Source organism: Rhyacophila brunnea, unplaced genomic scaffold (assembly GCF_057557595.1).
Source record: "Rhyacophila brunnea isolate RB1 unplaced genomic scaffold, BYU_Rbru_1.0 scaffold_18, whole genome shotgun sequence".
Taxonomy (NCBI): domain Eukaryota; kingdom Metazoa; phylum Arthropoda; class Insecta; order Trichoptera; family Rhyacophilidae; genus Rhyacophila; species Rhyacophila brunnea.
The window spans coordinates 30,162,669-30,300,714 of NW_028232837.1; the positions used below are offsets into that span (position 1 = coordinate 30,162,669).

At 34.0% G+C, this 138,046-nt stretch overlaps 3 protein-coding genes across 4 annotated transcripts in view; 2 read left to right on the top strand and 1 right to left on the bottom strand.

Moving 5' to 3' along the window:
• Window positions 1-1,054, top strand: part of how (protein held out wings) — a 291,175-nt gene extending 290,121 nt beyond the window's left edge. For both annotated transcript variants that reach the window (XM_085945046.1, XM_085945051.1), the window contains one exon: window positions 1-1,054. This exon is cut by the window's left edge and continues 1,751 nt beyond it. The gene's annotated coding sequence lies outside the window, so the exon portion shown is untranslated.
• Window positions 1,055-9,623: 8,569 nt separating this feature from the next.
• unc80 (unc80, NALCN channel complex subunit) lies at window positions 9,624-113,666 on the bottom strand. The gene is made up of 65 exons (XM_085945058.1): window positions 113,464-113,666; window positions 111,814-111,962; window positions 108,931-108,957; window positions 106,798-106,818; window positions 106,565-106,710; window positions 99,720-99,882; window positions 96,029-96,239; window positions 94,986-95,095; window positions 94,258-94,353; window positions 92,057-92,250; window positions 91,193-91,369; window positions 89,690-90,065; window positions 89,073-89,224; window positions 85,732-85,761; window positions 84,431-84,569; window positions 83,224-83,415; window positions 82,955-83,146; window positions 81,702-81,838; window positions 79,905-80,143; window positions 79,619-79,773; window positions 78,407-78,555; window positions 77,184-77,310; window positions 76,227-76,413; window positions 74,579-74,857; window positions 73,590-73,780; window positions 72,752-72,893; window positions 68,203-68,267; window positions 66,617-66,752; window positions 65,687-65,867; window positions 61,045-61,201; window positions 59,601-59,886; window positions 59,467-59,487; window positions 56,933-57,186; window positions 54,824-54,943; window positions 53,924-54,087; window positions 48,432-48,570; window positions 47,455-47,684; window positions 46,012-46,237; window positions 45,580-45,766; window positions 45,136-45,302; window positions 44,590-44,838; window positions 43,466-43,598; window positions 42,485-42,625; window positions 41,658-41,851; window positions 41,157-41,302; window positions 40,848-41,042; window positions 39,513-39,708; window positions 38,393-38,611; window positions 37,287-37,432; window positions 36,046-36,220; window positions 35,048-35,197; window positions 34,501-34,704; window positions 32,599-32,715; window positions 31,850-31,984; window positions 30,711-30,834; window positions 28,299-28,514; window positions 26,592-26,776; window positions 25,602-25,800; window positions 24,447-24,584; window positions 24,204-24,341; window positions 21,309-21,482; window positions 19,736-19,956; window positions 17,983-18,218; window positions 14,151-14,260; window positions 9,624-14,039 (listed from the first exon to the last, which is right to left on the bottom strand). The coding sequence occupies exons 2-65, from the start codon at window positions 111,949-111,951 to the stop codon at window positions 13,918-13,920; spliced, it is 10,566 nt and encodes a 3,521-aa protein (XP_085801184.1). The 5' UTR covers window positions 111,952-111,962; window positions 113,464-113,666; the 3' UTR covers window positions 9,624-13,917.
• On the top strand, window positions 50,324-53,707 carry LOC147073416 (glutathione S-transferase-like). Its single transcript, XM_085945055.1, has 4 exons — window positions 50,324-50,540; window positions 52,100-52,267; window positions 52,557-52,696; window positions 53,426-53,707. Exons 1-4 carry the CDS (start codon window positions 50,393-50,395, stop codon window positions 53,594-53,596), a joined length of 627 nt encoding a protein of 208 aa, XP_085801181.1. The 5' UTR covers window positions 50,324-50,392; the 3' UTR covers window positions 53,597-53,707.
• Window positions 113,667-138,046: the final 24,380 nt, after the last annotated feature.

Consider the following 138,046-nt stretch of genomic DNA (forward strand, 5'->3'; position numbering starts at 1 on the left):
TTATTTTAACACTGCCTTTTGAGCTAATTATTAATTTACTTTTAGTGTCACGTCTCACATCACAGTGCTGTAGTGAAAAGAACAAAATACTGAGTAGCTTTACAATAGTCAATAACATTATTTGTATGGTGCGGGCTAATTTATGTTTTTACAGAAAATCTTCCTTCAGTGTTTCGCATTGAAAGTAAATGTTCTGTCTTTAATATAACTCAACCAAAGCTCTCAACGCATGTGCTTGATTTTCATGTTATTCAAATTCTAACGTTGCAAAATACAATAATAATATCATTTCACTGGACAAAAGGTAAACGGGTATATACATATTATAAAGAAAGCTAAGTTAAAAAATTCACTTCAGAAGGCAAAAAAAAATTTAAATTATATTTTAAACCTGCCAAGATCATTTCGGATAGTGATCGCAATGTACTTGATCTTTTTTTTTTATTATTTACTTGTGATAAATAAATGTGCAGTTTTATGTTTGTCATATTATTATTATTAATATTATATACTCTGTACCCTAAAATAGAAAAATAACTATTTATTCAAAAGATATCTTACCAAAGATATATCCTTTTTCCCTTTTGTATACAAAAAAAGATCTGACCCTCAAAATATTCTTTGTATAAAGAAATCTCAAAATAAAACTGCAGATTTGAACACAACGTGTCTTAAAAATACTCTTAATTTATTAAGATAAAGATAAATTAAGATCTGAAAAGAATAATTATAGTCTTAAGCAATTTACAAGAAGAATATATTATATTATAGTATATCAATAAAGTATATTGTAGAGTAATGAAAAAATACAAATAATATTAAAAATGAATTTTATAGATCTTTATATATTATTAAAAGCATTATAAAATAAATAGTTTGTATTTTATAAGGTCAAGAAAATATTTAAAAATGACTCGAGTGTCAGTCGATTGCAATAAAAAAAAGATGGTCAACAAAAAGAAGAAGAAGAGATGTAAATGCCAATCTTTTGATAAGTGTGTTTGTATGATTTTATTGTTTTTATTTCTTGGCAATAAACTATATTATTATTGTACATTTTTTTTTAATTTTTACATTCGGAATATATGCACGCTAGCCTGATCCTAATTCCCCAATCATCTATCACAGTTTCATATATTATAATATACGAATAACGGTAATTAATACTAAACAATATGACATAACGCTTTACGGTCAATTAGAACCTAATGTAATTAGCTTAACTCCATTCTATAATAGCATTTGGAATATCACGCATTCACTAACGCTCATAATAATAATGTATACCTATTTAACTAATGTTTTTATTTGACATGGGTACCTTCTGACATTTGCATTTTGACAAAAAATCCTAGTGTACAAAAATTTATTTTTAAGTGGTACCGAATGATTCTTCAAAAAATACTCGGTTACCGCTGAATAAGAGAAGACGAAGACCTCTTAATCTCCCAACTGCATATGAACAGCAAAACCTGCAACTTGTGGATATTTCTGACATATAAGTATTTTCACACACATTTCAGTATTGTAATTCTGATTAGGCTGTTTGAAGTACTGGAGAAACAATATTTTTGATATATAATATGGCAGTCGAACGAGCGTGTAAACTTGACAACAGTAAGTTATGGTAAGTAAATGATTAATTAAGATTAAAAAGTATTTTTGCAATGATGAGAATAATTGAGTTTAGAATTTCAAATGATGTTAACTCACATTTTTATAGTTCGAGAAAGTTGTCTTTCTTTGTCTCGATAGGTAAACTGAACAATTTAAAATTATTGCAACGCGAGTCAAGTAAAAATGGAATTATCTTATTGACCCTTGCAATTTCAATAAAATGTGTACACATATTATGCAGGGATATTGTACATAGACCTACTACCTATCGTTAAATAAATTAATGATATATGAAGGTATAAAGATACTACATTAGTGTGAAGTTTGACATTTTTGACAGAAACCAGTTGCAGTGGTGCAGAGCGAGAGAAAACGATGTAATAGACTTAATGTAAGTGGTCTCAAGCAATAACAACCATAAAAATAATCACATTCGCCATGCCTAATTGTTTAATTTTATAATTGAAAGGTGAACCGTTTAAAACATTTTGGCATATAAATCTATCATCTAAAATTATACGAATACAGGAGGACCTCGACTTTCGCACATAATTGGTTCCTGAAAAGGTGTGCGAATGTTGAATGTTCGAAAGTAGAGGGAAGTAAAAAAAAATTAAATAGTGTGTATTTTGAAATATTATAAGATGTTTAAGAGACATGTTTAAGTGGGGTTTGCGGATGTTACCCTTAAAAAGTTCTTCTTTATTTTAAATAAAATATTTTAAATGGTAAATCATTAAATTTACAATATTGCTTAACTGCTGGCACGAAATGTAAAGTGAACCAATCTTTTAATATTAACGCAGTAAACCCAGGCTTTCTTATTTGATTACTGGAAGCAATTCTTTATCCTTCCCTTTCAATGCTCTGGGATTTTCTGGTTGATAAATTAACATTGGCATCAATTTTAAATCACCAGCCTAGTTTCCACCAAGAAGCAATGTCAATCGGTTTTTAGAAGGTTTATGCCCAGGGGCAACTGATTCTTCCTTAGATAAGAATGTACGACAAGGCATTTTTTCCAAAATAAACCTGTGTCATCTACATTAAATATTTGGCTAGAGGAATATTCTCCATCTTCAATAATTTTGGATAATGAGGAAATAAACTCTTTTGCAGCATCTTTATCCGCATTAGCCGATTCTCCAGTGAATTTAATATAAACCAACCGTTACTTGCTTGAAAAATCGTGTTAGAATCTTCTTTTAATCTAGCCTTCCAATCTTTGTGCAAACTAAGAGCCTTCGCTTGAATAATTGAAATATTCAGAGGGACATTTTTTTGATGTTGGTCGTCGATCCATGATGACAAATATTTTTCCATTTCATCCATAACTATGCCGTGTCTTTTGGAAACAACCTTTAAACATATATTTCCACAATTTTTAACATATTCCTTAATTTTATTTTTACTTTTCAAAATTGAACATATCGTAGTAGACCTGTTTGTATCATACGAACGTCCGATTAAAGCAAAAGATTCACCGCAATCAGAACGTCATGTGAAGTTTATAAATCCTTGATTTCTCTTTGTTCGTATCAACACTGCAGTTTTTCCGTTTCTCACTCATGCTTATAAATTTTTAGGGTGAAAAATTTCAAATGAATAAAATTAGCAAAACGCACAATATGACACGCCCGCACGCGCTCCTGCGCAAGAATAAACCTATCCTAGCTAGCTCACAAGCAAAGTGACGGGTGCGAGCAGGATGCAAGTGACGCAAGAAATGCACTTGCTTGTGAGCGAGCGAGAAGGGGATATCTTAACCCCACGGCCAGCGCGACGTTTTAAAAAAACGATTTTTTTTGAAATGTGCGAAAGTCGAACGTTCGTAAGTCGAGGTCCGCCTGTACCTTTAAACTGAAAAAATACCATGTTCAAAACCTTCAAATTGGGAATTGACATTATTTGAAACTAACTATTGGAATGTCACACATGAATGTACTGACGAAACTTAGGTCATTGGTTAGAGTGTACTTAATACGTTCCGCGGAGTTATCGATGTTTGAAAATGATTTCAGTATCAATTTTCTATAATTTTCAAACCAAATGGGATTTTGTTAATATAACTTTTATATTTTAGACATTCTACAAACTGGCACTGCTATTTCAATTCATGCCAAAAATGGAGTTAACAACCAGGGGCGGCTCTTCCTTTGGGTACCTAGGGGACAGACCCCGGTCCCCTCATCATTCTATAGTCAATATTCAATTGAATATTCATGATATACGTTCCTACCATAATACATTGATTTTGTATAAATTAATTAAGTATATATTTTATTTGTACTGTTTGCCCATCCTTGATTCTTGTTTCTTGGCCCATCTCTAATGCTCTATGTGAGTTTTGGCACCACCTACATAGTACAATACAACGATACTGCCGGGGTCGAAATTCGGTGGTCCCTTTAAAATCAAAGCAATGTTATTCTCAAAATTCATAAGGAAGCTGAACAATGCGTACATCTGTAGGCCGTTCTGCACGTGCTATGCACGTGCTATGCACATTTTATCCGCATGTGCCGATGCTGGACCGGGGACACTGTAGTAAATACCTGGTCTTGCATAAGTGTGAGTTTATAATATATTATCAAGTTATCTTGTCGGTCGGCTGTAAATTCATATCCCATGACCCATCGGTTTAGTTTATTAGTTAGTTTGCCAGTAAGTGATCAAATATGTCATCTATCTCCTTAAGTTTTAAAATATATTTGTTAATACATACTATAATAATTTATAATATTATCTTGAATGCTTAGATTATATTGAATGATAATAAAAAAGAGTAGGTAGGTATGTGCTATTTCAGTTAATTAAATCAATATTAATTTGTATTACCTACCTACCTAAATATTAATAATTGTAATGTACTAGTTGTGGATAGATGAATTTCACGTTAGTAAAATAATTTTGATTAATAATATTAGGTATTATGATGAATGAGGTGGTTCATTTATTGAAATATAAGTTCAGTACATTGACATTTGAAGACAAACTAGAAGTGAAACAATTAGGACCTCATCAACCAGTCACCAACAGATTTAGTTATTGTGTATGAACTAATCAAAACAAAAAAAGCATTAACCTCCGAACAGTTTACCAAAAAACATGGTTGACGGCAAGTGTATCCTTCAAAAAACTATGTTGTTTTTCTTGTAGCAATAAGATTCTTTCGAACGCAGGAGGCATATGACGATGAAGTAATAGCTAAAAAAGATATGTTTTTTACGCTTTGATTAATATTGATTAGGTAGGTACTTATTAGATATTTCACGCCATCTGACCCCACTTACTAAAAGATGCTAGAGCCGCCACTGTTAACAACCTTTGAAACTATACAGTTGATTCAACAGCAGTCGAAATGGACATTTTTACGAAGTGGAGTGCTGGATAGATAATTTTCCGAGAATATTAACATGTATATTTTATAAAAGTGTGTTAGATTTTTTAGTATATATCTTACCTAGCTCAAACAGTTAACTTTATGTTCTCACAAGATAGAACGATAATCCGGAACTGCGCTCCAGTCATATCGAAGGCTGCGATTCAATTATTAATAATTGTTATAAATGTTCATGATACCTTTTGATTTAAATTGGTGACCAAATAATTACAAAATATTGAGGTGCTATACATGTTCATTGTGCCATTTATGGTATCCTTTGTAGTACAGAAGTAGTATTTTTCTTGCCTAATTGCTGCGAAGTATATGATGCATTTGACAATCATCTGTTTCCGAATAAACAAATATATCACCAATTCTTACTTTTTGCTAATGCATTGAAGATGGCATTTCTGTTTTGACGATTCCAGATAGCCATTCCAATTTAAATTTATCGCATGATTTCTTCTTAATGATCACATTTGAAATATCACATCCACTCCCTTTTGACATTTTTAGGGAATAAGTTTTCTATAGCTAATTAATAAGTATAATAATTGTACTATATATAACTGTGCAAGCAATCGTATTGTTCACTTGAATTGTTGATATCTTTTACAATATTTTTGTGTGAGGACTGCGGGGATGAAAACATGTGTGCGGTCACATTTTAGATAGGTGTGCACACACGCACACTTTAGAGGGAACATTGCACATCACCCCCAGTTTCTGTCTTGCCATAAGTTAAAGATAACTGTTTTAAATTCCCATTAGTTACCACAAAATGTATTTAGTTTTGGTCACCCGTCTGTAGGCATTATATTTGATTCACCAACTTAAGTGAGTCTTTACTACCTGATAATCTACTCTGCCGTATATACCATCTTGAACTTCAATTAACTCAAAACTTATAAAATTCACTTTTAAAAATGTGTCTACTGTTACCCAATATGTAATTCAATATAGTCATACTACTCTTTATCGAGACTTCTGGATGATAGATGTATTACGAATTGCTCTACAGATGGCACCATCTCGGCTGTCGGGGCTCGTCATGTCTTACTCGGAAGTCTCGTGTAACACGATGGTTATAATAGGAAGGTATTTTTAATCAAGTGTACTCCAGACACCATAATATGACCTCAGTTATCATTCACATCATTATAGTCCAACAACAGAAATTGGCGATAACAGGAAGTCGCTGTAGTCACATATAGAAGAATTCTCAGTCTCAGTGACGTACCTATCATGGCGGCAACGTGCACTATTTTTAATATAAGCTTCAAATTACGTAAATTGATAGATCCGTATACCACGGGAGCGGAAATGAAATAATAAATTTGAGGTGTTCCTCATTTGAAAATGGTAGTGTGATTAGCTGCACCAGAGGGGATTGTTAGTTCACAGTTTTAACATGTGGACAAGAAGTTCTTATTCGATTTAAGTGATACAATAATATCATTCCACACGAGTAACGTCACGATTTTCGTAATTTTTTGACCATCCACCTTCACAAAATCATATTGTGTACCCGGGGTCCATTTCCAGTGACATCCCGTGGGGGTAGGCAGATTGAGCGTCGCTTGGGGGCGGCAGTTACCCAAAGGGCGGCAAATCGAGGAGAATCACTAGGTATATATAGAAATAGCTACCTAAACTTAGTAATAACGGAAACATCTTTCCATTAAAAAATTCAGCTCACTGGTTGGAAACAAAATGTACTAATTAGGTAGGTACTATACAAGTTTTAACATAATTTTTTAGTCAGGTTCGCGATGTCTAGTTTACTTCCGTTGTCCTTGGACGTCACATTCTTGGTGAATAGCAACGACACATGCATACCTAATTTAAAATTTATCCAAATATCTTTGCCAGTCACTCTCGAGTTTTGGAAGTTGTCAAGTGCATTTTAAAATGTACCTACCTATCTGAAACCGTAGACTCACAATATTGTCAATTGAAAAGCAGAGGTGGTATATAAATTAGATTTAGTAGTATATATATTGTTAGTAATGTATCCGGGCAACACATTTCTTAAATATTGCAGTCATGAAAGGATGATATAAAGTACTGTATATAAAATGTGGCGGCATTATGGCACTGCCTAGGGGCGGCATTTTGTCTAGGGACGTCACTGTCTATTTCGAATCATTTTTCTATGTGTATGGGTGAATGTTAACCAAATATCAAAAATATGAAACAATTACAGTGCATAATATCTTGCAATATGTATTCTTTAACTGGATTATGGATTAAAAAGATTATTATTTAAGTAAAACAAACATAAAAACTAGGCACACAATTTATTTAGTATGTTAGTATGGCAACAACATTTGGTATATAATTTTAAAAACATCAATATTTTCTATTCCTTATATCTACTTTGTTGTCCTATATAAATTAATGGTAATAATTTAGAAACATTGTTTTTTATTATACCTATAGATCGTCACAGTTCTGGCAGAAGACACTAATTGGAAAAAATTACATATTGAGTTAGTTATACCAAAATGTTCCTTATTTCAAACTTTACCGTCTAGAAACCTTTTTAATAAATAAACAGTCTTTATTTTAAAGTCATCCTTTTTACGATTACTTAATAAACTCACATGATAGACCATTTCAAACATTTTAACAACTTCAAAATCAAATTACTCAAAACTAGTATTCTCCAGTTAGTGTGTTCTGCCAGAACAGAGACGAGATTTGGTTAGACACTACATATGAAAATTAACTGTGTAGGTACGCTATCTAATTAATTGTTAAATATATTATTTTGGAACATCAATACTATATTGGCACTAAGAGTAAATTCATAAGTAGTATCTAAGCACCCAATATGATCATTTAAAATGAACGACTAAGTATAATATTATGAACTATATTAAATTCTACAAATTAGGTTTTTCTTAATCAATAACTAAGTTAATTTGTTACAACCAAAATAATTATTAATCAAAGATTAACTGATTTTTAGATTTTAATATAATTAACTGTTACACTGTAAACTTCTACCAATTGATACACCCCTGTTACAGGCGGGCTTCTCCCGGTGTAAAATAATCATTTAGTAGCTCAAGTCGAAACGTAACCCTGACCTCTAGAAACGGCTTCATAAAACATCTAATCTGATTCCTTGCTCAACCACGTAAGTATTATTTAATTTAATTTAAAAAGTATAAATGATGATGGATGAAAGCGATAATTTTAAGACTAAATATAAGTATTTAAATATAATAAATTTTGCCGCGCATTGTGCGTGAAATCCTCGCGCGCCGGCGCCAGGGTCAGGCTCGTGATTTGCCGAATCAAAGATCACGCGATAAAATTTGGCCAATCACGAGAGTCCTTTTTGCTGGATGGCGTCGGTACGAGGAATTTAAAAAGAAAAAGAAAAAAAAATTAGTGAGCGTCCGGTTTTAGAACGATACGGACTGACGACTGTAACTGTAAAAAACTACAAAATAACCTTGTCAAACTCAAGATTAAAATATATACCTAATACCAAGTTACACACAAGAAAGTCTTAGTGTTTTATTTAACCACAAACATAAATATATCGTTCCTTTTTTTTTTGTGAATCCGGGGTTCGATGGACACCTGAGCTAGCCGCTGGAACCCCGGGGATCTCAATGGCGCCCTGGCAACATGAGGCTCGGAAAACGCATGGTTTTCCCGACATCACACCCTGCTCAGCTCTAAAAATCTAATTAAAGTGTTCTACATCTAGACCATAGAACAACTGGTAACTATCGAGTTCCAGGCGCCTGAAGTACCTAGGACCATGTACCAGGGAAACCAAGGACATGGCCATGAGCGCCCTAGAACTCCTGGAAATGTGAGGCCAGGCGGGTGGCACAACAATGCCACCTGCACGAAATGGTACGGAGTATCCGACCGGAAGTAAAATGGAAGAAGAAGAGAGACATGGAGGAGGCGCCGCGAGCTGGTGGTCATCTTGGAGCAAGAAGAAGACACTGGATCCTGTGGATGCCCCCCTACCATGGATCTTCGAAGGAGCGGGTGCAAAAGACGTGAATTTAGTGGAAATAGTGAATATTTAAGTGTGAACTCTCGTCAAGCACAAACTAAGTTTTATTATTAGTATATAAAAGATGCATCAAACGCAAAGCAAAGTTGATTTAGAATAATTTTAGATACGTAATGAAATGCCGTCCGCAAAAGTAACAAAAAAAAAAATACACGCCTTCGATTCGTACAACGGCCAGTGGCGTGGAGTAAATGTAAATCCGCGCGGTAAAAGAGTACGTCGACGCTCGGAAATATTAAATTCAAAACCAATTATAACGCCACGTCGGTAAGACGAAATACAACGAATCAACTTTGCTCGGCGAGCTGATTAGTTATAAGAAATATTGTTTAAAAATATATATAAACATATATAATAATGTGTGAAAGGATGTACGTTTGTGAAATTATTCGTAACTATTTCTTTCGGAGTCGACACTGGCGAGATTACCAAAGAATCCTCAAATCTAAAATAAATGATAACGCCTCGCATATCATTATAAAAAAAATATAAATACAGTATTATAATACCCTTCAGGACTTTTATAATTTTTGTTTAATACTAAAAAAAAAATAGATTATATTATGTATTGTAATAATCGTGTGAACAAAAAGCGAAGCTGCCAACGTTCATTATTAAATAATGTGAAAAATAAATGTTAATAATAAAACGTGAGAGGCCCCGCAAATCGGCGCGGCGCGCCTTTGGCGAGAAGGAATCGGATGACATGTCGACTAAACGCGATAACGCCGGGATCGGGCGCGAAAAACATAAAAAACCGTCTGGACTAGAAACTTTGAGACGCGCGGCAGAAAATCGAGTCGCATACGCGCGTAAAACGAAATAACAAATTTTTTAAATAAAACGGGTTTTGCTAGTAAATAAATATAATGAGAGGGTGGAATATTTCAATTTTTAATATCAATGTGATTTATACAGTCAATACAATGTTGCAAAATAACTATGGGTATTAGGGTAAAATATTAAAAGTGATAGTAAGTACCATAAGTACAATGGGAAGATTTTATATAAAATTAGTAGCTATTTAATGTATGGGGTAGGAGTAATTAATAAAGTAAATTCGAATAAATTTAAAGTACAGGAAGTCTAATGAACGAATAAATTACTAAAGAAAGAAAAAGAATAAATACAGATGAAGACAATTTGGAAGCACAAAGGGAGCCACCTCTCGAAGTAAGCGCATCCAAAGGCAGCGTAGCCGAAAATTCATGATACCAAAGCTTGATGGTGTGGAGAGTGCGCACTCTCCTTTCTCGCGCAGGTTCATGGAGAGACTAGGGACGTGACGCCTGAAAGATATCGTGAAACAACAAGAGGTACTTCCGAAGTGTAACCATCTAAAAAAAAAAAAAAAAAAAAAAGGAAAGGGAAAAGGATACTTATTGTGAAAATCCATCCTAGTACCTGTGGGAAAGCCGTGCCGCCGTCAACGAGCCTGGCCGTTGTACCGCTATACGATGCCTTGCCCGCAGTAATAGGAACAGATGGAGACACAGTACCTGTCCATCTATGAGGTGATACTCCAGAGACCAGCAGATCAGTGGAAAACTTTCCACAGGAAGATATCCGCTGCTCGGAACGAGCCTGGCTCAATAGTAACGCCACTACCACGCCCTGGTTGCAAAGGCAGACGACGCCAAACGAGGTACGCTCCTATTGCACCAGAAGAAGAAAAACGTAACACGAAATAATAATTCCGAACGAGGGCCAAACGTCTACAAATGTAGCCTCTCGGAATACAAAAAAACTGGACAGCCCAAGAGTCAAAGACTGCAGCTCCACGACCCCTTCGCTGACTAGTATAAAAGAACGAGAAGAATAACAAAACCATTACGAAAACAAAATAAACGCACGACATTACAGGAGAAAAATAAAATAATAATAAATTATGACAAATGATAATAAGAAAGGAAAATAAATCAAACTCTGACTTATTCAGGAGCATTGCTTTGAGCAGGAAAATAGTAATCAAAATAAATATCGAAACAATACGTAAAGTTAGTTGTTTTTTTTTTGTTAGAATAGTTAGATTGTAGTTGAATTTTTTTATAAACTGTTATCATGCCATGTACTTAACGGATGAACAAGGAATTGGATGGGTGGCCGATGAGATCAGGGCGTACCTTTCGACTTTAATCCAGATGGGGCGAATTGATACACCCCTGTTACAGGCGGGCTTCTCCCGGTGTAAAATAATCATTTAGTAGCTCAAGTCGAAACGTAACCCTGACCTCTAGAAACGGCTTCATAAAACATCTAATCTGATTCCTTGCTCAACCACGTAAGTATTATTTAATTTAATTTAAAAAGTATAAATGATGATGGATGAAAGCGATAATTTTAAGACTAAATATAAGTATTTAAATATAATAAATTTTGCCGCGCATTGTGCGTGAAATCCTCGCGCGCCGGCGCCAGGGTCAGGCTCGTGATTCGCCGAATCAAAGATCACGCGATAAAATTTGGCCAATCACGAGAGTCCTTTTTGCTGGATGGCGTCGGTACGAGGAATTTAAAAAGAAAAAGAAAAAAAAATTAGTGAGCGTCCGGTTTTAGAACGATACGGACTGACGACTGTAACTGTAAAAAACTACAAAATAACCTTGTCAAACTCAAGATTAAAATATATACCTAATACCAAGTTACACACAAGAAAGTCTTAGTGTTTTATTTAACCACAAACATAAATATATCGTTCCTTTTTTTTTTGTGAATCCGGGGTTCGATGGACACCTGAGCTAGCCGCTGGAACCCCGGGGATCTCACAATGCCATCTCAATTATTACTAGTGAGCCGAATAAATATTTAATAAATAATAATCAGAAAGAGGAGACGGTCAGGATTAACAATATTATAAAAATTGCTTATTTTATAATAAACTAATTGAATTTGTGCAAACATTTATGATTATCTGTGACGGGTATCACACATAGTTATTCATACGTAGATAATTTCTTTATTTTTACGACAGTAGTTATTCAATTAAACTGAGTGAAGATACATTTTAGTTTTGGACGATATAATTAATTATAATATAACTATAATAATTATCGATGGATTCATCCGACTAACAATAAATTAATAAAATTGACTAGAAAATTTCATTTGTAAAAAAATGTATTACAAAGTATAGTGAACTTTCAAACCTAACAACACTGACATCTGTGACATTGGTATTAAAAAAAGTCGATTTAATTTTTCTGCCTGATATTAATTAAGCTTTTCATCAATAGATGTCGGTATTTATTTGGTTGAAAAACCTGCTATATTTTTTCCTATCAAAATCTGGAATAAAAATAATAAATTGCAACTAGGTACATAATAACTAAATTTATTATTTTGAATTAGATCAATAAAATTTACGTAATTATGTCATTTGGAATACCTACCTAAAGAATGAAATATTCAAAATGTTATATTAAAGAACTAAACAAAAGAAGATTGAATGATGAACGGAAGATTAATTAATTAGAGTGCTATTTTCAATCAGATTAATTGAGTCGTTTAGTCGCCAAACCCACTCTGGCCGATTTTTTTATAAGATTAGTTTTGAATGTATGTTGGTTGTTTCGTCAACAAATCAAAATGAATATTGAGTTGAGTCGCCAAATCCGCTCTAAAAATAAATAACTAGTTACTAAACCCTCTCTACATAGCCGACCAATCAGATGTCGCGATTCAAACCATGATTTTTAGCATACGTCAAATCGCTATACAAACGTCACCATTACAAACCTATGACGTCACCCACGTACGGTGATAAATTCTCAATTTTAGCCTTACTATTTGACTGATTTCATTAGTTAATAATGGATATTTATTTAGTTAGTGTAATGAAATCTCAAGCAGGAAATTCAAAGAAGCGTTTGATGAATCCAGATCCGTGGAAATATATTAACAGATAGTTAACATTTAATTGAATTTCAATAGTTATTAATTCTACAGTTTATATAATACGATCTCTTGATTTAAAATAAATAATGATCCTCGTACATAAAAAAACAAAAATTATTTTAGACATACACGTGTATGAAAGTTAAATAGATGCGATGTGAATCTTTTATACTGATATTTACTGAATTGTCATTAATCTCCGACTGCGTGTCCAATTCTGCTCTGTTAGCAAATGTATGTCACCATATCTGTTCTATCGGAAAGTAAGTGACTAAGCCCGCTCTTGGGATAATTCAAATGCTTTTATTTAAAATAATGCGGCACATAAATTGGATGTAAGCTTTTATTTTACCCTTTCTTATGTACCAAAAGAAAATTTCACAATAATTATTAATAATTTTTATAATATTTAATATAACAACATTAAAAATCATCATAAATCCACATAAGCCGGCTCGCATATCAGAACTCGTTTTGCCTAAAAACGTGTCGAATACCTCGATGCGACGTCATCGTTATTTAACGAAACAACAAATCACATGTTGCCAAATGGAGCTTCGCATATTGATCGAATGCAACTGTTTCGTCTGAAAAAAACATCTGGCTATTGCAATCGACATGTTGCATCCTTCTCGGGCTCCAAGTCACAAAGAAACACCTACGAATTGGTCATTCCTATACCGGCTCGCCGATCACCGCATGAAATATCAATACGTTTCAAAGGCTACCCGCGACTGTCGCTAGATGTGCAAGGTTGTGTCATGCAACACTGGCCGCCCGTTCTCGGAAGTTTTGATTTATGGCGGTCAGGCACACGAGGCGAGTTGTGATGTGCGAGCCGGCTAACAGTTTTTCGTGATTTACTCGAAAACTCAAAAAAAAACCTTGAGAACAGGTTTAGCGAATAAGCGACTCAATTGTCATATATTCAAATTAATTCTTCTGTTCTATGGTAATTTGTGCTAAAAGCTCTTTAAATGAGGGTATCTTCGTCTCTGGCGGATGGCGGTGATCGGGGAGACAGCCTAGAAGTCGGTCTGTCACCGAGTAAAGCTGTCCTTTCCCCTGATGACGATCCATTAAAACTAAACGAACCTGTAAAATATAACATCTTTGAACCATGAAACATTCATTTAGATTCAGTATTAAGTAGTTCTTCACATGTAAATGGCACAATTTTTATGGGTTATTTAGAGATATTATCACCATCGGGGCTGCGATGATGTGACAACGTGGCAGCACTGCTAGAAGAGGCATCAGGAAGTTCCGGGGATGCCAGTGGGGGCGGAGCTCTAGCCTGAAGACTGTAGCTTTCCCTGCAATAATATAGCCCATAAAACTCAATACAACCACATCGCAACAACACCTATTGATTCCAAATAACGCAATAAATGCCTATATCCTCTATCAATAATCCTATAATTGACAGAGTTAAGCAAAAAAGAACTCGTACATAACAATATTTGTAACATTAAATGAGACGATCGAGGAATGCTCGATCAAGATGGACAACAATACAAAGAACTCCTTCAATCATGGCACAGTGAAGTTAAAGTACCGTTGCTTGACTCTGCGTGGCTGGTAAGATAGAGGATATGTAGTCGGGAAGTAGCTCTTGAGACCGTTTAACCTACATTGCCACCTTTTTTTTCGTGCCAAAATACGCATACCTAGTTTTAATAATAACGTCATATAATCCAAACGTTTTGTAACTTCAATCAATATCTATATCTTATAATATCTTGTGTGAAAAGGAAAATATACTTCATATTTAATTTCCCCGAATCCACGGCTTTAAGTAATTAAAAAAATGGTGAAAACACCTCCCAAATAAACACTTCCATATTCACTACTTCTGTAATTTAGTTGACATTCACAAAACAAATGTTACTTAATGTCCCTTGTACACGTTCATGGATTTGCTGCCAGCAATAGCGTGTAAATAAAACTATCGCGACAATAACTGTTTACACACAAAATGTTGATTGTAGCACCAATGTTATCTTTTAAGTGTCAGCGAGACGTGATTGTTGTTATGTCCATGTTTTGTGTGCTGCACAGTGTAGTTTGTATAGTTTGTCGCCAGGATCGTTCCTATTAAACCGCATGTGCGTACATGTCGCGCGTGTAGCAACTATTGCCGTGGTGGGTCCCAGGTACGAATCCTGGGTCTGGCGAATACACATATTGATTTTCAATTTGTGTTTGAGTCAGAGTATGGACCTAATAGGTTGGGCAAGTGGCTTAACATCCATTTCTCATAAAAATAAAAATTTGTTAATACAAACCTCCACCCTGTGGAGGCCGATATGCGATCGGCATGTTATATAAAAAAAAGAACTTTTGATAATGCATGCAATGTTGCAACTTGCACCATTTTATTGGTACGGTTGTGACAATAATCATTGCCAGCAGTAAATCCATGTATGTATAAATGGGCTATAATGCATTGATGACGTACGTAGTGGCAGTTCTCCGCGAAGCAGATGAGGTGGTCACTTACTTCATCAGAATCTTAAAAAAATCAGTCAAAGATTTTAAAAAGTCCTGGCAACATAACTAATGCCATATATTAATACTGAACAACTGCTTATCGCAGAGAAAAAGAATTTTTTTTACAAAGGGGCGTTCAAATCTGTTAATGAATGAGGCATTAATGTGTTCACTTCGGGAACATTACTGTTGTTGTCTCGGCTGTGCTTTGGTTAAAATAAAAAAAACAGGAAGATTATCATTTGTTACTACAAAGTGGCGGCTACGAGGGTAGTCCCAGAAGTACCCGACCTAACAATGAAAACACAAAAAAATAGGGAAAAAATATCTTTATTTCTCTACTTAGTTTCCTTTTAGGTCGATTCACTTTTCCCAGTGATATTCAATAGCTTCGATACCATGTTTATAGTGAGAATCGTCGAGCTCCTCAAAATAGCCATCAACTGTAGACTCCACCTCTTCATTGTTGGCAAATCTTTTACCACCGAGCCATTTTTTCAAGTTTGGAAACAGAAAATAATCTGAGGGGGCTAAGTCTGGCGAATAGGGTGCGTGAGTAAGCAATTCGAACTTTAACTCATTGATTTTGGCCATAGCAATAACGGATGTGTGAACTGGTGCATTGTCCTGATGAAACGAAATTTTTTTTTTTTTTGCCATATGCGGTTGTTTTTTCTTGATTTAATCACTCTAACACTGCAATAAGTTTGCATAACATACCGTTGATTGATTTTCCTTTCTGAAGATAATCAATGAAAATTACCCTATGCGCATCCCAAAAAACTGACGCCATGACCTTGCCTGCAGATGGAATTGTCTTCGCCTTCTTTGGAGCCGATTCTCCCCTTTCAGTCCATTGTTTTGACTGTTCCTTCGTCTCAGGTGTGAAGTGATGGACCCATGTTTCATCTATGGTTATGAATAGATGCAAAAACTCTGCTTTATTGATGTGAAACTTCGCCTAACACTCAATTGAAACATCCTCACGATGCTGTTTTTGTTCCATTGCGAGTAATCGCGGCACCCGCCTTGCGCACAGCTTTCCAAATTTTCGGTCAATATGTGATGTACAGCACTTTTTGAAATGCCTACCATGTCTGCTAGCTCGTGCAATTTCAGTCGACGTTCATCTAATACCATTTTGTGGATTTTTATCACCATTTCTGGTGTGGTCATCACGTTTGGTCAACCACTGCGATGTTCGTGTTAGCAGCTCGTCCGGCCTCGTTTAAAATCGGCCATCCAGTATTTTACTGTTGTAAACAAAGGAGGAGACACCCCCAGAGTAGAATCTAGCGATATTGGTTGGACTGAAGCCTTTCAAATGAAAGTATTGTATCACATAATGATGACCAATTTTTTCCATGTTTACAAATTCACTGAGAGCGTTCACTGTTGATGGCTGACAAACAATTACTGAACAACGTAGCGTCGTCAAACTTCAAACTTAAGATTTATAAGGTTGGTACTTTCTAGCATGGTCATCATTTACAAACAACAACTGCCATCTATAATACATCAGGTCGGGTACTTCTGGAACTACCCGGTATATTAACCGACTTTGATGAGGAATGGTTGTTAACCACCAGCTTAATAACTCTGAATTCTAAGCCATGTGATTGGAATTAGTGACGTAAAAATTTAATGGTATGGTCCTATTCATTATTCCACTACGGTTGTTGAAAACAATGATTAAGATTAGAACTTCGTCACCCCATTTCTGACATGTTCTAAAGCCGCATTTAGACCAAGCGAGTGAATTTGCTGGAGTGGGGGAAGAACAAACATTCACTCACTTGGTATAAATGCGGCTTAAAGAAAAAATTATTGAATTACACAAATATGTGTAGGTATTGTTATATTTTATCAAACATCTTAAGGCTTCGTTATCCAGAATTAGAGTTGGGTATTTCCCGAGAAAATCTCAATCTCGAGATTCGGGATTTACCGAAATGATGAAATTTTGAATTCTCGAGATTCGGGATTTCCAGAAAAGAATTCTCGGGAATTCTCAAGATATCGGGGAATTTAAAAAAACCTGTAAAAATCCTAAAATCAGCGTAAAAACAGACAAATTTCAAAAAATATATTTTTTTTTATTTATGTAAGAAGACAAGACATAAAATAGAAGTAGGAAAACAAAAATAATTCAAAACATTACTTATTAAAATGGAATCTCAAAAAACACAGATTGTCAATTGCTGCGTCTGACAATCGCGTACGTTGTTGATGTTGCAAAAATTGCGCCCATTTTGAGTCGACATTGGCTTAATTGTGTTAAATGCCCCAATCAGTCTTGTGTTTTGTTTTTTCTGTCCACTTTTTCCATATAGAAAATCGTTTTTTCCATTAATATTAGATTATAAAGAAATCCCGAATCCCTGAATTAACATCACATATATTTGGATTCAATCTTCAAACTTTCCAAGTTAATGAATCACAATTACAACAAGTTAGAACTGGGGTGATGACTTAATCAATTTTTGTTACTAGACATCTTATGAAAATGGATGCAATATTATAATTTTGTATTAAAACCAGTTACCTATATCCAGATGTAGATGAAGTCTGTGATACTTGACTTTCGCTATCCCAAGATAGATCGGCAGGCGCTGGATTAATGTAGGGGGTGAGGGAATGTGGGGGGGTTGAAGAGTTGTTAGTAGGGAGTGGGTAGGCAGGGTGGGTGGGACGGAGGGCTGGGGGTGCAGAAAGGGGAGCCGCTGGAATGTCTTCTTGTGGACTCGACGCCCCGTCAGATTCTAACCTTATGTGTGAAACCTGAAACGATAATTTTATTGTAAATTAAAACTTGCTTTTATCGAAATCATATCAGAAGATGGTTATCAGATTTGTGGTATAGTTTCAAGGATTCCGTCATTGTGGTCGACTCACTTTGTAGTTTTCACATGGCGGGTGGCGGAAGCATGAGATGTGGAAAAAGAACCGAGGGAAGTAGCGCGACCATGTGCTTATCCTGTACTCCAATGTTGGTGGACATGACATAATATTATATCGGCATAACTTGCATTCGGAAAATACAGTAATCACTGTGAATTTTAACTGTATGTTACACAGCACATGAAACATGTACCTACAGAGTTTTTATTTTTTTCTTATGTTTTCTTTTTGCTTCCACCCAATGACATTAATATGGACGAATCATCTGGAAAAGAAAATGACACTCACTTTATTGTCGGGTCTGCCGAATGGCATAATCTGTTCTAACGCCATTACAATAAAGGTGATATTGCTATAAATTCCTGATGCTTTTTGTTGGGTCTGCCGAATGGTTCGGTTCGAACGGGTTCGCTCAAATGAACATTGACATTAGAAACACTGCTCTAACGCCATTACAATAAAGGTCATATTCCTATAAATTCCCGATGCATGATATCGCATAATGGAAATTGCGTGACGTCTACCTATATATGCGAATGCGCGAATTTACTTGCTAGCTACTGTATTGAGTGCGTCGTCCATTAATAATGTCATTGCACCACCCCCATATTTATATTCACTCTACTAACCAATTGGTAATTAAATGGTAAGAAAAAATCCTAGAATTAAAATATAACCTAGTTTTCTGTCTGAGGTCATTTATTGTTCGTTGAAGGTAAATTTTTCTTCCTCTTAATCATATTTTTGAACTGGGATTTGAACACGTCTTTTTCTTGCTGAGTGAAACGTTTTATCATTAAGCTACACATTTTAGTAGGTACCAACATTAACCTTCTGGATATAACCTAATAACTATACTTTCTGAAACGTCTTCAAAGCAGGGCTCGAAATGACCGGAGCGCCGTTCCTGTTCGTGAAATCGGTAGCATTATCGCTTCGTCTCGTGGAAAAACTAATTTAACCATGTGAGCTAGACAGGCCATATAGGTAATAGAAAATCTAACACTTATTTTTATGAAATACACATAAAATTTAATAGCTATGTAAATATCTTCAGAAAACTGTTGAGCGCTCCGGTTCGTAAACTTTTCCATTTCGAGCGCTGCTTCAAAGAGGTAGCCATTATTAACAGACTTTGAAATCATCTCAAGTATAGTTATTTAATGATATCTGCATGGTACTTGGGTCGGTAGTTAAGTGATTACATCCTTCGTCCAGCAAGAAAAAGAAGTGTGTCCAAATTGCACTCATTCAAAGATGTTATGTTTCTAAGACTTTTCTAAATTATGTATTTTCAATAAAGAGTCGTCTTGAATAAAAATTAATCAAAACAAATATAAAATTCTTACTTTATGATAACCTGAAAAGATCCCTGATTAATATAATATGTAGCTTACTTCCACTCTGTTTCGCCTACTCCTCCTAAGGCGGAAGGTGTTTCTGGACTGTGCTTTGCATCTCTGCAATCGTGGGGGCTTCTCTCCTTCCTCTCCTCCGCTCCCGTCCCCGTCCAGGTCGCCTTCGGCCACGAGCGTCCCCGAAGTAGAATTCCCGCTGTTGCCGTGAGCAACTAGACTTCCTGCACTCGCGGGTGAAAGCGGAGTACGTGATATTTCACCTATTACCAGATTTAACCGTGAGATAATCTGTCAAATGTCATACTTAAGACAAGAATCTATATTGGATTAAATAATACTTAGCAATCTTAAAAGAGAAACGGTTTTTTTCATTTTTTCATTTAAATTAATAGTGAAATAAGGCAATTAATAACATCAGTGAAATAATACATTTTTAGTTTTTTTCCAATATAAATGGTAGATAGATCTATTGTATTTCATTTATTGTGAGTTATGCCCTTTTCTTTAAAAATACTTGATAATAGGTATCACTTATCAAACTTATCACATGACCCATGACAGTGGTACACCTTAAAATTTTATTTATTAGAGTAATATGAATTAAGTTATTTTTCATTAAATCAGTAAAAAATGCACAAATTATAGAAGTAAGATGAGAGAGAGAGAGAGCGAACCAAAGTATGATGGCAATGTATTAATGACACATTTAAGTGAATTTGCCTAAGTACAACATTTATAATCTACTGTGGTATGAAAAACTTTAACAATACAATTATTCTTCGAAGATTTTTAAATTGTGAATACAAGAACACAGAAAACTAATCAAAAATAACTACAAAGTTCTGAATTTCAGTTTAAACTACTAAATAAGAGTTTAAGTACTTTAATTCTGGATATTATTATAGCAAAGGTTTATTAGATGGAGTGTACTCACCAATATATATTTTGGTCAATATGTCGAGTTTATTAAGCCAAAAGGGTGTAAGTGACGATTTGCAATTTAACAAGAGAGCCAAATGAACTACTTGATAATTTTTCGCTGGCGATAAAAATGAATTTTCTGTCTTCACAATTAGGTATCCCAATTTTGGAATAAAGTCCTTTACAGCTTTTTGGCTTAGTACCCTCGACATTGTAGAAAATCAAGGAAACCTTGCACTTTTCGTCCATAGATTATCGCTATGTTAAAAAACTTTCAAATTATGATTGACAATGTCAACTATTATTTATAATTATAATATTGTTACATGAGCAATTTATACAAATAAAAACAAAGGTTATAAGTACTTAAATCGTTTTATTTAAACGTATTGCAATATTGAATTATTGATTAAGTTCTATTTCAAGTTTTTACATTTTTGTCAAACTTGTGATTTGGTTTAAATTTAAAGTTTATGTATCATTTCATACCTTTTATAAAAAAAATATTTGTTCTTGGTAATATTTAGGAACTTTTCATGATGAAAATGTTGTTATGAAATTAATGTTAATGTTTGAACATGTAAGACTTACCTACTCCGTTAGGGAATTAGTTTTATTTGAATATTGATAGGAAAGTGCCTGGCCTGTGGTGGCAGGGATGGGTTTAAAAGAAGTGGGTGTTATTAGTTACCTGAGCAGTGCCTAAACTCAACGGAGGAGACAAAGCGCAGCTTGGGGTGCGAGGAGGCCCCCGAGATGTGTGGGTGGTGCAAGTGGTGAAGATGATGACTGGGGGAGTGGCCCCCCGACTGATGATGCTGTGGCTGAGACAGGCTGTGCGGCAGACCGCGGACCCGTGACACCCCTCCACACATACATCAACTTTGCTATACATTGCGATCTCTTCAACCGTAAAAGAATCTAACTCACACTGATCAAAAAGGCACAAGTCACCATTGCATTTAGGCCTAATTTTTCATAAGTTATCAATCTATATCCAGCATTGGATGGAAACTTATAATTGTTTATAAAGATTGTTGGCATCCAACAATAACTTTTATTAATGATTTATATTTTTTCTTATATATATATATATATTTTTAAACTTTTTAATTCTGTGGTTTCGCGGTAAAAGTCAGTTTGGTTGCAACTGAGATAATCGGTTTTGAAATAAATTACAGTTTTCAAAATAATGCTTAGAAGTTAATTGGTGTATCTTTTTTTATTTCTTTTACATTATTTATGTATAATTAAGTTTTTGATATTGTCTTATATTCAATGTTTAGAATAAGTAATTTTACTTATTAAAAATGATTTTCTCAATTTAAGCTATTTCTGCATATTAAAATATCTTTAAATGTGACAAAATCTATGATACTCCAAAAAAGGAGTTGAATTTTTATATTAGCACTAAAATCTTTATTTCGTAAAAACGCAACATAAGAACTTTTACCCTGCAACCACAGATTTTATAACAACTTAACGCAAGAAAAAAAATGTTAGGCCAATTATCAATATTGTAGTTAGGTACTTATGCCCCTTTTCAGGTCACTTTATTTCATACAAGTCTAGCATACTTTTCAAACTATCATTTTTGTTATTACCCATACTATGATATTGGTACTTAAACTATATTTTGATTAAAAAAATCTATACATTGCCCTGGCTATTCAAAAATGATATACTTCTAATACAGCGTTTCTAAACCTTTTTGATCTGTGAATTTAGGGTAATAATTTTGGTTCACGAACCAAAATAAAATAAAATTAATAATACTAAATACAGTTTTGGTAAACAACATTTTAGATCTTCTTCTGGCTGCAGTCTATTTCGAAATTTGGATTTCATTACACGCAAAGCAGAAAATCCTGATTCGCACATGTATGTTGTTGCAAAGGGCAGTAGTGCTTTCAGTGCTTCGTTTACAAGTGTTTCCAGTAGAAGTTCAGTACAGTACAGTTCAATACAACATTCTTGCCAACATGTATACTATAAATGCAGGCAAGAATATTGTTTTGTTGAGAATATTTCGCGACCCACTAATTATACCAATCGCGACCCATAGGTTAAGAAACGCTGCTCTAATAAGTGTAAATAAAAAGTTATGTTAATTAAATAAATATAATTTAGACCATAATATATCATATTTGAAAGGCAGCTGCATTATAATTTAAAAATAATTAAAGAATTCAAGGAGAATAAAAATATAACAAAGTAATTATTCAAATAGAAGGAAAAAGAAAGTAACCCCCAAATTTAGTAAAACTAAAAACCCTATTTTTGTAGAGAATAATTTTACAAAAACTATTATTTGAATCTTTACAATAAAACCTGTAAAGTTTGCTAATAGTTGTGGGCTTCATTCTTTTTCCGATTCTCAGTCAATAATGTTGAATAGTAGTGAAAATATGACTCGGTTACGACTTAAACTAAAATCTCCCAACCACTAAGCGGTTGCATGTTACCAAAGAGCCTACATTAATAAAAAGTGAAATATATTTCAATATTGGTAGATATTTAATTTACTTAGTGTAATGTGATTTCTAATAATATATTATGTAGAGTCGTACAGCCAAAAATCTACAGATAGTAATAAAATTTTGTCTAAATGAGTATGTAAAAATTATTTACACCTACCGTTGACATTAATATACACTGGAGACATTTTTCTAACAGCGGGAAATATATTTATAAATATGTAACTAATCGGTACTGAGTTGGAGTACATATGAAACATTCTAAACTAATGAAATTATCATACATGAAGGTGTGAACGGGAGGAGAGCCAATTTGTGATGTTAAAAATAAAATAATTATTGAAGCATGATTAAAGGTACTAACTAAAAAACAATTTATATATCTTCACACTAGAAAATTATATCGGGTAAAAACCTGGTAAGTACCAATAATTTTGAATCAAAAGGGTCTATGTTCATATTACATTTTTGGTAGGGGTACATGTATACAGTGACTTCCGCTTTTACACTTACGTGGTTCTATAAAAAGCAACATCCTTTTGGAACAAAAATTACGGATGGGGACCCATTAATGTTTTTAAATACACGAAGAAAATATTTTTCAATGATACCAAAGAGAAAAGGGTACTAACGATTAGTGACTTTTTTCCTAACACAGAGTTACAGAAATTTTAAGATTAAGAATTATGAATTACAGATATTTTTTTGAAATTACAGAGTTAGAAAAAGAGCAATAAGGAATTCCACTTTTTAGTTTCCATTAAAAAGTTATATCATTTATTATGAAGTTAAAATTGTTGTAAAACTATTTTAATTTGTTTTTTCTGATAATTCGTGGAATTTCTCATTTTTGATAGTAACTAATATTGAAATCATAACCAATGTAATTTTACCATGGGCTTGTTCCCATAGTTAGATTTCATTAAATTTACTTGAATCTTTTGTAGCTTCTGACAAATACAGAAATTAGAAAGAATTTATCAAAATATGTCCTTAAAAGAAAGTTTTACATTGGTTTGAATCAAACACACAAACATTCAGAAGTACATTGATAGAAATCATTTTCACGGGTTGGTATTTAAAAATTGAGGGCAATTTAAAGGAATTACCTGGGTAGAAGTGTTGTGAACTAAATAATGTGCCGGAATCGTGATTGGAAGCCAGGGAACTTCCGTTCAAACCATCTGTCGGGCCGTCACTGATTGACACGTTCACTTGGTTTGTTGTTGAACCGCTTGACACTGACTCTGAAACGTGTTACGATTACATTAAGCGTTTAGTTTCAAAGCTTAAGCCACATTCTATATGTGCGAGATTCCTATTGAGGACGCAGAGCTGACCAGAAAACTTACCTCTTTGCGGAGGCAGGGTCTGTGCCCTGGTGGTGCGGTGGCCGTGTTTGATGGATGCGACGGAGGGCCGCGAGGGTTCCTGCATTCTGCGACCGGGCCCCATCACTCCGATAGGATTGTTGTCGCGATCTTCTGACTCTGCAAGACAGAGTCATATTTTTGTATTTTCAAATATGAGCCCTACCTAAGTCCGAGACCCATTAGATCAGTACTTCACATACTGGAGGGCGCGGCCTCCTAGGGGGCCCAGGACCTTCTGTCAGGGAGCCGCGAAATATTTCAGTTCAGTAATATCTCCCAAACTTAAATGAAGACCAAAAGTGCAATTTTATTGGATAAGAACACCATTTGCTAAATCCTTAAAATATGATCATATTACATGGACAGCTCAAGAAGAATTGATTGATATTATTATATCAGATAATTCCCTTGAAGTCTTGCAGGTTTTTGGATAAGGCGACAGCAAGAATATCTGTCAATCGCAAAATCAGCATTGTTAATCATAAATTCTTTTGAGACAATATACCTATGCGAAATAGTATTTTCATCATTACTGGTACTGAGACTTTGGAGCTAACCCTGCGAATTAACATTTCAAACATTGTACCGGCTATTGATTTATTATGTAAAAATATGCAATCACATTTGTTTTTCTAGGCTGTAACTGTAAAAAATTTGAAGTTAATTTTTGTTTTACAGGCAAGTAAATAAAAAATGTTCTATTATTTTTAATAAAAGTCCCTATAGTAATAATTAATGGTAAATAAAATACTATTGTTCACTAAAGACAAAAAAATTGGGGAGGGAGCTATGGATTTTTTTTCTGATTTCGGGGGCCGTGGTATAAAAAGTTTGAGAAGCACTGCATTAGATGACTTTTATTATTTTTCCAGATATTAACTAATTTTAAATTACTACTTGAAAATGATTGATGAGGGTTCTAGCTACGATTTGATTGAGCACAGTTATTGTCCTCCCAATTGGCATTACCAATAGCAGGTTAGTCCTGCACCTTGAAAAAACAAACAACTGATAGTCTCTGTTTCTAAGATAGTTAGAAATCTGCGGAACCCTAGTTGAACATTGTCAATCAATACCAAAAAATTTATATCAATTTTAATGATAGTAATAATTATATAATTTCTATGGATATACCTGCTCTCCCTTCGTCAAGCTCATCGCGAAGTTGCCTCACTTCCCGTGCGAGTTCGGCAAGGAGCGCTCCTCGCCCCCCTCCGCCGCCACCGCTGATGCCAACAACGCCCCCACTCGTCGTTAGTCCGCCCCCACGCACCTTCTCCCGGATCACAAACTGCATGTGGCGCTCGTTGTCACCAATTGGAGGTTGGGATAGCTACAAAAATACATTTATTCCGCTAAACTTTTGTAAATTGGAGTTGTTTCAGGCTATAAACCTATTATCAGGTAAGCAAACCCGTTTCCATTTCTGTACTGTATACACCTGTAGTGAAAGTTGCCTTTTGGAAGGAGGTCAGTGATGGGCAATTGAAAAGAATACACTTGGACAATCACTCTTTATTATTTGAATTTCAAAGATTGTTGACGATATAAAATTGAATTGATTCGATTATTTTATGAAAAACAAAAATAAAATAAACTTTGGTTTGAAAAGTGAATGACTTACGTTATACTTGCTTATAATTTATAGACCATAGATTGGGCTAAGTTTTGTATTTATATTTAAAATTTCTAATTATTCAATTTCACATATTGGAATGATTGTATAGATGGATGCTCTACAATGAAAAATGACAAAGTTTAGTTATATAAAGTCAGGTGTCTAAAGACTTTTAGAAGTCAAATGCCTGTAGTCCAGATACAACCTTTTACTTGAACCGAATCGTGTGTGGGCATTCCAGATGTGCTTATATGATGCATAAGTGGGGTTTGAAAGAATCTCCACTTTCGAGTGTGGTAAGACCTGTAATTTGAATGTCATCACTAGAGATGTTTCAACCATACATTAAGCTGAACTAGAGTCTGTTGCGTGAATTGATGCCTTGCAAGTTCCACTGTGACTTTTTGTGTGATTTTGTTTTATGATGTCTTTTTTATTTGAATTGAATTCATGTCATTCGAGACCAAATAGTTTTTTTTAATATTATTATGAGTGAATGCTCTTACTTTGTGAATAACAAACGGCAATAGAAGAATGTAGAGCGGTGATCGGTGAGTGACGACAAACTCGAGGAAGTTCCAAAGAACGGGAGCCGCCTCATTCCTCTTGCCGAGTTCCCTCATCGCCCGCGCCACCCGACCCCATTCTGTGATCAGCTCACTCTCAAAGCATACCAGCATTATCTTCAAGGCTACAAAATAATATTTAGATAATGAAGAGCCTCCTGTTCTAAGCAGGAATCTGGTGGGTGGAGGATAATGTGTCGATCTGGTGTAAGTAATTTGACTGGTAATGCACTACAAGAGGGCTCTATCCCGGGCTGCTTTTCTGGCTGTTGTTATGTCTACTCTAAATCGTCAAATATATTATGATGCATGTCACGTGCTGTCACAGTAAGCTGCCGCTACGGAAAAAAAAGTGTAATGTCGTTTTTCTTGGTGTTTAAAATGTTATCAGGCTCCCACCCCGTAGCACATTTTGAACCTTTAAACGAACATTGTCAACAAATCTGCCGAAATCACCGGAACAACAATGAGGTCACCCCACGCGTATCGCACTGCATCGACACCCGCATGATTCAATGAATGTTTTTTTATCATTATCTACATGTCTGCACATTTTCGACTCGTGTCAAAATCGCGTGTTCTTTGTTTAGTGGTTTTCTCTATGGATTTTCTATTATTTGTAGGTTGCAGGTTGGGTTCTGTTCAAAATCTATGGATGCAATATCGCAAGTAATTTTAATGTACGCAGTAGATGTAGAAGTTGTTAAAATTAATAAATTGAAATTAGCATCAGTAATGCTAATAATACAATAGAGTTGGTACTCTCCATAATTGAATTTATTGAGATATACATAGACTAAATTTGTCACCGTGGCAGTAGGCGACGTGCATCATACAGACCTACAAACTTATCTGTATAATGGCCAAAATGTCTGAGAAAAGATTTTGTCCAGTTACGAGTCTTGATTGGGTAGTTTTCGACAGTGGCTCCCCCATCCCATTCTTCAGATAAGTTTGTATGTCGTTTGTAATGTATTTGAAGCATAAATTCAGTGGCAGTCTCAAGTGTGTCACACCTGACTGAAACTAGAATTCATTTGTTTTAGTTTCTGTCAAATTCGAATTTGTTCTATGAATTTTCTTTTGTTTATTATTGAAAATTCTTACATGGAAATCGACACTCTTTTGTTGGACTTTGAACAATTAATAACAACTGCTATAATATTCTAACTTCTTAACTATAAAGTATATTGTGATTATGTTAATTTACAGTGAATTATAATAAAAGATTAATATTAAATAGTAGTATCTTTTACACAATAATTCGTGTTTGAAAGGGGACATAATATTAGTGGACAATTTGCATCTTTATAGGAGAGAAATTTAATATGAAATATGAATTTTTTCATAATAAGTACATATATATTTTTCACTAACTGTCCTGCAAAAAAATAATTGTGACTTCGTCATGGAATACTGACAACTATAACTCAAGGTGCGGATAATCTTTTATATTGCATGTTTGTGACATGCTTTTCCCTCCACGACCCGCCACATCTTCACACCCGTTGTGCTTCAAGATTATGCTGAAAGTGTCTCAAGAGCATTTAGAAGTTTGTGACAAACAAATAGGTATACTTGTGAATTTTGAATTTCATATTATGCTCTATCTGGAGTGGGCCGTATTAATGTTGTCATTGAACTAACCCAAGAAAGCAACCCTGTAAAGGGAGACGGGAATCCTGACGGCCCTCTTGGCGTCTCTGCCGGCTGCTGTGAAGGTGAGAGATGGCGCCCGAAGATCCGCCGGTCCCCCACCAGCTCGGGCGGCCAGTGCAGTAGCCACACCTCCTCCCGGGGCCATGGATTGGAGTACTGCTGTTAGGGCAAAGGATATATCCGACTGACGCATGCAGGGTATGTCTGGAATCAAAGATAAGTAACGAGAAGCTGAATATTTACACATCAATAAATGTTTACTTTAGTAGATTTGTGATAAGAATGTCTGCTCCAAAGCTTGTCGGTAGTGATTTCGATTTCTACAGACACATAATATGTGTGTATGGATCCAAAACAAGGACTCAATGGGTTGAACGGCCCTCGTAGGCCAATGCGTAAGGCACTGACTTCTCGTCTGTGATATTTTCTCGTCTGTGATATTTTCAAAGCCTGGGTATTTCTATGACTGTTTCACTACTACTACTACACTACTGCTATTAGGCAGTAGCGAAGGGTGGAGGTAGGCTGTTAACATCCGCCATAAATAGTCCACATTGAACTTTGTCAGTCATACGTATTTGTTTATATTGAACTAAAACTACAATTTACACATGGTATTGATTAGTTTAAATCAAATAAACCCTGCTTAAACCAAACCATAATAGTTTTGGTATATATTGGGTATACGACAAAATTATTCACACTTTAAGTTAATTTAAGTTCGTTAAGTCCTGCCTACTCCAAACTATTATATAAAAAATATTATTCTATCTATAAAATATCCAAAGTTATAATGTATGATTTAATTGCATAATTTTATATATTTTGTTGAACAAATAAATCGTTGGACAAATCTAGTCATCCAGTGGTATCCAAGAAGTACAAAACGTCCACAAGGTAGACCTAGAGGCCGCTGGATCGATGAAATGATAAAGTTCTGCGGAAGTACGTGGCAACGCAATGCACAGGACCGAGAGAAGTGGAAGCAACTTGAAGAGGCCTTCATCCAGCAGTGGATAGATTCAGGCTGATGATGATGATATATTTTATAGATAGGTATACTAGTTTATTTTTACTATAATCAGTTATGGCTTGGTTCTCGCAGGGTTTAATTGAATTTTAATAACTAACCAACACCATCTGTATATTGTAGTCTTATTTAAATGAAAACAAATATGTATGACTGACAAAGTTTAGTGGGCACTATTTATGGCCGATCTTAACAGCCTACCTCCACCCTTCGCTACTGCTATTGGACCTTGTGTTAACTAGAAAAATCTACCAAGACAATCTCCACTCTGTTGAGGTGGAGGAGGAGGCCCATATATTTCTGATTCTGCCCGAGTTTGATCATGATGAAAAGGATTAATTTGAAAGTACGTGTTTATTTCAAAACGCCATTATTGTCCTATTCTGTTAACCAGTCTCCAGTTATAATACTGCTAGATCTTGATTGTAAAAATACATAAATATTGTGATTATGTACATAAAAAATTAACTCTACCTACATAGCAATAAAGGTGACGTTCACTGAGTTTTGACCTAGACTGCAAAGCGTCTCTATTTTAGTATTAGTTGAGCTTGACATGTTTCACTCTAGAGTGAAAATGGCATTTTAGATAGATTTTATTTGTCAGGAATGTGTGCTCCGGATGCCGCCCGATAGTGAGTCTCCACATCCTTGTGCCACAGCTGCATAGATTCCGTCACTATGGTCTATTATCCTGCAGCGATGTTACAACATTTATCTATGCGCTGCAGGCATGGCCCTCACAAGGAGGGGGCTGACAGGGCTCTAGCTTGGGGGTCCGGGCTCAGGAGAGACTCGGCGTGGCGTGGCAAATACACATCATAAAATATTTGCTCTAATATTAAAAAAAAGTCGCCTGCAGAACTATCTTACTTCAATAATGTTAATATGTTAACCCATAGCTTACGGGCCGCACAAAATTGTGTTTTTGTTAATTACTTTTCAAATGCAAATTAACACGTTAATTACAAAATTAATTAAAAGGGCCCGTAAGCATTGTGTTAAGATATGTGGTTGTGCAATGCAATTTTTAATTGTGTGTTGCTACTCGACAACTCCATAATTCCAATGGATGTATTAAAAAATCGCTATAAATACACATTAATTTTACCTCGTTCACCATTTGGACAAAGGTACTGTAGAGTGTCACACTGTCTTTACCCTTAACGGTAGGTAAGGGGGCCTGCCAAAGACCCTAGTCTGGGGGACCGCTTCAGGATGTGGGAGCCAGGGCTGCAGATCTCACATGACAAGAGGCAATGGACATGGCGATGGATCAAGGAAAATGAAATGATCTTGTGCTTCTTACGTGCTCTGAAACAGGAGCATGATGGGATGAAGTAAGTTAGATATTTTAAAAACATGTTTACCTTTTCGTCCACTCCCAACTCGGAGGCATAGCGGCATAAATAAGTTCATCAAAATGTTTTCCGCTTTGTCTTGTGTCGGAAAGATTGAACTTCCACCGCAGATTTGCTCCAATGAATAACTCTCCTAAAATCATATTAAAGAAAAAATAATTAGGGGCATAATATCTACTAGAAAAAGAAAAGAAAACATCTATACCAGATAGGATTTGAATGCATAACCATCACAATCTTGGCGGTGATCTTTACTGAATAATCTACCAGTGGCAGAGAGTGGATGTAGGTTGTGGAGATCCGACATATATAATGCACACCAAACTTTGTCAGTCATACATATTTAATTTTATTAACCAAGAATACAAATTATGGATTGTATTGTTTTGTTTTTAAGATTCAATTAAACTTTGCCTAATCCAAACCATAATAAATAAAAAATATTCTTCTATTTATAAAATAAGTACCTAAAATGTTGTGAGATTTAATGGCAAAATTATGGTTTGGTTTTTGAATTTTAAAAACTGACGAACACCATCTGAAATTTGTATTCATAGTTCAAAACTGACAAAGTTAAGTGTGCAGTATTTTTGTCAGATCTCCACAACCTACCTCCACCCTTCATCACTGTAACTTACGATACAATTATTATCCATGCAAAATTTTCCAAACAACTAGGAATATGACGTGTTATTTGAAATTCCTTTTTTTATTTTTATTAATAACCATGCCTTTGCTTTTTCGTACAAGGTGGTTGAGAGTGTTAATTACATTGATGTGCAGTTAATTATGTTCCTCCATTAAATTTTTGTCTTTAATTTTCTTTATGGCCAGAATTAATATTTTGTGTACATAGTGTTCTTGTGTTGTTTTGTTGTTTAGTATTTTGTGAGGTATTCGGAGGCCAATTTCATGATTATGTTGTCTACACAGAGTTTAAAGAGTCCATCGCTCCTTTTCTAGTATTGGGCAATCATTGATGACATGACACATATTTTGAAATGTGTAGCTGTCATATGGACAGCAGTCATCGTCCCTCAAACTCCATTAAAATAGGGCTTTTGTAATAATTTTCATCAAGGTATCAGAATTTATGGTTCAACATAGATAATACACCTGCATAGTACTTATGTCTATAAGTAACTTACCCCTGTGTTTAAAATTTGAAGAGCTATAAGTCGTACAACGGTACTGCAGAAATGTGGAGGGGGAGGTTGCGCCATCAGAGCTGCTGTTGCTGAAGAACATCCTTCCATGCACAGACCATCTGATACTATTAACGCCTGAAATGGAATTACATTTAAAAATTATATCAGTTCAAATAGTAAGTATTGTTCTCACCGTCTTTCTAATGTTCACAACTAAGTTACAAGTATTATGTTTCTTGTATTGTTATCTTCTCACGTTTTACAAAGTTATATCATTGGTATCACATGTATAAACTCATTGTTTTACCTGATTCTCCACTCCCCGCCCTTACTCATGGGTCCGTATATCCGCTGCAGAATCTTCCTTTCCAAGGTATCGATCGGTCTAGCTGCATTTACCATTAATGTTCATGATTTGCTTCTATACGTTATCAATATGCGTATGACAGTTTTTTAATGATGAATCTTTGTTTTCCTATGGACACTTCTGGGCTATACGATCATTAACAGCGAGAAATATAATCTGTTTGCAACGGATATTCTATGTTTTACTTCTTGGTCTATTATTTTTGTGTATGATAAAATGGCAGTCACGCTCATTAAATGATGTCTCACAGGTGTAACATGTTTGTACGAAAGAAATGTAAAGAAGAAAATAATGAATGTTTAAAAATATTTTGTCTGTGGCGCTATTTCATCGATGACTGTTAACAATTAAGATAGCATTATAATAAGAAAAGGCTATTTACCTGACAAGTATTGAGCAATGTTTTGACGTGTTGCCAGTGCATTATGTAAGGACACTTGTTCATTGTTTCATAGATTCCTTTTAATAGACCAGATGCTGCATCCCAATCTGTATTTCTCTATAAAAAAACACATCATTATTAATTATAATGTCAAGTACAATTGAGTCGCTTAGAATCATAACTCACATATTCCAAAAATCGAGTTTTGAGATAATTGCAAAAAACCACTAGAGCACTATTTTTAGTAATTAGAAGAAAAGTATTGAACACACTTGAATATTAATGAGTGAGTGAGTCGATTGACAATATTTTTTGTATATATATAATACTCCTAAGGTTACGGGAAGCATTTAAAATTTTTATAATGTGAGTTTTGACACCAACTTTGTGAATATGTGAGTTATGACCCCAAGGTGTAGGAATAATGTGTGTTTTGATTCTAAGCTACATAAATATTAATACATGTACATTGTAGATGTATCATACTTTTTATACAAATTTGGTAGGAATGATTGGATTTTTGAATAAAACTAATTATTGTAGGACATTCTGTCATATTTTATTTTGTTCTTACATAATTATTAGCAGTAATTATAAATTTTATTCTAAATAATATTATATCTTCATCCTATTGTGACTCCAGACACTGAATTTTATTGATATCACATTTTTTTATGAACAAATTCTTGCATTCTTCTGATTGACAACGATTTGAAAAGATTAGCTCCTTTCTGATGTGTACATAAGGGATATTATAGGCACTCCACTTGCCTTGTATCTGAAACCAAAATAAAACAAACCAACTTAATAAACCGTTGGAAGTATTTGCCCTTTATTGTGGACCAAAAGGAATAGGTAGATACCTACTAATATATAATTAGCTCTTGGAAAAAATAAGTCTCACTCATTGTAAAGTTTATTTTGATAGGTAACTCAATGAAATCTTTTATAGGTATTCAAAAAGCATTGAGCTGAATTTATTTGACAGTGTCATTGTACAAAGTAATAAAATAACTAATAATACATACCAACTTATTTTAACATCTTTCAAATGTGTATAGGTACTAGTTGAAAACAATTTTTACACTCATGTGACTCTTGTCATGTCAAACAATAGAGCCTATAGATCCAGAGCAAATTGGCTGGCAACAGCCAATGACAAATTCTTTAAAAGGCTTAATTAAGTTACTGAGACTGCTAAGAATAATTATTAAACTTTATATTTTATACAGAAGGTTTAGAATGTATGACAAAACAAGTTATTATCAATGGAAATTCAATATCACATTTTGGTACTGACCTGTCAATCTTGGCATTATTTTTCTTCCAGTTTCAGGATACTTTCCTGTCTTCCTTACGACTCCACCTGTTACTGGGGATACACATATCCATATCGAATAATTCTTTATTATTTTTAGTCAACTTTTCACAAATAACGCCGAAATTATCAAACACAATGACTACACAAGTGAACAGCAACTTATTTTTGAGATGCGAAATCCGCCATGACACTTTGAGGAATAGATCTCTCTGATTGGTTAGAAAGGCCTTGGAGTCAACTTTGTCAACGATTTTCACATAGTTTAAAGTGACTTCTGATACCCAACTATTTTCTGTATATTAATGCATTTAGAATCACTTGGCATATTTAACTCAAAAACGACAAAAATGCAAAATGTGACTTATGATTCTAAGCGACTCAATTTTTTTTTAATTAAGTCTACAATCTTATGTGGATTTAGACTACTTCCAGAAGAGGTTTTGTTTAATATCTTTTCCCTTGTGAGAGCTTAGCGAATGGTAATCCTGCCCTAGTAAAAAGATTCTGTTACTAGCCATAAAACTAGCAACCTTCACACTGTGGTTTGCTAGTAGATATGGTGATAAAAAAATCATAGTTACCCTGATGCTCGGCTTCTTGGATATTTTGAGGAACAGTTTATCCAGTCGTCGCAGTATGGTGGTAAGAGCGGGTCGCATGGCATCGTTGGACCACTCTGTGGATGGCAGAATGAACGACATGTACCTTTGTAGACCTCGGCATGCCATCGACTCCGGATCGTAAGGAGACACCTTCAGCAAGGAATGAGCAATATCGGCTAGACGCTGCAAAAAAAACATTGACATAACAATGTACTGTAGTCCAAGTCCAAGAAATATGGATTTCTTAATCTTGTCAAGGTTCGCTCTATATATGTATTCGGCTCGTGACTTTGGATCACACATACAATATTTTAAAACTAACATTTCATGTAAATTTGGGTCAGCCATGGGATTCAAACACATTAGGTACCTATGATTTTGAAGGTGGGTGCTCTATCATAAGCATGATGTATTTTTTTAAATTCAAAAAATATCACTTTATCTCGAAAAAATAAATGTGTATAACTTGAGATCCTTTTTATTTATATTAATTCGAACTTTGGTAAATAATCAGATATACACTCACGACATGAGATTTGGTATCAAGGAGTTCTACTGGTTTGCCATCTCCTGAACGCTTTGCAAGCTCCGCTAGCCTTACAGTACACCGCCCAATGAATTCACCCACAAGAGAGAGACAAACATCACGTGGTCTTCGATATTCCGCTCGAACAACCTGCAAGTATAATGAAATACATCAAATTTAAAACCAAATTTATTGGAAAATTCGAATTACCTACCCACAGTAATTCATATTATTTACCTATATTATTTTAAAGGCAATCTATTAAGATCAAATTTTACTGGCAGTCCTGGATAGTTCCCTAGAATCTAGAGTAAATCTTATTTTTCGCACATAACTTAATCGACGATCTGTAACAGTTGGATCGATGATAACTGTGTGTTTTCGGTGGTTACATGTAAAGTGTACGTAAAACATTTCACCGTGGCGCAGAGAAAGAGAAAGAGATGACCATATACTATACGGTCTCCAATTTTATTAGATTCAAAATGAACATTAACTCAGTTTTCATAGCTGATTTTGGCAAAATTCATGAATTCAAGAATGAAAACCTAACCTAACCTAACAAATAATCCAGTATATCGGCTATTTTCAAAATTTGTTTGCTGCTGGCATCTTGTAAAGTGTAAACCGCCAAGAACTGTGTTCTATTTAGATATGAATTTTATGTCAGTAGATACTATGCGACCCAAAGAGGTTAGACGGTCTTTTATATACGGCCATATATTTCCGATAAACATTTCACAGTGAAATATGATGCGGCGAACTGCAACGTACAAGTTTCCGGACACGGTTTTTATTAGCCGTCAATCCAACTATCATCAATGCAATTGTTAAACATACAAGTTGTAGCACTGTTCAATTTCAATTCAAATTTATTCATCGTGACTATTTACCAAAAATTGTTACAACTAATCGGGTTTCTTACAGCCCGACTCGAAGAATTTACTAAAAGTTTCAAATAATGCTTGCTGTCGTAAATAGTGATATTTTGTATGCACCTCTGAGTCTTCATTGGTGGTATCTATTGGTGGATGAGCTCTGGAATGGTCGCTCACATACTTGGAGTGCGACTCGTCGTCAAAATCAAATCCTGGAGAGTAGGGACCTCGGCTGAAGTTCCTCTGGGAAGAACCCTTGTGCTCCGGAGATGAACGGTATGGACCATTATACGATCTTAAATGATAAAATGGAGACAGTGTTTAATTTAATATTTTGTACATACGTTGACAAGCTTGAATTTATATTCAATAATGTAAATAATAAGGTGGAGAATATGGTCACCACACTGTGTCACCAAAAATCCATGTCGCTTGCAAGTCTCCTCACTTTATCCCCAGGTCATGCCAGATAGCTCCAATGCCGGTCCTAGCAAGTACGAGGCCTGATTGGAATGTGTGCGCGAGGCCACTAGATATGGGCCACGATTATTATGTATCACTCCAAAAACAGTTCGCGCCCCCTGACGGGTAACTGTGCATACTTTCCTTGAAAATCCTACTTTTTTTTATTTTCATCAGTTTACAGGACATTTTGATAATACCTACCCATATCAAAATTACTTCCCTAATCAAGGTGATATTTTTTTACAGCAAATTAGTCATAGTTATTCAAAATTTTAATTCATAGATTTTTCAGTAACGGAATAATTTTAGGAACTTTTTTCAATTTTAATAAATTAGTTTCAAAATAGCTACCTAGGTATAGTATTAGAAATATGTCATACCTACTCGATTTTTCCCGAGAACTCTATGAATCTACTGCACTAGGGTCTTGTATTTTAAAAGTTTATTCAAGTATCTAATGACTATAAAAACCAACTTTAATGTATAATTTTATATTTTTTCATTTATTTATCTTGTGATGCCCAAAGTCACTTTGTGCGTGAAGCCTGATGGGACTCAATCGGTCAAATCGCCCCAAGACCGGGCCTGCGTAGCTCCACCGCACTGTGGATGGTAATTAGTAGATTTCCAGGACATACGGTATCCGACTGGCAGGCAAGCTTAGACTGTTGAAAAGTGTTTGAGCCACAGTGTCACATTATTTAATGCAGAGCACATGACCACAGTGTTATAATTGAAGAATACCTGCCAGTCAACATATTCAGAGATTTGACCAGTTTAAAGAAAAGAGGATGCCCGGTCTGTTTGCTTATCACCAGTTGACTTCCTCAGTAAGTATAGAATTTAAATTACTATATTAGAATACCTATCTTACAATATGGAATAAGTTTGTTTACTTTGAAAGTCCTTCGCAGTTGTTGACTAACGTTTTGATGGCCACCGCTAGTTGTTGGATGATTTCTTTTTCTGTTTTCCCCTCTCGGTTGTAGGACGGCGATTGTATTTGTTTGACGTAGCATGGCAGGATTGCTTCTAATATTATCTGAAATACAACAAAATAAAAGCAATCGATAGTGTTACCAATGCTATAAACTAATATTTTATTATTATCATGGTAGTGATTTTTATTTTTAGATAAACCCCTTAGTTTAAATAAAATATCCATGACTCTCTCCCTAATAGAAGGGCATGGTCGACTATAAAATATTCAGGCTGTGGCACTGAATTGCAATTTATAATGGTATGTATGTAGTGCTAATAATTGATTATCTTCGAATGCAATGTGGTAACCTGTTATAATAAATGAAGATTTTCAATTCCATGTTACATTCTGATCATTACCATTTAACATACATAACTTGAAAACAACTCTTATACCTATCGACACTCGACAGGATTTAAACCTGTATATCCACTGGTATCGTGCCAATATGCTTTACCTGAGTTATGTGTGTTCAACATATAGAATGTTACATTCTCAAATCTTGTGAATTATTCGTTGAATAAAAGATATGGTTAAAAAAAATAATATTACTTACCATTTATTTTAATATACAAAAGTTACTATAATTGCATTCAAAGTATGACCAATAACCAGCACTACCATAGAAATATACATTTTCTCGTCATGGACTCTACACTGGGCCTCGATAGAAGATAATAGAAGAAGGAAGATTTCAATAGACACTAGCCAGCTACACATAATAATATAGTGATCACTTAGATAAGATAAGATACTTTATTGGATAATAAAATCGACCATTATTGACATCCGGGTTCATGAAAACGGCAATCGATTGGTTGAAAAATTATACATTTTATTTAATCATTGTAGTAAAATTAATACGTCAAATCATTTGGGTAATGACGTCCTGCAAAGTTGTTCGAATCACCTAGCTTTCTTGCTTAAAAGTTCACATAGAAGATCATGCCATCTAATTTTGAGGTGGATAATTGCTGTAAAAGCAGAAATGCAAATAAAATGAAGATAGTAAAAACTCACGAGCATCTGATATCCTCTGACACTTTCTGCAGAATAGGATACGACCATAACACAGAGACTGATGCAGTCGAGGACTGTCACCATCTCGTTCTCATCGTGGTAACAGAAGTCGATTGCTTTGAGTGGCTTCTCTTCTTTTACTAACTCGGCAATATTTAGAGGATCGGGTGAAGGAGTCTCCAAGCTTAGTAACAAATTAAATAAGCAACTGGATTGAACCTGGAAAGATACCATACATAATTATTGGAGTAATATTATACAAATGAATTCAATATAGTGTTATCTTGAATCAGTTTAATCCTAAATAACTGTCCTTGCAAGTGTACATATTTTTTTTCCCTTAAATATTACTAATGTCTTTATCATCATCGTTTCCGCTAATCTCTTTACACTGCCGGATGAAGGCATCTTTTTGATGTTTCCGCTCCGGTTCGTAGAGTTTTATTGCCATGCGCTTCCACTAAACTTGATTATCACATTCATCGAGTGAGCTCTTGGTCGCGCTTTACCACTTGATGTCCACCGACGATCTGTCTTTCGTGCGACTTGGCCTATCCATCTCCTTTTCAACGTATACATTATGTCCGACAGTGGCGAAGGGTGGAGGTAGGCTGTTAAGATCTGACATTAAATGTGCACACTAAACTTTATCAGTCATATTTATTTTTCATTTAGGCAGGATTTAATTGATTTGTAAAAACTAACCTACACCATCTGTAAATTATTGTAGTCTTGGTTCAATAAAAAATGTATGACTGACAAAGTTTAGTGTGCAATATTTATGTCAGATCTTAACAGCCTACCTCCACCGTTCGCCACTGATATCCGATGGTTTTCTGTTCTCCCTTAGATCCATTTATTTATTTTTTGATCTATGTGCATTATGCCCAACATGCATCTTCCATATCTCATTTTAGGTACTCTGAATTTTTGAACCTTTTTTAAATTTGAGATTAGGATTTGAGGTTTATACTCAAACAACATCATCTTGCCTACGTGTTAAAACTGTGAACTAACAAGCTCCTCCCATTTAGTCGACAACAGTGCCTTCCGGCTTTTGCATAAATCTTCTTGTTCATAATGCCTTGAAAATGATTTACCAATGAAGTGAAATAAATACCTTATGAGCATCACCATAAGTTCCTTCTTCATCAGTATCAAGTATGGCTGACACGGATCCAAACATTTGCAGAATAAAAGGTTTTCTATTCATGAGATAAAACTGCTTCACTGCATACTCAATGGTCGTGGTCACCAGTTTATTGGTCTGGTGGTTGGAGTAGATTTGAAGAAGTGTTGGCATAATTAGCAGGTACCTAATTATAAGAAATAGTCAATACTATTAGTGTTAATTGCTTCTGTTGGAGTGGACTTATGGAGTGATTTATAAACACATATGTAAGTAATTAATTAGTGTAAAATGGAATTATTTAACACCAGCTATTTATAAAAACATTTACATCTAAAGGCCTACTTACACCAGCAGACTTGCAGACCAAACAAAAATCAACGAACGTCGTGAGCAATCATTAATTTCAAATAGCTATTACACGGAAGGATTCAGCAACCAACTCGATCGTGTTGACTCTTGATTTGATTGGTTCATAATAAACGCTCAGTTGTTAGTGTTTACAAATTATAAGTAAACCAAAAAGTATCTATTGGTCAGTTTGGTGGCAACACTAAACAGTCTTCCCTTACATGTCATTACTTTAAATCAGTGATCCACAAACTGAGGCCACAAAATAGCAAGTACTCCAATACCAAATTTTTCATTGCATGCAACAAAATTCAAATTTTCTACTGATACTAAGTTTTATCGTGTAAATATATATGTATGTAATGCAGAGTGGAGAGTGATTGGAGTAGCTGATAATATGTAACTATTAAATTTAAAATAACAAAATGTATGTCTCGTCTAGTAATACTTTTACCCACTGTGGCCCGTGAAAAATTAGAAAATGGATAAATTAAATTGGCCCTTCTTTCAAATAGGCTGTGAACCACTGCTGTAAATGCTAATGGAAACTATTGGAGATGACGTTGAAACAAGTAACACGGGTTGCTGATTGTATTATCATTATCAGCCTTCATCATGAAAATGTCAAAATTGTATTGTTATGTTAAATGCAGGACAGGACACGCCACGTGCGACTATTCTCGGAAGCTCAAGGATATTTCAGATATTTTTGTAAATTCTCGGTAATCTTCGATACAATTGTCGGGTGGATCATATGCAAAAAATAAATATTGTTTCAATTCGGTCACGACTCCAGTGAACGACTCAAAAGTGACAATCTGTTCCAAATGGAGATATTGGCATCCTATGGGAAGGCCCAGGAACTTGAGAAAAATGGTGAGGAGTGAGTGAGATCTGTCGTAGAGGAGGACAAATCCATCCGGGATGTAGTGCCATGTGGAGATAGAAAGAATATATAAAATGAATTAAACTCACCCATTAATAGAGAATATGTTCTTGAAATTAAAAGCTGCATTTATATAGGTTGCCATGACGTATCGGAGAATACAGGAATCTTCACTATGAAGGATTACAGCTCCGTTCAACACGTTTAAGAATAGATGAATATCTCCAGAGTAGGCGAAGTTTCCAGCCATCGCTTCAAACATACGAGCAATTAGACGGACCCACCTAAAACAAAATATTTCCATTAGTGAAATGTGAAATATGGTCTAACTACAGTTTGTTGAATATGTCCTATAGTGCAACTGATTAACGTGATATTTTTAAAGATGTTAAACTTACATAAATTTGTGTAAGACATCAAGTCCCAAAAGTTGTTCTCCCATTTCTCCGCCTTCATATAGATCCAGGTCACATTCAAGAGCTTTTCTTGGGAACGAAGGAAGCTTCATCAGCTCTTCATGGAGAAATACTACTCTTTGTACAACCTACAAGTAGAAATTAGTATAAAATTTGTAGTATGTATTACATTACAGCTAGGGTTAAAAGACAACTTTACAGGAGAGCAAAATGAAAAAACAATTTTATTAGTGTTACATATTATATTTTTTACTAACGTCTTACTATAAAAATATGCGTGTTACTACACCACGTAATAACTATTACTGACAGGACTTTTATGATGATCATAAGGAAATTCTAAACAGCGTAAACATATTTCTGTCAAAATGTGCCTTATATCCTTTTAGCATAGGCAGCCTCTATACATTATAAAACAACAAAACTGTTGATAAGTTGTAATGATAAAAATGCCTTAAATAAATAGTACATCAAATTATTTACCATGTCGACATTTTTCAAAATGGCCCATGTCAAATGGACCTTCCCGATCTCTATGAACTTGTGCAGCAACTCCTGTCTTTGCAGAGCCGCCCTGGCGATGCACAGACGCATGTGGACCAGCTGAAGTTGAGGGTATTGAGAGCGCTTGAAGAAGTATACATCTCTTACGTAGCTCAGAGGGTTGTGGATTTGATCTACAATTAATTAGCTAATTAGCTGCAAGTCATTTCAAATTACATGTTTATTTATAGCAAGCTTCACATTTGAGCCTTAAGATTTATTTGACACAACTGAGATAAACATTGTACATTAATGTTAGAAGCATAAAATAAGCTTTTTTACAGAATAAATCATCAATTGGTTCTACAATCCGGTGTGGATCTTGGCAACTCCACGAAGAGGGTTCGTATTTTTTTTTTTTTTTGAGAAATAGATGTTAGCCATTTGCTCAACGTATTAAGCCCATACTCTGAGTTCAAACACACATCGAAAAATAACATGTGAATTTTGCCATAAGCGAGATTCGAACCCGAGGCCCTCGACTTACCAAGCGGATACGTTACCACTCGACCATCGTGGGTGCTAGTTGAAAAATCTAGCCTTTATAGGTACAATAAGAAAGTGAAGAAAATAATAATGTTACCTACGCTAATGATTAAAATAGTTTTCTTTAGCGATATAAATAAAATAATATGTTAGAAAGAAATATGGTTGTGAACAAATGTGAAGAAAGTTCCTGAAGTGAAAAACCGAGATTGGATTCAAAACAATACCAAGCTTGAGATTATAGGACATAAGGTATTGTACAATGATTTAGGTATACTCACGAGTTTTGTAATCCACCAAGAAAAATTCTTTGTGCTCTGGTTCATCAATTCCGAAGAAGTCAAGAGACTCTCTAAGGATTTGGCAAAACTGTGTATCCTCCTGGACTGGAAACTGCGATGGAATTCCGCCTTCGTCCCGGTCTGAAATCGTTTATTAATATCTTAGTTTAAAGATCTACTGAAATTCTTATATTCAAAGTATATGTAGTGAAAACTTTAAAAAAATATAGTTACTTCGTTAGCTCTATTGAAATAATAAATAATATATGAGTCAAATTATAAAATTTCTATTGCTTCATTGATGATTTCGTTTTTTGCGAATTTTGAAATTCACATACTGACTGATTTAGAATATTTTGATTTTTGAACTGTTTGATTTTAGGGGTCGTCCATATATGACGTCACACCCTAAAGAGGGGGAAGAGTTTTGATATACTGTGATGATTTGTTATGAAGGGTATAGAGGGGGTTTTAGAAAATGTGATAGAATTTTAGAATATAATATTCGATTATTTTGTTTTTTAACAAAATATGACTAGGAAGGTACCTACTTATAAAAAAAACGTAAAACACTTATGGACTCTAGTAGATTTTAGTAATACATATAAGTAAAATTTACACTCAAATATGATTCTTTTCTTCTTCTTTTGACCATGTCCGATCCTAAGAGGGTAAGAGGGTTATATGGGCCCTCCGTACTGTAGAGGTTTGTATTAACATATTTTTGTTTTTACGAGAAATGGATGTTAGCCACTTGCTCAACCTATTAGAACCATACTCTAACTCAAACACAAATTAAAAAACAATATGACGTGTATTTTCCAGACCCAGGATTCAACCTGGGACCAACAATATTATAAGCCGACGCGGTAAGCGACTCAGCCATCGTGGGATATCAAATATGATAATGTAGTATAAAAGTATTGACTTCTTCAAAGACTAATTTACTTAGTTTCGTATTTAATACTATGTATAACATACCTGCTGGTCCATGAACGATGATCTTCTTTGCTGAAGGTACATTAGCAGTGAGTAAAATTGAAGCGTCACACTGTTCCTTCCTCAAAATTTGTTTCAAATCTTTGAACATTATTCCATGAACGCTGTGAACCACCTGTAAGTAAAATCCAAAGAGACAGTAAAATCGAACTTCAATATTGGGATCATACCTAAATAAGATTTCATATAAATAAAAAGGATTTCAAGTTAAACACATTTATATTTTTATAAAAATCGATGATTTTTAAAATAAATATGAAATATATTAAAACTATGAATTAGTCAAAAATCTCTTAGGTACAACATAGAAAACTTAATAAACTAAAAATGACCATAAAATATTTGTATTAATAAGATGGGGTCCTTTGACAAATTCACATTTTATAACATTTTTTATAATTATTGTAGGTTTATCTTTGACTTGAAATAAAAAATATTTTTCTTTTTAATGTTTTCAGATACATATTTATTAATTAATACAGTTGAAATTGTAAATTATCAAAAAAATGTCTTAAATTGCAAGCTTTGTATTTTCCGCCAGGAGCCTCTGCTAGGTAAAGACATCGCCTTAAAGTAGGTTACTATAAAATATAGGTAAATTACCATTTTCTACCTTAATCGAAGCACATTATTGGCCTCCAAAGAGTAGATGAAGAAACATTGTCTTATAGAGATAGTTATTAGCCATTCTCTCAACCTATTGAGGGTTTAGTATGGACTAAACACACATTGAAAAAACAACATGTGAATTTTGACAAATGCAGGACTCGAATTCACAACCCACAGCTTCAAATGTAAACAGTTTGTAACTACTTCACTTACTCCACCGTGGGTACTTATAAACACAAGTATAATCTTTCATTTCACAATAATTTCATATAATATAAAGTTACACTTGGCAACAAGTGTCAGCTACATGTGGGTCACAGAATCGAATCCTGCATCAAGCAAATTCATGCAATATTTTTTTAATGGGTTTTTGGATCCACAGCATGAACTTTCTACAGAAGACGGGCAATATCCGCATACAATAAATTGTTGAACCAATGATATAAAAAGCATTAACAAATTGTGTCTGTGCATAGAGGAAATATGAATTGACTTACCATCCATAGGACAGAGAGAGCTGTGCCGATGAGCATCTGACCATCATCATGGGGTGAACGCACGTAGAACATAATGTAGCCAATGATGTAGTTGTAGAGGGCGAAGGCGGCCTGCTGTGGGAGTTTGGGCACGAACCGGATCAAGTGACGAAGCAGCTTGAACATTTGTTCCTGCCTCTCCCTCGTCAGTCGCTCGAGTACGTAGCGCAGAAACAGAGCCGAATCTTCCACCAGACAGCACCATATCACCTTGACAAATAATCCAAAACTGTCATCAAAAAATATTGATCACCATTTCTGTCTTATTGTAAGGGAATATCAATTTTATTTAAAAATGTTATTAGTTATCAAAATATTTTTTCTATCTACATCAGGCACTATTATAAATTAAGCCATTGGCTTAAGTCTTTTTTAAAATTCTAATATGCTGTAGTCCTAACACCACATATACATATCTGGAATCAAAACTGAGTCTTAATTAACTCAAAATCTACTTTAAGATAAAATAGAACTGGAGTGGTGAAATGATGAATGCGATATAGGTACCTGATAAGCCACTTCATAGACGGCATTTCCATCCTGGGCCACTGCAGCATCATCAAGAAGTGCCACTATGTGGATGACAGCTGAGCAGAGGCAGGAGGGGAAGAGAGAGTTGGCCGTCTGGGCATGGTGAGAGGTGTTGCGGAGACCTTCTCCGGCTTCTTCGTCAACTATTATGCAACATAAGTTTTATTGATTGAGAAAATAAGATACCCAAAAAAATCATGTCATATCTCTGCATGTCAATACGTAATATCCCCATGTCCAAACCGTCCCTGTAATGAGCACCCGCTATTCAACTTTATGCTACTTGTATGTAATCACAAATTACCAAAATAACATAAAGGTACTAATTAGTCGGTGAAGATTTCAAAACCAGGGACCAAAATTGCCACTCATCAGACAGTAATGGATGATTGAGTGAAGATGTAAAATAATAGAATTTACCCTCAACATGATCATCCTGAGGATGCTCGAGGCTGGGCTCCCAGGCGGCTTGTCGAGTGATAGGGATGGTTGTGATAAGGAACCCTTCCCTCTCAGCCCGCCTCTTATCTTCCCTCTGTTGCATGGCTCGCTTGATGGCCTCTGTCTGCTGCTTTTTTCGCGTCTTGGTTGCTGTCACAAGAGATCTCTGTCAAACAATAACCAATAACATAAGCTTAGTATTAATACAAGTTGGATAGATAATTTGCTTCCTGAATGTCTCACGTTAAATTCTCGATATATGGTGAATATCTTGTGCATATTTATAATATGCATTCTATATACTTAAATAGCGTTCATCACCATTGAAAGACGAATGCATCAGCACAAAGTGTGAAATGACCCTTATGAATGTTTATTAGGTAAGTACTATATATTGTAAATGAAACCTACATGTCTCTCCTGGTTCAAGGTGACTTCCATGTCCTTAGTTTTAACATGGGGACTCCATGGTGGATCGACAATTGGTAGAGATTCGATGCCAATTTTTGGTGATGGGAGGGTAAACTCGATTCCTGGTGGAGGCACCTTGAAGGTCAGGGAAGCTCCTTCTTCCATCCGGGGCCACACTTGGTAGCGCAGTTTCCACAAAACTTGGAAACGCAGGATTGCATTTATTCTGGAAGCATTGAAAAGTTATGATGTATTTTTTTAAAACTACTGTACATATTCAAGCGTGTTTAGGAAAAAGGGCGTAACCCTCACAGAACAAATTTTACAGGAGGGTCAAAAAACGTTTTTTTTTAATGATTTTAGTGTAATATTTTTTAAAAAATAATATTACATCAAATAATAATTGATGATTTGGTGTAATATATTTTCGATCTAATAATAACTAAAGAAGTTATTACAGAAAAATCATTAAAATTGAGGGTAAATGCTTTTTTCCTTAAATTAAAACTTAATTAATCTCAATTAAAACCTGAATTTAGATAATAATTCGGCATTTGCGGCTTACTTCCTTTTTATAGAACGTGTATATACATTGTTAATAATTATATATACATTGTTAATATCTAATAAAAGCACTTTTCGAAAAATCGAGGGTTACGCCCTTTTTCCTAAACACAGTCGAATTATTATGTAGTTATACAGGTCTACCCAAGTGGGGTTACATACAAATTTTACGTATTACATATTTTCACTGTAGCACAGTTCGCCGTGAGCTTTCTTATCTATTGCACCGAGATGAAAAAATTACACGTTGTTCTGTATTTCTAATCTAATTACATACCTATTTTCTACTGTCTTGTTTATTACGTTTATTAGTTTTTATTACGTATTTTGTAAGTGTTTTAGGTACAAGTCGGTTTGCGTTTACAGGAAGCCAGGCGGGAACCGCGCCAATTTTCATAGCCGATTTTGGCAAAATTCATGAATTCAAGAATGAAAACCTAACCTAACCTAACCTAACCTAACGAATAATCCAGTATATCGGCTATTTTCAAAATTTGTTTGCTGCTGGCTTCCTGTAAAGTGTAAACCTACAAGAACCGTGTTTTATTTAGAGATGTATTTTATTACAGTACTATACGACCCAAAGAGGTTGGATGGTCTTTAATATACGACCATATATTTCTGATACAAGATTTCACGGTGAAGTGTGATACGGCGAACTGCATATGTACAAGTTTCCGGACACGCCAAAACTAAGCTTCCAGCCGATAGAATATAATTAAGTCCACTAAAAATAATATAGATATGAAAGGAGTTCAAAATCATTCAATGAATATATAATTTTTTATTGAGCAACATGATGTTTTTAATTTAATGTTAGGTTAGGTTATGTTAGGTTACCTAGATATTTCTATTATAAACCTAGATTTTAAATCCTACCTGACACTGGGATCAGAATGCTGCAAATCTCTGAGCATGATCTCGGCGGCATGATGAGGTGCTTTGACGGCAGCCAGAATGAAGAGTGAAGCTGCACTGGCTGCCACTTCCTGACAACTGTCTAGGAGGAGAGCCCACGCTCCGGGCAGAGCTCCTGCAAAGCTGTCCTCCGACATCACCATGGCTCCTTTCACCAAGATGGCCAGCGGAGAGTGGAATGCATTTCGGACCTGTCCGATAATTATAATGTTACAATAATTTAATTACAAAATCAATTTGTATAAAAGAGAGGAATTGTAGAATAATAAATATTGTGAATCAAATAATGTCTTCTTCTTTGTCTATATCCGGTTATTGGGTGGAGCATACGGATATCATGTGATACCTCCAAGAATATCTTGTCACTTCTTGTCTTGCCAGTATTCTTGCATCGCCTCGTACCTGGAATAGGGTTGGCTTGAAAAATGGCAGACAAGGTTGACACTCTCTTGAGATATCCATAGTACATGGCTAAGCAAGGTCTATCGCCACATCTTCACTTTACATGTGAAGGGGGCTGAATGACCCGCTCACTTATCACGTCATTTATGACACACCAATTTAATTTCAATTTAAATTTAAAAAATATATATGTACATAAATATCTCCTTTTTCTATTACTACGACAGGCCGTGAGCACCAATAATAGTAGTGTAGTAAAACAGTAGGGTATTTAGTAAGAGAAGAGAAGCAGTCAGGCTTTGAGAAAATCACATAAATGTATTGTGACCTCAGCGAAAATCGTTTTCGGTGCCCCCGGATAAAAGGCCAGCGCCTTACACACTGGACTATGAGAGCTGCCTTACCACCTAGTATTCCCGAAGCTCAGTATAATATGGTTATTCTGAATCTTCATAAGGTGCTATACCTTGCAGTTGTGAAGCAATATCTTCAATACGCAACCATTCAACGTTTAATAAATATAAATATGCACTTACCTGAGTTTTGATGTAATTTAGTATTGGGCTTGGTATGAGTAGAGGGGCAGATTTTCTTGAACTGCCACTAGCATTGCCATCTCTGCCTGATGAGAAGATGTCTCCGCGGCTCGTTCCGTCGATGATAGAGCGATCGATCCTGGAATGAAAAACAAAGGTTTACCCAGATTGTAATGGAAGGAAGAATATCTTCAAAGAAAAATATTGAGAAGGGTCTTTGGAACCCCATGGTACGTGGCGTGGAAGGTATAACAACGAACTGTACTTACGTGTTGCTCAGTGATGCCCCTGTCGTCTCACAAGTATAATATGTAGAACTACTTCGTTAGGTAGGCCATGTCTCAAGGATGAAAATTACCCAAATACCCTAGATTCAGTGTTTCCCAACCTTATTTGTGCCATGCCCCACTTCAACGCTTCAAAAATTTCCATGCCCACCTATCAAAATTTCATAGTTAACTAACAAATTCTTTAAAAAAATGAATTGCTTCAAATAATTATTAAAATTTAACTATTTTTAATTTAACTTTCGTAAGTACGTACCTATGTATATTAAGTATATTAGATGTACAACTCGGAAGAAAATTAGTACGATCCTTGTGCGTGATGTGAGCTGCAAAGAGTTTTTATGTGATGTACTAATTTGGTCAATTTTATTCTTAAATCTCCACAGTTTGTGATATCAAAACAATTTCTTTTTTTCAGTAACAAATCATTTACAGCGCTAATGCGCCGCATTCAACTAAATATTATTAATAGAATAGTGGGGTGTATGCCCCACGTTGGTAAACACTGCCAAGATACTTCTTTTCAATAGACCAGAAGAGAACAGGATGGTTGTAGTTGTTTAATTATTTAAGGGGTTACTATTTATTTTATATTTGTTTAAGTTTAAGTTTTTGATATCTGGATACATGATTGATAAACATAGCTATTTTTTATGGTTGTTTTTGTATACACTTGTACACTGTATTACATTTTGAGGATGTATATATTTAGTTATCTATGTGAATATAGTATTTAGTAGTTTCATGTCATAATAGACAAAGAAAGTATGCAAGGAATGACTAGTTAATTGAGAGGTTAATTTTTAACTGCTTAATTTAAAGGTTTGATATTGACTGATTAATATAATATTCGAGTGACGAGTACTTAATTATCGTCTGAGCTCGTTAATTATACTTTCTGTTGATAGATGTTAGTATAGGGTCAGGAAACCTATATTGTGTTGGTTGGACAGTGTACAAAGAGACACAGCATCCCTGGGGCTAAGGTGCGAGTGGAGTTGTTTCCTGGAAGCAACCAAGATCAACATTGGTTTATAGTATGGGACATTAAAGAGGAGGACATGTAGTCGCCTTCCCTGTAGAAAATGTTAATTTAATTTAAGGTATTCCACTTTGAAGCAAGAAGTTTTTCGCCTGCGTTGCATTCTTTTTATGTGCTACACCGTCACGTTGAACAGAATATAAAACTGTTCCTTGATTAAATATAATTCGGAAATGCTAGAGTACTAGATCATAGGACAAAGGTAATTGTGTGAATATTTAAATTTATATCCATGTATATACAAAAAAACGTACTTATTATTTGTTGTCAATCAATTATCTAATTATTTTTACCAAAAAATAATTAGAAATATCAATAATTATTATTATATTCTGATAATTGATTGCCGCAAAAGTGTGCAGTCATAATTCAAAATATTTTATCTCAATTTGTGAACTCATGAACTGGGAAGAGATCTGAAAAAAATATTACCTTACTATCATTATTACCAATTAACATTATTTACCCAATTATCATTTATAACAAAATGATTATATAATGTATTACATAGTGATAATAATAATCAATAATTATTTATTCACACATTTTGTGGAATAAAAATCAGTATTTTTCGACCTCTCTCATAGAGGAGACTTGTGAATTATATCTCTTTAAATTTAAATCATTTCAAAATGCCACCACATTACAAGTTAATTTATTTTGACATCAAGGGATTGGGGGAATGTGTCAAATATATTTTGGCCTACTTTGATATTGAATATGAGAGTGAAAAAATAATATTGTTCACTGGAAAAGGAAATTGGAATGAATTGAAACCAAGTAAGTTTTCACATACATGCGGCAGTTTAGGATCATAAGGGGCTATCTACAATAACGCAGTTTTGAGATAAATGCAAATAAATATTTTGCTACCATGAAAATCATTATATAAAGCACACTGTACTCTTGTAAACGGATATATGTATGACGTAGAGCTTTGACGTGTCACCAATAAATACGATTACGGCATTATCGAAACCGGGCTAACACAAAACATGCATTTTTGTAGTTAGGCCCCTGTGATCCTAAAACATTGATAGAATCTGTACACATTCAAGTGATCTATGCTTATAATGACGTCTCTTGTAAAATTAGTTATGTGTCACTAGGATAAAATAAGGAGTATTATACCTCTCATTAATTCATTTACTCTCAGTTTGAGCTTTATGTGGCTCCATGTTAGCTATTGGATCAAAGTCATTGTCACATGCTATTCACCTGGATGAAGGTCACTCACCATTTTTATTGATCCTGTTCTTAGGATTTTTATATAGATACCTACTTTCAACAATTTCTTTATTTCGTTTATCGATTGATCCAAGGCATGGCCTATAAAATCAAATACATATTCAAATGTAAACAAACAATAGTACATATCAGTAATAAGAACATTTATCTTTGTGTTTGTGTTTGATTCAAAGATGCAATAAATTGAGTGAATGGCTAACAACCATTCATTGTAAAAAATATGATAGATAACCTTTACTCTGTTTGAGGCTCGCTTCCATAATGACTAAGCCAGTGGAGCACTTGTCTTTAAGGTTGTGCGTTGCGTGGGTGGTGGGTTTGATTAAGAAAATACATCTTGTTTTGACGTGTGCTTGAACCAGTCAAAGATCCAATAGACTAGGTGCATGGTTAACAACCATGCCTCATAAAAATATATTAATATAACCTCTACTAAGTCGTAACCAATATTATAATCGTTTTAGGAGCAGTAGTGGTTTTTGTTTTACTATGGAAGCGTAATATGCTTTGCCTTGTAGCAGAAATAGTATTTTTTTTTTTCCCCCAACCATGTTCGATCCTAATAAGATCATATGGGCCTCCACAGAATGGAGGTTTTTATTAACAGATTTTGTTTTTTACGAGAAATGGATGTCAGCCACTTGCTCAATCTATTAGGTCCATATTCTGACCCAGGATTCGAACCTGGGACCCACGACGCTATAGGGTGACGCTTAAGCCGCGCGGCCATCGTGGTAATTTAGGTAACAAATGGTAATTCAGCATATCATTATTGACCCACGATGGCCGAGTGGTTAACGTATCGGATTATAATGTCGTGGGTCCCAGGTTCGAATACTGGGTCTGGCAAATTCACATATTGTTTTTCAATGTGTGTATTTGTGTAGTTGAGCAAATGGATAAAAAAAACAACAATTTGTTAATGCAAAACTCCAGTCTGTGGAGGCTCATATGACCTTCTTAAGATCGGACATGGTCAAAAAAAAAGAAATTGTTAAGTACCCATAGTCCCCAGTTGAGAAAATGATATCGGGATGTTATATGTGTTGCTATTCCTACATAATAATGATGGAGTATTAAAAAAATTCCAGCTATGCCGTTCGGACAGTTGCCAGTGTTGGAAGTGGATGGAAAGCGGTTGTATCAGTCGCAGGCTATTTGCCAATACTTGGCAGGAGAGTACGGACTTACTGCCGGCAATCCATGGGAAGATGCACAGATCATCGCAATCGGATGCTCGCTCCAAGATATTTTAATCAGTAAGTTGTATAAACAAATTGATTACCTACTGACAATTATATTTAAAAAGAACATGGAAAGGTTTTGTTAACCCCATTCTAACTTGTTTCAAGTGCAATTTATTATTTTGAGTTGCCTTCTAGTGAATGTCCACTTTTAATGTATTATATTTATTTTTTATATATTATATATTTTTATATTTATTTATTATAATTATTTCTAAATCTAAGCTGTCAAATCACTACCCATAATAGGACAACCGGTATGTATCGATATGTTAGAATTTAATAATTAGTTTTATATTTTTAGGAGTCGCAAGATTCTTCTATGAGAGAAATCAAGAGAAGAGGGCTGAACTCAAAATAGAAAGGGAGACCAAGATGCTACCCTTCTATTTCGAACGTTTCGAAAAACTACTCAAGGAAAAGGGAGACTTCTTTGCCGGCAAGGTACTTAATATTATAATGTTTGTTTAGTAATTTTGACATTTATAAACTTTCCATTACATTATGGTTTTGGACGTCCTAGTTGCAATCTGTGGAACTACACGTCCCTCCCTCCTGCTCTATAGTCCTGAATCCTTGCTTCCGTCCTTCACTAGGTACATATAGCACCGTGAGATTGCAGTCATATCATATTGATGGTAGAATAGAAATTATTTTTGTGAAACTTATGATTCTATGTTCACTATTACAAATAAGAATAAGATAGATACCTATAAACTACTTGCATAACTACCTAATTATTTATTTCTCTAAACGGGCCCCAAGTCCATAACTACCTTGATTTTTAATTGAGATATTATAAATATTAGGACTTCCAAATGTTGATACTTTTTCTTTCAATTGACATCTCCGAAGTGTAGTAAATAGTGTAACTTCTACGTTGGTTATAAATCCAGTTGAATATATGTCAGAATTTTGTGTATCTAGCAATTTATATATTTTTTGCAGTACCTGAACATTTTATCTGTTGGCATATACAGTGTTTTTACCTGGTGCAGCCGAATTACCCAGGGTTCTGCAATGGTTCTAAACGATTAGCCCGACAATACCAGACATAGCGCAATTATTAAAATTGTTATGAAAGAGATACTATCTCTGTGATCGAAGCTGTAACAATTTAGTCAAAGTGACCAATGTGGAGTATTATTTTTCAACATTTTTGAAAATTTTCAGTTGACGTGGGTTGATTTCTACGTGGTGGCCGGTTTCGAAACCATCAACGGTATGATGGAAGCCGATCACATCACCGGAAAGTACCCGGCCCTCGAAGCCCACATGAAGAGGGTGTGGAACCTGCCCAAGATCAAGGAGTACATTGCTCAGAGACCACCGTATACTCGTTAATCATGTCAAAGATTTTATTTTATTAAATTAAAAATCTTGAATTATGAATAAATGTTATGATGTGAACAGCATAAAGAAATAACTCTTAAATATAAAAATAATCTAAGTAAATTTCTATTGCGGTTTTATTTTATACCACTTAAATTATAATATAATACTTCCATGAAACCTTTTATCTGCAAATAGAGTTTTTATATAGTGAACTGAAGCTGAAAATAAATGAATTGATAAAATCTCTTGATTTGGGATACTTTTACAATGGTCATATGCTCCGTCTGAGAGTGGATGTGGAGAAAAGAACTAATTGAATTAATTAAAATAGCTAACCTGTCTTTTTTCCCAACGCTATCTTTCCTCCTGATCGGCGAGGTCTGCGAGCTGGTTTGGTCGGATACCTTGCGGCCTCGTCTGTCCTTCTTTAGCTGCTGTTTGTCGCAGTCCACATCGAACGTTGTGTTCTCACCGAGTATTCCAAATTTCTCGCCGTATATCTGAGAGACACGACAATAAATTGCATTTACATCTCAATGATAAAAGATATGTTTGAAAATTTTAAATTCAAATTTGGAGCTGTAGGTTCTTTATCTGGTGAAACATGATAATTGATAAAGAACATAGTTCCAAATTTTCGCTTAAAATTTTGTGGTACCTACTTATAACTTTTACTACATTGAAATCATTAAGTTAAGAATTAATTAAAATAATTGCACTTTTAATGCACTATAACCAAATTTAATGAATGTATAAAAAATCTGATTACATGTAAATTGTATGTAAAACATTTCACCGTGGCACAGTTCGCCGTGAGCTTTCTCATCGGAAAGAGATGACTGTATACTATACGGTCTCCAATTTTATTAGATTCAATATGAACATGAGTTCAATTTTCACAGCTGATTTTGGCAAAATTCATGAATTCGAGAATGAAAACCTAACTTAACAAATAATCCAGTATATCGGCTATTTTAAAAATTTGTTTGCTGCTGGCTTACTGTAAAGTGTAAACCGACAAAAAATGAGTTTTATTTAGACATGAATTTTATGTCAGTACTATACGACCCAAAGAGGTTGGACAGTCTTTAATATATGGCCATATATTTCCGATACAACATTTCATGGTGAAGTGTGATACAGCGAACTGCATACGTACAAATCTCCGGATACAAATAAATCTATATGCACATGATTCACTAAATGTTACATACTATTGATGTTATGTATTTGTACCTTCCGAACTGATTTAATGAGTCTGGAGCTGGCTCGCATATTCCTCTTGTAGCAAAATGGATGGCAGAAGTTCTGATGTGAACAGTAGTAATTGAATGAGTTTATTACCTGTACCACGGTCTGAAATTCAAATTCAAGTAATTGATTAAATAACCATTTTTGATTAATTTTTAATTATCTTATTTATTTTAATTATCACCCACAAGATGCCTCTATCCAGGGGTAGTCAACCTGGTCCCTACCGCCCACTAATGGGCGTTCCAGCTTTCATGGTGGACGGTAGGGGTTTCAAAAATATTTTCATTATGTTTTCATAAAATTCCCTGTGACAATTTAAATTTCAGAAAATATACTTTTTGTATCGCTCTATTAAAGAATGCCTGTCTTAATATCCAAATATATGAAAAATGATATTCAGTTTATTGATACCTTTCCCTACCTTATATCATGTGGAATCAGGCTTTATTGCTGTTAATCATATTATGACCAAAGAGAGAAACCGCCTGAATATTTCCGAAAGATGAGACCTTCGTTTGTTCCTCACAAAAATTGAGCCAGATATCCAGTATTTAGTTTCGCAGCATCAGGCTCATGATATAAAGTAAAAAGATAGATTCACACAGTAAGTTGTTTTATAAAGATTTATTCTGCTAAACTTAGCGAAAGTCTGACATAAAGTATTTGGTTAGTAATTATTATTATATGCTTTAACTTGCTGTAACTCTGTTTCATAAATTTTATAAAGTAAAGTTACTTCCCTACTTTATAAATCACCATTACTGTGGAACCGATGGGCAGTTAGAAAATTTTACTACTAACAGATAAAGACAACAGCGGGCGGTAGGTATAAAAAGGTTGACTACCCCTGCTCTATACAGTCTATACCTATAGGGATGTCAACAAAGTATTGATGCTGTATAGATGTTGGTATCAATACTTTCTTCCTAACCTAATATAACCTAAAAAATCACTCCCAGAAAAATAATTGTTCTGTTACCATAGTGTTAATACCAGAATTGATACATTCTTTCAATACAATTCTGATACCAAGTATTGATCATTTTTCTTATGATAATGTGTCATTCTTAGATCTTGGTAAGAGTTTCACAAGCCGGGTGAAGTTTATATGTATTTTGGAAAGTTTTTATTAGCTCGTATTCTTGTTTGTCTGGTGGTTGTTTGTCCAGTACAAATCTTGCAATCGATTTTTAACTATCTTCCCGACTATACATCAGAACACGATGCCAATGCATTCTTTTAATACTTTTAGCCATCATTAAGCAGAATTGAATTCATTTTCAGTTAATTCTGTTTTGTATGGAGATTTATTTCAGAAAAATCCGTAAAAAGTAAAAGACTTTTATTGGTTGCTAAGGGGGTGGTCCTAACAACTAAATTATTAATATATACGTGCGTTACTATGGAAATCAAAATGACATTTCAGCATTCTATATTTGTTTGTTTTTTATTTACTTCATATCAAGTACAAGTTTGAGCATATTGAGCATAATAATTCAACAGAAAATTTAAAAACGTTGTATATAAAAAGTTCTTTTATCTTGTAATTATTTTCAATCAATATGTGTAGGTATGTGATAACATAGGTGTTAGTGATATTGTTATTTTCATCTTCTGCTAAGTACCTAGAGGTTGAGTGAAAAGCTTTTTAACGATTGAAACGATTTTTATTTAAAAAAAAATTGTTACAATATCTCTAATTATAATATCCTGTGTCCACATGTTACATCTGGAAGGAAAAAGCGTTGGGACTGGTCATCAGATCAGGTCCCATGACTATAGGAACAACGTCTACTTTTTGACAGTAGCATAGATAGACAATTGAACTTTTTAGTCGTTTGTAACATAAAAGTAATATGTACCTATATGAAAAACATATACATACTGCTTGTTATGTTTCATATTTTATAAATTTATATATGTTTCTATTCATAATGAATGACAATAGAAACTTTGGTAATCCTTTTTAATTCCTAGATATAAAGAAGTATACAGTAACTGTCAACAAATCGAGACATTATGGCATGCAATATGTATGGGGTACCTACCTGTTGATGAGTCCCAAAAATACAATAGGAACCATTATCTCACCTTAATCCACGGCATCCCTTTGGAAGTATCATCAGTGTCGTTGCTATCCGGACTCTCAGGCGGATGGTCATGGTCATCGCTCAGAACTCCGGGGCTCTCCTCCCCCCCGCTGTTGTCACCTCCCGCCGCCCCCGTGCCGGCACCCGCACCGGCGGCGGTTGCATTAGCATTAGCCGCCTCCGATGTGTCGCTGCGGTCCGAGATTGAGCTCACTTTCCGCCGCGACTGGATCGAGTCTGCGCGTTTCACCACATCTGAATATGGTACACAATTGCACAAGCTAAGCGTGATCCTAAAGCCTTACGTGAGTTTTACAGGTGAAATAATAGCCTTAAAATTAATATACTGTCAAAGTGCACCTGTACCAAGGTAAAAGGCAGTATCGCATGATTTAAATTCAAATTATTGATAAACTTCAATTAATTTATATTATCAATTGGATCGTGTTATACATTTTTATAAATCGATTGAGGTTTTTGTGATACTGAGGTGACTAGCCTTGAAGTTTTGCCGTTTCAAATATATATTTGTCATTGGTGTAGCGGTCCAAAGATGTTGAAAACCTCTTTCTATAGAGATATAGCCTAAATGTATGAAATTGAAACAAAAAAAGCATGACTAATCCACATATAAAATTAACTATAAGCGACATCGCATTGCAGGTTTATTTGAAGAAAACTTCACTCTACCAATATGACATTTATTTGCCAATTGGCAGGGCGTATAAAATGACAGTCTGCCACGATGAGTAGATAAGCAGCTAATAATACTACACCACGAAATAAACAGTCCACGATGGCCGCGCGGCTTAAGTGTCAGCCTATAGCGTCGTGGGTCCCAGGTTCGAATCCTGGGTCTGGCAAATACACATTGTTTTTCAATTAGTGTATGAGTCAGAGTATGTACCTAATAGGTTAAGGAAGTAGCTGACATCCATTTCTCATAAAAACAAAAAAATCTGTTAATACAAACCTCCACTCTGTGGAGGCCCATATTATTACGAAAAAAAATACTACAATTCAGCATAATTATTTAGATGAAAAATCTTGTAAAATTTATGTAAAACTGTTTATAAATGCACTCGAATAAGTAATTAGAGTAAAAACGAAAAATGGCCACCATTGCGCATGTAAGACAATCGGAATTCCAACTGAGCGATGTTCATATTTTTGTGGAGTTTTCCAACTTAACCATACAGCATTCACTTGCACAATAATTTCAAATATCATATCAGAAATAACGTATTCTCCACAGAACACATGAATAAATAGAAATGTAAAAGCCATCGCCGTGGACCAAACTTCTGAAGCAGGGTAGTTTATGGCCTAACCGCCATAAAACCCAAGTAAAAATAATGATACAGACGGAACTATTGAAAATAGCATATTATTTAACACGTGTTTAAGTTTATCCCATATTTTTCCAAACTCGAGATCTATAGCCTGTTATACCACACCCAGTAGGGTAAACCAGTTCCAATTATTTTTGTGTTCCCTGGTATTCTCCTTATATTTATAGTCTAAATTCTTTGACCGGTCCTTAGTTCTTGGATCTTTAATTTTGGTTTTAAAAATTTTCATTACATACCTATTTAATTTAAAGGATTTATTGTGTAGTCATCATTTAAAAATATTTTTTTTGAAATGGTTAATTCTTCTATATATACAATCTAATTATGATATTTGCTTCGCCTTTTACCTTGCACAAGTTAGTATATTCCTTTCATACGTTTTTAACTACTTATAGCTACATAGTGTGTGAATTATCAATAATGAACAACTAAGATGTAGAATTGCAAGCATTCCAAAATATACATAGGTATAGTGCAACTTCTATATTGTTGAGCGGATGTATGTAGTATGAAAAGCGGGAGGCAGGTTTAGAGTTGTAGGTACCCAAGTGAAATGGACAGAGGATTTATAGTAAGCAGTGGAAGGGCAGAGGAATAGAGATCTATGTTGAAGAGTAAGTGGAGTTTAAGTCCCATAGAAAGTCGAAGTGACGTGTTATTTCTTATAACAGAAGTTGCACTGTAGTAGATATCTACTTAAACTAAATTACATAAATCTACTATTATTGTAATGTTAATAAAAATAGCTAGAAATACAATTGAACTAGAAGAGATTGTTAAATAATTTATTTCAATTACTTTGCTTTTAAAATTTTAGAATGTTCTTAATTTAAAATTAAAATAAAAGCATTGTTCTTACTACAGTTTTAATGAGAAAGGAAAGGAGGATAATGCTAACTAAGATAATAATTTAATAACAAAATTACTAGATACAATGAATAAAATTGATAAAAAAATATAATATGTAGCTTTCTACCAAACTTGTTTTAAGAATAGCGATTTTCTAAAAGGTGTATAAATATCTTAAATGTCAATTTTTAAATGCTACTGTTTAGTTAATATTACAAAACTTGTGTATTTACATGTGTATAAAATGTTTAATAATAGGTACAGGAAATTTCTAAATTTTGTTTCTACATAGAATCAAGTTTAAATACGAGTGAGTTTTGTAATATAACAATACTTTTCCAACGTGCAATGATGGCTGTAAACAAGGACGATAGAGATTTTAAATATTAACTTCATTCTTATGATGTTCCTTTACATATTTATGATTCAGGCATTCTTTCATGATAAGAAATTATAATGTCCACTTACATTCCTCCACTTCTTTCCCCTCCTTGGTGTTGCGACGCAGCTTGAGTGACTTTCTCTTGAAGGATCCGGTGGGATGGGCGTGCTGGACATGCGCCGGGAGAAGAGGCTGGGGGCCGAGCCCCGACAGAGCTGTGAGACCCGAAGGGGGCGCGTGCGACTGTGGCGTGGAGGGGCCAGCAGATCCTTGCTGGGTACCTCGGCGCAGAAGAAATGGTCTGCCGCCGGTTGGGGGAATGCGAGGTCGAGCTTTCTTTTCGTCAACGGCTGTAGGGGTTCCATCCTCTAGCTGAAAATTTACATTGTATTAAGAAAGTTGCATTTAATTAAAATTTAATTATCCGGGTATTTGGTTATCTAGAGTCTTTTGTTTCTCGTCTCGTGTTTCTCAACCTTTTTACACATGTGGACCACTGAAAATAGGAGAAATTGTTTGCGGACCACAAACACAGAAATAAATATATTATTTATATAGTAACGTATAATGACGTCTGATCGCAATTGATTTCGTCACATGAAACCATTAATTTATTTTAAGAACAACAAACACTTGCAGATAATATGGGTTTTGAAAATTTTATTGGAATTTTAACGTAGGCATTTGGATGCCAAAACTTCACAGGCCATCAGGTAATTTCTGCGGACAACTGGTTGAGAAACACTGATCTAGACTGTATAAGAAAAATTCTAATATTAGGTAACTACAATCAATAATTGATGGTGTTATGCATTTATGGATTTCAGATTAATACAGAATGGGGCTTCTAAAATATAGAAATGCTAGAAGAGCACTTGCTCTCTATCAAAGCATATTATATCATATGATGATAATTATATCAATGTAGAAAGGAAAAAGGGCGTCATCCACACAAATCAAATTTTATAGGAGGCAAAAAAACGTTTTTGTCAAGGTTTTCGTCAAAGTTAAAATACAAAATAGACATAACCTTGAAGTGCATGATAATAATTGATTTGGTTTTTAAATTTATAATCTGATATTACTTATTGAATTAATTAAAAAAACTAACAAAAATAATGGTTAAGTCGTTTTTCCCACGTCACTTCCTTCTTGTTTTTTTTTAAATCGCTAGCTAAATTTAAATAATAAATCGGCATTTCGCCGCTTACATTCTTTGGACACAACGTGTATTTAGTCGTGTACAATGTTATTATGCAATTAAACCTATTTTTAACAAACAGAGGGTTATGCCCTTTTTCATTTCTACAGTCGATATTGATTTTTTAGCTAGATTTGTGATGTTTTTAATGTGACAAAATAACCTTTGATCTGTTTATTTGTCTCCTTCGGTTAAGGAGTCGACATTAACATTTAATATGTTTTTATATTGAAATTTTAATTAGGTTAAGTGTCAGCTGAAACTGTCATGGCTAATCAACCGATACCTCAATTGAGTCGTACAAATTGACAAGAAAATTTTGTACTCACAGTGGCATTGGAACTCCCCTCTGACTCGTTCTCGGGCTCATGCAGCACGAAGGAGATCTTTCGGTCGGCGTCTCCAGCAATGGACTGCAGGCTCTGAGCGGAAGCCTGCGACTGGCCCATGCTGGAGAGCGCCATGCTCCACCGCCGGTTCGCCTCCCTGATCCAGTATACCCAAACTGATCAATTACATCTAGCTGTCAACAGCCGAACCGCCTCTAGCCATTAAGCCACTTAGCCCCCCTTTGGCCCCATTACCCTAACCGCTCCATTTCAACCCAATATCTACTTGTTACAAGCTATATATATACCCCGAAGAGTGGCACAATTCCAAAAATACTATTGTTCAGTATTTCTGAAGAATCGGTAATCATTTTTTTTTATTATGTGTAAATTAAGAAGACCAAGTGTTACTTTATATTATTTAAATCACAATTGTCATTAGATGGCATATTAATGCAGAAGCTCAAAATCTCTGTCAGTTATTCTACATAGCTGGTTGCTTTAGGATACTGAGGGTACTTGATGGAATTTTAATTTGATTTGAGTTTTATATTCCATCCCACACATTTTTTGCGACCTGGGTTTCACCTTTTGGCATCTTCAGGCACTATGCACTAACACTGGTTAGCTAGTTCATAGTGACTGCAAATGTCAAAAATAAAAAGAAAACCCCCATGACAAAATATGACAAATGGAAAAGTACACAATTTATATCAATTAGTATAAATTACCAATAAAGTAATTGAAGTTATATTTTGTTTCGCAAAATTCATATTTTTTGATACTCAGTAATTATTTGAATTTATGCCACTGTTATTTCTATCGGGTTTCTCCGTTTATGCGTATCAAAACTAAGACAATTAATTCGAGCAGTGAATACTTTTTAAAATTCTGTAAGAATATTATGTCATTTCCGTATAATGAGATCATTGAACTTTCATTGATTGAGTTTTTTGGTATATAAAATACCTAATTATTATAATTAGCAACAGGAACAACTGGCAATTGCCAGCTGTTCTGCTAGAACTTGCAGGCGGCATCATGCTAAACCATATTATTGTAGACAGTGGCCAAAATTATGTTTCAAGTCGTCACTGGTGATGAAAAATCAAATTATAATAAAAAAACTTTTATTCATTTAATTCTACAAAATCATATTGTCAAAGTAAAATTATAAATATAATTTTGGTTTGTTTTTTTTATGACTTAAATATCTTCATATTATGTATGCGGAGAGCCAAATTGTCATTTTTTAAATTTAATTTTTATGTGTGCTTCAAAATTTAAGTGGCAAAAAAACAAAATAAAATATTGTATTTCACGTTGACAATAGTGATTATGTAATCAAAGTGTTGTTATTATCCTATCATAATACACAATACAAACCTCATTTTGATTAAATGAATATTCAATTCAAATCAAATTGCAGATTGCAAAGCCAAAAAAAAAACATGTCACATAAATATGTCATACTCACGGTTTTTCCATGCCAAGTATAAAATGCTTAAAATATTGATTATACACGAGAACATTCAAAATGGGGAGTGATGAGCACATATGTAGGTTAACAGCCGTCAGGATATGGGGAACACATAAAGCCTTTCCACACATTTGGGTATTTACATTTAAGGTTATGATTTTATGAGAGGATGCTTCGGAAAACATTTCATTCGCTTTAAGTTTTCAAATCCTCCACGTGTGGGAAATTTTACAAACAAGGAGATTAAAATTAAGGAATTACAGAATAACATTTACGAATTACAATATTAAATTTACAAATTATGTTTCAATCTATTGAAAGGCTATGTAGACATAGATAGATTGTAAATCAATCATTCAGATGAAAAAGACCTTAAATTTAATATAAATGAATCAATATATAGCATTATATAATATTCAGTGAGGTTATAGATCATAAAACCGTTATGGTTTAACAGAGTTTTAATTTAAATAATAAATTAAGTGTAATAATATCTGTAAGTGGATTTAGTATGTTGTTAATTTATTATTATTTGAAGGACGCAGAACTAAAATTGAATAAGTCCTTCCTTCAAAGATATTTATTATATTATAGAGATGATATAATAAAAAATGATTTGGAATATTAAAAACTTATTATAATAACTCTCCATAGGAATAATAATGGCATTATTCTAAATTCAAAGATAATATCTATTTATTTTATTGTAATTCGTAATTATAATTCGATTACGATAAAATAAAATTATAAAATTCAGATCTATCAATGTATATGAACTTTTGCCATTATTACCCTTAAGTATGATGATAATATCTCAAGTTTTAATTAATTTTTATTTTAAATTTTAAATCCTGAGTGTATTGAGGTCACTGATGTTCTTTATGTTCATTTCAAGTGTTTAAAAAAATCTGAGATCCTTTCCATTTGTGTCAAGTGTCAATCGATATCAGAGAAGTAAGTTTAGTATAAAAGAGGTAAGGTAGGAAGTAAATTACTTGAGAAGTGAATGAGATGTATTCAATGAGATGAGTCGGCATTCCATGTAGGTATGGATATCGAAGGAACCAAGCTTGTGGTCGAGATAACAAACATAATATAATATATATATATATATAATATAATATAGTCCAGCTAACACTGAATGCATATATAATGTACAGTCAATATGAACATTTTGTACATTAACATCACAATATTCAAACTCTCCCCGCAAACATTTACAACGCCAATGTACGGCCGCATCCGGCATACAATCAATGATGCATAGAAATAAACAGTAAGTCTGGAATTAAAGTCAGTTTTGTGCAGTGTATTGATTAGTATTAGTACAAACAATTTGTGCAATCGAATAACAATCAAAACAATCTAAAAGCCAATAGATTTCTTTTCTTTACAAAACTATTATTGCAAGTTAATAGGTTCATTTTAAACAAATTTGATTGTTAATTGTTAATTTGTTTTAGTTAATGTTTCGATTGCTCACTCGATAAACAAATAATGCTGTACTGATTCTATGATTCATGTAATATCCATTATGTGATTTGGTATTTTGTAAGATTTGGTATTTTGGTATAAGTAAATTTGTCAAACATCTTGTTGTAGAACAACAGATTGAACGATGTTGTTTTTAATATTGTGTATATATTATGTGTTCATCGGCAAAATTTGCTGATGAATATCCATTTGACAGATCCAGTTGGAAAGGTTGAAAGTCAGTTGACACTGACTTACACTCTTTAGGCTCTCATCAGTCCAAATTATTAAAAAGTCTCTTCCCCATTATTAATTGAAACAAAAAAACTTATTAGTCTCTCTTTTATGAATAAGTAATTAATAATTTAATTCCAGACTTTAAATGAACACAGTATAGTCAGCAGTACTGGCCAATACATTAAATGAGCACGATGCGATGCAGGGCTCACGCATAACAAAACGGCAGTTCCTAAGCACTTATACAAAAACACCTAACTCAATCCGTTAATCAACTGCATTTTAATGCTCAAATGTTGCAAGTGCCTCTACAAGAATAACTGACTGTCATCAATAATCATATTATTTATAGAATTTACATCACATCACACTAACATAACTTTCCAGTAGCAAAAGGATGTATTTACAGAAACAAAAACATAGACATTTAACATAATTTAAAAAATATTAAATATAAAAATAGTAAATAAAAATAATACCGAAGTATATAATTTTGAAAATCTTTAAAAAAAATTATGGACCAAGTGGGATTTAAAAGATCTCCTATCACTTTATCATTTCTTCCCATTTTTTTTCTACGATCATTCTAATAAAACCAATGTTACATTATTAAATCTTGCGTATATACCAAGGCCTGAACAGAAACAAACCATAAGTGCAAGTGAGAAAGCAGTAAGTACGCTTATATCTCTGTGATTTGCGTAAGAGTAAGATAGAATTTCCATGGCTGAACTAAATATTTTTTGTACACGTCGCCGATAAATATGGATTTGAATGAGTACATTCATTTAAAAACTGCGCGCACGTTTTGCAGAATTATTTTTTGTGTTAATTATAAAATTAGTGGTAATTATTTTTAGTTAATTTATTTGAAAATATGGTTAACTATGTTGTGTTTAAATTGGTAGCAGTACTGAGAAGCAACATGGTGGTATAACGTTTCATAGTTAAGTTAATAACAATAAAATTTAGGTTCTACTATGCGTTATACGCAAAAAACACGGATTTATTTTGCCGAAAAATAGACACTCTCTTTATATTATTACTCTAAGGTATGTACAGTTTTGAAAAAAAATGTTTTTGCAGATCCACCCTTTTGACAAAATATTTCAAATTGATGCAATACTTTAATTGACAAAAATACTTTAATGTCAAATGAATTTAAAATTATTTAATTATCATTCCTCAGATGAAAAATTAATCAGACGTTTACTCATTCATCGAATTATTTATAATAATCATCTGAAAATACATTTGATGTTTTTATTCATGTAAAAGCACTGTCTTGTAAAAAAATGTCAGCTAATTATCGGTATTTGTAAAAAAATAATGAATCTTTAAAATCGTCATGCTTTAGGAACTGCAGCGACAGATAGAATATAAGAAAAAGGGGAGAGAGAGAGAGAGACGTGTAACATGTAACATTTATGGCTCAATATATGCACCAACGACCTGTATATTCGCTCCCAGGGCGGCGGACGTTCCTTCACCGACGCCCGGGAGCTCATCTTGGGCAGGTTCTGGTAAGTCTCTCGTAGGAACGCCGTTATCTCCAGTAGCAGCATGCATGCAATTAGCCGCAGCGCTATGGGACATTCGGCGCCGATCGGACCACCGGGTAGACGGACACTTGCTGAAAAAAAAAATTAAGTCGCTTTTAAAAATTGTGTTACAGTAGTGAAGATTCTATATTAAAGGGTTACAGTAAAACCTCGTTAATACGAATTCCATGGGACCGAAGATCGAAAAAAAATTCGAATTACGAATTACGAAATGTAAAATATTAAAATTTTGAAAAAAAAACAATTTTTGATTTTCATTAATTTCGTTTCCGATCATAGATGTGCCTACCGAAATGGGTGATAAAATGTCAGGATTATTTTTATTAACTTCATAAAATAAGTAATTTTTGATGTTTTAAGAAAAGTCTGTCACAATTTTCAATGATTAGCCCATGAAATAGTGTACCTTATTACGATTTATTAAATATTTTTATATGCTAGGACTCTGAAATCATTTTGAGTTACGAAATTTGAATTAAAGGTATGGTTTTATATGAAAATAATGTTCAAGGGACTTTTTTTTCAGGAAAATTTCGAATTAAGGCGAATTTCGAATTATCAGTATTCTTACTAACGAGATTTTACTGTATTAAATTATTTAACATCATGTTCCGAATTATAAGAATTATAAGAATAAATGGGTTGCTTCACTTTCACTAAGTCACCGGTTTCAGCGGCGTAAGATTAAGAGTTGCTTTCGCCACTTAAGCATCTAAGTACGCATTTGACCCTTAATCATAATTTTTTTTTGTTAGAGAAATGAGGCATTATTGTTTATGTAAATTGCACAAAATAATTCGTATCTCACAAATAGACATACCTTCATCTAAGAAATCCTCTTCCTCATCTTGTTGCAAAAGCTCTTTTTGTCTCTCAGGATCTGTTACCATGGCAACTACTTGAGCAACATGCTGCCTGTCTTCCTGCATCATCTCTTCTAATCTTCCACATAACGCCTTAAAATCACATACATTATAAAGAAACTTCTTATTATAAATTACATATAAAAACTTGCTAATTCTGTATGTATGTACGAGGGTGGGTCAATAATTCCTTAGAAAAAAGCATTAAAACAGTTTTTATTATTGTATTTTTTTTTTATTTCTCAACATAATCTCCTTGGAGCTCAATACACTTGGTTAGACGTTTCTCAATTTCTTTTAAACCGTCAGAAAAATAAGTTTTCGGAAGGTCCTCAAAATAAGCATTTGTCCGATCGATGACTTCTTCATTTGAAAAAAAACGTTGTCCACTTAGCCATTTTTTTAAGTTTGGGAAAAGGAAAAAGTCACTGGAGGCTAAATCTGGCGAATACGGTGGGTGGTCGACCAATTCGAACTTCAATTCTTCAATTTTAGCCATTGATCGTAAACATGTGTGAACACGGGCATTGTCCTGATGAAAGAGGATTTTTTTCCTGTTTAAATGAGGCCGTTTTTCTTCAATTTTGTTTTTTAGCTGGTCCAATAAAGATGCATAATAATCCCCTGTTATTGTTTTTCCTTTTTCCAAATAGTCAACAAAAATAATTCCACGTGCATCCCAAAATACAGTAGCCATAACCTTACCAGCTGATTTTACGGTTTTCGCCTTCTTTGGACATGGTTCGCCTTTCGCAATCCACTGCTTTGACTGTTCTTTCGTCTCGGGAGTATAGTGGTGTATCCATGTTTCATCTACAGTCACAAAGCGACTAAAAAATTCATCCGGATTGCGTTGCATGAGCGACAACAGGGCTTTAGAGGCCACCACCCTATTGCGTTTATTGTCGACTGTGAGCAAACGCGGCACCCATCTTGCAGAAACTTTTTTCATGCCCAATTTGTCATGTAAAATAGAAATGACGCTACCTTTTGAGATCCCTGTAACCTCAATTATCTCACTCAACTTTAATCTTCGGTCACTTAACACCATATCGTGGATTTTATTGATCATTTCTGGTGTAGTCACCTCTACAGGACGTCCTGAGCGTGGTTCATCCTTTGTTGATGTACGACCACGTTTAAATTCATTTAACCAGTTATAAATAGTTGCAAGTGAAGGAGCAGATATGCCGTGAACTAAATCCAACTCATTTTTTATTTCCTTTGCTGTTAACCCTTTTATATTAAAATGTTTAATAACAGCTCTAAACTCAATTTTCTCCATTTTCCATTTTTCCATTTTCCACAAGCAAATTTTTTTTTTAAATGTACGAGAAACACACAACAACCCGACCAATCTGATTGAAACTTCGCAGCATACTGAATCGGTAGTGCCGCTGCATGAAAACAAACCGCTTACAGTACTAGTCGCGCCACCTGTCGGCTTTTCTAAGGACTTATTGACCCACCCTCGTATCTACAGTTTTGATATTATAATAATTTAACTACGTAATATTATGTAAATAATTTTTTTCCTACTAACCTCTCCCCATTGGTAGAACATTTTTCCAGCAGCTCGTAATCGTCTAATACCAGGGTGCGATGATACTGTAACAGAATGATAACGTATTTTATTTTTTGTCTTCAAAGAATTAAAGAATAATTAAGTTAGTTACAGAAAGACCGTGAGATCCCCGGGGTTCCAGCGGCTAGCTCAGGAGTCCATCGAACCCCGGATTCACAAAAAAAAAAATTCAAAACGGTTGGAGTATAAATAAAACTCGGTCTTTCGTGCTCGTAACGTGGTCTTCTTATATTTTACATTTTCTTTAAACGTTTACATATTTTGTTTTAACAATAAGTTTCGCAGGTCCTATCCTATCGGAAAGGGGACGCTTACTAATTACTTTTTTCTTTTTCAAACTTCGCGTACCCACGCCATTCCAGCAAAAGGGACTCTCGTGATTGGCCAAATTTTATCGCGTGATCTTTGATTCGGCGAATCACGAGCCTGACCCTGGCGCAGGCGCGTCGAAATTTGGACGTTGCCGACAAGCGCGGCAAAATTTATTATATTTAAATACTTATATTTAGTCTTAAAATTATCGCTTTCATCCATCATCATTTATACTTTTTAAATTAAATTAAATTTATCTTAATTACACCTCCGCCCAATATGTCATTTTCACACACCGGACGAAGGCCCTTACTTATAAATAAAAAATACTTACGTGGTTGAGCAAGGAATCAGATTAGATGTTTTATGAAGCCGTTTCTAGAGGTCAGGGTTACGTTTCGACTTGAGCTACTAAATGATTATTTTACACCGGGAGAAGCCCGCCTGTAACAGGGGTGTATCATTCGCCCCATCTGGATTAAAGTCGAAAGGTACGCCCTGATCTCATCGGCCACCCATCCAATTCCTTGTTCATCCGTTAAATACATGGCATGATAACAGTTTATATTCAACTACAATCTAACTATTCTAACAAAAAAAAAAAAAAACAACTAACTTTACGTATTGTTTCTATATTTATTTTAATTACTATTTTCCTGCTCAAAGCAATGCTCCTGAATAAGTCAGAGTTTGATTTATTTTCCTTTCTTATTATCATTTGTCATAATTTATTATTATTTTATTTTTCTCCTGTAATGTCGTGCGTTTATTTTGTTTTCGTAATGTTTTTGTTATTCTTCTCGTTCTTTTATACTGGTCAGCGGAGGGGTCGTAGAGCTGCAGTCTTTGACTCTTGGGCTGTCCAGTTTTTTTGTATTCCGAGAGGCTACATTTGTAGACGTTTGGCCCTCGTTCGGAATTATTATTTCGTGTTACGTTTTTCTTCTTCTGGTGCAATAGGAGCGTACCTCGTTTGGCGTCGTCTGCCTTTGCAACCAGGGCGTGGTAGTGGCGTTACTATTGAGCCAGGCTCGTTTCGAGCAGCGGATATCCTTCTGTGGAAAGTTTTCCACTCATCTGCTGGTCTCTGGAGTATCACCTCACGGACAGATACTGTGTCTCCATCTGTTCCTATTACTGCGGGCAAGGCATCGTATAGCGGTACAACGGCCAGGCTCGTTGACGGCGGCACGGCTTTCTCACAGGTACTAGGATGGATTTTCACAATAAGTATCCCTTTCCCTTTCCTTTTTAGATGGTTACACTTCGGAAGTACCTCTTGTTGTTTCACGATATCTTTCAGGCGTCACGTCCCTAGTCTCTCCATGAACCTGCGCGAGAAAGGAGAGTGCGCACTCTCCACACCATCAAGCTTTGGTATCATGAATTTTCGGCTACGCTGCCTTTGGATGCGCTTACTTCGAGAGGTGGCTCCCTTTGTGCTTCCAAATTGTCTTCATCTGTATTTATTCTTTTTCTTTCTTTAGTAATTTATTCGTTCATTAGACTTCCTGTACTTTAAATTTATTCGAATTTACTTTATTAATTACTCCTACCCCATACATTAAATAGCCACTAATTTTATATAAAATATTCCCATTGTACTTATGGCACTTACTATCACTTTTAATATTTTACCCTAATACCCATAGTTATTTTGCAACATTGTATTGACTGTATAAATCACATTGATATTAAAAATTGAAATATTCCACCCTCTCATTATATTTATTTACTGAATCAGTAAACTTAAAACTTTATTTTTAGTGAAACCCGTTTTATTTAAAAAAAAAAAAAAATTGTTGTTTCGTTTTACGCGCCCGATATCCTATTCCAAAGGCGCGCCGCGCCGATTTGCGGTGCCTCTCACGTTTTATTATTATTTTTTTTTTTTTCATTATTGAAACCCCGTTGAGAAATTTACGGCTTATTGACTCATTTTTTTTTTTCACAAGCATACAATCTCTACTTTCATCCTCTTATACCTAATTTTAACGTATTATTAAAATTTCACTTATCAACTATAATATACACTTCTTCGAGTGATGCCGTATTATTCCCGTTCCGTTTTCGCTGTGTTAAATTTACGATTGGTAATTTGGAAAGAAATAATAGTGACGGTCGTATACTATTTTCTTCGTTTCTCTTTGGATTCAAATTATTAGCACGGCGTAACTTTGAAACAGGTTTCGCGCTACTGTAGAATATCCTTTCTTTCCCGTTTATAAAATTGTTTGCGATTTTCAATGTTAATGTTTTCGAATTCATTCATATTTACTTTATTTGAACGGAAAGAATTGGCGTCACTCTACGAAGCGTTATTTTTAAAACTAGAATGTACATTTTTCGTACTAACGAACTTAAGATTATAGGGCTCAGAAAGTGGGTCCTTAATTAACTTTATATCCGTAATTAGAAGAATTTCCGGATGTTTTATTCGTATAATCTACACATTTCACTTCCAACAGGAACTCGGCGTTCACCCTTGACTCGAGGGTTGGCGACTGGTCCTGCTTCATCTCCTCGTGGTCGAGCCTGCGCCCGCACAGCTTCTTTGATTCCTCTCAGCTTGCGCGCCTTCTCAGCCCTCTTTTGAGGCTCCCTGGCCTCCCGTTTCCTTTTTCTCTTCTCACCGAATATCCCGTGGTCGAATAGGGTACACAACATGTTAGTGCTACCCTAGGAAAATCGGCATTTTGCTCGCCGTTTTTCGTCGTGAGTGGGTCGTGGCCTCTACGAGCCCTCCTTGCTGGATACCGTCGATGATGTGTCTGGTCTCCATAGGTGGGATTTGTGCAGCCATTCGTCGTACTGGAGACGCGCTGGTGCTACGGTCTCCAGCACGACGCTAGGCGCGGTCAGCTCCGTATGTGGACTGTCTTCGAACACCAGAGGGCTCTCCCGGTTTGATGTTGGAGACAGCACTTCTTCTTTGATAAGGGTCACGTCGGAGTCCACTTTTTAGTTAACCATTTCTTGGTTGTTCCGGCTCCTGGATCATAAACTTTTATTTAGCGTTCGCGGGCGTAATTTTATTTCGCGGGTTCGGAAGAATCCATGCGATTCTTCGAGCTTCACGTTGCCAAGGCGCCATTGAGATCCCCGGGGTCCAGCGGCTAGCTCAGGAGTCCATCGAACCCCGGATTCACAAAAAAAGAAATTCAAAACGGTTGGAGTATAAATAAAACACGGTCTTTCGTGCTCGTAACGTGGTCTTCTTATATTTTACATTTTCTTTAAACGTTTACATATTTTGTTTTAACAATAAGTTTCGCAGGTCCTATCCTATCGGAAAGGGGACGCTTACTAATTACTTTTTTCTTTTTCAAACTTCGCGTACCCACGCCATTCCAGCAAAAGGGACTCTCGTGATTGGCCAAATTTTATCGCGTGATCTTTGATTCGGCGAATCACGAGCCTGACCCTGGCGCAGGCGCGTCGAAATTTGGACGTTGCCGACAAGCGCGGCAAAATTTATTATATTTAAATACTTATATTTAGTCTTAAAATTATCGCTTTCATCCATCATCATTTATACTTTTTAAATTAAATTAAATTTATCTTAATTACACCTCCGCCCAATATGTCATTTTCACACACCGGACGAAGGCCCTTACTTATAAATAAAAAATACTTACGTGGTTGAGCAAGGAATCAGATTAGATGTTTTATGAAGCCGTTTCTAGAGGTCAGGGTTACGTTTCGACTTGAGCTACTAAATGATTATTTTACACCGGGAGAAGCCCGCCTGTAACAGGGGTGTATCAACCGGTTTACCGGACCTTTCCATATTCAAGAAGTAGGAGATGAGGCGCTAAAATGCTTATTGTCTGTGGTCAGCATTTGCGTCAGCGTATTGTATCGCCCTATCCTGCGTGGAGTCTTTCCTACCTTACATATGATAGGATACAATATCGTCTCTGTTCTGGCAGAACACACTAACTGGAGAATACTAGTTTTGAGTAATTTGACTTTGAAGTTGTTAAAATGTTTGAAATAATGGTCTATCATGTGAGTTTATTAAGTAATCGTACAAAGGATGACTTTAAAATAAAGACTGTTTATTTATTAAGAAGGTTTCCAGACGGTAAAGTTTGAAATAAGGAACATTTTGGTACTAACTCAATATGTCATTTTTTCGAATTAGTGTTTTCTGCCAGAACAGTGACGATATGTTGTATAGTATTTATATTACCTCTCCCTGGTACTGGAACCGATGGTCTAATGTTGGGCATGTCAACTTTCATCCACTGTGGCCACTGTCCTTTGTTACAGCTGTGAACCAAATGAGCACACTCCAGCAGCATGCAGGCTCTCGATACAACTGGAGTATGAGGCTAAAACAAATCCAAAAGATATTAGTTTGTTTTGCCTGTAAAAATACAAAATATATACATTAAATGATTTTCATTATGTGTAGATAAAGACTTTTCGTGGTTTCTAAATCACATCATGTATTTTCTAAATATCTAATGGTATTTCTAATTCCCAAGCTAATTCTAACCTGTAATAATTTTAGGTCCGTATATACTTATGAATTTACTTTATTTGGCAAATTCATGTTGATTTAAAAAAAATCATTATATTTTTTAGTTCAAATAAAAAACATTACCTGACAATTATATGGATTCTATATTATGAACTAGTTTCATCTTACTGAATTACACCATTCTGTATTGTTGGAGTATCCAACCGTTGTCGATCGGGTAGGTTCACTCAAGTTCACAGTCGAGTGTGATAAATGTACATATCTAAAGACACTGATTGAGTATTCATAGACTGGATGGAAGGAGTACGTCTAGATCCCATTGGTTTGAAGAATTAAAATCGAAATAGTCTATTTTTTCACTATGAATTTATATCTGATTACATTATATTTCTGTATCTCACACGGACGAAGTCACAGGCTATCGCTAGTGCGACATAGAATTAGAGGGAACATTGCTTGAAACCAATTTATATCAACGTTTTTAGATTTGGTACACTATTATCCTGAAATGAATAATTATTATAAATTGAATATAATAGTGTACCAAGTCAAGAAGTGCTGCCATTAGATGTGGATCCGGTATGGAACCTGGCTGACAAGTATCCAGGAGGAAGGAGAAGCGAAGCATTCCGCTGTAGATGGGTTCTATCTCCACCAGTCTTCTTTCTTTTAGTACCACCACTTCTGATTCTCGGGCACTTTCACCAAGTTCAAACGAGCTCCGACGGCTTGTGTCTAAAAAAACATCATATTATTAATGCAATAGTGACCCAAGTTATAAACAGGGATTTTTTAAATTGTACAAATAAATATTTTTTTTGTATTGACTATGTCAAAAAATTAGCTATTGTAATGATGTTAATTTAATAAATGCATATAGGTATTAATTGGACCAGAGTCTTCATTTCCATCCCGTGAGGTGCCGTAAAATATGTTGTATTAATTTTTTTTTTTTGATCATATCCGATCCTAATAATATCATATGGGCCTCCACAGAGTGGAAGTTTGTAATAACAGATTTTTGTTTCTACGAGAAATGGATGTTAGCCACTTGCTCAACCTATTAGGTCCATACTCTGACTCAAACACAAATTGAAAAACAATATGTGTATTTGCCAGACCCAGGATCCGAACCTGGGACCCCCCGCTCGGCCATTGTCGGCATATAGTAATAATAATTATAGTCAATCTAAATTCAATGTGCTGATGCACGGTCACAATGATAGAATCATACGCTTATTATACGCGTAGTTGTTCTCTTTAGGTGATAACGGAATTTCAATACAGCATACTGCTCTTCTCTTATCTTGGAGTCAAGGTATCAAGGAGTCATAATCGTATACGACTTCTTTCTTCCATCTGTCAGAAATGACGGTAGTCAGGTTTGGTTACACGATTTGGGAAACTGTGCCACTATTTTTTGGGAAAATGTTATAATCTATCATGTTTTTGAATATGTGAAGGAAATTACAAAAAAACACCTCATAGCATTTACAATATATAAATAATGCATTAGTGTAAAGATAAACTCACAATTTCCTGGAGATTCTTCGAGACTTCCATCCCGTTTTTTGCCCATCTTCCTCAGGCCAAGCCTTCCCAATCTATCTTCAACCCTTCGTCTCGCACTTCTCAGGGTCTTTCCTGCTCTGGAACCTCCCCCGCCGCCCCTAGATCGCCCCCCCCCTCCCAATCCCCCGAGAGGCATCATGGAGGCCTGCCTCATCAGGTGAGGAGGGGCTTCTCCAGGTGGAGAATCAGAGTCTCCGTATGAAGATGAACTTGAGCCGTACGGTTTACGGAACCATTTGACTGTAAAAAAATATTTTATTTAGATAAGTACATTATTCTTACAAATACAGAAATATCTCAAACAGACTCCCTCCACTCTGTCCAGTCTTCTACTCTCCTTCTCCAGTAGATTACTCCAAGTACTCGTGAGTCTCACTATTTTATGTGACCATTAATGTTTATTCATATGACAAGGAAAGATAGGGCATTATAATGCCACAAATAACTTGAGGCGTCTAATTCCAAAAAGCGATAAGTCGACATCTGGTTAAAATCGAGAAAAAAATACGCTCGTATCCTTTGTATAATTTTACACAATATGTATTGATAACAAATTCCAAAACGCGACATAGTCCTACGAAAAAAAATATTTTAACTCTCGATTTATTACAAAAAGTGCCAAGAGGGCGTCTCCCATGCTGTGGCATCTGGTAGACTCATGACAGTGCCACGGAAATATGCGCCTTATGCGGAATAAATTAAAAAGTGAGGTACAAGTAGCACTACGTCCAATTTTATTTTGCCTATATTTATTACATTTAAGAATTTATCGGCTGAAAAAAATTGCCATTTGGTTCTAATTTCGACATAGAATACAACGGAAAAAATAATTTAACGTTAAAACAAATAATTGAAGCTTGAAACATAAAAACGTTGTTTCCCGAAAATATTGAATTGTGGACTTGAGATTGCTCAGGTTTAGCGATCCCTAACTTATCCAAAATTATAAATTTTTGACCTTTATATTGCAATCCTACCTTAATAATTGTTAAATAGGTTTATGGCATTTTTCATTCTCTTCATAAAAACCACAACTCGTCGTGCCTTTTGAGGCAAACAACAAATTTACTTTATTCTCTCAATTTTTAATTCAGAAATAAATTTTCTTCTATGGAATATCTATTTAGAATAGTTACACATATTTTTATGAAAAAAATGTTATATTTCTTCAATTTATCGTACTACACTTTCAACCGATCAGTCATATTGTCGAAGATACGGGTATGCGTTGCAACTTTACTATGAATCATTCGACAATATTACTGCAGTAAACACGTATCTTGACATGCGAGAAAAAACTTTAGTGTAATCATCGGTCGGAGTTCAGTATTCTATGTACTTACAAACACGTATCTCAAGATACGAGTCTTTTATTGTGATACGATTTTTTTCTAACTACTTAAATCTGTTATGTTATTAAGTATATATTGAGATACTTATTAGTGGAATATGTGCGTATTCTAATTCTGAATTCATTACATCAAATAACTTAAAACTGACAAAAATTGAGATACGTGTTTGTAGAAAATTAATGATGAACTGCTAAATAACGCATGTTATAGCTTTTTATCACAAAGGTTATGAGAATTGAAATATGTATTTCTATTACCTATTCCACCCAGTTTCTTTGTCTTGGAAGAAGTGGACTTATTAGAAGTAGTAGATTCTCCCATTCCACACAGCGTCCTCTCACTCTGCCGCGGTGTCAGAGCGTGTGCATGTTTCTTGCGCAGATTTCCCAAAGGGCTTTGACTTGTTTTGCTGCTATCGTCACATGCATCAGTTTCTAGAAGACTCTGAAAATAAATAAACTAAATTATATTAAAATTGGTTTATCATGTGAGTAGTCCGTGCTGGTTACATGTAAATTGTACGTAGAGCATTTCACTGTAGCACAGTTCGCCGTGAGCTTTCTTATCGCAAAGAGATGACCCTATACTATACGGTCTCCAATTTTATTAGATTCAATATGAACATTAATTCAATTTTCATAGCTGAATTTAGCAAAATTCATGAATTCAAGAATGAAAACCTAACCTAACCTAATAAATAATCCAGTATATCGGCTATTTTAAAAATATGTTTGCTGCTGGCTTCCTCTAAAGTGTAAACCGACAAGAAATGAGTTTTATTTATACATGAATTTTATGTCAGTACTATACGACCTAAAGAGGTTGGACAGTCTTTAATATACGGCCATATATTTCGGATCGTGAAGTGTGATACGGCAAACTGCATACTTACAAGTTTACGGACACGGTCCGCGCTCACATTGAACTGGCTGACGAAATAAACTATAGTTTGATCAATGCCAAATTGATCAACGTACATAGTATAGACTTTCTAATTATTTCTGAAATGACAGCTTGTAACCCATTGAAGAATGGACACTACTAGAAGTTTAATTAAACATATTTTGAGAGTTTCACCACGTATTTGCTCTATTTGCTATCGTTAGACTTTCAAACGTGGTGACAGAGAGAGATAGCACTATTGATCTTGTATAAGTATTGCCGCCTGTCTCTGCCGCCGTCTTTGAATTAGTTTTATTCAACATTATACTCACTGCACATGTGGAGGAAGTGCTTCTTTTCTTGAACATAAATTTTCGATTGGTTCTGTCATCGTTGACAAAACTTGTTTCTATTCCTGTGTCTGATTCTCTTTCCTCGATTTCAGAGTGATGGATATGCCTATAATGAAACAAGATAATCAAATTTCAATAATTTTTTTAATATCATAAAAAAATTAGAAAAAAATGTTCAACTGGTAAAATTCACAAGGCCATTTTCGCACTGGCAATTTTACCACGTGACTTTTTAAATAACCCTCGCGGCTTAAATGACGCCCTATAACGTCGTGGGTCCCAGATTTGAATCCTGGATCTGGCAAGTACACATATTGTTTTTCAATTTGTATATGAGTCAGAGTATGGACCTAATAGGTTGAGCAAGTGGCTGACATTCATTTCTCGTAAAAACAAAATCCGTTAATACAAACCTCTACTCTGTGGAGGCCCATATGATCTTATTAGGATCGGACATGGTCGAATATAATTATAATATTTCGACAATGATCGTTTTGATAGTGACTATTTTACCATTAGTGAATTACACACTGATTATTGATTTTTAATACAAGTTTAATAGTGACAACATTGTTATGAAGAAAGGCTACAATTTATTTGGAGTATGCAGACGATGCAGTTATCCTTGCCTTGACGATTGATCGGTTGGAGATCACTGTGAACAGGCTCTTCATCTGAATACAGCACAGATAAAACCATTTGTGGTGACAAGATTTAAATAAATAGTTGCCGATGATGGCAGTCTTTCCAGTGAACTTGGAATTCGTATGAGCAGCATCTTTTAGCATCTATGAGCAGCAATTTAGACAAATTGAAAAGAGATCAACGATGTATTCTGTAAGGACCAAAATGCTTTTTTTTCACCATGTGCCGAAAGATCTCAACGATTGAGCTTTGAGAATTGATGTCTCCACCGAATATTACAGGTACACTAGTATGATGGTGCTACACACGTGTTTCTCAGAGTCTCAAAATTTCGATCACCATAATCGACCCTCCCTCACCTTGTTGCGGTACTACAAAAGTGATCAATACACTGCACGTCTCACATGGTAGGAGTCACGAGATGTTTCCGGTGGACCGAGGGAAGTGGCGTGAGCTTATGTATAAGAAATAAGTACATGGAATAAACCAGTTGTTTATTATATATTCTTAGTTAAAGGTAATTTTTAATCTAAGGCTAAATAAATTATTATCCTTACCTTATCACTCGAGTGGTTTGCATATTCGTGTCTGATTTATTTGGCCGATCGGCAGAATCAAGAAGTCCACTTAAAGCCACAACTCTGAAGACGCCACCGTGAGCTTCTTTCACATATGTCATTAATTGACGTATGTCCCGGTATAGTACCTGCAAAACAAAAAGACTATTATTCAGAATCAGTTTTTCTATGAATTAATGTTTTCTCGAAACGAATTGGATTTTAATGTAGCTAGGTTTTTTTTTCATTCCTGCTATATTTTCCAAATAATAGTGTAAATGGCAATGGTTTTTAATGCACTATACATGGCCCCCACATCTTGAAACGGGTACCCAGGCTAGGATCTTTGACGGCCCTCTACTTATCGCTAAGCTTAAAGGCACTGTGACGATCATCAGTTAAAATCAAGTGTATGTATTCAGTGTATTTTCTTAGAGATTTTTTGATATTTTTAATACCTACATCCATTTAAATTATGAAGTTGTCGAATTTCAACACACAACAATCAAAAATTGCATCGCATAAAAACATATTTTATTACAACGATTTTCTTAGCTCGTATTCTTATTTGTCTGGTGGTTTTTTGTCCGGTACAAATCTTGCAATCGATTTTTCTTTCCCGATCTTTTCCCGACTAGCTCTAGACATTTGAAACTTTTAGAATATATCAGAACACGATGCCAATGCATTTTTTTAATACTTTTAGGCATCTTTTAGTAGAATTGAATTAATTTTCAGTTAATTCTGTTTTGCATGAAAAGTTATTTCGACACCATTATCAGTTGCTAGGGGTCTGGGGTCCTAGCAACTAAATTATTAATATATACGTGCGTTACTATGGAAATCAATATGACATGTCAAATACAAATTTTTTTGATCGTTTAAGCTAGTCAAGTCAAGTTTATATGGTTCAACAGAATTTAAAAACGTTGTATATAAAAAAGTTCTTTTTATCTTGTAATTATTTAAATGTTAGTATGCTTGAAGTTAAATAAAGCCGCAGGCGATTTCTTTTTATTAGTAGAGCGAATTTGTGATCTGTTTTTATGTCACATGGTTGGTCGATTTGCCACGCCGGGCCCCCAGACCTGTCAGCCCCCCTCTTGTGGGGCCATGGTACTAAATTGATGCTGTCTCACTTTTTGTATCATCTAAAGTCGGCATAAAAAGCCAGGAATTAATTACAACAATATTATATTTTAGATGACTTACAATATCTTCTTGAATCTTGAGATCTTTACTCTCATTAACGAGTCTGGTGACGAGAATCTTAAACATGCATTCCACAACTTGTCCCTCCGCACTGTGCCCCCCCGCCGAGCCTAGGCCTGCCCCAAAGTTTGTCGCATAACCCCCATGAGCCACATCTGGGGATTTGGAATTGGACCTTTTCTGATCTGTAAATGACATATTCAAATGTACATTATTATCTTACTACAATCAATATATTTGACAGTTTTTAAAGTACTCCATTGTTAGGGCTTATAAAATATCTTACTCATCGGTGATAATAGAGTGCTGGGGTCCACGCAGAAAGTCAAATAGGCGTGAAGAAAAGGCATGAGACGGGGTAGAGGCTTGAAGGCGGCGGCCGATCGGAGAAGTCTGGCTGCGGCTCCTGGTGACGCCCTCCTGGCCCTCCCCAACAGGCAGCGGGCCTGCACTCGGAGGCTTTCTGCTGGAGGACCACGGGCCGCAGATCCACACCCCTGGGTACATCCCAACTGCTGGATCACTCTGAAAAAATATGACACCAGAAAATAAATCTACCTTAAATTCAATTTTTTTTTTTTTTTTTACATATTGTGGACATTACAAATTATAAGTTTAAGACGTTCACAACATGACATTTAGAAACAAAGATATATAAATATAACAGTATTACATTAAAAAAAGGGATAGATGAGCAGATAAATTAGATAGGTACAAGGAAGTACACCGGATGAGTTAAGCAGACCCTATTTTAAGAATTTATAAAGGCGACAATGCTGCTAATAGGTTGATAATAAAGAATCGGGAGTAATTGTAAACTCGATAATAAATGTGTCATTATGATGCCTTATTTTTCTAATCATAATATGATACATTCTCCTTATGATGATAAAATACTTTCTTGTCGTAAAATAGTATTATTTTGTACATTTTCATTCTAATCTTTTACAACAGTTTTTTTAGTCAAATCCAGTTGGCTTGAAGAACAAATGGGCCAGGTTTAAATTCTCTTAAGGCATTCGAAGCACGTGGCCAAACCTGATCCAACGTAACGTCGCTTTTTCACTCTCAGTGTAATGAGAGGCTGCATGGTCCACTCTCTCATCTCCTTGTTACTAAAACTAAATTATACCACTGCACACTCAGTATCTGCCGTAAGCATTTGTTCTCGAAGCTCAGTATATGGGGTTTCTGAGCCTTCGTAAAGTGCTATGATTGCCATGGCTCACTACTGTAAAACAGCATAGAATGCAAGCGTCGAATAGGCAACATTTAGTATTAACCAACTACAATCGTGAAATCGAATTTAATGATGCTCCAGACTTCTTCATTTGTATAGTGAGCTCTCTTTATTGAGTGCCATCTCCTGTCTAGCTATAGATACTTTTGATGATTTACCTGTCGCTAATAATTACCGATAATTATAATGCTTCAAATATATTATCATCACATTGTGTCCTGTCACGGCGACAAATTTAGTCTATGGTTTCGTCATTCCGAAGAATATTTTGAATGATCACTATCTCTATAAATTCAATGATAGAGAGTGCCAACTCTAATGTATTAGAATTTTGAATTATTATTCATTCATGCTAATTTCAATTAATTTTAACAGTTTCTACTTGTGCGTATGTTAAAATAACTTATATTGTATTGTATATTGTATATCGATATTGTATCCATTGATAATATTTTAAACAGAATACAACCAAGCGACCATAGATAATAGACATAAACAGCAGACTGTAATTTAATAGAAAATCACTACTACTACAGAGAAAACCACTAAAAACAAAGAACAACGCGAGTCGAAAATGTGTAGGCGATACGCATGAGGTGACCTCATTGTTGTTCTGGCGATTTTGACAGATTTTGCTAACTGACAATGTTCATTTAAAGGTCCAAAATGTGCTATGGGATGGCAGCATCAGTCTGATAACATTTTAAATACCAAGAAAAACGACATTACACATTTTTCTTTCCCGCAGCGGCAGCTTACTGTGACAGCATGTGATAGCACATAAAGTGATGATAATGTATTTGAAGCATTAGGGTGATATCTGGATCAGAACAGGTGACTCACCGCATAATAACGTTGAGAATCAAGTAGTGTGGACAGGTGAGAGATTCTGTACTTTTGCTACTGTCTCTACGAGGCTCACATTTCTCCACTGAGGGGGAATCCTGGCTTTGCCCCAGTATCAAGCTTGTCTCACGAGTCTGTAAAAGGCCATAAAAAAATGTTGTAAGTGAAAATTTAATTAACTCAACGATTAATTCACAAGATTTGAGAATGTTACATTCTATATATCAGTGGCGAAGGGTGGAGGTACGCTGTTAAGATCCGAAATAAATAGTGCATGCTAAACTTCGTCAGTCATACGTATTTGTTTTGATTGAACCAAACCTACAATTTACAGATGGTGCTGGTTAGTTTTTAAAATTAAATTAAGCCCTGCGAAAACCATGCCATAATAATAGATAATACTCAAAAAATACTGGTCTATCTATAAAATATATAAAACATGCCATTAAATCATTTATAATTTTGAATATTTCATAGATCGAATAATATTTTGTATCTAATATTGTTTGGTATAGGCAGGACTTCATGAACTTCAACAACATGTGTAATATGTATTCTTAATTCAACGTATATACATAAGTATGAATGACAAAGTGTACACAACTTTGTCGGATCGCCCAAAGCGTACCAAAACTATTATGGTGTGATTTTCGCAGGGTTTAGTTGATTTTTAAAAACTAACCAGCACCATTTTATGTAAATTGTAGTCTTAGTTCAATAAAAACAAATACATATGACTGACAAAGTTTATTGTGCACTATTTATGTTGGATCTTAACAGCCTACCTCCACCCTTCGCACTGCTATATTGAACATACATTACATGAAAATATCTCAGGCATATACCCACTAGAAAAATAAATACAACACCCCACGGGACTTGAACCTGTAACCGCTGGGTTCACACCAGTGTACTTTTCCAAGCTATATGGGCATCCTACTTAATTACGACGTTAAGATATGGCCAAGCGGCTTTAGCGTCAGCCTATAACATTGTGGGACCCAGTTTCGAATCCTAGGTCTGGCAAATATACAAATTATTTTTCAATTTGTGTTTGAGTCAGAGTATGGACTTAATAGGTTGAGCAAGTGGCTGACATCCATTTCTCATAAAAACAAAAATCTGTTAATACAATCCTAAACTTAGTGGAGGCTCATAATTATTGATCTTATTAAGATTGGACATGGTAAAAAAAAGATAACAAAAATAATAAAGTTGATTAAGTTCATTCGGCTGTTCAATTCAATTACCTTAAATTCTTTGCTTGTGCTGAAATCACCAGAACTGCTTTCCTTGCAGGGAGTGTCACTGTGGCTGCGTGAGTGGCAGCGCCCAGCTTTGAGTACTCCTACATCTAGGAGAACTTCCACCAGGTTTAGCATCACTTCCATCACTCGCACCGTCCAACACAGATTGTCGCGCATTGCAGCAAAATGAACCGCCTAAACAGAGATATGACTGAGTAATGACATGCTACGAATGGCTTAAACTTTCAAAAGAAAAAAAGCATTCAATTTACCTTCAATACAACCAAAAAATCAATGTCTCCATCTTTTGTGATATAGCAAAGCGATCCCGGAGCTTCTTGGATTTCATCTGTAACATATGTGATGTTGGAGTCCGTCTGGGAGCGAGTCAGGCTGGGTTTTCTCTCTGGTGTAATGTGAGGGCCCTGCATGCTCACTGAGTCCAGCTGAGATTCCAGGGAGCCCTGTGAATATGTATTGTATTACTACTGGATTATAATCAGATTCATTATGAATTACTAAGTTTCTAAACTTACTTAAAAATATCTATTGGACACAGATATTGTCAGATATTAGTCGATAATTTTTTATACAATCTAATATCTAATTCAGAAAGACATCAAAAACATACATATCTATTCGAAAAAATCTTGAAAAATATTGATGCTAGGCGGGACTCGAACCCGTGTCCACCGGATTTCGGCCAATGTACTTTATCAATTAAAACCTCCTGCACCATACCTAATTACGATGAAATTAACAAATAACTATGCGTCTGAGGTTTTATCAAGTTATGTAAAAGTCGGCGACTTTTTTTGTAATTTGAATCAGGGGGTGGGTTTTTGGCCCCCCCCCCAGAAATGGAAAAAAATACAAATCTGATAGGTAAATGACATATTAGTTGTTCTTCTTCATCAGGACCTCATGATACGATCGTGATAACGATCCTAATAACTGTTCAGCCATGCGCATTCGATAGCCACTTGGTGGTATGATGGCTTATTGCTAGAGCCAAAGTATGGAGTGTTAGGGTATGATGAATGTATCTTTAAAAGTGCAGTATTCCACAGTTGAAGTGACGAGAATCTATAATTCGGAGGCGGGGTAAATGTGGAAGACAGTGGCACCTGCTAGATTTTGTTACCCCTGCTCTCTTCCCTATGTTAAAAAACAAAATAAAAAAAATATTGATAATTTTTTCAAAATGGACCCCCCAAACCATTTTTATGTGGCGCGCCTGTATTTGATATCTTGATTCAAAATTACAAACATTATTATTTTATATGTGTTTATATGAAGTATAAATTTTATTTTTGATATTGTATGTATAGGATTGTTTTAGAAGATTTTGAATCTAGATAAAACATTCTTATAAACTCAAACTATTCTTTTATCTTATTTATTTGTGTTCTTAAAATTTTGTTATGTTCCCTAAAAATATTAAATTCACTACATTTAGTAATAAACTGATATCCTTACTTGTCTAGTTTTCATATAGTCAGGCGATGGTATGGGCGTGTGCTCCGTGACAGTAATAATTGGATTCTGCGTGGCCGGAGGATGGCTGTACTGAAGCTCAAAAGGCTTACGGCGCTCTGTCCTTATTTCTCCAATATACCTGAATCGGTCACAGTAAACATATATTTAATTAAATTCATATTATTGGCTCTATTTTATTACATGTGACTGAATTAAACATTGATGAGTCTAGTTAACTCACAACTGGGGTGTCAAAAGGGTGTATCTCCAAAACGCAGTTTCAGATAATTTATTTATTTTTACCAAATATTGGTTAAGTTTAAAGTTTAAAATATTATATGGCTCATTTTAAATACCTAATATAATATAAGATAGAAATGAAAATCATTTTTGAATTACAAAAACGAATGCTTGTGACTATGAGCCAAATTCTAATGAAAATACTTCAGGGAACAAAGTTATTCAATCAATTTTTAATCTTAATTTCTTGTTAAAAATTTTTAGAAACTGTGTAGGTTAAACTTTTTATTAAATTAAAAAAATATTATATATTATTTTTTTATAAGTATATTATATCAAGTGGGCAAAGTCAAAATGATGTAAGGGCAAAATTGCAGCTTTACAGGAGAGCAAAATAAAATAATTATGTTACATAATATTGATTTCGTTGATATATTTTTCAAAACAAAAAAAGGTGTAACTTTTTTACAGGATAAATTTTGGTTACAAGACTTTTGGAAAGTAATAAATTTTATTCAAAATTATATTAAATAAGTCCCTTACGCCTTTTTGGCTTGTAACCTTGATATATATTTTCACCAGATCCACAAAGTAACGCACTGTGCTGCAATTTGAAATTGAGTTAAAATAACTAAGAATTGAATGAAGTTATTAGGTTAAGTATCTATTATAATAGATTTGGTTTTTGTGATAATTTTTATTATCTACTTACAATTATTTACATAATATTAACTTAAGACAAATAAAGCCGTGTTTTAAACAAAATAAAATAGTGTTCTACCAAAACAGCCTATCTACCAACTTAACGTTATTAACGTGTCAAGTACACACACGATAACAATTTATATTTTATCAAGCGTAGAAGAAACAATAGAAATAACTGAAATAATACAAGAATAAAATGAAACTAAAAACAAAACGGTGAGAGCTAGTAAGAATCGCCACACTTGAAATGCACCAAGCTGCCACTACTCAGGAACCGCACTAAATGTTACTAAAATCAGGAAAAGAAAAGAGTTTGTGGTAAGCGTTTTTTTTTGTTCTGCACTTGTTCAACTTACCCGCCGGCTGTCAGCTCGTCTATCAAACAGCTGTTTGTGTCATAGAGAGAATGAGACGGAAAATAGAAATCAATTCAGGAGATAACATTCAGGACAGAGATAAAGAATACATACAACAGGGTAAGTTTTTAGTGGAAACTCAATTGTCCAAATTAGTCACTCCGATTATTGGAGAATTGGACATTGGATATTTAAAGTTTTAAAAATGCTAAATATAACATAAAAGCTAAAAATAACTTTGTAATTTTTGGTGTGAATAACTGGATAATTGGGTTTCTACAGTGTTTAAAATCTTATGTACCATAGAATAGTATGGAGTGGACTAAGGGCCGAATGCATAGTTTAACTTTAGGTGCTTAAATGGTATTAAGCAATGCTAACTGTATGCCAACTTGGTGGAAGTGAGAAAAGCAAGATATTATGTATTTTGTATTAGAACATATCGATGCTAAGGTTAACTTAACGTCGTTAACATAAAATTACGAATATTTATTTTCCTTTTTCACTTTTTTTTTTATAATGCCATAAAAAATAATAGTAAGTCATATTTGGATTGATATTCGATTTCTGATTTCTGCTGAAAATCTCAAATTGGTTTGAGATATTTTGACATTTTTTGTGCGCATGCGTGATTTATAGGCGTTTTGTATTTGTTTTAAAAATACTGTTAGGAACATAATATATTATTGTGAATTCTGATTGTTTTTAAACAGCATTAGAGCTGCGGGAACGCAATTCAAACTGATGCAAATATACACATCAGTAAAAGTTGCACCACACACAAACAAACTGTCCACAACAGGTGGAATAAATCTAACTTGTTACAGGTTAAGTCTTTCATTGCTAAAGACGCGCTAGGCACATGGCCATTAGATAGTACTTTAATTACCACATTTAATTATTATGCTAATTGCTTCACACCAGGCGTGTCTTTAGCAGTGACTGAGTTGTGGTAATTAACTAGTTAGCAATGAATGTGTTACTAATACTAAATTATTTACTTTTAATTTCCAAGTAATTTTTCATATGGATCATAAGATGTAAAATACTGCTCTAAATATATTTTTTTCATGTAAAATGCAGTTAACAAAGTATACATAGGTAACTAATTATTGTAGTTGAAGAACATTCCGTCGACGTACAACGAAAACTTATTAACTGACATACTTCGTGAAAATGAAATTTATATAAAACCAATCAGGTTACTATTGTCCGGTGGCTCGACTATGCAGAACCATAAATCATTACAGTGATCGAGTGGATTCCTTTATTTCTCTTGCCTCTTTTAAATTAAGTTGCTCTAAAATTCACAACTCATTGTAACTGGACGACTGTATTTTTTTTCTTATATTGCTTGTCTTCTCTTCATTTTATACTTTATTTATGATTATTAGAATATGTTTTATTTTTCATTTTATTATAATATTATATACCACCTATGTATTTTTCTCTTTTAATCTTTTTTAATAGTTCTCTAATGTATTTTTCACAACCGTATTTAATATTGATTTATGTGTCTGCCTGTTATAGGGATCATCACTATTTTTTTTGTTTTATATTCCAAATTGTACTTATTCTTCGGTGATTGATTGTGTTGGTTGACCTAAATAGAAAATGCATTATGAATTTTATTAAGTGCAATTTTTGATGATCTTAAACAGAAGCCGTTATTAGCCACAAAAGTGGATTTGATTGAAATCATAGAAGTACCTACTATCATTTCATTACAGGAGAAGTGATTTTCATAGGTTGCACGAATATCAGTTTTTTTCTTGAAAAAAACATTCCTGTATTTCTATGAATTAATTGAATCAATTCCTGCTTATATCTATTCACCGAAAACTAATTAAGTACATTTTTTTCAATAGGTAATAAATGTGTTCAGTTAAAATTTATTTTTAAATATATAGCTAAAATGTTAAACCAATTTAAATAGCAATGCTTGATCATCATTATCCAGGGTTGATCTACTGCTGGATGAAGGACTCTTCATAATTCCATCCATTTTTCTCGGTCTATAGTCCATGTACATCTACCGAACCTTACAAGCTCGCTTATCCAGCGAGTTTCAGGGCCTCCTTGTGGTCGTTTAGTACCACCACATTATGATGGCATTCGTTCAACAGTTCTCCACTCGTCGAGCACCGAGACAAAATTTGTTATGCACCTACTGTTTTTTATTATCAATGTCTTAAAACATTGGTATATGCAGTTAATAGATTTTCGTTGTATTTCAAGGATTTATAGAAAAAAATGAGCTAAATATAATATTATATCTTTCAATTTTGTATGTTCAAATAATATGACATGTATAAATTCTCGGAAGTTAATTAATTTATGCTGTTCATTTGGTCTACCTACTTAATTATAATTCTATTCTGAACAATATTTCGGATGCATTAACAATTTACAGTAGGTACAACACTGTCTTTGGATATTGGTTATGTATTTCGTTGTGTTATTTCAGCGTGTCTAAAGATAGAAATATGTAGAACTAAAGTTATGCTAAAGTGACAAGAAATCATGCCGATTTCAAGATTTAGGTAGGTATAGTAAATTAACAAAATATCAAAGGGTTTCTAGACAGAATTCTAGACAGAGATAGTAGAGAGAGGAGAACTTAACAACTAATTAATACCTACCGATTGAATATTAACAATAATAATACTTAAAAATATTGTACAGATAAAAAAATAGTTTGGGTATTTATAAGAAAGTGTTAATATTGACCAATGACGACTATAATTTTAGGTGCGGCGGTTTGAAGAACTAATAGCTCGCAATATACCATCAATTTTACATTGTGACACTAGTGCCAAGGTCACACTTCAAGTTACAGTCGTCGGTCTATCTACAGTTTAAAATCTTTGTCTATTATTTTGATTATTATAATTTTAATAAATTGGTGAGCGGTAGATACTTTGGGGCTGCTCAATGTTTGGGAAAGTCATACGATTAATGATATTTTTGACTCCATATTCCTTCATTGTAACAAATTGTCACGAAATCTTTTTCCCCCCTTGTCTAAATTTTGTCACATTTTGGTATTCCTCCCCCCATTTGTTAAAAAGTAAATTCATTGAATTTGTCATTTTCAAAAAAAAAAATGGGTTTATATTTTGTTGGTTTTGAGAATTACATAATATGTAATAATATTATTATAATGGTCTCCATTAGGAGGGATGACATCATATCGATGACCTCTTTCAGAATTTTTAATGTTCTTTTTAAAATTATTTTGTGATATTTCAAAGTATCAAGTTCACTTTGTTGCATTTGGGACTAATCTAAAGTTTTTTTATTATAAATATATGATTAATTAATTTAGCAAGGAATCAAACCTCAAACTGGGCATGCTCTTTCCTTTGACGAGGTTAGATGGCATTGCCATGACTTTGTTGTGCTTAGCGACTGGAGAGAGTGGAGGAAAGTTGTGGCCAAGAGCAGAACCGGGCCTGTCTGCGTCTCCTGTGTCCAGGCTTCGGTGGTATTCCTAAAATGATAAATTCCCAAAGAGTTCAGTGTACGGTGAGCAGGCCGCATTAAGTCCCTGAGTGTATTGTGAACCCCTCCAAATACTGTTTTCAATAGCAAAATAAAAAATACAAGCCTGATATAACAATTAAAATTCTTTTCTTAATTTCTTAGACACATATTTCTCAAAAACATCAGTAGGTAAGTAAATTGTGAGTTTTTGACAACATCGTTTTCAATTATAGCTACGATAGGATATCTGTTTAGTCATTTTGCCAAGAAAAGCTTCTATCTTCAGTCATATTTAGTTTTTATTAAATACTAGTAAATCAGTAAAGCTCCATTCATTGACTTTTGATTTACAATTCTACTAAATTTTTTGTAAATTATCTGACAGAGATCGAACTTCCTGCCTTCAAAATGTGTGTTTAATGCACAGAGAATCTGTAACCAGCAGGACATTATATGAAGCTCTTCAACTCACCAACTGTTCATAAGGCACCACCTTTGTATCTTCTTGCCCAATTTTCTCAAGCGCTTTCTCCGACTTGGACATGAGCTTGGTCTCCACGAAAGCCTTTAGGTCGGCCATCTTCATCCTCCGTTTGACCTTCTCACTTGCCCTCCTCGTGATATTCGGCGGCTCCTCTTGAACTTTCACCACGCCGCTATAGAATGGAATCTCCGAGTTAGGAGAGTTGTCTTTCAGTTCTGGTACTTCCATGAAGTTCTTGAGAGATTCCCGTTTCTTTGACTCGGGACTCTGGTAGATGGAAACTTCTATCTTTGGAATCGGTAATGAGTTGCTTCTCTTTCGGGGTTGGCTTTGGTTGGATACGTCATCGCTGATATCACGTAACCTAAAAAAATATTGATAAATGACCGGTATTAATAATTGTGAATTCTAAATTCTGAATAATAAATTTAAAACATATCGAGGATACTAAGCGAAAAGGGTATAAGTGATCATCCATAGATGAGGTCACACAATTTTAGCTACACTTCATCCATCATCACAAAATCTCAGCATGATGTTTCCATGGAAAATTTTATTATCAAAAAAATAGTTATTTTTTATTAGTTTTGTGACATCACATCTGTAAGACAGGTAGGTTATGCACTGCTGGGAATGTGACATATTCTAAGGAGTAGAGAAATAAGGAATAATACGAATTTTACAAAGTTTGACTTGATGACATGTCGTGTATACTATCGTCCAGTAGCGAAGGGTGGAGGTAGGCTGTTAAGATCCGCCATAAATAGTGCATATTAAACTATTTACATGACTATACTATTTATGACTACAATTTACAGATGGTATTGATTAGTTTTTCAAAATCAATTAAACCCTGCCAAAACCAAACCATAATAGTTTTGGTATTTTTTGTCGAAACAACAAATTTATGTACCTACACTTTTTCATTGATATTTATTTGTTTTCGTTGGATAAGAATACATATTACACATATTGTTGGTTATTTTTTTAAATTCATTAAGCCCTGTCTAAGCCAAACTATAATAGATAAAAAATATTATTCTATCTATAAAATATCCAAAGTTATGTATGATTTAATTGCATAATTTTAGATATTTTATAGATAGACGAGTATTTTTTGACTATTATCTATTATGACTAGGTATCGCAGGGTTAAATTGAATATTAAAAACTCACCATTAATTGTAGTCTTATTTCAATAAAAACAAATACATATGACTGACAAAGCTTAGTGTGCACTATCTATGCCGGATCTTAACAGTCTACTGCCAGCCTTCGTCACTGCTATCTTCTTAGGTAGACGAATCACAAAAGAAACTGCATCTCTCATATTATGTATATGACAAAGGTCTCAGCACTTGCACTATATGAACGTTACTGCATACCACTGTGAATGGTAGACTGAATCGATTATCTTTGAGGACTCTGTCAATATTGTATAATACACTAAGACTAATGATTCTAATGAGCAATTTATACCCGTGTGCCTACCTATTATAGATATAATGCAGCGCCCAATAAACTCCTTCCTCCTGCCATTGCGACACAAAGAGACACCTGAGGACGGCAACGTCCAAGAACGTGGCCGCCAAAACGTCGCCACCCTTTGAAGTGGCCGCAGCGTGAGGGGATCTTGCACAGCTCTCCACCGAATCTTTGTCTGAGGAACTGTAAAAGTGTAAAATATACAAGATAGTTATTGAGAGTATTGGTTACATGAAATGCTTATCGAATTGCGTTATAATGTTGGCTATCGGTTTTAGTATATTAAATTAAGATAGATATCAATTAATTCCTTAATTACTAACCGATGTCGCGGATCACTCCATTAATAATTAGTTTTTATAACGTACTTAGACTAAAAAAGCACACTGGTTCGAATCCAGCAGATACAATGTTCAAGTCCCGTCGGGTGTCATATTTTTTTCTACAAAAAGATTTTTTTTAGTGAGTGCATGAGATGTTTTCAAATTATTTATGTTCAATATATTATATAGAGTGTTACATTCTCAAATCTTGTATCTTATTCGTTGAATAAAAGAAATAGTTTTTTAAATTAATAGGTCACGTGAAAACTTTGATTATTTATTTTTCATGACTATAAAAATACTTGGTAGGTCAAGTTTCTCAATTCTCTTGGAGAGAATCACTGTTTTAAATTCACAATCGTTTTCTCATCAAAATTGAAAATTAAATTTGAAAAATAATAAAACTTTTTAAAACCATATTTAAATATAGAATAAGTGTTTAAATAAGTATTTATTATTAAAATTCAATAAAATATGTATTGATTATCATGCTACTCGCACTTATGTTAAACGTATACATTTCAAATAATATAAATTCTATACAAACCTCATCTTTTGCACATGAGGCGTAACTTTAGAAGACAATGGTAGTTTTGTGGTATCATGTCCTGGAGGAACACACCCCAATGTGATCCTTCCTCCCGGTTGGTGATGAAGCATGCTGGCGTCTGCCGTGTAAATGGAAGGATCGTGTAGGAGTCCAGACAAGTTATTATGGACAGCAGGTAGGCGGAATATAACCTGAAGTTATAGTAAAAACTATAGTTAAACATGGGTATTTAGTTACCTTTACATACAATAAGTGTTACCCATGTATAATAAATTATTATACTATCAAGGTATGTTTTAATATTAGATCATAATATAATGTGTTAAGTACAGCAGTGGCGAACGGTGTTTGCTGACTTGAATTTGAATTTTTTTCATCTTCAGTAACTATATTATTACTTAACAAAAATATTATATTTTATTTTTTAATAATAATTATATATTTTACGAAAACACAACAGGCACTAAAATAGATATTTTAGAAAATTCCACTGTCTTAGTAGATCAGCGTATTAACTATGAGACCATTATTGGCAATACGTGTGTTTAATTGTTCGTATGTGTTGTATGCATGAAATTAGCTGGAGCCTTTGTTTGGTTGCCTTAGTGTCACGTCATGTCCGTCTGTTTGAGCAAGCCGACAATCAATTTTATTTATAATACATGGCTACATAAAGGGTTACATGTAAATTGTATGTAAAACATTTCACCGTAGCACAGTTCACCTTGAGCTTTCTTATTGGAAAGAGATGATAGTATAGATACTATACGGTCTTCAATTTCATTAGATTCAATATGAACATTAATTCATTTTTTATAGCTGATTTTGGCAAAATTCATGAATTAAAGAATGAAAACTAAACCTAACCTAAAAAATAATCCAGTATATCGGCTATTTTCAAAATTTGTTTGCTGGCTTCCTGTAAACCGACAAGAACCGTGTTTTATTTCGACATGAATTCAGTACTAAGAAATAATGGGAACTGAAATACACAACGGGTAAGGCGATAGCAGGTAACCGACTCGAGTAAGGATGAATCCGGGTAAAACTTACACACGTGTCTAGAATACGTTTAACGTCGAATACTAAAAACTGCTCTCGGTTTATGCATTTACGCTCATTTAATGTTGGTGTATTACACACACTATTGCACGTGCATAATGCGTGCTTCATTTTCGTAGGACACTCACACATTCAAAAGCCTGCTTCACCATGCGGCGTACCTATTGAATATAGCCTATTGGTATTCTATTTATTATCTGTTCTGTGTATACGACCCAAAGAGGTTGGACAGTCTTTAATATATGGCCATATATTTCTGATACAACATTTCACTGTGAAATGTGATGCGGCAAACTGCATACGTACAAGTTTCCGGACACGTACATGCAGATGTCGTTAGCAAATTATATTATTTTTGTAAAATAAAAAATAATATATTTTTATTCGCGCCGACATGCAGATGCAGGACATGATGAAAATCAAACAATTTTAATCATATTTAGATTTTTTAAAAGTTGAAATTACTTAATAATAGATGTAACTACCGTTTTATGAAGTTAGTTATATACAGTCCAAAATATTTTTTAAAAAATATTTGATTTATAAAATCAATTTTTATTTAAATTTGTCAAAATAATTATCAATTCGCTAGGTATGAGGTGTTTGAGATAGTAATAAACATAAAATGGCCCTCCATCTTCTAAATATCTTGAATAATATTATATTAAGCTCCAGTTTTAGTATATATTCCTTTTATTATTTACTTCTATCATGGACTTTTTATCAATGTCATTTTGTATAAAAAAAGGCTAAAAAAACACAAAAAACTATATTTGACATGTTTTTTTCATTCCACGTATACACAAAGTTTACTTAAAATGTAAATACTTGATAGGAAAATTCAAAACCTATAAATATTTAAAAGATTTATTTGAATTGAATGAATAATACATGAGTTATATCAATTTTAGTAATCAGTGTGCCTTTTTAACTGATCCTGAATAATTAATTCTGTCTGCAATGGGTTAAAAAGGGATATGTTTTAAATAATAATCTAGCATGGAGTCTTCGCCACTGAAGTACATAAATACAATACATTAATAAACACTCAATGCTAAAACGTCTCAACTGTTATCAGTTAGAATACAATTTATGTTCTGAAGTGGCTTAAGTGACATTGGTTTTCTTTATCTTACCACATGTTCTTCTTCAGTGCTTGAGCTTTCTTCAGGGATCGTTTCCGGGAAGACGGTGTCCTTAGGAGAAGAGAGCCAGCCCTGAGAAACGTGTACCTATATTTTGATTTAATTATTTTTTAATTATGATGATTTTGTACAGCCACATGAAAAAACACAAATAAAATACATGCATAGAATAAGAATTTTGTAGACATTTTGATGACTCCAATAAAAATAAATAAAATAGTTGAAATAGTAAAAAAAAAACCATGCTTTGAGTGGACCGGATTATGCAACGCATAACCAAGTAACAAAGGAGCCAATGAAATACTATACACCAAAATGTACAGGGACAGAAGACGTAGGTATTATATTATTATGTATTCAGTTAAATGTAGGTAATTATAATTTTATATTCATATCTCTTGATTATTGGTTGCATAATGCCGCCCAATTAAGATAGGATGCAGCTGAAAATGGAAGATAAGCGATGGCGGTTTTAAATCTTATGTAGTACCTACTAAGTTAGTTAACACCTAGCTATTACTATTTTTAAAACATTAATGTATTTAAAAATATAAAATTTGTGATGCTTATTGACTATTGGGTGAGAATTGTTTACTTATTAACAATGATTGTGTTATACAAAACGTCTTGGTAGAGATTATATGGGAAAAATAATTGATTCAATCTCTTTTTTTGCCGTAAAAAAGTTTTGAAAATTATTGTTAATTGATATTATTGACCTCTTCTTCAATGCTGGCCGGTTTGACAGTCTGATGATCAGAGAATGACACGCTGACCGTTTGACTCGGAGGACTGTCAGCATTGGCGTATTCATCACGCGATGCCTTCCCTAAAACACATAGAATTAGTTATCATGCATTTAATCACATGTACATAAGCCATTCTCAGAAACTCTTAAAATATATATTTTTTCGGTAAAAGCCTGTTTACTGGAAGCCAGGCGGGAACAGCGACCATTTTATTTTCATAGACGATTTCGGCAAAATTTATGAATCCAAGAATGATAACCTAACCTAACCTAATAAATAATCCAGTATACTAACGGCTATTTTCAAAATTTGCAGGGCACGAAATGAACCGGAGAGCCGTTCTGGTTCATAAGATCCCCACAATTATCGCTCCGTCTCGTGGAAAAAATAATTTTACCGTATAAGCTAAATTGACCATACAAAAAATCTAACACACTTAATTTTATAAAATTAGATAACTAGGTTAATATTTTCGTAAAATTATCGAGCGCTCCGGTTCGTAAAATTTTCCATTTTCTGCGCTGAAAATTTGTAATAAAACCCCACGATGGCTGAGCGGCTAACGCATCGGCTTATAATGTCGTGAGTCCCAGGTTCGAATCCTGGGTCAGAAAAATACACATATTGTTTTTAATTTGTGTTTAGAGTCAGAGTATGGACCTAATAGGTTAGGCAAGTGGCTTACATCCATTTATCATAAAAAAATCAATGCAAGTTAATGCAAACCTCCACTCTGTGTAGGCCCATAATATTATCTTATTAGGATTGGGACATGTTCAAATAAAAATAAATAAATAACAGAGAATATCATTATGTTCATAATCTTTGAACATCCCATAACATTTTATATTATTATTAACATAAGTAGAAAAACAACATAACTTTGTTTATATCATTGATTTCCCCCCTAATACGTGACAATCAATTATTTAATATTAAAAATCCATCATTACGAATGCTAGTTAGGTATATTAATTTGCCTCTCAAAATAAATAAAAGTGTACACGACTTACGCCCAACGAAAACATCACTCGGCCCCCGTTGCACGTTGGCCCTCCCGAGGGCCCGGGGCCTCGGTTTGCAGGGGGCTATAAAGCAGGCTGTCTCCGGACGCCGGAACTCCCACAGAGCCTGCCATATCTTCAGACCATTTTCCAAACGAAAGTTTTGGAAGTCTGACTCTTTCAGATGCTGGGCTATTGGCGCGAATAGGTAGATGAAGAGCTGGAATATGAGAATGGTTAATTTTAATACCTACAAATAAAATTTTGATCAATTCCGTAACCTATCTATTTATGGTCCCATCACTTATTTATTATGGTTGTATACCTTACTGTATACCTTACTGTATACGAGGGTGGGTCAATAATTCCTTAGAAAAAAGCATTAAAACAGTTTTTATTTTTGTATTTTTTTTTATTTCTCAACATAATCTCCTTGGAGCTCAATACACTTGGTTAGACGTTTCTCAATTTTTTTTAAACCGTCAGAAAAATAAGTTTTCGGAAGGTCCTCAAAATAAGCATTTGTCCGATCGATGACTTCTTCATTTGAAAAAAAAACGTTGTACACTTAGCCATTTTTTTAAGTTTGGGAAAAGGAAAAAGTCACTGGGGGCTAAATCTGGCGAATACGGTGGGTGGTCGACCAATTCGAACTTCAATTCTTCAATTTTAGCCATTGATCGTAAACATGTGTGAACACGGGCATTGTCCTGATGAAAGAGGATTTTTTTCCTGTTTAAATGAGGCCGTTTTTCTTCAATTTTGTTTTTTAGCTGGTCCAATAAAGATGCATAATAATCCCCTGTTATTGTTTTTCCTTTTTCCAAATAGTCAACGAAAATAATTTCACGTGCATCCCAAAATACAGTAGCCATAACCTTACCAGCTGATTTTACGGTTTTTGCCTTCTTTGGACATGGTTCGCCTTTCGCAATCCACTGCTTTGACTGTTCTTTCGTCTCGGGAGTATAGTGGTGTATCCATGTTTCATCTACAGTCACAAAGCGACTAAAAAATTCATCCGGATTGCGTTGCATGAGCGACAACAGGGCTTTAGAGGCCACCACCCTACTGCGTTTATTGTCGACTGTGAGCAAACGCGGCACCCATCTTGCAGAAATATTTTTCATGCCTAATTTGTCATGTAAAATAGAAATGACGCTACCTTTTGAGATCCCTGTAACCTCAATTATCTCACTCAACTTTAATCTTCGGTCACTTAACACCATATCGTGGATTTTATTGATCATTTCTGGTGTAGTCACCTCTACAGGACGTCCTGAGCGTGGTTCATCCTTTGTTGATGTACGACCACGTTTAAATTCATTTAACCAGTTATAAATAGTTGCAAGTGAAGGAGCAGATATGCCGTGAACTAAATCCAACTCATTTTTTATTTCCTTTGCTGTTAACCCTTTTATATTAAAATGTTTAATAACAACTCTAAACTCAATTTTCTCCATTTTCCATTTTTCCATTTTCCACAAGCATTGTTTTTTTTAAATGTACGAGAAACACACAACAACCTGACCAATCTGATTGAAACTTCGCAGCATACTGAATCGGTAGTGCCGCTGCATGAAAACAAACCGCTTGCAGTACTAGTCGCGCCACCTGTCGGCTTTTCTAAGGACTTATTGACCCACCCTCGTACCTTAATAATTTAACAATATTATAATATGTAACTATGTGAAAACCAGGAAGTATATAAATCTCCAAGTAGAATCCTTTCAGGAAAACCTAATTTAAGATTTGACTTTTGGCTTTATGGTTTAAGGTAGTTCAGATTTCTGTTATAAAAAGAATTCGGTAAATGTGCCACAGAGGTGGACATGAGATTTTACAAATTTCTTTTTAGACCAAACCAAACTTAACCTAACCTAACCTAATCTAACCTACCCCAACTTAATATTACCTCATATAATCTTAGTTTGTGATAATGGTGTATCAAAATCTATGAAAATTTCAAATTTACAATTAACGATTATTGGATCGAAAAGCCTATGCGCCAAGAGAAAAAGCTATTTATTATAATTGTCTACACGGAATAAACTGTTTTCGTAAAAAATAAATTATAAAAGCTCGTGTCCACCTCTGCGGCACAATTACCAAGAATTTTATAATTGTCTCTGAAATATATTTCAGGTAGGTACCTACCTGATATTTTACGTCCAAAAGCTATTATACTAAATCCGTTTTTTGAAAAATCTTACACACGACACACTGGCTATAAATATTTGAAATCCTTTTTCAGAGATTAAATTAATATATATTGGTTTTATCTAACTTTGAAGTTGGTATATGAAAAACCAATGTACCAAATTGACATGACGTCAAGATAAGTATAACGGTATACCTATCGAATAATAAATATGTAGAAATTAAATAATATTATTTGAAGTTTTCAAATACCTGCCACTATTTCAAAAACCTTTGATTATGTTCATTTCATTTATATAATTGTATCAATTTATAGGTAGGTATACAATAGTAGTTAGTTTCTACTAATCTATTAAAAATATAATTTAATCAAAACAATTTGATTTGATTAAATCTACTGTTTCATAAATAACTCTCTAAAAATCAATGTCTGATGAATTGTTAACTATATTATGATTTTATTAGGTTAATTGGGTACCTACTGATTTCAAAGTATGATTGAAGTAGGGTAGTTTTGATGTTATCTCACGTTCGTTCATTTTGAAATATGCCCTTAAAATATTATTATTTCTCAAGTAAGTAATTAAAAGTACCATAAATAGTTTAGCTTTTCATGAGTGAGTAAATTTTGCATACCTACAGTAGTGTTATCGAATTCATAAGAAAGAAAATAAAAAGGATTGAAAATATTTTAACCAATATTAAATTTGGTACAAGTCGGTTATGTGGAATACAGCGGCAAACACATTTTGAAAATATCCGATATACTGGATTATTTGTTAGTTTAGGTTAGGTTTGGTTAGGTTAATCTAACAAATAATCCAGTATATCGGCTATGTACAAACTGTGTTTGCCGCTGTATTCCACATAACCGACTTGTACTTTAAATTTTTAAAAAATCATTTCGTATTATATTTCTATATAAGTCCCTACTTTATATTGTGACACGTAAATATAGTTAGGTACTTACCGAATCCACATAATTTTGCGTAGATACAATTATTTAAAAATTAAACGACACATTTTTTTAATTCACTGTCTATTGTCCGAGGACACTATGTATACTGCACTCCAAAAGTCACGTCTCTCCTTTTCTTGAAGAGTGAGATTGTAGAGATAGTCAGTACTTTTACGTGTAAACAGTTATTGTCACGATAGTTTAAAATACACACTATTGCTGCCAGTAAATCCATGCACGTATACAGGCGCTATAACCATAGCAGTCGCCCACGATGGCCGAGCAGCTATTATATATTAAGTCACGCTTAAAATGTCGTGGCTTAGCCAGACTTAGAGCGAAAATTCACATGTCGTTTTTAAGTGTGTTTGTAATCAGAGTATTGACCTAATAGGTTGAGCAAGTGACTAACATTCATTTCTCGTAAAACAAAAATCTGTTAAGAAACCTCTTTGTGAGGCGATCCAGATCCAATTTAAAAAAAAATAACACAAACAAAAACACAAACTGAATTTACATTCAACATCCACGAGTCTAGTAATCGCAGTTAATTATTAAGAGTTACTTTAAGTCAAGACTTACGGATAGTGATGGAATCGAGAAGAGATAGTAGAAAGGGTTGGAGTGGAAAACTCCTTTCTCGAAGTCGGCTTCGGCACATTCTTCAGCCGCATCAAGTACAATCCAGTGAAGAGTGTAAAGCAATTTAGTTTCCACAGCACCAAGACTTTGAAGGTCTTTGACTCTGAAAAAATACGCCGCTTGAAAACCACTATCACCATAATATATAGCGAAATGTTGCTGAGGTGAAACCATAGCGTATGAGAATTGACGTTTTTTTTTTGTTTTGTTCAACACTGCAGTTGAAATCATAATAAAATTTTAAGCAGGTATTGAATGAGGTTCCTTTCGTGTTGTTTTTTTGAACGATATTATTTTGACAAAGAGTCTAGCTGAAGAAACTAATCAGTTAATCACACTTAAAACTATGCTAGACAAATCACTCCAGATAAAGCATTTTCATTATAATATTAAGTCAACCATCGCAGTCACGATAATTTAAAATTACGTGTGAATGCATGGGTAATCATTACCACTTGGCTTTGGTATTGCATTGAGGGTCTGGTGGCAACTAGGGATTGCAATTCCAAATGAATATATCAATACCGGTATTTCGGTATAGCTTATTGAACACCGGTATTCGTCAAAATATATTATAGGAAAAAAAAAGTAGGTACCTACTTATCAATAAATATAACTATTAATATCTATTTAAAACACCATTTTATAGCAACATACCTACATTTAATATGTTGACTTTTATAAATATGTATAGATTATAATATTTTAGAATTGCTAATTTTTACGATGGCCGCGTGGCTTAAGCGTTTGCCTATAAGCCCTATAGTGTCATGGGTCCCAGGTTCGAATCCTGGGCCTGACAAATCCACATATTGTTTTTCAATTTGTGTTTGAGTCAGAGTATGGGCCTGATAGGTTGAGCAAGTGGCTGACATCCATTTCTCGTAAAAACAAAGTCTGTCAATACAAACCTCCACTCTGTGGAGGCCCATATGATCTTATTAGGATCGGACATGGTCGGAAAAAATAAGTCCGGATAAAGAAAAATCTCTCTCAAATTCAACGTTTGTTGGATGTACTATCAACGTTTTATCAATAGTCATAGCATACATGGAAATATTTTCCACGAATGTTTTCTTTTTTGGAAATATGTTAATTCATTGCGACAATTTACTGAGGGATTTTGTTTTAATTTTTTAATCAATTTTAGCTCATCAATCTATTTACGTATTGGCAGCATACAACTTACATATATTACAATATACATTAAAATAATATACAATATAGTAATAAGTGATGAAAAAATAACATTAAATTAAATTCATATTAGATTGTTGAAACCGGCATTTCGGTATTGATAAATAATTGAATACCGGTTTTGAAATACCAGTATTGCAATTCCTAGTGGCAACACGAGGTAGGTATATTAAATACCCACCCGTAATATATTATATTTTTAATTGTAGCAAGAGTCCATATTTTCTTAATCATTAATCTCGATTACCTACCAAACATTATTTGATCATCTAAAATGGCTTATCTTATCAGTATATTATTAAGAAAATTAAATTAATTATGTTTTTGATTCCAAGATATTTTTTATGAAGATTTATAATGTGAGAGATAAAATAATATTTTCATTGTCTCGTAAGTTCGGATTCCATTGTAGCGAAAATTTAGAATCTACCAACATTATTACTGATTTTATTGAATAATTTAAACTCATACCCACTTGAACTACATAGAAAAGCATGAAAAAAATGTCGTGTTTTTGATAATTATATTACTTGGCTGTGATATTTATAAAGTTCAACGACTACAATTAATTTGGAAACTATGATGATAGAGACGATTGTTATTAGGAGTTGCAATTGAGTCCTTCACAAGCATAGTGAACCAAGTCCATTCTGGGCCTAACATTTGAGTATTTCTTATTCTGTAAGGGTATGATTTCCCTTACATAATAACTTCAATGTACTCAAACTAACACTTCAGAAGCGCAATCGTACCCTTAAAGAATTAAAAATACTCAAATATTATGTTTGAACCTAGCTTACTCAAAAATAACCGGAATGGACTTGGTTCACTATGCTTGTGAAACACTCAATTGTGGGTAGATTGTGCAATCCATAGGTTACGGATTCAGTATTGCCTCGATCATTACATCCGGAGAATAAAAAAAAAACATCAAAAATTTTGTTTAAAAATATCTACTGATTGTACCTGCGTAATAATATGAATAATATAATCCCATTCAGTAGTAGTTTCTTATCGTGGTATAGTATGGGATGTATAAAGAGATTTTTAGCAATAATTCGGTTATCCCAATAAAACTGTGAGTAAAATTGCGTATTTAATGTAAATACTTATCATTTTACCACGTTTTCATTAGCTCGTATTCTTGTTTGTCCGGTACTGATTTTTTCTTGTGTGTCCAATACAATTTTTTTCTTGTTTGTCCAAGATTTGTATTGGAAGATTGAAGATTTTTAACTAACTTCCCGACTAGCTAGACATTTGAAACTTTTAGAATATATCAGAACACGACGACAATGCATTCTTTTAATACTTTTGGCCATCTTTAAGCAGAATTGAATTCATTTTCAGTTAATTCTGTTTTGTATGTTTCGGAAAAAAATCGTTAAAAGTAATATTTACTACTCACTAGTACTGGTTGCTAAGGGGGTCCTAGCAACTAAATTATTAATATATACGTGCGATAATCAATATAAAATGTCAAAATGACATTCAGTATTTCTATCAAGTACAAAAAAAAGTATATATTAATACATAGAATTGTCAAGTTTATATGATTCAACAGAAAATTTAAAAACGTGATATATACTCGTAAAAAGTTATTTGTATCTTGTAATTATTTTTAAACTAACTGACATCTTAAAAATTACAGTTCTTCACTTTACAATGATCTTAATAAGAATCTTTTATAAATGACTCGTCTTTTTAAAATTCGTACAAAGTGCTGATCAATGAAAATTACATCGGTTTTAAAAACTTTTCTGCCTTTTGTGTATTGGATAAATTTCTTTCGTACACATTGGGTAGGTAGATGAAATCGGTGAAAAGCTCATGAGATAATCCCAGCTACAAACATAACCATTTTGGCGTTGTTGCTTGTTACGCTACGGCAGGGGTTCACTAACTTTTTCGTCGAACGGACAATTTTAAAATCAAAAATATTTGGCGGGCTATACTTGTGAATATTTTCTGTTTTTAAAAAACATAAGGCAAAAAAATAAAAAAAATATTTCATTGTATAAACTTATATTTTTAACTAAACATACATTATTATTGCCTACTCTTATTAATATACTAAAAACTTGTTTGCAATTCGTGGGTCTGGACGTGAAGTCAGATTGTCATTTTGAGATATAACAAAAACAAAGTTCAAAAACTTCCCCACATTCCCCCAATTATGGTTATGTTTTTTTTATGCGGATCAAATTCAAGTACATGTAATTGGCTTTCAATTATATGTCCTAGAACTAACTATTTACCTTACTACGGAGGAAGTAATATTATTATTTTTCCATAGTAAATCCGACTAATATTACCAATAAAACACATATTTTATACATAAATCTTATTGATTGAACAAAATATATAAATTTAAAATTAGCATTTTTATAACTTTTTTTAAAACTTTAATAATAATAATAAGTAGTGAAAAGGCATACAGACGTGAATATTATAAAGTTTCATCGTTATCATTAAACTTCAGTATGGATTTCTTCAATGGTATCAGGTTAAATATCCCTGATTGTCTGAGATGTCTCAAGCAATGACATATTGTCTCAAGTGACTCATACAAATTGAAACTAAATCCTGCAATCTCGGCTCAAATTTTGTGGTGTGAATACGCAAAACAGATGCGATATGGTTGTCAGTTAATTTTGATCTTAAGTTTGATTTATTAATACTTTTCACAAATATAGGTACTTCCAAATAAAGAAAGCTATATATATCTCAAGTGAAAGTCCTTTGTAGAATTCAATTAAATTCGTATCACGATAAGATGCTTTAGCTTCCACGGTCTCTTGCAAATCTATTAATTCAAACTGCATATTTACAGGAACAGCGTCCGGGTTACATGAAAAGGGATCTTGAAAAATATTGTAATTAATACAGATTTAACATAAATCTCGCGGGACACACTTTGTGAACCCCTGCGCTACGGCATACGCACCGTAAGTTGGGTGTGAATTTATAGGTAAGAAGGTGGTGGTAAATCACTGGGTACACTTGGGAATTAAAAGAAATCAATGTTGCATTGTTGAGGCCAGCTCATCCATTTGTTGAGGGTAATCAATAAACTCCTGATGCAACAGTATGTAAGTATGCAAAAGCTATCAAATTAAGACACGGCTGGGCGAGCCTGACATTTGATAAATGTTAAAAGTGTCGGTCGTTTTTATTCACAACCAAGCGATTGTAAAAGCTCCTTCTTAATGGGACTACCTACAGCTGTTGATATATATATATATATATATATATAATCCTGAGCGATGAAAATATTGAAGTATTTTTAGAACTGAACGAACAGCTGTTTTCATATAAGTACATAATATACAAGTGACCGTCGAAATCTGATCGTATTTGAAGTGAATCGACTAGATGAAAATTAACAAGAATCGTGAAATATTATGATTTTACGATATTTGTTATTTCTATCTATTTATATATGAGGAATCACTCAAGAGGCTTTTCATTATTTGGCAGCTCTATGTTAAATTACAAAATAGTATCTATGATAAAAAAAAACATAAGGAAATTAATACCCATACCCATTACCAATAATTGAAATCGATTAATTTAATGAAACTATTAAAATATTTGATACTTATTAAAAATAATAATGGATAGTTTTTCCGATCATTTTCATATAAAAGTGTAATTACTATAACTTAATCCAAAGACGACAGTAAATAACAGTTGGAAAATCATGAAAAACATCTCATGTGTAATATTAACTATATTTTTTTTTATATACGACGCCTGACGGGACTTGAATCTGTAACCACTGGATTCGGACTGATGTTTTTTCCAATTAAACTACGAAAGTGCTCAAAATTTGATTTAGAATAATATAGCACAGTAGTTCTTAACTTTTTCGAAGTCACGGTGCACTTTTGGTGGTGCACGAAAATCAAACGATCAGAAAACAATGAAAAATATGCGGACATAACTTTTATTACAAATTAAAGAGAGTATATAACAGTTGAAGGAAAGATATATACAATCGTAAGCTTTTCTCGTTTCGTTTGTATATTAGTTATCGTTGAGAAACCGAGCTCACATAAATATATTGCTGAAAACTGTAACAAGATTTTCGGTGCCTTTATGTAGAGAGACGTCTTGGACAGAAATCCAAACTTCCTCCGTAGTTATTTCAGAAAAATATAATATTTAGAGTACGATCTGTTGACAAATGTGACCAATTCTTCTTATTCTTGGTTCGAATATTCACAACTCGATGTATCAATCGTAGCAAATGGATTTCGTATCCAGTCATAATTTTCTATAAAATGTAATATTTCCTTCCAGGCGGCTCTCGTGGTGTAGTGGGTAAGGCGGTGGCCTTTCACCCGGGAGTTCTGGGTTCGATTCCCGGTCATGACAAAAACATTTATGTGTTTTTCTCAAAGCCTGGGTGTTTGTGATTGTTCAAAATTACTAACAACCACCTTGTACGAAAAAGCAAGGATATGGTTATTAATAATTCTAAAAAAAAAAAAAAAAATATTTCCTTCCAATAAGGTTTAATGTTCTGTTATAGCGGAAATAGTTCTCTCGGTAATGTTTTCATTAAAGTCGATTCAGCAAAATCGAAATCACATTAGATCTTTTGTCGGCTTTCATAATTTCGCGAAGGACTTTTTCGGTTTTCACTATTTCGCGGATTTTTCTGTTTTTATCATTTTTTTCGCTGTGCACTTGCAACAAGCTAGCGGTGCACCGGTTAAGAACCACTATAGCAACTGGTTTATTATAATGTACTTCATTAAAAAGTAAAATTATGTTCTAGAATCTAGATAAACATAACCATTCGCTATTACAGAACCTTATGATACGTACTGTATACGATGGCATATTTTATAACGTTTTTCTTAGCTAGTATTCTTATTTGTCCGGTGGTTCTTTGTCCGGTACAAATCTTGCAATCGCTTTTTAACTAACTTCCCAACTAGCTTAACATTTGAAACTTTTATATTATATCAGAACACGATGCCAATGCATTCTTTTAATACTTTTAGCCATCTTTAAGTAGAATTGGATTCATTTTCAGTTAATTCTGTTTTGTATGAAAAGTTATTTCGGAAGAAATCCGTAGTCCAATTCACTATTATTGGCTGCTAAGGGGGTGGTACTAGCAACTAAATTATTAATATATACGTGCGTTACTATGGAAATCAAAATGACATTTCAGTATTCTATATTTGTTTGTGTGTTACAAAATAGCAAAAAAATGATTTGTTGACAATTGCCTTATTTGTAATAAATTATTAATACATAGAATTGTCAAGTTTATATGATTCAACAGAAAATTTAAAATAATATAAAAAGTTCTTTTTATCTTGTAATTATTTCGCTGTACACTTGCAAGAAGCTAGCAGTGCACCAGTGCTCCGCGGTGCACCGGTTAAGAACCACTGATATAGCAACTGATTTATTTTGATGTACTTCATTATAAAATTATGTTCTAGAATCTAGATATACATAACCATTCGCTATTACAGAACCGACATACGATGACATATTTATATACCTCATTTTAATAATCAGCGGTTCAATAATATATCTACAATTAAAATAATACTTTTTTTTACCTGTTGTGTAGAAAAGTAGCAGAGGCGTGCATGACGTGCGGAAGGGCAGCTTGTATTAGCCTCCATCGTGGTATGGACTGAATTGCTTCAGTCAAACTTGGTGATAATCCGAATTGAATGTTCTGAACCAGAACTTTTTCGAACGACTGAAAAAAAATCATTTTCATTAAAATATAAGTAAAATCACACCATTTAAAAATAATATTACTATTGGTAACATAGGCTCAACTTACTTTACATGCCTCTTTAGTCTCCTTTGATTGCATGAAAATAAAAAAAATATTTATTTTCATGCTAAACAAAATAATTAAATATAATTACCCATTTATACGTAAATTGTACTTATATAATTTCAAATCCACATCGACAAAAATTTAGATATTATTTTATTGTAGAAGTTTAGTGTTCATTTAATTTATTGAGTAAGTACTCGTATTTACATATTGTTTTTATACCTATAAGTATATTTTATTTTTTTGAGACTGAAAAATATCCCTAACATAATTTATTATATTTTTGGTTAAATTGACAGTTCAATACACTTAGGATAAAGCACATGAAACAGAAAGCACAAGCAAGCGTTATGTAGAAGTATTTTTATTTTTATGTTCTAAATGACACATATATTTTATTATTTGTGTGTTGTTAATGTAGCATAAATATTTTGTATTTTTAATGTTCTAAGAGTATTTTTAAAATAATGTAAGTATTGATTGAAATTAAAAAGAATGTGTATGTTTAAATAGTTGGTACAAGTCGCATATGGGAAGCCAGCGGCAAACACATTTTGAAAATTACCTCTCGATTATATATAATATCAACGATTTTAGTTAAAAAAAACTTGATTGATCAAACTAAATTGAGAAAATTATTATTTTATCACCTACGATACACTTTCATTGAGTAAATAAGTCTGAGATTTCTCATAATTGTTTGAAATAAGTGAGTATATATCAAAGATATTGAAGATCGTGTCTTCTTGTGTAGAGATATAGCATAAACGTATAAAAGTGAAGCAAAATAGGCCCTATAATTCTTATAAAAACTCTCAATGTTTTCTTCCATCCAAAAATGGCATTTAGTTTAAACTGAATTTTTTATCACTATTTTACAACGTTTTTATTAGCTCGTATTCTTGTTTGTCCGGTGGTTGTTTGTGCAGTACAAATCTTGCAATCGATTTTTAACTAACTTCCCGACTAGCTAGACATTTGAAACGTTTAGAATATATCAGAACACGATACCAATGCATTCTTTTAATACTTTTAGCCATCTTTAAGCAGAATTGAATTCATTTTTAGTTAATTCTGTTTTGTATGGAAAGTTGTTTCAGAAAAATCCGTAAAAAGTAAAAGACTATTATTGGTTGCTAAGGGGGTGGTCCTAGCCACTAAATTATTAATTATATACGTGCGTTACTATGGAAATCAAAATGACATTTCAGTATTCTATATTTGTTTGTTTGTTTCTTTTTTATTTACTTCATATCAAGTATAAGTTTGAGCATGTTGAGCATTATAATTCAACAGAAAATTTAAAAACATTGTATATAAAAAGTTCTTTTTATCTTGTAATATGGAAATCACAGAAGGCTCTATCTGGAATATGATTCAATATCTTTTGTAGATACCTAGTTTAGAGCATGGTAAGTGTTTGGCAGTAGTGAGAAGGTATATAATAATCATGTATGTATCATGGCCTCCACAAGGAGGGCTGACAGGGCTCTAGTCTGGGGGCCCAGTGTGGCGGATCGACCAAATACGTGAGATAACACACATCACAAATTTCTAATAGTGAAAAAACCACAATTTTATTTAAAATATATTACATTTTAAAATATGTCGTTGTACGATGCAATTTTTGAGTAGGTATTGTCCATAATTCAAGTGGATGTAGATATTAAAAATATAAAAAATCGCTTAAAATACACTGAATACCTATCCTCAATTGGACATGGTTATGCAGAAAGTAGCCAGTCCACAAAAAATAAAAAAATGAGGTTTGATATAGATCAGATGCGAAACGGTTTTCTCTACATTCTGCTGAAAATAGCCAAGCCGCAAAAAAATATTCTTGAAATAAAATACTATTTACAATTTGACAGTTTACATTTTTAACAATCATGTTGTTACTAAAGTGCCATTATCTCAGCTCGACATTATTGTGGACTGGCTACATTCTGCATAACTACGTTCAATTTTACCTCGAACACCATTTGGAAAAAGCGTCACGCTGCCTTTAATCTTTGCGATAGGTAGGGGGGCCTGCCAAAGACTCTGGCCTAGGGGCCCGCTTCAGGATGTGGGGGCCATGGTACGTATATAATATGATAGTTTGTAAAATGTAGGTATGTGTGTAATACTTACGTGATGTCCAGGAGCATGTTGACAGAACTGTGCACACCATGACAAGGCAACACAAACACAGCCAGACAGTAAACACGGTTGGACACACAGCGACACACGGACACGGTAAGGGCATGTGAGGGGACAAAACGGACACTTGAGAGCACATACATTTAACCTGGCACATTGCACGAATCAGTCAACGCTGGGAACCTATTATAGTGTAATTCTATAGTATTTTTAAACATCAGTTTTATTTTAGTCATTCCCTGATAATCGACGACTAAATTAAGGTCATGCTACTGTCGCGCTTCCTAGAACACATTCTGCATACAAATGTCGTGAAGCAATGTCAACAATGACTTTTCTGTCACCTCATCTCGCAAAGTTAAACGGAAATATTTTACACGCAAATAGGTAGTAAAAAGTAAGAAAGTAGAAAAGACGAATATTTTAGTTGTTAGATGATAATATTATGTTATTAATTTATTGTCGATTACAGGGAAGTACATTTATAAAATTTTGATTTTTTTTAAATTACTACGTAACTATTTGTTCTTAAAGAGGGTATTTTAGTTCATTTAAATTAAAACAAATAATCTAATAATTGTTATAAATTTACATAATATTTTTTGGGTTATTTTAATTTATCGACAAGATTAGTGGCCGTCCACATATGACGTCACATGATTTTGGCTATTTTAACCCCCCCCCCTTCTCTCTTCATCGTCACATAACCAACTACCTTCCTGTCTATATTACGTCACATTTATTCCCTTAAATTTTTGATTTACTTTGTGACGTTACATTTCCTCTGAACCCCCCCCCCCACTCTCCCCTTCGTCAAAAATCATCACATTATGCCAGACGCCCCCCTAGAGAGTGACGTCATAAGTGGACGGCCCCTTATTTGAAATTATTACGATAATATATCTAGTAGGTATATTTAAAATGTGTTTATTATTATTATTGACTGACAATAATTTTTTAAAATGACAATTTAAAACTTATGTAGATAGGTACTTACTTACTTTCACAAAAACAATAAATGATCCTAATTTAACCCAAACACACTTCTTTCAGAATTATTGAATTTGAATAGTTAATAGAACGACAAATTGACGATACTTACCGATTAAATTCTGTAAAATATTACATTATATATCTACATTAAATTATTATTTTACACAGATCAGTAATACAAATAAATACCATTGAATAAAATAAAATTTCATGTAAAAACACCGTGAACAAATATATTATTTTAATTACAATTAGGTACATTAAAAGCTTTCATATTTATATACAATCATTTGAATAAAAAAAAATAATAGGTACAGACTAGAGAAGATTTCTCATATAATTTTATTGGACCTAACAATCATTAATTATTATGTAGTTAGTTTTTTGGGTACTGTTCGGTTATACGAAATACAGCGGAAAACACTTTTCGAAAATAGCCGATAAACTGGATTATTTGTTAAGTTAACCTAACCAAGCCTCACCTAAACTAACCCAAACTAACAAATAATCCAGTATATCGAGTATTTTCAAAATGTGTTTTCCGCTGTATTCCGTATAACCGAACAGTACCGTTTTTTGTAACATTTTTACATTATTGTAGTAATAATGGTGTACGAAAATTTTGACTAAGAATGTTATTGAGTACACAAATTATTATTGGTGACCTGCTAAAAGCCCCATATCCGGTTTTATATTTGACGCAAGTCAAACCTTTGATGTGAACCGGAAGTGAAAATTACCAGCGTCAAGATGGAGCGAAGGCTTTAGCGCGTAGAGTAGGTTCTAATCTTTTAAGTCACGCTTAATTACAATCTGTGTTATTTTGGAAAATTTTCTACGTTTTTTTTTTCCATTTTATTTTCAGAACTTCAGAACAGCGTTCCAGCAGTATTATAATGACTTACTGATTAATGAAAATCCGTCCAAATTCGTTGTCGATACGTTTTGAGCTCTTATTCGCAAAAAGAATCGTCTAAACTGATTAATGAATCTGGATAAACTTTTCAAAGAAATATTAAATAGGTTCTAAAGCTTTAAACTCCAGAAATTTCGAGATATTTTTATTTAATTTCCAAAACATCCGTCCAAATTCGTTGTCGATACGTTTTTAGCTCTTATTCGCAAAAAGAATCGTCTAAACTGATTAATGAATCTGGATAAACTTTTCAAAGAAATATTAAATAGGTTCTAAAGCTTTAAACTCCAGAAATTTCGAGATATTTTTATTTAATTTCCAAAAAATCCGTCCAAATTCGTTGTCGATACGTTTTTAGCTCTTATTCGCAAAAAGAATCGTCTAAAATCAGACTTAAGAGCTTTTTCAGTAATCACCTTTGAATTTAACGAATTCCGTAAAAATCAAAGTCAAGAGTTTTCTTAGTTCTACCTATATAAAACAAATCACCCGGAAACTCCAGTCGAATCTCATTATTGTTATATATTTATTCCTCGTAAAAAGTCTAGAATTCACGAGATTCTATTTTACAATATCTCGTAAAATAAGAATCTCGAAAATTATAAAGAAACGAGAAATAATATTGATTACAAACTCTAGTAGGTACGTAGCTCAAAATATTTTACTGACTGATGTTTTTTTTTATTTATCAAATAATAAATAATAATGTACAATTCTTTTTTCACAAAAATATTTACATGGTGTTGAAGGTTTACCTGATAGAATACAGAGCTAATAAATGATATTTAGATTGTATACACTTTCCATAGAGGCCACCATATTTTTAATATTTTTTTCAAATAATGGAAAATTTTGATTTCAGATAATTTGTGTCATGAGATTATATACGCCATGTTATTAATACTTTTTAAAAAGGGTTCATGTAGTCAGTGTTGTATTAAGTATATAAAATGTTTTGTACATACCATACATGTTGCTTCGTGAAGTTTGCCTAGCTTGGGACGAATGAAGGGAGATATTTGCCGCCATAGAAAGATCTGTATTGGTATAGGCAAGGCCTGGTCGTTCAGAAAGTCGTCCATTGAACTCTTTCTATGCTTCATGGTGTTTAACTCTGCAATTTTTTAAAACTTAATTTCGTATGTGGATTGAACAAACCACAAAAATTACTAATTAATATAATTTTATTGAAATAAATTATTAATTACTGGACACATTATAATTTTAAACATGTTACCACTCATTTAATTTTATATGATTTTTATTGAATTGTAATAAATGGACTTTGAGATAATGGTATATTAAACTATCATAAGAATATATTATATATTATAGCACAAATAGATCATAACATAATATGGAAATTTCTACAATATTACGAATGAATTATTGTAAACTTTAACATAAAGTTTTAGAAAATATGTAAGTATTATGTAGTACCTATATTATAATCTGAAGTAGACGATAAATGTGTGTATATACTAAAGAAGAATGAGATGATAATTATGTTATAACTAAGATAATCTTATAAAATGAAAAATGTCTTTAATCTCTATTTTAGATTAGGTCCCAGGTTCGAATCATGTACCTGAAAAATACAGATTTGTTTTTCAATTTGTGATTGAAATCAGAGTATGGACCTGGTTGAGCAAGTGGCTAACATTCATTTCTAGTAAACATACATAAATCTTTTAATACAAACCTCTACTCTGTGGAGTCCCATATGATCTTATTAGGATCGGATATGGTCAAAAATAAAATAATAAATAACGTTTTATTGTAGGTATAAAAATATTTTACATTATCTTAATGTTGATTCGCATGATAAAAATGTAGGACGTCATAATGATATCATTGTTTCAAAGTTGAGCAATTCTTCAGGCTTAGACCATTGTCAGCACGCTTGGCGTCATTATATAGGTAAACATGTTACAGTAATTAAAAAAATGTCGCTAGCTGTTTCTGTTGTTATAATATTAGGTACTATCTTATAATATATAATAGTATGACAACCTACATATCTAACGACTAAAAACGTATTCGATATAATTGATAAATATTTTTTTTGACATAAGAAAATGAAGTGAAGATACAGTTTTATCAGATACAGTCATAACTCATAACATATCGTTTTTGCGGTTAAGGTGTTTCGAGACCTTACACAACCATACATATTCTCGAGTTGCTGTAGGCTGTGTAGATTTGGGTTTTGACACATTAACCACAAATGGAGTACTGTGACATTACCGAAATGATAACATAACGAATAAATTTGTAGTAGTTTTTAATTCGTAAAATATGCACCAGGTATTGATATTATCTATCTACATACATAACTGAATGATTAGTGTATAAATATTAATATTATATTATTGTATTTTATTATCCAATCACTCCAAGTCAATCGTAAAATAAAATAAACCTATTAGGTTATATATACTGTCATATAAAATGTTTATTATCTTCAACATTAAAATAAGACAAAAATTAAACGTAAAAACGCCCAGTTAATTCATTATAAAGCCAAACCGAAAAAACCGGCCCATAAAATTTCACCCAGCATCCCTGCATACGAGATGTCATCTCAAAATATAAAATATAACACTCAAACTCACATAAACGCCGTATGTGCTTATCCCATTGTGAACGCGGATAATTAAAAATGGGTTATTTACAACCCCATATATCTTGAATCTGGTATTTTATGGATGGTCTTACGTCATCACTTTGACTTTGAGAAGTGCACTTTTTATCCGTGAGAGCCTGTTTAATGTAGGCGAGGCAGTTCGCGTTGCGTTTGCGAACAGACGTCTGCCTCCCGCGAGAGAAACCTCCGATTGGGAAAGCCTCACAGTAAGGGAGAATTCTGTCACGTTTACTAGTGATGTCTAGAGATTTTATTGTTTACCGGCTCGCTCGGTTACATAACTTTGCATAACCATAGTATATTTTCAGGCGCTTTTATAATTCATACGTACAATAAAATAGCATATAAATGTTTCAACTTAACACAATCACTGCTAACCTTTTAATTACCACATTTAAATAACACTTTAATTATATCTAATGGCCAACTACTCCAAACGCGCAAGTCGCGGTGGTAGCACTAAATGAGTTTTAATTAAACAAAACATGCACTATTAATGGAAGAGAATTTAAAAAAATTGGAGTAGCGCAAAGTGTTATGGATAAGTAAATGTTGGCCATAACGCGGAAAGACCACAAAATAACCCAATGGATTAGGAGACAGACAAGAGTACGCGATGTGACAGAGGTCGGTTAGTAGATGAAATGGCAATGGGCTTCTTGTCGCTCGGTGAGTGGAGAACCGCTGAATAAATGCTATCATACAGTGGTATCTGAAGGGCATTAAACGACTCGAGAAGAATGGCATAAAACCCGATGGATAACTAACTGGACTAACTAATAAAGTTCGGTAAATGTACATAGCAGTGAAGAACTACGGATCGAGAAGAGTGGAATGAACTAGGAGAGGCCTTCGTCCAGCAGTGGATCGACCCCGGTTGTTGATGACGAAACAAAACACGATTTAAAAAAATCTAATTCTGGCCAATGTACTTTACCATATTACGTTGTGCGGGTATGCCAATTGAACAAAACTGCCAAAAAAAACATTTTCATATAAAAGTTAAAATTATGAGAACTATGGAATGAAAATAGCGCTCTTTAGAATCTAGTTTAAAGAATTTTATTCACGGATTCCACGAAACGTCTTCTCGGACTACTGAGTACTCGCGAGTTACCAGTTAGATATCACTGTACTAGGCCAACATGTAGAGGTATACTTATCACCTTATGAGTGTTTACATACCGCCTGTTGTATCTTCTTGCCCTACTGTTTCCTTTCGTGTTTCTTGATCAATGCTATAGCCTATAATTTTATAAGAAGTAGTTAGGTAGGTATGCATTAAAAAAAACATTGAGCTATGTCTGAGCTAGGTACGTACAATGAGAGTTAATATTTGTTTTGACTTTGGTTTTAAGCCACGATTGAATCTTTGTACCTAACGTAATAATAAAAAATAATGTTTCTAGAATCAAAATAATATACATTTTATGAGTAAGCTAGTAAACAAAATACAATTTTTAGATTCTATTGAAAATATTAATTATTTTATTTGTATTGTTAGAAGAAAGAACTAAAATATTCATCATAACAGTTTAACAATAAATTAGATGTTCTGATGGAAAAATGATATTTACCGGATCGCGAGATCCGGATCAACCCCTCATAAGTTCATCACTAATTATACATATAAACATTTTTCAATACTAATGCCAGTTGTGTATAGACACGCAGCCACTTCGTAATTGATGTCGACTAGGACCTTACAGAATGATATACAGCGCATGCGTATATAAAAGCTCGGTGAATAATGAAAGTTTGATGTATGGGTAACTTTTAATTCATTTTTATTTTAAGTTATTTATTGATATTAAATCAGAGCGTTGGAGCGGAGCTCGGAGCAGGAGCACGGACCAATGGAGCAATGGGGTTTTGCCCGGAGCATGAGCAGAGCCGGAGCACCGAAAATTTGTAGTGTAGTGTAGGAGCAGTGGACTCCGGATGTTTTTTTTATTATTAAATTTTCGTCCTAAAATGAATGAAAATATTATATTTTGACACTTTGCATTGCATATTTAACATTGGAATTATTTGAAATACGGCAACACTGCCGAGTGCTAAATAAGCTCACTTTTTCGACAGAAGAGGCAGGTAATGAAAGACGATTTGCTGTCGGATTTTGTTTAATATAGTTATTAATATGGAAATGGACGGATAATATACCTTATTTAAAAACTATATTATATACATACCTATTAAAACTTTTTACCCGGAGCGGAGCAGACCCTGGAGCGGAGCTGGAGCAAGTAAGGTCCCGTAGCGGAGCTGGAGCGTAGCAACTTAAAAAGGGGTCTGCTCTAACCCTATGTATTAAATCATAGATTAAAGAATAAATACGTTCATTTTATAAATATGGGTCTAGGATTAATATTTCACAATTAATATTGAATTGATTTTTATCATTAATAACAAATCAAAGAATTACTGGCAACATTAATTATTAGTTATTCAATTATTTTTATAATGGAGAGACTGTTGGTTTTGGGTGGCCTCCATGGAAGGCGAAGCAGAGGAAGAACGTTTGCGCGCTGGAGCGACCAAGTGAAAGAGCTGACTGGGGGGGGGGGGGCACCATCCATTCCGCCCTGAGAGAAGCGGAAGATCTAGAAGGATAGAAAGTCTTGGTCGCTCAAGGGATGACGAAATTCAAATGTGGTCACGGTCCTCAGCCACGAGTGTACGACCAAGAAGAAGAGAGATTATCTTATAGTTATTCATTGTAGATTATGGATTTACATATTTTATGTAAAGTAAAAATATATCTCTGCCAGTTCTGTTTTCCATCGATTGTTCCGCGCCCAGATAACCCCCCTCACCCTGCAAATTTTCTCTCCAGTACGTACAGTTACCTCTTGAAAGCTACCCCCTCCCACCTTCCCCTCCCGTTGCCATGGAAATCCGAGAGGCTTTACTGCTATGAAATACGTACACATGACTTTGCAAATGATCAGAAACAAACTCGGTAATTCACGTTTGGATCTTTGACACAAATTGCTATTTTTGATACTATACTAACAGTTTCATACCGAGTGTCCGAACACGTGATTACCTGAAATAAACATAAGAGTTATGATTGTGACATATTTGTGGAATGTCTATTTCCGTTTTTCACACTGATTATATTTAGGTTTATTACCAAACATTTATTTTATAACAAGTTGTGTTTGACAGGTGTTTACGATATTAATAGATACTAAGTAATTATACACCAACAACAATACAGGTTATAATCATCTCTATTTAAAATACAGAGGTAAGAGCATTTTCCTATTTAATATTTCATACTAATAGAAATTGGGTCTTGATTGAATGTTAATATTTTAGATATTGAAGAAATACATACCTACCTACATTAATATATATTTTTTAAATACTATCGACTGAGAATACCTACTTGATGATATTTGAGTTTAAATTTAAATTGAAGTGCCTGAATGCGTCAAAAGTAAAACACAGTTAGTAGTAATACTTTAAATGGGAAGGTACAAAACTTAAATCAATTAGTGTAATTAATAATTATCTACTCGAAGTGATTTATTGCAAATTAAAACTAAATTCAAAACGGTTCTAGGTAGACAGGTAATTTCTCGTATAAACATTATTTTTTGCAAACTAAAGTTTTCTTAGTTTTGTGTATTCAAGTTTGCTTTGTTTTCCAGAAATGTCCACAGAAAAACTAAGACCCGGCTCTATAAAACCGTCATACGCACAGTCGTTGCGGTGCGAGTCATGGACGCTAAATATGAAAGCAACTGAAATGGTGGACTGCTTTGAGAGAAAGATCCTGAGGCGGATATACGGACCCATGAATGATGGTGGGGCGTGGAGAATTAGGTACAACACGGAACTATACCGCTTATACCAAGATTCAAAACTCTCCACCTTCATAAAACTCCAGAGGCTAAACTGGGCAGGCCATGTCCAGCGCATGCCTGAGTCACGGATACCGAAGAAGATCCTCAAAGGAAACCCAGGGGGGGAAAGGCTAGTGGGAAATCTACGCACACGATGGGGTGATAACATTACAAAAGACGCCAACCAGCTGCTAAAAATCAGGAACTGGAAAAGACGTGCGGAGGACCGTTCCGGCTGGAGGACGTCTGGAATTGGAAGAGGCCAGGGCTCGACTTGAGCTGTAGCGCCATCGAAGAAGAAATATTCAAGTTTATGCATAGGTAGGATCCGTGAGAGTTACATACAGCAGAGTTGCAATGGGAAAGCTTTCCAGAAGTTACTTTACGAAATTTCTTTGATACCTTCTGCGATAATGGGATCTAGGCTCTTTAAAAGCTCTTAAATGTTGTCAGATTTATCAAAACCTATCGCCAATGATGGGCCGGACACGTAGTGATTGCAATACCGAATGAAAATGTCAATACTGGTTTTTCGGTATTTCTTATTTAATACCGGTATTTCTTTAAAACTAAAAAAAACAGAAGTAGTAGGCTATTTTATACCCAAAACCTTTTAAAAGACATAAAAGACGTTTAAAAATATGTATTGATCATAGTTGTAGAACTAATAATTTTTTACTAATAATTTCAATAATATTGATAATTTTAACTAAAGCCCTCAAAAGTTCATCAAGTGCAAATAATCCCGGCTGCAGGAAAAGCTTCTTAATTTCAACGCTGTGCAGTCATCGATAGGTAATTATAGAATAATTGAACATTTTTACCACGGATATTTTTTATTTCAAAATATTATTATGATAATTCATCGCGATAATTACTTATATAAATAATATATTTGATGAAATTTGTTTTATTATTATTTCACCTCTGTTGGATTCACTCAATATATTTGCATTTTAGCGGCACATAACATATAATTCATTTTCAAAAACGTAAACGAGTGTGCTTTCTTAATACCGAAAGTTTTAGATTTTTAAAACCGGTATTTCGGTATTGATAAAACTGGAATACCGATTTTGAAATCCCGGTATTGCTATCCCTAGTAACATGGATATCGTATGGATGGTTAATCATTGAAAAAATTGAAGAAATGTAGTCAGATGGTGTATTTATCAATTTTATTTTTTTATAGCTAAAAATCATTTTTAAAACATCAGTTAGAAACTGTTTTTTGTTTAATCATACTCAAACATAAAATTTGTTAGTACTTATTCAGTTTTTTCTAGGTCCTTAAAAATACGTCATTATTAGTCAGTATCAGTATAGTCAGTAAATAAAATATAATTATTATTAGTTATATTAAATTAATTTTCTTATTTGAAACATAAAATGTCCTCAAAATAATTATTTTAAGTGTTTTTTTAGTCAAAAAACAGTTAGTTCTTTTCAGCACTTGAACTAAAAGCAATTATTATATTCGGAAGTGAAGAGATCTAAGCCACAAAAAGTACTTTAAAATCAATTTCCTAAAAAATGAATTAACAATATTCATTGATAGCTTATTATTGTATTATGTAGAAAATTTTGTTGGAAAATAATATTATTAAATTTTAGGAAGTTATCGCATGAAAACCTGAGTTTAATTTGACTTAAAATTTAAAACACCTAAGTATATCTCTGTGTTTTGAAAATGTGCACTAGCTCTATTCACTTCCAATGCGACGATCCAACAATATTAAACAAAAATGCGTTGGTGCACAGCCATCTTTAGATTATCAAAGCCTGAGCATAACTTTTTGCACAAGCAACGAGTGGTCCACTTTTCAGCTGTCAAAATCAGATCCCAGATTGCTTTACATATTGATTCGGGGTTTGGTTCGAAATCCCGAAGGCCGAAATCCCGAATGCTGAAATCCCGAATGGCCGAAATCCCGAAAGCCTAAATCCCGAATACCGAAATCCCGAACGCTGAAATCCAGAATGGCCGATGCTACATATTTTATTATATTTTCTACATTACATTTGTAGAAGGTGTAATTAATGCTAGTGTGATCTGAAACTAAGAATACTCCGACAAGTGAACACAATAGACGCATCAGTATCAGCACTCTATAGACAATGTCAGGCAATGACAGGTCATCCATAGACAATGGGAGAGGCAGAAAGGCAGGACCAATCGTGAATCTATCGACTTTCTCTTCAGTCGGCAATGGTTGGTGACATTTTGAAAAAAAAATCGTTCATATTATGTTTTTCACTAAATACCCTACCAAAAATAGTTGAAACTTCGTCATGGAATAACTCTTGCACTTAATAAGCTCTTTTGGGGTGCCGATGATGCTTTTGTAAATAATCTAACCCGATAAATAACTCTTTGAATTATCACCGTCGAATTAGTATATAAATATTATTACCAAATACTAAATTGACATAATTTCATAAACAATAAAAATGTAGACATTCAATATAACAACGCTGTTATATGATATTTTATATACAAAACCCATATAATGTACTTGTTTGAAGTGCAAACAGTTTGCAGGGCAGTAGGTAAAGGTGCGGCCATGTTTTCCTTTCTATCAAATGACAGAAGCTTTTATCGTAATCATTCTGACATTGGATGATAGATAATAATAGAATTATTATTGGATTGGGTCAGAATACTCCGAATGTCTCGTGGACGTGCTTGCTGCCCTGCCCCAACTCGTATCGGAAAAACCAAATAGCAGGCATATCTGAAAATCCTTTCAGCTTGTATTAATCTGTTTTTAAAAATTTTCAGCCTTACTATTTATGCATAACAGTCTGATAGAAATACTTTGAAAATGCTTTAGTTTGTTAGAAAGCGTTAGAAAGAAATAATTTTGTGACTTATTATACCTACTTTTTCAGATTAGTAAAGCGCTGAAAATCAGACAAAATCGTAGGTGTTTTGAAACTGAAATATTTTTATTATTTTTTTTGTCGATAACTATTCCGGTAAACCGGGTAAATCATTGCAAGACTAACTTAGTACACATAATGTTATCATTTATGTGGTGGAATTATGTTTTACAACACTACAATATTAATTTCTACAAAATGTGTAAGTATATTATACTTTTATTACTTCACCATGTTCGATCTTGAGAGGATCATATGTGCCTCCATAGAGTGGAGATTGTATTAACAGATTTTTTGTTTTTACAAGAAATGGATGTTAGCCACTTGCTTAACCTATTAGGTCCATACTGTGACTGCAAACACAAATTGCGTATTTGCCAGACCCAGGATTCAAACCTGGAATCCATGACATTATAAGCCGACGCTTACGCCGCTCGGCTATCGTATTATTAATATACCTTAAGTACCTACCTAGTCCTGATAATAGCTAACCGAAATAGTAAAAGCATTATATAAAATTTAATAAGTATATAGGTAGCTACAATATTGTATATATAGGTACATTTTATAATATTGATGTCTACTAAGTTCGTATCTATCTACATTTAGGTACTTGGTAAAATTAATATACCTAACTTAACTCAAATAATAATAGTTTAATACCTAAACGTTTCTTTTTTTATAAATGGGCTACGTAATTATCTAACTAAGTATCGATTTGTCTTTAAAATTATTGAGGTTTTAAATCAGTTCACCAAAACAATATTCAATCTGAAGCAATTCCACTCTCTCTTCTGCGATTCTTCTCTGTATTTGTCCGGTACCAAAGGGCGGTTTGTTAGTACCTAAACCGTTTCACATATACATACTTATGAACAGTTTATATTTCATTGTACCGTCATTTATATTATAATAGTAATAATAATGTAAAACATTATAAAAAAATATACTATTATTTATAGGCTATACAGAGCGGTGTTAGTATATTACAATTTGTTATAAGTAGTGAAAATGGTGCGACTCTAGAACGGTCTGTAAACAGAAGTGACAAAACAGAATAACGATAAATATAACTGTGACCTTTCAGGGAAAATATAAATTTAATATTGAAATTGGCCTATCTCTATTATGTTGATAGATTTTTAATAGCACAGATTTTCAATACGCTAATTATATACCTAATTTCTGCATTCCTAATCGCTCAAAGAGAAAGCCTCAAATAAACGGAACTTAACTCGGTGTAGCCGGCAAGCTTAGGATATCTCATCTTAATTAATATAATATGTTCAAAATGATTGGGTAACTAGGTACAACGAAATAATGACCTAACCTAACCTAACCTAACCTAACCTAACTTTACCTTACCCATCTTCCAATCCCGATCTCAAATTTGACAAGAATTAGGCATTTTATTATTCAAAAAATGGGCAAGATTAACACATTTGAAGATAATTCTAAAGATACTCATTATAAGCTATGTCTTTGACCATTCAAGTGTGATAAACATCCTACGAATAATGATTGCTTTATAATAATTATTGACTTAAGAATAAGGTAGTGTTTTTTTGAAATACGCCATTTCTTTTGGCATTCCCCAGTTTTAAGCTGTTAAGGCCGTAGCCATAAATTGCCAAACTATAATTGAAGTAGGGAGTAAAATGATGTTAACGCGCGTGTTTGAACATGTACCTAACCGATTTTTTTTAAACGGTATATAAATTATACTGATGGTTTTATAAATGCGTTTAAAAATTAATAAATGAAAAAAATCTTAACACCACTGCACAGTTATGTACTGAAATATGACTATATTCTAAAACATTAGAGCGAGAGGTTTAAAAGAATACTATTTTATGTAATAAAAATACTTTATGCAGTCATCAAAAATGATTAAAATAAATATAAAGGATAATAAGGCTTCAAAATTATATAAATATATTATCTACAACGTTTAAGGTATGTCCAGGATCATGCTTTGAAAATAGAACAAAAGCTTAATTTTGACCTACGCTGAGCATGTCCCCCCTTAACGAAATCAAAGGAATCGCATTCGTATGAACGATGAGCTCTTCGATCAATTTGAACCCAGTACATATAGTTAACTTTGAGGAGATTAAAACTCAGATGGAATGGTTATGTTGATAGATGAGACGGATTTAACTCTCTCCATAAGTTGTAGGAAGCAACCCCGGTAGGCACTGGCTGAGTGTAACTGATCAGAAAGAAAGTTCAGCATAGAGATTTCTGAAGGACAGTTATGTGTTCTGTTATAAACATTAATGGTCTGTAGTATCAGCTAGAGTAAATAAGTAATAATTTAATTTCTTCATCATCATCATTTATAACACTACAACCCTTGGCGGAACTTGGCCTCCATCAAAAACTTCCTTCATCCTGGACGATCAGCGTCGACACTCTCCAGTTTCTAGGACCGAGCATTTTTAAATCTCCCGTGGCGCAGTCCATCCATCTCAATTTCGGACGTCCATGTCTTCTCTTGCCATTAGGGGTTGCGTAAATAGCCCGCCTCGCCGGTATATCCTCCGGCATTCCATGCACTTGGGCGATCCAGGGCAGTCTCTGCATTTTCATATGCCACGTGCAATGTTCCCTCTAAGGTGCACACCTACTAAAATGTGTCCGCACACATGTTTTTATCCCCCACACAGTCCTAACACAAAAATATTGTAAAAGTTTCCTTTGCCAGATTTTAGTTTTGCTCGAATGGACGAAACCATTACATGCACAAACCTGTAAGTACCACATTACACACGTACCTTAAAAATATAAGTTTTAATGAAAAATTGTATGTGTGTGTTTGTGGGGGGGGATTAAATTTACCGCACCGGGTGACACCAACCCTAGTTATGCCACTGCTTAGATGCGTTGATGATCCGCACACACAATAGAAAAATTAGAGGGAACGTTGGTCACGTGATCTTTTTGCCCCCATAAAGTGTGTACAACTCCTCATTATACCTTGACCTCGAAATGCTGCTTTCTTGTACAACCCTAAAGATTCTTCGCAAAGCTCTCCAGTCAAAGATATATCTATATTTCTCTCATCCTGTTTGCTGAGTGTCCAGCATCCAGAATTTGAATATACTAATACTTAAATAGCTAATCTACCATGGTAGGTGGTAATTCACAATGCGTGTTGGATACAGAGTAAGGGTTTAATAGATTGAGCAAATTTAAATTTTAACAACAATTTCTCAAAGAAAATCTGTTAAGATAACTCTTTGGCGGGCGACGAAGATCTACACCGATTGCACAGAAATTATACAAGTACCTAAATAATATTTGAAAATAAATAAAGGGATTTTGCTGAAATCCAATACTGTTTCAGTTCCCATAACATCCACGGACCGACGAAGTCAATCTCTAGTCGAGCATTTATATTTATATTTAGGTAAAGAATATGACAATTGACACCGAGTGAGTGATCTACCAGTAATATAATTCATTATCTCTAAATAAAAGTTTATTTAATAAACTGTTTTTTTAGCCATCGACTAATTCACAAGATTTGATAATATAACATTCTTTTATTGAACGTACATAATTTGAAGACACTCGTAAGAAATATATAATCACTAGAAAAAATCTTTTTGAAAAAAAAAACGGCACCTATCAGGATTCGAATCTGCGCCCCTCACGATTCGCGTCCATATGCATGGCTTTAATCAGGGTGATTTTCATTCTAAGCCGGCCCTCACATCAAAACTCGTCCGCCTGCAACGTGTCGAATACGTCGATGTGACGTCATCGTTATTCATAAAACACCCGTTGCCTAATGGGGCTCCGCAGATTGATCGAATGCAACTGTTTAGTTTGAAAAAAACATCTGCTGTTGCAATCGACAAGTTGCACGCTTCTAGGGATATTGCAAGTCTGGGACGCCATGACGCATACAAACACCTACGAATTGGTCATTCCTATACAGGCTAGCCGATCGCCGCGTCTATACGTTTCAAAGGTTACGTGCGACTGCCGATAGGTAGGTAGATTGCGCGGACATCATATGCGACACCGGATCGACGTTCTTGGAAGGTTTGATTTATGGCTGTGCGGCTGACGGATGACGTCTATTAATCACGGATGTTATTAAGCCATTAAGTTACAAGTCTTTTTCTTTCATATTTCCTTGAAAAATGTAGCAAGAAATAGGTACTGAACTGCTGGCTACGTAAGTGGTTCAATTTCCAATGCGTTGTTGATCTGATGATACGACACGTCCAGGTCAGAGAACATTACTGTCACGAGTAGGGAATCCAATTCTGAGCCAAAATCTTGATCCCGGGATTTCGGGATTACAATTTGACGATCCCGGGATTGGCTTTTTTTCAATATAACATTTTTATATACTTACACAAATAACGTTAATAAAATGGGTCAAAAATAAATCTAGTATAATTTATACTACTCGTATTTAAGACATTTATTGTTAATATTGTGTAAGTTCAATCTATGTGTACTTGCCAGACCCAGGATTCGAACCTGGGACCCACGGTGTTATAGTCCAAGTGGCTGACATCCATTTGTCGTAAAAATCAAAATCTGTCAAAATACAAACCTCTACTCTGTGGAGGCCCATATGATCCTATTAGGATCGAGCATGGTCGAAAGAAAAAAATAAGTTCAATCTTGTTTAATGGAGTAAATAATATTGTTATATATTTAAATAATATTGTGAAAGTAAAACAGTTTTATTTATTTATCAAAAGATAATATAATATGATTATTTCTAATGTATTTAGGTACATGTTATTAAAAGTATTTTTCTGTTATATTTTTATTTTTATTTTATTTTCCATAAAAGTTGACAAAAAATCAATCCCGAAAGTTTCGGGACTATGTATACCAATCCCGGGATTCATAGGTATCGAAAATAGTTCGGGATCCCGGGATTGGAATCCCTAGTCACGAGTCTTCGATAGAAGATGGTACTGATAGTAATTGAAGAAGAACGTAGCTGACGTATTGTAGTTTCCTAGTCCTTACCAATACATAACTTCTAGGTATTTTCCCAACATTTTATCACTCTATCGGTCTAATGTACAAAATTTATATAATTATATCTGGAAGATGTCAACTCACGTTAATATTGCGTAGTGAGTATTCATACATATTGTGTATTTTAAACTATCGCTATAATAACTGTTTACACGTAAAAGTGTTGACTGTCTCGCCAATATCATTCTTCATGAGTAAACGAGACGCGATGTTCTCATTTTATAGTATTATTTGACAGGTCGTGAAAATCGGTTAACCTCAAAATGAGTCTGCGCGGTGTCGTTCGTTTTTTTAACGGCAGGTTCGCCACTATCGTTCTACTGCGCAGGTGCAGATAACGAACAAATCCCAACTGTCGCGTGAAAATGCAGAAGCTTCAGAATTTTTTGATTCATGCGTGCAATCTTGCAACTTGCATGATAATAATTTTTTTACGCATGCATTTTACCACGTTATTATTAGCTCGTATTCTTGTTTGTCCAGTACAGATTTTTTTCTTGTGTGTCCAGTACATTTTTTTTCTTGTTTGTTCATGATTTGTATTGGACGATTGAAGATTTTTAACTAACTTCCTGACTAGCTAGACCTTTGAAACTTTAAAAATATATCAGAACACGACGACAATGCATTCTTTTAATTCTTTTAGCCATTTTTAAGCAGAATTGAATTCATTTTCAGTTAATTCTGTTTTGTATGGAGAGTTATTATTGTCGGTTGCTAAAGGGGTCCTAGCAACTAATTATTAATATATACGTGCGTTACTATGGAAATCAATATGAAATATCAAAATGACATTTCAATATTCTATAATATTTATTCAGTATTTTTATCAAGCACAATAAAAAGTTTTTATTAATACATAGAATTGTCAAGTTTATATGATTCAACAGAAAATTTAAAAACATGGTAGGTATATAAAAAGTTCTTTTTATCTTGTAATTATTCTTGTTATGGCCGCGATAATACGTATTGTCAGCAGTAAATCCATGCATGTGTAAACGGGATATAAAGCATAAAAAGCAAAATCGATAAAAATAATGATCAAAAAATTGGAGACGCTCGCCCCTTGTAGACAATAGAGTTAGTTAGAGCGGACGTCAAGGTGAGATCTATTTATAAGCAATAACAAGAGATGCGATCTTTCTGGACTAATTTCGATTGAAGTTACTCATTCACGGGCCGAAAATAATTTTACACGAAATATGCCGACGGCGAAATTGCAGCACAAATAAATTATTACTTACTTACATAATTTTATTTGGATTTCATTGGCTGGAAATTATGTTGAACTCTATGTCATAAGAAATTGCAGAATATTACATATAACTTTCATTATAAAAAGGTAGCCACCCATTTAGTGACAGTTTAAGGTAGATATATTAAAAATTAAAACTTTCCTTTACTTTACGTATTTTTGAGAGACGAGTAGTTGCTCTGGGAAGTATTACTTTATATGGCATTAAAATTTAATACACATATACATCAACCTTTCAATTCAATCAAAACCAATTTCAATCAATTCCTTCAATAATGTTGTTATTAAAAAAATATGTGGTTATATGGTACAATTTTTAATTGTGTATAGATAATCGACAACTACATAATACAAATGGATGTATTAATATATACAAAAAAAAACACTAAATATACCGCTACACCATTTAGAAAACGCTACTGTAGAGCGTCACACTGCCTTTATTCTTAGCGATAGGTTGGGGGCCCGTCGAAGATCCTAGCCAGGGGGCCCGCTTCAGGATGTGGGGGCCATGATGTATATATAATCCATATTACGTCTGGTGTACCTACTTCCCCGCTTCTAGTTCTGCAGATAGTGGTCACTGCTTTAAAGCCTGTTGGAAGAAGTCAATTATTCTTTTAAACGATTCTGTTGGTCTCCCTTATTAATTAATTACGGTCGAATTTCTTTATTATCAATCCTCTGAATATATAGATGAATATGTATTTAGTTGTATTTTATTATTCTTCTGTTTTACTTAATTTACTCTACAACATATATGAGAATAGGTTATAATGCTGGTGATTACTAATCAATGTCTAAATGAACGTGGTCATTTGGTGAAATCTGAGAGACGCTTAATAGCTCAAAGCAATGCCAAATTACCGATGGATGGATGAGGTGCTTAAGTTTGTAGAACGTACGTGAAAACTAGTGATGCGAGACAAACATGGGTAGCGTAAACAACGCCAATAGATTGGTTACGGTTGAAGGGTATGTTTTCATAACGTTCAGTACCTTTTATCAAATCTACAAACCTAAAAAAGTTCAACTAAGACAGTGATGCACAACATATTAGATTGAAAAAGGGCCAATTAATGCCACAGTGGGTAGAAATAATGATATATTATACTAGACGAGACAAAAATAATATTATTTTAAATTTAGTAATTACATATCAGCTACTTCAATCACTCTCCACTATGCATGAAAGATTTTGTAATGAAGTACCTACTTATTGTTTTGGGCTGCAACAAATGCCATTTCGGGCCACATGCGACCCACGGGCCACGGTTTGTGCATCACTGAACGAAGATCATACCGGTTCTTGGTGACATAAAATTTGTGGAATAAGTACAAAAACCTATACGTTTATGAGGGCTTGCCTACCACTAAGAATTAACTTAAAATTACCAATTTAATGTAAATTGCATAACAGTAAAACCATAGCATACCACATCCTTGACCAGATCGACGCCAAGAAAAATAGAGGAGGAGATCTATGCCTTCAATGGATCCCATCGCACATGGGCATTGAGGGAAATGAAAGGGCAGATGATCTGGCAAAGGAAGCCGGCCATTCAGGGGTACCACATCAGTGGATACCAGAAAACCTGGACTGGAATGAGGCTATAAAAAAAATGTGCCATAGTATGTGGATAGATTTTCACCATAGGGCATCATTAGAAAAGGGGAAATGGAGTAAGTCAATTCTACCATCACCACGAGAGGTGCCCTGGTTTGTAGAGTCTTCTTTGACGAGGAATGAGCTTAAGTTAATTCTGAGGCTAAGAACAGGGCACACCATGGGCAAAAGATTTGATGTCCTCATGGGAAGAAGCGAATCGCAGCTCTGCGATGAATGTCATGTTTTAGAGGACATTGTACATATAGCACTGCAATGCCCCAAATATGAAATTCACAGAGTACAGCTGCGAATTGCAGATATCTATGAGAATGTCGACGAATTGAAGGGTGTCCTGGCGGTGGGTAAGACGGAAGAGCTAGGCAAAATTGTAAAGTTATTTAACAGAATAGGAGTGAGGACCTGATCGACGGATCCCCTTCTAGAAGAGAAGAGGCGATATGACAGCGAGTCGCAGTCAAAGCCTCGGTAAAATCAAAAAAAAAAAAAAAATGTAAATTGTTTTTTAACTTATTTTTTCCATGTCCACTTCTTAGGTGGAGTATATGGACACTCCACATAAACTCCAAGTGTCCATATTGTTCGCCAGTTTTCTTGAGTTTTCTCAGTTTATGACAGTACTCAGTGACTCCAATGCTGGACACCGCGCCGCGCGTGTGGAGTTAATTAACACTGCACGACTTTCTTTTAATACGGAACGCTACGATAAGAATTAAAAAAAAAACAACATACAATATCAATTAAGCACAAAATTATGAATCTCATCGACCTAAAATATTTTGTTATTTACAAAATTGGTCAGTTAAAATGTTAAAGAAAATCTAAAACTTCCATAATTAAATATTTATAGGAAGGTACATAATATTGTGTAACCATTTGAATAACTTCTGATCAACTTTGTTTATAGTACGTAGATATTATTTATGAATCTTTTCAAAACTGGTCATTTTTTATTGTTCTAATTTACATCGAATATCGGAAAATCGGTCGCCCTTGTGAGGTTGAATTTTTTTTTCATATTTTTGTATGGTATTTTATTAGCATCTTTTATAAATCATGGCAGATGATGTTGGTGTTATTTTACGATCGGATTCCTACCAGATATCACTGAAACCGTCACTGTCGACGAGACTGAGGAACGTTAACATAAAAAGACTTATATGAAACCATGAAGACGTTATCAAGAAGCCAAACGTCAACAACTTGAGTGACTGCTGACCTGCATAACTTCTCTTATCCAAGACAATCGCGATGTTGACGATGATGGCTCTCGTCAACCATACAATACAACCACCACAATCTTAACATCGATCACAGCAAAGGCAGAATAAAATGATTTTTTTAACTAACGTTATATTGAGACAATCACTACAAGCATGATTTTGATTGAAGAGAAATGAGCTTAACCTAATACTGAGGCTAAGAACAGGTCACACAATGGGTAAAAAATATGCTGTCCTCATGGGAAGAAGCAATTCGCAGCTCTGCGATGAATGTGATGTTTTGGAGGACATTGTCCATATAGCTGTACAATGCCCTAAATATGAACGACACAGAGTACAGCTGCAAATTGCGGATATCTGTGAGAATGTCGACGAATTAAAACGTGCCCTGGCGGTGGGTAAGACGGAAGAGCTTGGCAAAATTGTAAGTTCTTTACAGAAAGTAGTGAGGACCTGATCGGTGGATCCCCTTCTAGAAGAGAAGAAGCGATATGACAGCGAGTCGCTGTCAAAGCCTCGGTAAAAACATATTAAAAAAAAAAATGATGATGACAATGCATGACAAAATAAACTTTGGAATCACACGTCTCTCATTGTTATATTTTCTACCAACACCTTTCCTGCATGACATTTAGTTATTGGTCTCTTTTAATCTCCAGTACTTAGATAAGTATGCCTACTTATTTTACATAATAAACACTTTTTTAATATATATATTTTTTTATTTATGTATCAAGCGAGTTTTCAATCATTTCTTCCACGCTCAATAAAAATACGTGAGTGTTGTGATGAGGATATAAATCAATTTGAAGATGTCGTGATAATAATAATTTTATTACCACAGATCACCCGATGTGACGCAAGTGCAAGGTTGCCGAAAAATTCTGCGCCTTAAACAAATACATAAACATTCTTTACATCTATAACTTGTATATTTTCGAGATTCGATTTTTTAATTTTCAATAAATCAAGATTGGTTTTATTGGACGAATCCGTTTGAGATCAAGTTCGAGACACTTTTTTTAGATTTTCTTGTACCAACGATTGATCATTAATTCTTCTTCTTCGTTGGTCTGGGTGGATCTTAGCCGCGTCATGCTGACTCCTCCACTATGCCTAATCTTCCAGTCAAAAAGGGCTAGTGCAAGTTCACTATTCTTTACTGCTGTACCACAATCTCCCATATCAAATTAATATATTCACATTCATGTGGTAGATCTTCGAAACCTGAGCAACATTACTTAAGTTTGATCAACATACCTAATATGTTCTTCATGAACTATTTACATTTACAATATTTTCTATACATACTATTTTTCGTTATATTATTTTTCCTGTTTTAAATTTGGTAACCCTGGTAATGCTAAAAGAAACATGAGGGTATTTGGTGCTCTGCCAAAATCGAAATGAAAACTTTCTATCACCAGTAGAAGAATATTATTCTGGTTATTTTGACTAGTTTCATGTTTTTCATTATTTGAACCTGAATGCTTATGTTTGCTTATAGATTGTCACCACAGTCAAATATTCTCACCGTCTCCCCTTCGAAAATAAACGAAACCGATCGAAATGAATTAGTCCGACCGACTATTGCTAAGTTATAATTGTTCCTGTCAATCTGCTGAACGATTGTTAAAACTTTACTGAAGGCAGAAGTTTTAAAACTTTTTGTCTCATCGCACCCTTTTATCATCATCATTCGTTGCGTAACAGCCAACTATGCGTCCTGGTCTCATTAAGTCGTCTTCCCCAGTCCGGTATATCCTCCACAATTCTTCTCCAATCTGGGATTCCAATCGTTCGTGCATCCTGAACCACGCCGGCTCTTACATCATCCTAAAGATCAATTAATGGGATGGGTGATTCTGCTGTTATCTATGTTATTTCTAATTATTAATTAATAATTAATTTATATTTGCATGATGTTGAATTTCAACAACAAACTGTATTATTCTTTATATTTTTGTATATTATGACATTCTATTTTATTATTCTGCAGTGGACAAAGTGTGCTGATAAAATAGTTGTAGTTTTTATTCGCAGATGCTACTGTTAATTTATAATAATAATTTTAAATAACCATTTCTTTTGTTCAACGAATAATTCACAAGATTTAAGAATGTACCATTCTAATTATTGAACATACATCATTCTAAAAACACCCATGAGAAAATATAGCAATAGAAAAAATCTTTTTCGAAAAAGGTAAGACACTCGGCAGGAATCGAACCTGTGTCTCTTGGGTTTAATGCACAGGACGCGAAACCCAAGAAACGCAAGTTCGATTCCTGACGAGTGTTTTTTTTTTTAGAATTATTATTAACCATGTCCTTGCTTTTTCGTACAAGGTAGTTGCTAGTAATTTTGAAGAATTACAAACACCCAGACTTTGAGAAAAACACATAAATGTTTTTGTCATGACTGGGAATCGAACCCAGAACTCTCGGGTGGAAGGCCAGCGCCTTATCCACTGCACCACGAGAGCCTCCCCTTTCTATTGGCTATATTTTCTCATGAGTGTTTTCAGAATTATGTATGTTCTATAATAGGTAATAATATTTAACATCCAATGTAATCAATTTGAAAAGTACTATACACATTAAGGGGTTGCTATTATTTCATTTAAGGGAGTACCTAGACGTTGAATAGTATAGAATTTGATGAAAGTCGTGAACTACTTCAACTACATTATTTCGTTATTTAAATGAATATACCTACGCAAAGATATTTTGATTCTGATATACACATCGCACCCCCAGACCTACACTGACGTAAGTCAAAATTAGTAATTTGCCAGGAGAGCCGAAACAAACTTTTTGAACCATGTTTATGGTACATGATTTAATGTCTAATGGCTTTACAATGTCCATTTTTTGTAGAATTGGATAGGGATTTGTTTTTTTGATAAGAAGGACAATGGAGTATCAGATTTACTGTAGTGTTCTTCTTGATATTTGACGCAATTTATTTAAAATAACATTGGAGTTAGGGGTATATCTCGTTAAATATATTTTTTAGAATTACGCCAGTGTTCTCCAGAGATATAGAAAAATAAATTTAATTGAACTGCATTCATAACTCAAAACTACAAAATTCAGACTTGCGTCAGTGTAAGTCTGGGAGTGCGACATATTTAATATAGAGATAATTAGCGATGCAGGCGAAATTTTTATCGAGTACACGGAATCTACTCTACCTACTAAAGATGTGTAATTTTTTCCCTAATTTACCGCTCCCAAGCAACGCATGACGTCCGAGCCACATATGATATCACTGCAGCTACCCTCATTTTACTCTCAAATCTTGAATCTATGTCAACTTCTTCATATTATTGTCTTCCCTGAAGTATTTTTGAAATCGTTTTGCTAAGATAAGATAAGTTATTTAAAAAAAAAACACCGTCAGAGAAAACATTGGAGGTCACAAACAAGAGTGAAGATGAAAAATGGAATTAACCATTACGGTCGTTCAATGACGCGCTGTAATATTTTTGTCTGGAATTATCAACTATTTCACACAGCTTTCGACGATTTCGACGATTTCGGAGATTTCGACGCCCTTGGATATTTTAAATACCACTGGCCTGGAGAATTTTTGACTGTATTTGGAAAAAGTTACTTGAGTTATTTTTTATTACCACGTTTTTCTTAGCTCGTATTCTTGTTTTTCCGGTGGTTGTTTATCCAGTACGAATCTTGCAATCGATTTTTAACTAACTTCGCGACATTTAAAACTTTTAGAATATATCAGAACACGATGCCAATGTATTCTTTTAATACTTTTAGCCATCTTTAAGAAGAATTTAATTCATTTTCAGTTAATTCTGTTTTGTATGAAAAGTTATTTCGGAAGAAATCCGTAATCCAATCCACTATTATTGGTTACTAAGGCGGTGGTCTTAGCAACTAAATAATTAATATATACGTGCGTTACTATGGAAATCAAAATGAAATTTCAGTATTCTATATGTGTTTGTTGCAAAATTTTTTTTTTTTTTTTTTAACCATGTCCGATCCTAATAGGATCATATGGGCCTCCACAGAGTAGAGGTTTGTAATAACAGATTTTTTTTTACGAGAAATGGATGTCAGCCACTTGCTCAACCTATTAGGTCCATACCCTGACTCACACACATATTGAAAAACAATATGTGTACTTGCCAGACCCAGGATTCGAACCTGGGACCCACGGCATGATAGTCCAACGCTTATGCCGCGCGGCCACCGTGGGCGTCTTGCTCGTTGTTGCAAAATAGCAAAAAAAATATTTGTTGACAATTGCCTTATTTGTCCTAAATTATTAATACATATAATTGTCAGGTTTATATGATTCAATAGAAAATTTAATAACGTGGTATATAAAAAGTTCGTTTTATCTTGTAATTATATATGATAAAATCATTGCAGCTAGATTTTTATAAGGTTTTTTTTAAATACCAATATTTATATATTACCAGCTATTGTATCATTTTTTTTTTAATCATACCGTCTCTGTTCTGGCAGAACACACTAACTGGAGAATAAGTACTAGTTTTGAGTAATTTGACTTTGCAGTTGTTAAAATATTTGAAATGGTCTATCATAAGTAATCGTAAAAAGGATGACTTTAAAATAAAGACTGTTTATTTATTAAGAAGGTTTCTAGACGACAAAGTTTGAAATAAGGAACAATTTGGTATAACTAACTCAATATGTCATTTTTTCGAATTAGTGTCTTCTGCCAGAACAGTGACGATACATGGAAGACAGGGAAAACAGTCGAGAAAATCGAATAATATCCCATTTATGAGAATGTCATTATATTACTTATATTGAGTATCAATGTTCTTTTTGACAGACATTCCATATTCTAGAAAAAAGTTCAAATGTTTGATGATGATTTTTGGAATAATGGAATATTATAAGTATCATTTTGTGGCTAGGTGACCACCGGCCGACACTTGGTGAACACTCAAGCGGGATAGATGAAGTTATCGGAGGAGGCTGGGCCCCCTACCTATTGAATTGTTAAACTATCAATGATGTTGATGGTGTGGTTATATTACACGGTTAATACGTTTTGCTAGTTGTAAATACATCCATTCATGAATATTCGTTATTAAATATTTCGTATTTTTTTCGACTTATACGAGGTATAAATGAGAACTCTGCCATTCTGGGCAGTGTTGACCTGTGTGTCCCTGATAACTATCTTAGAAATAGAGAACGTCAGTTGTTTATTCCTCCAAGGTGCAGAACCAACCTGCCACTGGTAATGCCAATTGGGAGGGCGATAACTATGTACAACGAAATTGCTTCGGGTGTTGATATATTTCACCTACGTGAGGATGAGTATAGGTGGACGTTGTTTTATAAATTCTTAAAATAGGGTCTGCTTAACTCATCCGGCGTAGGTACTTCCTTGTACCTATCTAATTTATATTTTTTGTATGTACATATTTCTACTGTTTAATAAATTACTATCTATCTCTATACTGATCTATCTCTTTTTTTGTAATACTGTTTCATATTTCTTTGTTTCTAAATGTCATGTTGTGAACGTCTTAAACTTATAATTTGTAATGTCCACAATATGTTAAAAATAAATAAATTGAAATTGAAACCAATATTAAGATAATAGTAGTGAATGATATATTTGTACTAGGTATACTAAACTTGTTAAAACGATTTTTGACTTGTCGAAAGAGAAATATACATATTAATATTCAAGATTTAAATTAACGGCTAAAATTCGCGTCATTTTAAACACGGAAATAGTATTAGTGACTAATGCAGGACATATCCCACAGTAGAAAATATTTTTAATATTAAATTCGACATGTTATTATGACCCGTCAAATGCATGAATACGATTTTTCAATATGCATCATTATTCCAATTTAATTTGTTTAACTACAAGGTGCACAAACTAACGTGTCATTTATTATGACTAATTGGAAGGGCAACAGCTATGTCCCACCAAATTGCTAAGTTACGTTTATTTTTAACCAATATATTCTTATATATTGTGACCACATACATTGCTGGAAGAACAGAACATCGCAGCACGAATTTTTATTCAATTGATGGCAATAATAATAATATATTTTATTAACACTTGCCCTTTGATCAAGCTTTAGGACTCATTCGCAATCAGGAATATGCTTCGTTTACTTCAAGGTTTTTTCATAAATGTGTTCAAATTTTATTTTTCCCACCCCGGGACCTCTACCAATTTGGAGTCTCTAGTCTATATCCTGTTTAGTGGTAAATACCAGTGGCGAAGGGTGGGAGGTATGCTGTTAAGATCCGACATAAATAGTCCACAGTAAACTTTGTCAGTCAGACGTATTTGTTTTCATTGAACTAATACTAAGTCAACAATTTTACAGATGGTGTTGGTTAGTTTTTTTTAATTCAATTAACTTGACAAAAAATGACATAATAGATAATAGCCAAAAAATAATCGTCTATCTATAAATATCTAAAATTATACCATTAAACCATACATAATTTTAGATATTTTATAGATAGACGATTATTTTTTGACTATTATGGTTTGGTTAGGCAGGGCTTAATGAATTTAAAAAAAACTAACCAACAGCATGTGTAATATGTATTCTTAATTCAAGGTAAACAGATAAGTATGAATGAAAGAGTGTGCACTATTTTATCGAATCGCCCATAACATACCAAAACTATGGTTTGGTTTGGGCAAGGTTTAATAAATTGGTTTTTAAAAACTTACCAACACCATGTATCTGTAAATTGTAGTCTAAGTTCAATAGAAACAAATACGAATGACTGATAAAGTTTCATGTGCACTATGTATGTTGGATCTTAATAGCCTGCCTCCACCCTTCGCCACTGGTAAATCCAGCCCTTCTGTAAGGTGAAGCCTTCAACCAGCAGTGACACAAGAGTGGCTGAGATGACGATGGTATTCATGTTATGAAGTTTTTGAACGAGTAATTTATAATGTTCATGATACAAAATAAACAAACAAATAATGGATTAAAAACATTTTTTATTGTTAATAATTATACGATGCCTATTTATATTCACAGCTATTTCAGACTATTAACTATCGTCAAAAGAATCGAGTGATTTGAATAATAACTCAAATATCACAGATTAAAAAAAAATATTTTAAAATATTACAATAATTGAAGTCTATCATACAAATGACAATTCAATTGATAACTAAACGAAATAATTAGATATTGCATCGATAGCTACGTACCTATAGGGTCTAGGACGATTTGGCACCGCGAACTGGCCTCTGCCGATTGGCCTCCGGTAATTGGCCGCCGGTACAATCGGACGCCGGCCCAATTGGACGCCGACCCAATTCGACACCGACCCAATTGGCCTCCGGGAGGATTGGACGCCGCACAGTTGAATTAAATGCGCAAAGGAATAGACGTACGTTACGATTTGTTGGAGTAAGTAAGCAAGTCAGTTTAATATGCTTCTATCTTCTCAGTAGTTGTACCTTATACATTTCGCACTTGACACATTTTTAATATAGATTGAGAATAATTATTATGCCTTATGATGTTTATTAAAAGAAAATAAGTCTTCCCTCGCTAAAACTTAAAGATGTGCATAATCAATTAATTTATTGTCTATACACGGGTACTTATTTATATTTACAACAAATATTAAAAATAATGTTAGATGTTAGAATGAAAACTACATTATATTTCAGCGTTTTATCGACTTAATATTATAATAAAGCTTAAACATGTATATTATTATGCATAAATGCGTATTTTAAGATAGTATGAAATTAAAAACAAAATATTAAGTAAGTTATCTGCTAAGTATAAATGTTTCAGTAGTTTGATTGATAAGCTACTTAGGTACTGGGAAGGTACTGGGACGAAATCCCGAAGGCCGAAATCCCGAAAAATAAAAATAGTACAAACATCAATAATTGCGCAATTTTTGCAAGAGACACAAAAACCCATTTTTCGTGGAAATATAAAAAAAAATGTAAAATACAAACACCAATAATTGCGCAATCACGAATTGCGCAATTTTTACAAGAGGCACAAAATCCATTCGTTCTATAAAATGGTCTCTCCTGAAAAAAATTGCGCAATCGGAAAACCTATTTTCCGCAAAAATGAGATTTGTCTCTCTTACGAAAATTGCGCGCACGATTGCGCAATTATTGATGTGTGTATTTTACTTTTTTTTTATATTTCCACAAAAAATGGGTTTTTGTCTCTCTTGCAAAAATTGCGCAATTATTGATGTTTGTATTTTTTTATTTTTCGGGATTTCGGCCATTCGGGATTTCGGCCTTCGGGATTTCGTCCAGCACCCAGTACCTAAGTAGCTTATCAATCAAACTACTGAAACATTTATACTTAGCAGATAACTTACTTAATATTTTGTTTTTAATTTCATACTATCTTAAAATACGGATTTATGCATAATAATATACATGTTTAAGCTTTATTGTAATATTAAGTCGATAAAACGCTGAAATATAATGTAATTTTCATTCTGACATCTAACATTATTTTTAATATTTGTTGTTAATATAAATAAGTACCCGTGTATAGACAATAAATTAATTGATTATGCACATCTTTAAGTTTTAGCGAGGGAAGACTTATTTTCTTTTAATAAACATCATAAGGCATAATAATTATTCTCAATCTATATTAAAAATGTGTCAAGCGCGAAATGTATAAGGTACAA

What these genes read in the sequence shown, in the direction of transcription:
- LOC147073416 (XM_085945055.1), top strand. Translation starts at nt 50,393, where the DNA reads ATGCCACCACATTACAAGTTAATTTATTTTGACATCAAGGGATTGGGG. An exon ending in TTGGAATGAATTGAAACCAA is followed by an intron (nt 50,541 to 52,099) that starts GTAAGTTTTCAC and finishes AAAAAATTCCAG; the next exon opens with CTATGCCGTTCGGACAGTTG. An exon ending in GAGACTTCTTTGCCGGCAAG is followed by an intron (nt 52,697 to 53,425) that starts GTACTTAATATT and finishes GAAAATTTTCAG; the next exon opens with TTGACGTGGGTTGATTTCTA.
- unc80 (XM_085945058.1), bottom strand. Translation starts at nt 111,951, where the DNA reads ATGAAGCATAGAAAGAGTTCAATGGACGACTTTCTGAACGACCAGGCC. An exon ending in CATTCTGATCCCAGTGTCAG is followed by an intron (nt 46,238 to 47,454) that starts GTAGGATTTAAA and finishes CAATGCTTCCAG; the next exon opens with AATAAATGCAATCCTGCGTT. An exon ending in AGTTGGGAGTGGACGAAAAG is followed by an intron (nt 28,515 to 30,710) that starts GTAAACATGTTT and finishes CTTTGATTCCAG; the next exon opens with ACATACCCTGCATGCGTCAG.